General features: G+C 40.7%; 2 protein-coding genes across 2 annotated transcripts; one reads left to right on the forward strand and one right to left on the reverse strand.

Annotated features, from left to right (window-relative positions):
• Window positions 1–3,845: 3,845 nt before the first annotated feature.
• On the reverse strand, window positions 3,846–85,048 carry ITGB6 (integrin subunit beta 6). Its single transcript, XM_042948931.1, has 16 exons — window positions 84,989–85,048; window positions 84,805–84,880; window positions 83,983–84,062; window positions 81,215–81,419; window positions 80,114–80,360; window positions 68,172–68,337; window positions 66,785–66,946; window positions 63,709–63,804; window positions 40,342–40,431; window positions 33,630–33,764; window positions 32,991–33,408; window positions 27,463–27,685; window positions 24,833–24,930; window positions 19,755–19,874; window positions 13,663–13,829; window positions 3,846–4,589 (listed from the first exon to the last, which is right to left on the reverse strand). The coding sequence occupies exons 1-16, from the start codon at window positions 85,031–85,033 to the stop codon at window positions 4,491–4,493; spliced, it is 2,427 nt and encodes an 808-aa protein (XP_042804865.1). The 5' UTR covers window positions 85,034–85,048; the 3' UTR covers window positions 3,846–4,490.
• On the forward strand, window positions 9,047–10,919 carry LOC122226170 (oxysterol-binding protein-related protein 9-like). Its single transcript, XM_042948932.1, is given in 3 exon segments — window positions 9,047–9,729; window positions 9,732–10,014; window positions 10,016–10,919. Coding segments are annotated over 3 exon segments (1,674 nt in total). The 5' UTR covers window positions 9,047–9,080; the 3' UTR covers window positions 10,758–10,919.
• Window positions 85,049–141,211: the final 56,163 nt, after the last annotated feature.

The following is a 141,211-nucleotide window of genomic DNA, read 5'->3' on the forward strand; positions in this document are numbered from 1 at the left end:
TTTCAGGGCATGGTTGTTTCTGATGTTAAAGAATCTTAAAGGAGAAACCTGAACCAGATTAAATCCACATTTGGACTCTCAGCTGACACCCCCACAGAGCTGGGTCTTCCCACTGGGAAGCCCCACATGTTGCCTTAGTCAGGGTAACAGCAGGCTCACAAGAATGAGTACATTTAAAATGAACAGCCAACCACCTGCAACCCCATATATCTTATTCTCAACACTGCCCAGACCCAGTTGCTGCTCCAGAAACTTTCTCTTCCCTCTTCCCAAACTTCCCAATCTTTCCTGGCTCTCCCTCCAGCGCAGACAGGTAAACTTTTAGTTTCTTTTCTCTCCCCTCCCTGGCTCAGTGCCTTACTGTGCCTTACAGAGCAACTTAGCCTTACATTTTTCTTTTAAAACTTCTCTTTTCTTTACTACCTAGATTCAGCAACCTCTCTGGACTGGGGAGTTACGTGCAAGATGGGTTTTACTTTTAAGGGAAATGTGTGAGCTGATGCTGAAGGGACACTTAGCTTAGACCTTGGAGACAGGTGGGGACATGTGCATCTGGGATGTGCATACGCTGATATTGTACATTCATTTGTTTACTATCTTCTCCCTTACTAGAGAGCACAGGAACTGCTTATTTTGTTCATTTCTGTATCTGTAATCATAAGAAAAATGTCAAAAAAAATTTAAAAAGAAAAAAAAGTCTAGCATATATTAAGCACTCAATAATAATGACTAAATGGGGGCATCTGGGTGGCTTAGTTGGTTAAGCTTCCAACTCTTGATTTCAGTTCAGGTCATGATCTCATGGTTCATGAGTTTAAGCCCTGCATCGGGCTCTGCACTGAGAGTGCAGAACCTGCTTGGGATTCTCTCTCTCTCTCTCTCTCTCTCTCTCTCTCTCTCTCTCTCTTTGCCCTTCCCCCACTCTCTATGTCAAAATAAACAAATATACATTAAAAAAATAATACTGACTGAATGAATTTATTGAGCACCCACTATCCTATAGGTGTTGGAAGAAGACAGGCATTGCCACCATGTTACAGCTGGAAAAACTGAGGAGAAAAAGGACTTCCTCAGTGCTGTCTAAAATGTGAACAGGTTCCGGATTTTCAGATATCCAGCTTTTGTCTGTAATAAAGTTTTTCAGAGTATAAATACTTTTGACTTGAATTTCTCTGCCCTTCTATGAGGAAAGAGCCCAAGAATAGGACTTTTTCTAAGCTGGGTCTGTTTGTAAGCATTGGTTTCTCTCTGCTTAACTTTGGAAAATGAGCATGGCCCCATGGAATCCAGCAAATGGATGCCCAGAAAAGCGACACCATCTGACTGTACTGGTTTGCTAGGGTTGCCATAACAAAGTACCACGAGTGGAGGGCTCAAACAACAGAAATGCATTTTCTCACAATTCTGGAGGCCAGAAGGCCTGGAGCAAAGTGTTGGCAAGGTTGGTTGCTTTCAAGGCCTTTCTCTTTGGTTTGTGGATGGACTTCTCCTTGTGTCATCACATGGTTGTGCCTTTGTGTGCATCTGTGTCCTAATCTCCTCTTCTTATAAGGACACCAATCATATTGGACTAGGACCCAACCTAATGACCTCACTTTACCTTAATTACCTTTTTAAAGACCTTATCTCCTAATACAGTCATATTCTGAAGTACTGGGGGGTTAGGACTTCAGTACACAAGTTTTAGGAGAGGGACCACAACTCAGCCCATAACACTAATCCTGATTTTACAAAATGTAGGGTAATATCCAAGACTCTTTTTTTAAAAAACCTTATGATGTGGATATCGTAACCATGTAGCAAACTGCAGCCCATTCCCTGCTGTCTCTTGCCATTGGTGACTGCCTCTCTCAGCTCTTCTCCTTGGCTCCAGAATGAGATCAGCAAGGCGGTCAGAGCAGGTCACGCAGGGATCCAGAAATCCAAGAAGAGTGTTTTGTGTCAAGTAAATAAAAGGAATTATCATCCATCTAAGGTTCGTTGTTTAAATTACCATGTTTATTTATGTCAACACAAAATACAATACAACAACTTACAAAAAACCATTTATCTTCATGTAATATAACTCTTCAGTGAACAGAAGTACTACTGTTAATGTTTTGACCTTTTAAGGTCCAGCCTTGGGTCAAAACAGTATTTAGAGAAATAGCAGATTCTTCTCTACCTTCCCCAATATACACACAAAGAAAACTCTTATTTTCTACAGTCCCATTCCTATAATTATACAAAAATATCACGGGTAGAGGTGAATACTACTGTTGGGTCATCACTATTGCAACTTCCTTGTTGCTGTAGGTTTTCCCCAGACCCTGGGCTTCAGTCAGGAACAGAGCGGGTGCATCTGTCCTTCAGGTGTCCAAGGTGATTGTTTAGTAATTCTTTGAGTATAGCTGTGTATTCCCCAAGTGTCTGCTTAACCTGAGTTACTTAGAAACCAGAAATCCAAGTGATCAAATGTGAATTGAAGAAACTTATCATACATTACCTGTGCCAATTCCGTGGATACATTTGAAGTTTCTATTACAGAATGAACTATTCACCTAGTAAAAGTTTTCACATTACAATTTACTCAAAGGTAATAAACACTGCACAAAAGTACAAGACCTCACCTCTACTCCAGTACTCCAGTCATTTAAATGTTATTTTAGTCTCAGTACATTTTCAAACAAATGATAGTGATCACTTAACTAACAAAATCTTTCCATCATTTCACGGACAAAAGGGTCTATCTCATACTGTGGAGAGAAAAAATGTCTTGGAGTGGAAGATCTAGATTCTGGACCAGTTCTTCTACTCACTCTCTGAGGCTTAGTTTCCTTATGAACATCATAAAGAAGACAATGCTTTGTGAAGCAGTACTAATAGGAAATACTATTCTACAACGTCCATCTCTTCAATCAACCTATGGAACTCAAATTATCCACATCTATTTTGCAAGTAAAATCTTACTTTTTATTTTTTATTTTATTGTTTTTTTCATGTTTATTTATTTTTGAGAGAGAGAGAGAGAGAGAGAGCACAACCTGGGGAGGGGCAGCAAGGGGGAGACACAGAATCGGAAGCAGGCTCCAGGCTCTGAGCTGTCAGCACAGAGCCTGATGCAGGGCTTGAACCCATAGACTGCGGGATCATGACCTGAGCCAAAGTCAGATGCTTAACCGACTGAGCCACCCAGATGCTCCATAAATCTTACTTTTTAAAGTAAATATAAGATGCATATTTACCATATGCAACTGAAATGTGCAAGTTAGGTTATGGAACAAATATAGATAGAAAGCCTATTACTCATGAGAGACTGTGTACTCTTGATGTGTTTGCTTTAAAGCCATTTAAAATTTTGTTCTATTTTTAACCCATGTCCCTGTTGCATTATTGGAGCTCTTTTTGAATAAACTACCTAATCGCTTACAGTAGTTTTTTAACAAGAAATTAAAACTTTCATATGGCATTTCCAGGGGTTAGGTGACTATGAAATTAAGTAAAAAGGATTGAAAAATATGGGAGAAGTAAGAGTTTGAAAACTTGGGGTCAGGAGGGAACCTGAGTGTAGAAAATTTTCCAGTAATTAAAAATAATCCAGGGGTGCCTGGGTGGCGCAGTCGGTTAAGCGTCCGACTTCACCCAGGTCACGATCTCGCGGTCCGTGAGTTCGAGCCCCGCGTCAGGCTCTGGGCTGATGGCTCGGAGCCTGGAGCCTGTTTCCAATTCTGTGTCTCCCTCTCTCTCTGCCCCTCCCCCGTTCATGCTCTGTCTCTCTCTGTCTCAAAAATAAATTAAAAAAAAAAAAACGTTGAAAAAAAAAAATAATCCAAATAATGGACTAGCTATTTTTGTTTTTACTGGTAACTTTCTAATTTATAGATTTCTTCTTCATTTGTAAAACAAATAAAATACTTGTTTGTGTACCTGACTTTTAGATACATGCAAATCCACAGAAATTATTAACACTAATTACACTTGGGGCATCTTTAGAAGAATTGCATCCTCTTAGTTGAAGTAAAAGTCAGCATCTCATTTTTCATAGATTTTTAAAAGAATCCTCCTTTAGGAAAGGGCAGATTTACTCAAAGTTTAGAATGAATTCGCAAGTGTGATTATTTAATGTGAGCATATGGACTTTGTGACTTTGCTGAGACAAAGACTTCAGGTAGCTCTATTCCTGCAACAAATGAGATTCTAATTTCAAACATTTTTCAAATGCAAATCAGGCCCCCATGTGTCATTTTGATGATTTTTTGAGGCATTAATGCAACAGAGTTAGTATTCCTCAATGATCCCCAAAGTCACCCCTTTGCTAAGGATATTTCTCTTCTTGATTATTTTGAACCTGCCAACACAGTCTCTAACCTTCATACAGACAATGACTGATCTCCAAATGACCTATTATTATCTTAAACCAACCTCATTTTAAAGCAACAAAAAAGAAAAATTAAATAGTGCATTAACATTTCATATCAGTGAAGCAGACTTTTTTTGTGCATGAAGTAGTTCTATCCATCTGCGGAAAGATCCATCTTTTGTTTCTCCCTGTGTTTATAGGTTACGTTTTTGAAGGTACTGGTTGAACCTCTATACAGTGGATTGGTTCCCTAAAAGAAACAACAAAAAAGTTCAAATGAAAGTACGTACATATTATTACATGGTTTTAATATATCTGAATAATTTCATTGTACATTATAAATGAGAAGAAGAGAGTCAGGCTCAAGCTTGGAAGCCATTTGAATAATTTTGATTAATTCCATAGATTCAATATATTCTTATATAATTTCATATATTATTTTAGCATTTTAAAATTTATACCTTTTCATTTAATTTTTTATTTTTATTTACTTTTTTAAAAATTTTTTAACGTTTATTTATTTTTGAGAGAGAGAGAGAGAACGCACACGTGCACTCAAGAGAGGGAGGGGCAGAGAGGCGAGAGGGAGACACAGAATCCAAAGCAGGCTCCAGGCTCCGAGCTGTCAGCACAGAGCCCGATGTGGGGCTCAAACTCACGGACTGTGAGATCATGACCTGAGCTGAAGTCAGCCGCCCAACCGACTGAGCCACCCACGCGCCTCCTGTTCATTTAATTTTTTAATATGCAGAACCAGTGCCATATGTGTATCATAAAAATCTGACCCTGTTTGGAAACACACTAATTTATGGATAGAAAACAAGACTTTGACTGTTTTGTTCACTGCTATTTTACCAGAGTTGAAAACAGTGCCTAGCCAACAGCAGGCATTCAGTATTTACTGAACGAATAGAATGAACCATAAGGTGGCCCCAAAAGGAAATAAAAAGTAAAAAATGGGAAAAGTGCACTTGTAGAAGCATGCAAAGACAATGACATAGTATCTGCCTTTAAGAGAGGTGTTGCTGGTGAGAGGCATCACACAAGGGCACAGATAATCTCGCTAACGTGAGATAAAAATTCAGGAGAAACAACTAGCTGCTTGGGAGAAGCAAGGAAAGATCCCTAGGACAGTGAAAACCTGCTCTAGAGAGTGAAAGAATTAGGTAGCATGTGCTTCCTAGAGAATAGCAGTGTGTGAAGCAGAGAGTCACCAGGGACTGGCATGTAGGACACTGGGCGCATGACGGAGTACAGGTCCCAAGGCAGGTTGGGCAAGATGGCTTTGCCTTTGGGGAAGTGCAGAGGATTTGTGCCAATGTCTGGACAATTCAGTTGTGCTCTTTAGGGTGTAGATGTGTTTCTAGGTGCCATCACTGGGACCAGAAGAAGCCAGGCTCTGTAAGTGTTTAAAGAAATACCAAGCTTGATCCTCCAATTTCCCTCCTTTGGCTGAATTGTTCCAGGCAGGCACAAGATGTCTGTGTAAGTTGCAGTTTCTTCTCTCCCACTTTCCAAGGTTGACCACACAGGCTTTGATGTCAGACAGCCTGGTTTCAAACCCAGCTCTACCACATGACCTCAGTTAAGCAATTCTGAGTCTTGGTGTCCTCGTCCACTGGAGGGATTACCAAAGTGCTTACCTCATTCATGAAGTATACTTTAGCACAGTCCCTGACACATATTCAGTGCTCAATAAATGCCGCCTCTTATTAGTTCTTATCTCTACCTCTTCTTCATATTTGGAATTTCCTTCTCTTTAAGTTTTGGAGAGGGTTAGAAAGATACTTTCCCCTGGAGCTTTCACATTCAACATTTCCAAGCCCACTTCTGCTTGTGTATGAAGTCTAGGTATCACCTATGACCTTACAAATTACTAAATCTTATATTTTGGTCTCCTTATCCTATACATTGTAGAGATTGTGGCAAGTTCTAGACATAGATTTCAAAAACAACTGTATTTGCTTTCCCAGGACATTTCTCTCAGTTCTCAGAAGAACTAAATAAAATTGAAAAACATTCCTGGGCCTTCCACTTGTTGTCCTTGCATTTGCCACAGTGTCTTTATTGTGAGGAGGAATCACACCTGCACCCACTTCTGCTAGAGCCAGTAACCTGACCTCTGACTGAGTAACATGTAACCTTTGTTCATGTGCCTTCAGAAAGATGCTATCTCGGCCATAAGTGCAAATAGGAAACAGGCTCCCTGATGGTGGATGATGAATGAAGTCCAGGTCACCATACTTCTCTATTCCTGAAGTCAGCCTGGATGATTCTGAGGACGCTCCTGTCGTTATTTAGTCCTGCTGCCATAAGAACTTGGAATTTGGAGAGTGAAGGACACACTAATATGGTCTTAAGTGTGGTTGGAGTCTCATTTGGAAACAAAAATCATGTATGAATTCTATTCAGTTTTCAAGACTACAAGCTATTAAGTTTAAGCTGGTTACAGAAAAATAAAGAACTCAGTCGAAGAGGAAAAATGGCAAAAATAAGTACAGGTTGGGATGACAAGTCCTGGAGGAAGAGGAAGGCTTAGGGAAGAGAAAAAATACTCTGAAAGAGTAAATGGGCTGTGAGCAGGGCCAGCTTAGATCTTCATAGGACCAGGAACTCTTTCGTGAACCTCATCTCATGCTATGTCAAACATATTAAAATGCACCCCCATTCCACACTAAGTATAATTTATTGCACCATAAGGGAAGTGACTTGTTACAATGAACTGAATGCATGATGTTATTTTGTAGACATTTAGATGAATGTTCATTTTGATTACAGTGTTCATTCTGTATTTTGAAGCGACTTTATTCAGGGGGTCTCTTGCAAAGCTAGTTGTAGGTCCTGGGCATGATGGCTGAAGCAGACCCCACCATAGTAAGAGGGTAAGGTGGGAGTTGAAAGGTGTAGAAAGAGCAAGTACATATTGCTGGGAGGCAGTTGTGTTTCCTGCCCTCAGCTGACGATCAGAACTCAGGAGAATATGCTCAAACGAGGTTTTGTTGGTAGAAAAAAGGATGGCAATGTGTAGTACTGCCTCCTCTAGGCCACGCAGATGGTAACTCTCCTACAGGTTTCCAGCCAAGCCACAGCCTTGGGTCTCCATTTCAGGTGGGTCTGAATTCTTTCACTGTTTAGACAAGGTTGGGTTTCCCCCACAATGATCTGGGGTGACCAGGCTGATTTCCCCTGAAATCTGGGGGTGCTAATTTAGGCTGTGGATTCTGTAAATGCAGTGGCATATTTCTGGAGCTTGAAAAAGTGGTAATAAGAAAGCTCTTTGTCATGACCCACAGCTCTCTTAATGATTGCCTAACTGCCAAATGCAGACCTGATTTGCTTAGCACAGTACAAAATCAATCCATGACTGCAAGAAATGTCAGACTGAACATTTTTTGCCTCTAGTTAATGACTTGTCATCCTAGAAAAAAATGTCTAATCAAAGATGAATTTAAATATCCTCCCTTTGTGTTTTCATAAAGAATATGGATGGGGAGGTTATTTTTAAAAGTATAATAAAAGGTAACCTTTCTTTATGGCTATGATGAAATGTTTCAAGAGGCAAGAAACGGAGCTCTTTTTGTCTTGAGCTCTGTCACCTTTAGAGTCCAATGGAGGCCTATGGGTCAGGAGATCCAACCCACCCCTACTGACTCTGGAGGTCCCCTGGGGTTTGAAGACCAGTCAAAATTAGTTCTCAAGAAGAAACAGTTTTTAGATTAAAAGTGGAATCAAACTGAGGACCCCAAAATGGATGCACTGAGCAACATTGTTTTTTCCAATAGGATATATTAGTGAAATTTGAATTGAATTATTTGAATTAAACCTCTTTTGCATCCAAGTGAATAATTATTACCCAGTTATTATCTAGTCAAGAACATCAAACATTTGTTATTCAAAGAAACTCAGTTTAACAAGGGAATAATATTTTTCATTTATGATTTTATCTGTTTAATGCATATTTTTGTTCCATTTTAGATGAAGAAACAGTAAAAATCAGCATTTAAATTTCAGTCATGTTCTACACCCTGAGGGAACACAATGCATGTTTTGGGGAAATTAACTGTTAATTAAAACGTTATTTTAAAGATATTAATCATTTGTCAGTGTTCATGCCTTTGTATGAGAACATTAAAATGTGCTGGTTAGTAGATACACATCACATAATTGCCCAAGTGCTTGTTTGTAGAACACCTGCTTATTATTTCTAGGAGGGTCAAGGCTGTGCTTAGAAGAAGGCTGCAGTTAGGATCGCAGCTCCAGCATGGATCAAAAGTTTGGGAAGTCTGGAGTGGACAGACTTCACTGCATTCTGGGAGATACAGACTGGGGGAGAAAAAAAGGGGTGCTTGGAAGCGGCCCCTGGTTCCCCCCTCTGGAGGCACAGAGGGCGGGGGCTTTGGTGAATGGCTTTCATGCTGGCCGCTTGTGGAGTGAGTAGACCCAGAGGGTCTGGGAAAGGGGCCGGCCCACACCCCTGAGTCCCCAGGGTCCCTGCTGCCTGTCTGGGCCGGGCCGTGGGTGTGAATGTCGCTCTCTCCCTGCCTCCTTTCCGCTGCCCTCTGGGGGTTTGGATTCAGGATTTGTTCCTAGTGTCCAAGACTTTGATAAGAAACTTACAGAGGCCTATGCTTACCTACACATCTTGATAGAACAGTTAAAGCTTTTTGATGATAAACTTCAAAACTGCAAAGATGATGAACAGAGAAGGAAAACTGAAACTCTTGAAGAAACAACAAAGAGCATGGTAAAATCAATTAAACATTGCATTGTGTTGCTGCAGATTGCTAAAAGTACTATTAATCCTGTAGATGCAATATATCAACCTAGTCCCTTGGAACCTGCGATCAAAACAATGCCTACTCAGACTGTCTTACCTCCAGAACCTGCTCAGTTGTGTAAGTCAGGGCAGCATCCATCTTCCCTACCAGTTTGACCTGTATTAGCTACCTTGGGACATCATCAGACTCCAACACCAAATAGTACAGGCAGTGGGCACTCACCACCTAGTAGCAGTTTGACTTCTCCAAGCCATGTCAACTTGTCTCCAAATACTGTCCCTGAGTTCTCTTATTCTAGCAGCAAAGATGAATTCTATGATGCTGATGAATTTCATCAAAGTGGCTCATCCCCAAAGCACTTAATAGATTCCTGTGGATCTGCCTCTGTCTTGACAAACAGCAGCTCAGGAAATAGTCGCAAGCGCCTCAATACCACAGAGTCACTTAATTCTTCCATGTCCAATGGAACAAGCGATGCTGACCTCTTTGATTCACATGAGGATAGAGATGATGAAGGGGAGGCAGGGTCCATGGAAGAGCACAAGAGTGTTGTCATGCATCTCTTGTCACAGGTTAGGCTTGGAATGGATCTTACTAAGGTAGTTCTTCCAACATTATTCTTGAAAGAAGATCTCTGTTAGAAATGTATGCAGACTTTTTTGCACATCCGGACCTGTTTGTGAGCATTAGTGACCAGAAGGATGCCAGAGATCGAATGGTTCAGGTTGTGAAATGGTACCTCTCAGCCTTTCACGCAGGAAGGAAAGGATTGGTTGCCAAAAAGCCATACAACCCTAATTTGGGTGAAATCTTTCAGTGTCACTGGACATTACCAAATGATACTGAAGAGAACCCAGAGCTAGTTTCAGAAGGACCAGTTCCCTGGGTTTCCAAAAACTGTGACATTCATGGCTGAGCAGGTTTCCCATCATCCACCCATTTCAGCTTTTTATGCTGAGCGTTTTAACAAAAAGATACAATTCAATGCTCATATCTGGACCAAATTAAAATTCCTTGGGATGTCGATTGGGGTGCACAACATAGGGCAGGGCTGTGTCTCATGTCTAGATTATGACGAACATTACATTCTCACATTCCCCAATGGTTATGGAAGGTCCGTCCTCACAGTGCCCTGGGTGGAACTAGGTAGAGAATGCAATATCAATTGTTCCAAAACTGGCTATAGTGCAAATATCGTCTTCCACACTAAACCTTTCTGTGGGGCAAGAAGCACAGAATTACTGCTGAGATTTTGTAGTTCTCCAAATGACAGGAAATCTTTTTGCTCAATTGAAGGGGAACGGAATGGTGTAATGTATGCAAAATATGCAACAGGGGAAAATGCAGTTTTTATAGATACCAACAAGTTGCCTATAATTAAGAAGAAAGTGAGGAAGTTAGAAGATCAGAATGAGTATGAATCCCACTGCCTTTGGAAGGACGTCACTTTCAACTTAAAAATCAGAGACATTGATGCAGCAACTGAAGACAAGCATAGACTTGGAGAAAGACGAAGAGCAGAAGCCCAGGAAAGGAAAGAGAAGGAAATTCAGTGGGAGACAAGGTTATTTCATGAAGATGGAGAATGTTGGGTTTACGATGAACCATTACTGAAAAGTCTTGGTGCTGCAAAGCATTAGGTTGGGAAATGCAATGTTTACACCTGATGACCAGGGCAATAGGCATAATTAAGCACCAATCTTCCTTTGGGAGAACCTATTCACTCCCTTCTTATTGCAGTGGTTCCTATCTCAGGGATACTGGACTTTCTGATGCAGATGAACAATTAAAGCAAGAAAAACTTCCCTTTTTTTCCTTTTCTGTGGCAGTTACAATTGTGACTTCAGTCCTGAGAAAAACTTCAGGTTTTGAAAATAAGATGTCTGCTTTTTCCCCAAACCCCATGCTTTGAAAAGCATTTATGAGTCCCAGTCTTAAGCCTTGCATACCAGTTTGGCTGTTTCATAGTTCATATAATTCTGGGTTCTACATATATATATGTAACACATATATAAATATATACCTGATGCCAGATTTTTCATAAATACTCCATCTACTATAAATATTGATTCTTCTGAGTTGTTTTAGAAAATTAGTGCAATGTATTAAAATCAAGTGTTAGGAAATGTCATGGCCTCACCTATAATAACTTTTTTTTTCGGAATTGGACTATTAATAGGAATTAGACTATTATCAAATTGTATCTAATGCTGGACTATATTTAATTATACTCAGTGCTTCTTAAGGCTTCATAAAGTAATTTTTCCAGTTAAAAAAAAAAAAGTTTGGGAAGTCCCTTAACTTCTCTGAGCATCCATTTCCTTACGTTCAAAATGGGATTATCTAGACTACTTCACAGGGTGGTGGTGTTCAACCAACTACTGCTTTTTGGTTTTTTTTTGTGTCAACTTAATCATATTCTTTTGCCTGATTGCCCTTTTTAAAAAAAATTTTTTAATGTTTATTTATTTTTGAGAGAGCGCGCGCACAAGTGGGGGAGGGACAAAGCGAGAGGGAGACACAGAATCCAAAGCAGGCTCCAGGCTGTCAGCACAGAGCCTGCGCGCAGGGCTCGAACTCACAAACTGTGAGATCATGACCTGAGCCGAAGTTGGACACTTAACCGATTAAGTCACCCAGGTGCCCCTGTCTGATTGTCCTTTTGACCATTGTCAGGCATTTGCTTGACAGTTGATGAGAGTTGTAAACACCCACGGCCAGGGGATTAGATGAAGTTAACTGTCCTCAACTTTAGCCTCATAATACTATGTTCTAAGTCACCAGACTAATCTAGCAGGTTACATTTTACCTTGTTAGGGACGGATAAATTATATCCTCATTGCAAATCCAAATTTACTCTCCTAAAGCATTTTATTTAATTATGAATAATTCATACATACACAAAAGAGGAAAGCTGTATAACAAACCTCTATAGACTCATCACTCAGATTCAACAATGATCAAGATTTTGCCACACTTGCTTCACTATTCCACTCTTTCTTAATGTGAAAAAATTTTTAAGTTTATTTATTTATTTTGAGAGAGAGAGTGAATGAGAGAGAGACTGAATCCCAAGCAGGCTCCATGCTGTCAGCACAGAGCCTGACAGGGAGTTCGCTCCACAAACTGTGAGATCATGACCTGAGCTGAAATCAAGAGCCAGATGCTCAACCAACAGAGCCACCCAGGTGCCCCACATCCCCTTCTCTCTTTTGGCTGAATTATTTCAGAGTAAACCTAATCTTCATTTCCTTTCACTTCAAAATGTGGATATTTTCTAGCAAAGTTATCATGCCATTATCTTACCTAGTCAAATTAATCATAATTCCTTGCTATCATTCTAATATCCAGTCTATATTATCCTCCTTCCAGGTGTCCAAGAAATGTATTTTTACAGTCAGACTGTTCAAATCAGGATCGAAACAAGATCCATGCATTGAATATGGTTGTTGTGTCTAAAGGCATTTTTAATAGGAAGATGAAGTAGCTGAATATTTTTGTTGTCCATTGTCCTGCACTGTATCTTAGCATTACTTCAAAATAATTGGATGATATATAAACATGTCTTATCAAGATAAATTTATCCAAAACAGAAATTCCATTTGCTTTAAGAATTGAGGATATCACTATATAATTAGAGGGGAAAAAAATGTTAATATCAACTTATTGGGGCAGATGAACACAAAAGAGCATTGCGTTTGCCTGTATTTTCTCCAGTGAAATCACTGTTTTTAGAATCAGCAATGTAAGATAATTGCTATTAGATAGCTGGCACACTATTAGAAATAGAAAGATGAAATTAAAACCATGAAATTGTTTCTATGGCCCTCTAGAAATGTAATTATCTCTCCTGTGGAAAAGAAACACAGAAAATTGGAGTCCTGTTTTGTGTTTGTCTAGTGTGAAGGGGAGACACATAAATTATATCTATTGAGTATACGTACTTAAAGGTTGACACTTTTGGGGTATTTTTCAGGTAGCTGTTTAAAATTTGTTATTGAGAAGAACTACCTGAATGATATATATATATATTTTTTTACCTGAATGATATTTAAAAGGTCTTCTCAACTTGGCATTGTAACATATTATAAGTAATGAGTATTTCTATGGAAATTGGCATGAACTGTAATACTACTCACGAACATTATTCTGTTGGCTATAACACAACTGATCTATGGAGGTGTTTAGATACAGCACCTATGCTTTATCAAGAGGGGCCTGAATGATCCTCCTGGTGGTAATGATTAAATGTATCTCCTTTATGTCCCTAAACAGTATATAAGGAGTTTCAAGAGACTCTTCAGAGTGGGGGAAATCCCTACTGCACTGAGAGACAAATGTATGCTATGAGCGTTATTTGGGTCCCAAATAGCTATCTGGGTTCCTTTGTCCTCAACAAATCAAAGCTGTTAGGGACATGGTGAGAGGGGTAGGGAAAGAACCAGTGAAATCACTCTCTTTTAGAGCAGAAGAAAGCTGACACCCATCTCTTCCATGAGTCACTTTCTCCCGGAGACAAGGGATAGCCCCCAAGTGTTTACATACCGTTTGCCACTTGGCCTTTGACCGTTCTGCTTCAAATTTGGCAACTTCTTTACGATCATGAAATGACACCAACAGCTTCCAAATGCACAGGAGGACAACCCCAATGAGAAGAATAGCCAGTGAAACCCCCAACATGATCATGGGAATGTTTGGGGGCTTTGGACAGTCTGTGGAAACAAAGAAAATTATATTAAGAAGATGGTATAATCTTGTGAGGCAGAGAAAAGATTTCTCATTAAAATGTCCAACTGTATTTTTTCTCCAGTAGAGGGAAAATTGTAACAAGTTTTGTTTTGATGAATTAAAAAAAAATGAGTTACTTGCTGAAAGATACCCCTATTCCTATGAAGTAGAACAAAAGATAAAGTTCTGTTATTTAAAGCAAATGGATATATACTTGAATGGCTGACTCAAAAAGAGTTAGAATCCAAGAATGAGGTTCATACACACAGAACATGTAAAGGACCATGAAAAAGACTATAGTTTAATTCCTAAAAATGGTCTCTTCTGGATACATGATAGAATAGAAATGAAATGTGTATGTGTGCACACATTCACACACAAACACATGATATTACTTTTTTATGGATTTCCTTGAAACATAAACTATCTAGGAGATTATATTCAGAATTATATAAAACCCACCCCCTGAGAAGTTTATTACTTGCTGCTGCTTCTTTTTTTTAATTGAAGACAATGATGGCTATTTGTTTTATTTTAATACTAATGTAGTGCTCTGGTGTCCTAGAAAGTTCCTGGACTGGGGTTAGGGGAGGTGGTTTCAATTCCCATCTGATGTAGCTCTCTGAAATCCATCAAGTCCTTCGATCTCTCTGAGTTCCAGGACCTTCATCCATCAAACAAAGGTGTAGGACTTCAGTGTTCCCTTAACTTCCCTGAGGATAAGGTTGAGCTCAGGTGCTTATGCTTATTAAACCCACAGCATGTAGTGGGGCGCCCGGGTGGCTCAGTTGGTTAAACGTCTGACTTTGGCTCAGGTTATGATCTCAGAGTTGGTGGGCTGGAGTCCTGCTTCGGGCTCTGTGCTGACAGCTCAGAGCCTGGAGCCTGCTTCGGATGCTGTGTCTCCCTCTCTCTTTGCCCCTCCCTGGCTCACCCTCTGTGTCTCTCTGTCTCTCAAAAATAAATAAAAATGTTTAAAATTTTATAATAAATAAATAAATAAATAAATAAATAAATAAATAAATAAATAAATCCACTGCTTCCTAGAGCCCAGAGATTCTGATTCAGTGGGTCTTAGATGGAGCCACAGACTTTTTATTATTAGCAGTATCCCAAGTGATTCTTATCTTCAGGGAAGTTTGGGAAACTAAAGTTTCTGTATAGTCCTTTCAACTTGAACATTCTATGAAATGTTATTTTGACTCTATTGATGATATTAATATAATTTCACAATTATACAGTGCCTTCCCTCATTGACAGCAGAATGACTAATAATTCTTGCAATATGCCTGAGAGATGATACATTTCTTAATGAAACATTATAATTAAGCTCTCCCCTTGCTTTCACGAGGAAAAAAATCCCACATAAAAATTATCATTAAATATCTGCCTCCCTCTGCAAGAAGTGAGGCAAATCTGTGGTATCTGGGGAGGAAATGAATCATGCTTAGTTTAGCCTAACTCTTATTGCTTTTAGATATTTAATCAGGAGAGTTATACACATGGGATGAGTGATGCTGCTTTCAAGGTAAGGATCTATAACTGATCTGAATTTGAGCAGGACTAATGACCCCACAACAGCATGATGCTTGGCCTCAGACACTTTTGTTCTTTGGACAAAAAAAACATGTAAGGAGATTATGCAGAAATAAGTAAAGGAGCTAATGAAATAGCTACTCCAGTATGAAGATCTAAAGACTGTTTCTAGCACAGCAAATGAACCATAGCTGCTTCTAAGAGGTTAGCAACACTCCTGCAAAGAAAGTGGGAGGCGTGTGTCAGTGAGAATATACACTAGCTGCATCTTTGACAATGAAATGTTTGGGATGGAGCATCATAGCATGTTCTTGCCGAAAGCAAGATGAAGCTTACTAGGACCCTGCCACCAGAATGTGAATTAGGAGGGCTCTCCAGTAGAGAATAAATAAAGGAGGAATAGGCACAGCCTGGCAGAGACAATTTTTTAAGAACTTAGAGTCATTATACATTTATACATTGAGAATACATTATACCTTGAGAAATTATACATTTCTCAAGAAAAGATTTTGGCCCAAGTTCCAGGGCAGGTATCACACAATAGAAATCTCCACTGTTTATTTTCTCTTTAGTTTTTTCCTGAAATGCTCAGACTGAAGACATATTTCTAGGTGGGAAAAGAGGGCCATCTCCACCACGGTGTGCAGTATTGCCTGTCGAGTCCTGGCCACTGCCACCTAATTCTAAGGTCCAAACTTCTAGCTCTGTCACAGGCAGCTAACCGAGCATGGAAAAATGACTTTTCTGAATTAGGTGGTGTGGTAAGTATACAATACACACTGATTGTGAAGACTTAGTTTGGAAAAAAATAAAGCATGTCAATAGTTTGGGTATTGCTAAATGACAATATTTTGGATAGACTGGATTAAATAAAACATATGATTAAAATTCATTGCACCAGATTTTGACTCTTTGGTGCAGTTACTAGAAAATTTTAAATTACATGTGTGGTTTGCATGACCTTTCTATTGATGCTGATGTAACATATTTTTGGGAGTCAGGTATTTATTACGATCGTACAGCCAGTGGGAGGCAGTATCGCACAGGAGTTAGGAGCCTGGGCTCTAAGCCAGCCTGCCAGAATTCCCCAACCAGCACTGGTACTTAATTGCTGCAAGACCTAACACATTTTTAAACTTTTCTGCTTCAATTTCCTTATCTGTAAAATGGAAATAATAGCAATACTTGCTTTATATGGTTGTTACATGAGGGGGCTAAAAGAATTAATGCATGTAAAACATATAGAGCAATACCTGGCATAAGGCATTAGTATGGGCTCAATAAATGAGAGCTATTACTGTTATTGTTATTCCTATTCTTAAAACTGCAAATACATTCTTCCTCCTTTTCTATTCTCAAGACTTCAAGGACCTGGACCCTCCATGTTGGAACCTGTGGGTGTAAAATCCACATCCACATCCCTGCCAGGAAGGCTCCTGAGTATCATTTCTTTCTTTCTTTTTTTTTTTTTTTTTTTGCATATTTATTTATTTTTGAAGGAGAGAGAGACAGAGACAGAGCATGAGCAGGGCAGGGGCAGAGAGAGAGGGGAGACACAGAATCCAAAGCAGGTTCCAGGCTCTGAGCTGTCAGCACAGAACCCGATGTGGGCTCGAACTCACAGACCTCAAGAACATGACGTGCCGAAGTCGGACGCTTAACCGACTGAGCCACCTGGGCGTCCCTCAAATGCCATTTCTTGACTGTGGCTCTTATCCTCTGAAAGTTTTTCCAGATGGAAGAAAAAAGATGAGCAAAGCTGTCCCTACATCCACACACACCCTGATACTGACTGTTCACTTGGTTTCTATTTAAATCTGTTTGTAGGACTGTGGGAATCCTTAGCATCCACTTCCTCCTTTCTTTTTTTTTTTTTTTTTTTAACGTTTATTTATTTTTGAGACAGAGAGAGACAGAGCATGAATGGGGGAGGGTCAGAGAGAGGGAGACACAGAATTGAAACAGGCTCCGGGCTCTGAGCTGTCAGCACAGGGGCCCGATGCGGGGCTCGAACTCACGGACCGCGAGATCGTGACCTGAGCCGAAGTCGGCGCTCAACCGACTGAGCCACCCAGGCGCCCCTCCACTTCCTCCTTTCTATCCTTGCCTCTGATCCCCAGCCATGGGATTCTCTGGTCTTATAGCTGTGAGAAGGGCCTGCAGATTCCAGGGCAGACTCTGCCCTCAGGGCCCCTGGAAGCTCCGGGCCTACCTAGGAACATGAATATTGCCAGGGAGAAGCATCTTTGCAGCTGTCAGGTGACTTCTGTTAAGCCTCAGGGAGGTAATTTTCCCCTCACTTTTCGTTACTACAAAAGCACAGGGAGAATAAAAAGCCTTAATAAAAAGTCATCAGGGAGTCTGAGTGCTTTCAGAAGGATGTCATGTTTATGTGCCACTCAGATTGTGTGGAAGCACACACACAGACACACACACACACACACACACACACACACAAACCCAACGGTTCAGTAATGAGGGGGCATTTGTCAGCCAAAGGCATGTTTCTCTCTCTCTCTCTCTCTCTCTCTCTCTCTCTCTCTCTCCCTCTCTCTCTCTCTCTCTCTCTCACACTCACACACACACACACTTACACACACACACACACACACACACACACACACACACACACACACTCAAAATAAAAATCAAACCTACCAGATACAAAAGCCCCTGAATTAAAGACAATTCTGAAAGTTCATTTTTGTTGCTTAAAACTCGTTTTTCCAATGGAATCAATATTATGTTTCACGAGAACTTGCTAAAGCCACTGCCATGGTTACAAGTAGAGGGTTGGGGGGATGTAGTTCGCGAATCTGGCTTTATAAAACACATAATGAGGAGCCAGGTTTTTTGTACTAAGTAATTCTTCCTTGTGCAGCAGGATTCACCTTAAATTTCATTAACTAATGGCCTCTACAAAGCATTTTATATATGCATTTCAAAGAAGTTGATTCATATGAGATTTGCAAGAGCAAGTCTCCAGGTGCATTCTGCCCACCTGAGCTTCAAGGCCAAGGTCACAATCATACTCTTGTATCTTGTATTGTGCTGACTTCTGCCTCCCCTTGACCCCCAATACTATACTGTGATATTTTTCTAATCATGTTTTCTTGGTTGGTTTATAGTATCTTGAACTTACTTTTTGGTTACATTGGTATTGCTTTCGTTTTTACACACTTTAGTGATGGCAGTTTGATATCCTTGGTTTCAAATTTAGGAGTTACTATTTTGTTGACACACTGATAAGCAAGCACACACAACAAAATACATCTGCCTGCCAGCCTTCCCTTGCTGCTGTTGTCTGGGGCAGAACTTAGGCTCCACGCCTTTGGGGGTAGGAGGAGGAAGAGGTTGCTGACGAGAGCTGGAGCGATCTGATTTAATGCAGGTGTCATTTCTGCCAGAAAGATTTAGGAACACATCATTAATTGAAGACAGAAAAGGTGAGGCACTTGTGAATATCTAAGAATGCAGGCAGGGAGGTCTGGAAGCCATCTGTAGCAGAGTAGTGTTAAAATGCAGAGTCCTGGGACAGACATCACACCTGCTGACTCAGGATGCAGGCAGTTGAGCAAGCTCCCCAGGTGAGTCTGATACTCACTAAAATTTAAAAGTTCTCGACAAAAGTATCTTTTCCACTATTTTCTTTTCTACCCAATATAAACTTCTCTCTGAGATTTTCGAGATTTTTACTTGAGAGCTTCCCAGGTCCTAAGCAAACTCCATGAGCTGGTGTGTTGAAAACCTAAGAAGCTAAGGACCCTGACTTCTTTTGTGGATCACTTTCTTCTTCACTTGATGTTTCATGTCTTTTCTGACTCAATGACCCATTGTTGTAGGTTATGAATTGGCACATGTTTTATATGCATTATTCCATTTAATCTTTGAGTCAACCCGTAGAAGATGGTACTATTATTTTTCCCATTTTACAGATGAGGAGACTCAGAGGCAAGTATCTTCCAGAATGTCAAGCAGCTATTAAGTGGTTAGAGCAGGATTTGAGCCAAGGTTTGCCTGATGCAAATCTCATCCGTTTAGAGTATTATGCTCCTCCCTGTTAGCCTTTCTTAAAGATATACCTTTTGCTTACATTGCATTCAGTCAGTCCATCTTTCTACAAACCCTCAGCCAGCTTTTGGGGAGATGATGGTTGGTACAAATGCGCTCATCATGTTTTGTGGTCTAAGTAACAGACATTGGACCATATCAAACCTCTCAACAGGTATATTTCAATCCCTGGGAAAGTAGAAGCACTCCATCAAAATTCTGGAAATGCCTTTCGTGGAAAGCTACCCCAAGTGTCTTTCTGGTTGTTTCCTCCTCCCCCACGTAGTATCACTTACCATTGACAATAGAAGCATGCCACCCACCTTTCTCATTGATGCTGTGAATGATGGTTTTCCCTTCATTGTCTGTAGTTATTAGGAATGTAATAAGACATTCATTTTCTCCTTGCAGAGAACAGGGAACAGAACTATCCTTTGAAAAATCTGCAGATAAAGGAGTCATTCATTAGATTAAATGAGATTCCAAAAGAGATTATTTTTAAAGCAAAGTGGCATTGAGTTTTAATATGCAAATAGGAATTTTTGACATTGCAGCATAGGAATCAAAAGGACATAGGATTTTTCCCACCACTGAGGTTTTAGTTTCTACTCATGTTCCAGAAGAACAGTTCCAGGTGTGGTCAATCAGTACTGACCATCAAATGCACTTATCAAACTAATGGGAGCAGGATTTCAATAGAGTGAAAGTACTTGAAGGCAGGTATGCCTAGTTGTTTTGGGAATAGAATGGCCTTGATTGTGGCATTGAGAGGGCTGTATGTTCCTCTTGGCTGGGAGCATCTGGGAGGAAGCCTAGATTACATTTCAGAAAAAGACTGCACAGCCCAAACTGATACTGATACTTCTAAGGGGGCCTTTCCCACAGTCAAGTTGATGGTCATGTATTGTCACAACAGTAAATATACATTAATATCAGGAAATGGCCATTGAAGTCTTATGCGCTCAGGGACTAGTAGGATGAAAGTAAACCCCAGATTAAAAGGAACCCAGTTGACAGTTTGCCTACTATTCAGTATAACCCCCTTTTTTAGTTTAAAAACAAACGTAATCCAGTTTTCTTCAAATCTTTTTCAAATAAACTCTTATTGAGCTTATTTAAGAGGCAGAAAATGAATGTCATACAGAAACTGAAAATATAGTAAAATGGTCAATCCAAGATGTTAGTACCATTTATCAGAAGTTTTAGAGGTTTGGTATCTATGCCAAAATTATGTAGCATTTTCCAAATTAAAAAAAAAAATCTTGCTTAAAATTCTCCTATCTTCTAAGTTGGAGACTTTGTAATGATATTGTTTTTGATACAAATGATACAAAAACTTTTTTCAGCAACCTGTAAATGGAACAAATGTTTTCTTTTAACCTAAAATTTTGACATGATCCAATATTAGTGTATGATGACACAATGAGTCAGAATATTGAAACTGGGACAGTCTCAGATAACCTTAGACATACTCTTGCTAGACCTATAACTTTTCCCATTAGCTTAAACATGAGCTTTAACAAAACAGAATCTACATGTGTTCCTCTGATTCTAACAAAGTAAATAATATGCTATTTTTTGTTCAACAATGCTGTAGCCACAGAAAGGAAGATATTAAGTTGGTTTTGCATTTAATTTATAAGATAAAAACCTCACGTCAGGGTCTATAAGAAGAATGCTCATATTATCTATGAAAAAAAGGAATGGGTAAAACATTTACCATTATTAATAAGATTTCAGATGATAAATTTAAGTGAAAAAATTGCTTTAGAATCCATTAGAAGCATCTATTTACATAAGAATATTAAGAAGTCGAATTATAAATCATTCTCATCTGGTCATTCCCAAATGTTTATGATCATGTAAATCACCTGGGATTTATTTATTGCATTTATTTCATGCAATAGCACTGCATATATAATTCATACTTTGGTCATTTTTAGATAACCTTTACCACATGTCCTCCTACCAAACCACTCCAATTAACTAGAATTCATGAAGTCTTGGAGAATATGCTTTTTCTTGTTAGAGTGTTTTTTCTCCCCTTCCTCCTCTCCTCCATGACTGTGCACAACCACTCTTCCTCCCAAGTTTACTTAACAGAACATTTTATTCTAAGGTAGAAAATATGTGGATAGCTTATAATACTCCTTTCAGTAATATTAATCTTGCTCTTTTATTTTCTTTTAAATAGCTACACTGAAGCACAGGGAGGCTTAATTTACTTCACTAGGATTATTTAAGTTTTTAATGGAACTGTTAATATGACCTTTGCGTCATGACTCCCTTCTTGCTTTAATTACTTCACCACTCCTTTTCATGACTGTTATGACTAGATTTAGCCAGTTTTGTAGTGTTTGGGTATTAAAATGGTATTATTGAATGTGCAATGAAAGAGTCCAGCTTGGGCTGAAGATTTGCATAATTAGCTGCTAAGGTTTTCTTTTGTTGTTCATTAAGAAATGGACCTTTCTTTTTTACTCTCCTTTATAAGTGCCAGCAGTGCTGCTCCTGAATAATACAATGAAAATAAGGTCTCAGGCAGTCCATGAAATTATACTTAGAAAAGGAAGAAATGTGAGAATGGGGGTGAGGAGGCCAGCATCCAGGAAGGTCCAGGAAGGATATAGAAATATAAACCATCTGTACCACTGAATTAAGACACCTATGTGTTTAGGACCTGTGCTTTGGGGCTGGGTCAGTAGTTCTCAGAGAAACAGTTTCCCAAGGAAAAAGAAAAGGGTTCTGTGGTCAAACAAGTTTGGGAATCCTTCCTTACTCCAATTCCTTCTATGCCTCTCCTGAAAATTCACAATGCATATTTAATATAATGTGCATAATTTTTCAGGAGTCGCAAAATAAACAAAAAGCTTAGCTCCCCATTTCCAAAATTTATATGACCATGGATACTATTTTCCATTCAACACTTTTAGAATTAGTGTTCTCATGGAACACACTTTGAGTAATAATGCTCTGAGTACATGAGTGTTGGGGTAGATTAAAAAGGGTCTTTCACTAAAATGGAATGAGTAAAGTTAAGCCACATGTCTTTAGAAATGCTCACACAAATCCCCACAGCAGAGCTGAGGAACGATGTATTTGGATTATAAAGTTTTGCTCTTCTACTTTACTCTACATATCCTTGTCGGGAAAAGGTGGGGCTGAGAGAAGACCCTATGTGAGAGCAAATACACGATGATAATTTCAAGGTGATGTGATCAATGACATAACTGCATAAGTTGAAATAGAACTCATAAAAGTCTCATTAGAAAAGTGACTTTTAAATTTTTATTTTTGTTTTTTATTTTAGAGAGAGAGCACACAAGCAGGGGAGGGGTAAAGGGGGAGAGAGAGAGAGAGAGAGAGAGAGAGAGAGAGAGAATCATAAGCAGGCTCCACACTCAGTGCAAAGCCTGACATGGGGCTTGATCCCACGACCCTGGGATCATGACCTGAGCCAAAATCTAGAATTGGACACTCAACAGACTGAGCCACCCAGGCACCCCAGAAAAGTAACTTTTTAATTCACAGGCTGACACATATGTTTTTTCTCTTAAATTCAACAAAGTTAGTGCCTTAAATGGTATTAGAAATCCAGTTAATATTTTCAGTTTCTGAGTTACAAATAATTGTTTTCCCCTATTTTGAAGATAATTTATCTAATTACAGAAAAAGAATAATGCAAATATTTTAAATGCCACTTGAGGCCCAGTGTTCCTCTGAAATCCAAGAATTTATGATAATTACTTGAAAACTGTGTATTTAAATATAGCAACTCTGTTCATGACTTACATGTTTCCAAGGTTTATTCTTTTTTTCCCCTTAGCACATTAGATTTCCCATGCTGCTGGTGAATGGTGTTCTAGTAATTTGCAGGACATTTTTCTGCAATTTTTAGCCATTTCTTAGAAACACTTGCTAAATATCTCAACTGTTTGCTGTGAAATGAAGCCTGGGGATATGCTTTGACTTTGAACTAGTTACTAATGTGGACAGTCCACAAATGTTACTTTCCTCAGTGCTTTTACTGCATCCTGCTTTCAGTATTAGTGTAAGGTACACACCATCTTGTCCAATTTATGGCTATTCGGCATATTTATCTTTAGTCACCAGAAAAGAACAGAAGAGGAGTTTTATGAGCACTCATCATGCTCCTCCGTGCAGGCATATTCAACTGTGCACAGTCAGAAATCTCAATTTTGAAACAATGTAGGTAATTTTCAAAACAATAAATGCCACTAACTTATTCCTCTTTGGAAATGAATTAATTTCTTTATTTCTGTCTCTTCAAGATATGTATCCTAGAGTGTCATAAATTGTCTTGATTATTGCACTTCGCCTGAGATACATCTTGGTCACTGCTCTCATGTGTGTAGGGCAGCGAGCAGTTCTGCCTGAGCAAGATGGGAATGCAGAGAGTTTGGGATGATGGAAAAACTAATCCCCCTAGATTAGCCCTTCAGGAGGAGTCAGGCATCTTCTTTACAAATTATTTGTTTAAATGGCCTTGCCAGCTAAAATACAACCTATTTAAGTATTTGAGATGACATTTTGCCTTTAAAAAGAATCTTATTTTAAATAATTAAATTTTAAAATGACAGGTGAAAGCAAGAGCAGAATTTGCTTAGCAGTTAAAGATAACAGGCCCTTCTTGTTTTGGGGGAGTGAGGCAACAGGGAATTAAGGGTGGCCATGTAACACTCATGTTCAGAAAGCACAGAGAAGGGGTGGAGGAATAAACGGCTACTAACCAGAAACTGCCTTGTGCCTGAGGCTTGCTCTCAGGAAACCCATATCATACTTTGCCTTGTCCTGTCTTCAAATAGGGCAATCAGATGATAGAGGATGATTTCAGGTTAAGAGATTAACATTTAGCTGTTTTTCAAATTTTCTTATTTTCTAATTAAAAACATAGCATTCTGGAATTCTCTGCAGTTGTTTTTCGTGAAGCAGAGGTGAACTTGCCAACAGAGCTGAAGCCAAATAGAATAGCTATGACTTTAAATTGCTTGTATCCCAAGCCATCATGTTTTTAGCCTTACGGAATGCATTTACTCTTAAATCCTAATGCTGCTGGGGCGCCTCGGTGGCTCAGTCGGTTAAGCAACTGACTCTCAGTTTTGGCTCAGGTCATGATCTCACAGTTCGTGAGTTCCAGCCCCGTGTCAGGCTCTGCGCTGACAGTGCAGAGCCTCCTTGGGATGCTCTCTCTCCCTCCCTCTGCCTCTCCTGCTGTCTCGCAAAAAATAGATAAACTTAAAACAACAACAACAACAACAACACTAGTGTTGAACTAATGCCCTGGTTCAAATGAGATTGAGTTACTGAAAAGCGCTTCACGGCGTTTCTGTCTCTCAAAACCTATGTTAAGAAAAAGAAAGCAACTGGAGACAAGTACAACCTTCTGCTTCATTGATGGTCGCACCAACTAGTTTGCATTTGTCAGCACATTCTTCTCGGGCCTGGCCATCGGCAGACAGGTGACATTCAATGCAGCTCCTGTGAACATTATTCAGTAGAGTTTATCAGTTCATGTTGTTGGAAAACAGATATGTAGCTGGGTTATTGCTTTAATGGTTTAATGCTGTTACTATGGCTCATGACGTAGGAGTGTCTCATAAAGGATGTTGCTTTTTGTTACTTTCAGAAAGATATTTGAGTGATGTTCAAGAGGAAACTGCTTTATTCTGATTCCACTTAGTAATCAGTGTTTCCTGAACCAGGCTTGACAGTAGCTGTTATCCTCATTTATCTCTAATAATTGTTTCTGATTGGTTAAGTAGCAAACAAACAAACAAACAAACAAACCCAATAATAAGACACACTTATTTTGGTGTTTGATTTAGGGTTTTTTTTTTTTTTTTTTGGTTGTTGTTGTTCATTTTACATTTTCCTGGGAAAAGTTTATGCTGTTAAAATATGATTCATGACTAAACAAAGTTTTAATTTCTTAACAGAAATCATCTGTTTTGAGAAGAATTCTAAGAATTCATACATGTCATGAAAGGCTATTTCAAAGATTCACTTGTCTGTAGCTATTTTGAATGAATCTAAGCCTTATAGGCATATTTTCAAAAGCTGGGGTTACAGCTTGGGTCCCCATTAATGTGGGCTTTTTAATAAACGAACTCTACTTACAGAAAAGTGTATTTTCAAGAACATAGCCCAGGAATTAAGCTTCTCTAATGATGTCTCCACAGCAGAGTAAAACTCAGACTCTGAATTAATGTTGTGCTAAAAATCACTTTATAACCAGATTCTGTAGGGAGTAATCCAAAACAGCCAAAGTTCTCTTACTATGGGCACTCATCATCCTGCCTCTCTCTCTTCCCCAGGCCATGCAAATGTATGCTCTTGTAAGTGCTGGAAACATTCCCCACAGCCGTGCCATCAGTGTTTCCCTCAGTATTGGCTGAAACTGCAGTGCCCTAGGCAAGCCTTCCCTGACTCCTGCCAGTTAGTTCTCTTACAGTGCAAACCTCTGAATTCCTTTGTAGGAAGGGCTAAGAAGCAGCAGTTTACGTGGGGGTGGGGAGAGAAGTCTTGTCTGGAAATTGCCTTCGCATTGCAAGTATATTGCATTTATCTAGGTTATATATTTACTTAGAGTGGCTTTGCAGGGGTCTGCTGGACATTGTGGAAACCCTTAAAACCTCTACCGTTTGTATGTCTCATTGATGTCTGCCCAAGCTAGGGTGGTAGGCCTGCCATATAGTGCCACAGTCCCCTCTATATCCCTTATTGTAACTGTCAGCTCAGATATCATTATAATTACTTTAAAAAATGTCTGTCTTTCCCACTAGATTCTTAGCACCTGGTATGGCGGGAATTATAACTGTTTCAGTCATCATTATGTGCCCTTGGTGAACAGTAGATACTTAATATCTATTTGATAAACGAATGTATGAATGAATAAATGGAAGAATGGACACATCTCAAAGCTAATATAAACACTCAAAGCTAACATAAACACCAAGGAGATTACCTGATCCCTCAAATTCAAACTACCTGGTTTGTTAATTTCACATTATATAAACCAGATTTAAATTAAATCATGTTTACAGAGAAGGTGAAGCAGATAAATAACGGGAGAAACATCCTGAAAGGACATTTTACATTTAATTCCATTCAACTAAGTCTAACTATGTCCCCACACGTCTCTTGGCATATGTCCAGGCACAGTGACAGAGAAGTTTTGACACCTGAATGGTGAGGAGTCACTGAGTGAATGTTGATTTGCTTACTTAGTTTACACTGGAAATGCAAATGTTACCATGTTGGGTACTGAGTTAACGAAACTATGAACTGCTTAAGCAGTGTTCACTGTGTAATAAATTATATTCTGCAGTGTCATCACACAGCCCATTTGGAGAATTGCTTTGTTTGACCTATAAATGTTGCCCACTACCCATGAAGAAGTTAGCTAGCAACCAAAGGAATAGATTTTTTTTTTTACTGGAAAACAAAAACATGTTGTTGTTGTTGTTGTTGTTCATCTGGCATAAAAGAAAATACAAAACACAATAGCTGTGTAGAATGACAACCAGAGGGAGGTGCCAAAAGGCACGAGAGGTAAAGAAGAGGGAAGAAATGGAAAGCCAAGATCCTCTTTCTGCCTTTTTGCCTCCACGAGTCTATAGATAGGAATGAATCAGGAAGGTCAAGCTTTAAACTTCTAGATAAGAAAGAAGCTTGTCTGTTTCCCCTGAAAAGGTACTGAATGTGGATGTCCTCAGTCTACCTCCAGGGTATTCCTTCTGTGTGGCTGGTATTGTAAGTGAAAGGCCACCTGATGTTATCAGTGTGGGACATCAGCTCAGCTTCCCCAGGCTTGTTTCTAGCAGGAATGTGAGTGGCACTGTGGTCCTGGATAAGCAGGACAAAGAAAGAGTCAAGTCGGACACTGACGTTCCAGGTTGACGATCACAGGGGCCCTGTGGGTCTGTGTATTTGGGCGGATGCTCGGAGAACAAACCCACCAAAAGCAATATGAGGTCTGAGTAAAGAGACCAAGGGAAGTTGAGACATTACCGTTTGGAGTTACAGGGATCGCCACAGGTAGGACAACGTTCACAGGTGGGTCCAGAGGCCCCCGGGTTCGTGCAAACACACTTGCCACAGATGCAGTCCCCTCGCCCGCTGCAGAGCACCCCGTCCTCCGAGACGCAGGAGTCGGTGCTGGTGGTGCAGTTACAGTATTCACCCGCCCAGCCCGTCCTGCACACGCACTCGCCGCAGTCACAGTCGCCGTTATCTGTAAAACAAACACCCGGTGATGCTTAGGGCCCACGCCACTTCTGATTCTGGGGCCATCTTTTCTCTTTGCCTTTATTTATTTATTTGTTTTTCATTTTTTAATGTCTATTTTTGAGAGACAGAGAGACAGAGCGTGAGCATGGGAGGGGCAGAGAGAGAGGGAGACACAGAATCCGAAGCAGGCTCCGGGCTCTGAGCTGTCAGCACAGAGCCCGATCCAGGGCCCCAACCCATGAACCGTGAGATCATGACTTGAACCCAAGTCGGTCACTTAACAGGCTAAGCCACTCAGGCACCCCTTCTCTTTGCCTTTAAACACCATTAGAAAGACTGAAGAAGAAGAATGAGAAAAAAGCAAGTGGGGGTGGGAGGGGAAGCAGTGAGCATAGATATATTTTATGGAACAAATTTTGCTAAGTATGTATATTTATTGATCTGGTCTCTTAACTGAAGACTGATATGATTACCTGATGTTATATCAAACAGAACTTAGAGCCAGATGAAATGAGATAATCCAGAAGCCTATAACAGCAACTTTTGGGGGGGCGGGGAGGGGGTGTGATTATGTGTGTGTGTGTGTGTGTGTGTGTGTGTGTGTGTGTGTGTATTTAAATTGTTTCTACAATTTTTTTCCTTTTAATTATGGTGCCATAAGATAGAGATGCAGCACAGACCTGGGTAATACCCACCTCTACATCATTCAAGCTGAGTGATCATAAAAGCCTCATCTATCAAATAGAGGGAATAAAATCTTACAGCGGTGTGGTCAGATGAGATAATGTGTAAATCTTCTACTTCACATTCACCAATTAGATGTCCTGCAGGCATACAGTGAGTGCTCAACAAATTCATTTGTTTAAGAAACTTTAATTGAGCATATATCATGTGCCAAAGATTGCATTAGGCATGAAGATACAAAATTAAATAAGGTCACTAAGCTTATAGGCTAGTGTTGGAGACAGGCAAATAAATACCACCAGTAATAAATACAATGCAGTATGATAAGTGTTATGTACACAGAAGGAGAGTTTCCAAATTGGACCAGAGATTTGGAGACCTCTCCAGAAGAGGTGATGCTTGAGCTGAATTTGGAAGATACAGATAAAAGGTAGAAGATGTTTATATGCATTTTAAGCAGACAAAAAAGCATAGGTAAAAGACAGAAGTGTGTAATCATGGGACCGGCTTTTTTTTTTTTTAAGTTTTATTTATTTATTTGACAGAGACAGAGACAGTGCAATTCGGGCAGGGGCAGAGAGAAAGGGAGAAAGAGAATCCTAAGCAGGCTCTGAGCTGCTAGCCCAGAGCCCGATTCAGGGCTTGAACTCATGAAACTGTGAGATCATGACCTGGGCTGAAACCAAGAGTGGGACGCTTAACCAACTGAGCCACCCAGGTGCCCCTTGTGTGACCTGCATGATACCCAGAGTAGTTTCATATAGACAGAGCCAATGGTGCACAGGAGCTGTGGCAGGAGGTGAGGTTGGAGGAGGCGGGGGTTGGAAAGATCCATTGAAAGTCAGAAATCACATCACATCACAGAAATCACATGAAAAGCTTTATGGGCTAAAGTAAGACCTGTTATCCTGACAATTATGGCATTTTAAGTAGAGGAGAGACTGAACAAATAGATATGTGTCTGGTAATATCCTGGCATCAGTAGAGAGGGTCAGACAAGAGATAGGAAAACCACTCGGGAAGGTGTTGCAGCAGTAGCGGCGAGAAGACATGAGGCCCTAAGAGTGCCAGTGGGGATGGAGAGGAAAGGGGATACAGTTCAGGGGTTGGAATAGTCAGGGCATAGTGCACTTGCTGCCAGGGTGGAGGGAGAGGGGAAGAGAGAGAGGGATGGAATCTTCCCCAGGTAACCAGACTGGGCTGCTCAGTGAACGGTGCACCTTTTTACTGACCTGGAATGGAGGCTGCCAGCTCATGCTCGCTGCCTTATCCGTGGTGCCTGGCACAGAGTAGTGCTTAATTGTTGAATGAATACATTGTTCTGAAGCAGAGGAAGAAGAGCATCTTTGGGTGGGGAAGATGATGAGTTCATTTTTGGCTCTGTTGAGTTTGAGAGGCCTGTGGGACATTCTAATAGATGTATGTATCTATGTATCTATATCTATAGAGAGAGTTTTGAGGTTTGGATCCATCAGAGACAGATGGCAATTAAAGCTGTTGTGGATCAGGTAGAGAAAGCAGATAGAGCGAAAAAAGCCCTAGAGAGCATCAGCATTTAAAGTGTGATCAGAAAAAAGGATCTTACCAGGACGACTGAGAGGTAGGAGATCAATGAGAGCAAAGCTGCAGAAACCCAGGGCAGAGCAAAGCTGCTTGAAGGAGGAGACACATGGGAACTTGCAGCAGACATGTCTCATCTAAATCATCCTCTAAATTACAATTGCTTTTTGTTCCTTCCTCAGCAAAAGGGGAAACTTATTCTCATAATAGAGATAGATTTCTATATTGAAGTTTATTCCAGAAAATTAATATGATTTATAAATATTGTCAAATGAAATGTGCATTTCCTTTGTGAATGCCCAAGTGTATCACTGCATGTAAGAATTACTTGGCAGAGGGGCGCCTGGGTGGCTTGGTTGGTTAAGCATCTGACCCTTGATTTTGGCTCAGGTCATGATCTCATGGTTCATGAGTTCAAGTCCCACGTTGGGCTTCTCACTGACTGTGTGGAGCCTGCTTAGGATTCTCTCTCTCTCTCCCCCTTTCTCTCTCTCTCTCTCTCAAAATAAACTCTACAAAAAGAGAATTACTTAGCAGAAATTTAGAAAACTCTTCCAAGAGCTTCTGTCAGAATTTAGAAACCTTTCTGTGGGCTTTCCAGAACCATCCACCATATCGTTGCTAGTTGATATTCACAAGCAACCAATTATCTAAAGTACCTGCTCATATAACCACAACCACAAAAACAACAACAAGACCCACACAATGGCTTCATGCAGAGGCAAGATGATAAACAAAGATAAAAAAAAAAATGGTCAGGCTCTTTTCAGAGGGATAGATCTTTCTGGAATGCCATTGACTGATAACTGTAAGTGCATAATGGCAGGAAGTATTTTTTGTAATGCCTTCTGCCTGTTAGTTTCCCGTCTCTTAGAATCAAAATACAAAGGACTAATGGAATTTGGGCAAGGGAATAAATCAATGGAGTACTTATAGGTGGATGAAAGGAAGTATACGAAGAAGAACCTTGTGGTAATAGCCCTTCAGAGAAGTGGCACATTGCAGGGCGAATTAGTTGTAAAATCAGAGAGATCTGCACGAGAAGTGAATCGGTAGCACACTCTGGCCTCTGTTACAAACGACAGTAACCACAGAGCCAGTCACAGTTTTCATCCCTGCGCGAAATGCGATGCCAGGCACCTCGTAGGTGCTCCACAACTATTTGTTGAATTTGAATAATAGTACTTGCTTTTATTATACCTTTTTAAAGAGAAAGTTACTAATGATCTAGTAACATCCTTTGCGATGTTGCTACAAGCAAAATAGCTTCTGAGAAACAGTAATGATTGAGAATTGTAAAGTATCCCCAAATATGAAGGAACCTGGCATTGGTGAAGTTTTCTTAGTCCAACTGCAGAAATAATCGCATTTTCTAGACAGAACTTCTCTAGCAATCACTGTATCTGATACAAAGAGAGGCCCTACTGTCAGACCTCTCAACCTACGAGGCACAGATCAAGTCCACTCTTTTTAAAGAGTTCAATTCCGTGTGCATGCGTGGTACCAAATGCAGTAGAAGACCATTAAGAAACGGTAAGAACTGTGTTGCTAAGCACAGTTCAGGACTGCTCTGGAATTCTTTGATTTAAGATTTAAAGGGTGAAATATAGGTAGGGGTACTATTGCTACCATGTCATATTAGGCTGCACATAGAATTTTGTTGAAAGGTAATTTCAAATGTTTTGAGAACATATTTTATTCAAAGAGTTTTATGAGAGATGCAATCTGGGAATCTGCGGAGCATATTCTGTTCAAGACATGGTGACAGCCACAGGCTTCAGGCTGTCTCCTGCCTGCAATCTTGTGAGAAGAGAACTGATATGGGTTTGGAAACACACCCATTAAATAAGGAAATAGACCTCTGAATGAAAGGGGAGAGAAAAGTGTCTCAGTCTGGACAGACCCTAAATTTTTCACTCTCTGGGGAGAAGAAAGAAGGCGGCCTCCGGAGGAACTTGTTGGTAGCAGGAGCCACCGCAAAGAAATGAAATGGAGGTATGCTTCTAAAGGCATCACACGGTTTTTTCAAAGAGCCTGGAATTCTTTGAGGCTGCTCTTCTCAGGCTTTTTTTCCCGAGAATCAGTCTCTTTTATATGTTCCCGACACTGTGGTTTGAAAACATAACTTGCTTAGTTTTCTTTACAGAAAATGGCTTTCTGTTTTGAAAAGCTGCCTGTTCACACACTGTGAAAAAGGGAGACATTGGGAGCTTCAATTCAGCAGTTAGTTAATATTCCAGTTGTAACACAAATGTATATCATTTTAAAGAATATGAACACATTTGTAATTCTTATGCAGATAGATTATACTTAAATATATGGATATATATCAGAATGACTTTATAATAGTTATTCTTAAACTATTCTTAGACTAGGTCTTAAACTGTAGCAATTTTCCATGTGCAGAGGATTTTTAAAACATACACTTTTCTGCTATTTAAAAATTTTCTTTTTTTTTTTAACTTTTTTAATGTTTATTTATTTTTGACAGAGAGAGAGACAGAGCATGAGCAGGGGAGGGGCAGAGAGAGAGGGAGACACAGAATCTGAAGCAGACTCCAGGCTCAGAGCTGTCAGCACAGAGCCCGACACGGGGCTCGAACTCACGGACCGTGAGATCATGACCTGAGCTGAAGTTGGATGCTTAACCGACCGAGCCACCCAGGCGCCCCCCCCCCCTTTTTTTTTTTTTTTAAGAAGAGTTGGGTAAGATATCTGGAAACCTGATCCAGGAAAGTCTGGAAGATAATAGAATTCAGATTACATGCAATTTTGTGAAGTCTGGATAATAACCAAAGAACCTTCTTTTGCCTACTTATTCTTAGGGAAACAACAATAGAGATGTAAATTGAATTGGCAGGCATCTCACCCCAAGAGAATGTAAGAGCCAGAAAAACTACAAGAGAAGATCAGTTACCTTACGTCTAGAGATTAACCCACTCACTTGATCAGCAAATACTTATTGAGCACCTACTATGCCCAGGCAACGGAAGGTTCAAAGGATGCAAGGCCCCTCCTCGATACTTGCACAGCCACAGTGTGAGGTGGACTTAGACGCCGCCTACCTCCGCAGAGCAGCCCTTTGTGTCTCACGCAGGAGAAGTTGTCACACTGGCAGTAGGGCCCATAAATGTTTCCGTAGGGAGACAAGTGGCAGATGCACTGCCCACAGTAGCAGTCGCCTCTTCCACTGCAGGAGGGGTGATCCGGGGCCTGCTTGCAGGAGTCTGTGCTCAGCGTGTCCTCCCCGCACTCACAGCGAGGACCCATGTGGCCAGGGTTGCAGGCACACACCCCACACTGGAAGGACCCGTTCCCGTTGTGGCATTTGGAGCTGTTCACTTCCACTTCTTTCTGACAATTGCAGTTGCATTCCGGACTGACAAGTATTTCTAGGGTGTCCCCCAGCCCCACGGGCTTTACGATAATGTGCCTGTCTCTTCTCTCGCAGTTTGGTATACTCACGGTCACGTTGAATGAAGCCTGGAAAAGAACGCTCTAATTATCTTCTTGTAGCCTCCCAAAATGCATGGGAGGAAACAGAGCTGCATGGGGATCGGCTCTTCCCAAAGCATTTCTTACGAAATTTTTGAAAATTCCTTTTGAAAGTCTTGAAAGGAAAAAAATTCAGCTTCGGTGCAATAAGGTAACTTCTGACTTACCTGAATATTTTTTTTCAGACAACCTATTGACCCTCTACTTACTGTGTCTCCCACCTTCATGTGAGAGCATTTCTTTTGGTGTGGGAAGAGGGCACCGTTGTTACAGATCGCTGTGAAAGACAGGTTGAGTCCCTCCGTGTCTCCTAACACTTCCAGTTCCACCTCAGACCGGAGTTCCTTTGGTGAGGACACAAAGAGTTAAAGTCACAACCACAAAATACAACCAGAAGAATCCATGAATCATGTTCATTAAGCTCCAATGAATAAAATTAAATTGAGTCTAGAAGAAATTCACCATACCATCAATCAAACAACAAAGCCAGCAAGATACACATGCACACACGCACACACGCACACACACACACACACACAGGCACGCATACACGCACACACACAAATACATGTCATATTTTATTGAATCTAAGATGGCATCAATTATAAAACACACCATTATTTTATGACAATGACATTATGACAAAATATCTCAAGATCGCTCTGTGCAACATCTAAATCAATCGTATCAGTCTATCATTTCTTTGAAAATTATTGTACACATTCTGAAGGATTTGGCAAATTCTCCAGCCCTCAGTTGTACTGCCTGGCATATAAAAGCCTTTTTTATTTTTTTGCTTGCATCTCAGTAACAAAATATAGTAGCTTCCTTTACTTGTAAGTATCATCATTTCTTAGGTCACAGAAAGCAGCTGGTTGTTGCTTTGCACGGAATACAGAATTATAGTCATTCCTTCCACAATGAATGTTTGCTTCACTGATATCAAATTGATACCCTGCTGCTCTGTTTTGGTACATTTCTGCATACACAATAACTTTTCATTTCCGTATCAAATCATAGTGCAAACTTTTTGAAGGTATTTTAAAATGGCAATCACATTCAACACCTGTACTACCTACCAATGGTGAACGTAATGAATTCAGGTGACAACTACATGTACAGTTACAGCCGATTTCATACATTTGCAGTTGACAGCATTTGTAAGACACCATTAATCATAAAACACATCCCGATTTTAGAGATGTTAAAATGTGGGAGAAACTGTTCCTTAAAATCAATATTGGAATTTATCAAGTACCTATCGTACATTATCAGTGTGGAGTCAGGTCTGGGGGATGAGTGTAAAATGGGATTTGTGCCCTCAAGATGATTATCATTTTGCTGAAAAAAACCAGATGGAACAAGTAAAGCAGTTAATGTCCAAGTCAACTGATGTATCACTAAGTTAAAAAAAATTGCATAACACAGATGTGGGTTTGGGACATTTCAGAAAAGAGAGTGGTCACTGAAGGCTGGAAGTATAGAGGTCCTTAATGGCTATGTTGGATGTAGATGTGTGGAGAGGATGACAGTGGTATTTCAGGTGAGGGGACCAGAAAAGAGAAAGTTCAGGGCCAAGAGTGGTGTGGAACGCAGACAAGTGGGGCTCAGACGAAGCCCCAACTCCTGGGAGACACCAGACAACAAATAGCCTTGAGGTTTGGAGAGATGAGTTAAGACCCATGGGAAACATTCCCTATAGCTTTGAAGCAGGGGCCTGTTCTACTGAAAATACAGCTGCAGGGAAGTTCTCTGGAAGGTGTGTGCAGGACAGACTCATGGTCTATCAAACTTACAGACTTACAGACGTGGTAGGAAGACAGGAGTCAAGAAAGCTGGGACGTTGTTGCGTTCACCCCGGCCTGAGGCATGAGGATCAGGAACCGGGAGTGGTTGGTATATATGGTGACGTAGATGGAAGAAAGAAAGACTAGATAGGAAGTATATGGGTTATGGCAGAAGGGAGATAAAGGCAAGGTTTTACAGGAGGAAGAATGTCAGGGAAGGAGAAGAAAGAGCTATTTGTTATGAGGAAAGCTAGTGTTATTATGTAGACTTTATTTTTCTTTCTTTTGCAAAATAAAAAGTCTCTAGAGAACAAAACAGAACTTTTAAAAATAAAAAAAAATAAAAATAAGTTGTAAAACATTATGAATTAAGTAATACTTCAGTTCATCTAAGAAGACTTGAGTCCGTATACTCCTGGAATTTTAAAAGCATATTCAACCTCAAATTTTCCTTAAGTATAATTTTGCCAACTGCATAGTAATATGACCCGCCTTCCTCCAAATTCTAAGTCACTGACTATAAATTCTCAGTCATTCTTCTTCTTCTTCCCTTTTTTTATATTTGCCCCATACCAACACACCTTCAGTAGATGGACATAAGGCTGACTTTTCAGAATATGGTCTTCATCAGAGATTGAAGTGTCATTTCTCAGTCTTAAAGATTATGTCTTTTCTTTTTAAAAAAATTTTTTTAAAATGTTTATTTATTTTTGAGAGAGGAAGAGAGACACAGAGCATGAGTTGGGGGAGGGGCAGAGAGAGAGGGAGACACAGAATCCGAAGCAGGCTCCAGGCTCTGAGCTGTCAGCACACAGCCTGATGCGGGGCTTGAACTCACAGACCGTGAGATCATGATCTGAGTCAAAGTTGGACACCCAACTGACTGAGCCACCCAGGCACGCCTTAAAAATTATTTCTATCATGTCTTAAGATTTCAAATTCTGCCAATTTAGCATTAAAATGTACTCTTTTAATCTGTTTCATTTCAAATAGTTATATTATAACTTTATTCACCCAGAAAATATTTATTGAGTGTCCAATATGTGCTAGATACTGTTCTAAGTGCTTGGGAGGCAAAAACCACTAAAATAGCTGACCTTTTGTGGTTTACATTCAGAAAGGAAACAGCATAATACATAAAACTATGCAGCATGCTAGAAGGTGATAAATGCTATGAAAAAAAGTTAGGGTGGGATAATGAAGATTAAGAGAGTGTCTGCAATTCTTTAAAAAAGTAGTTACAGTAGGAAGTAAGGTGACATTTCAAGGAAGTGCAGAGTTAAATAGCATGCAGGCATATGTCAAAAGAGTGTTCCAGGAACAGGGTACAGTTGGTGCAAAGGCCCTGAGCAGGAGCATGTCTTAGGACTTGCTTGCTCTGGAAATAGAACAGCAAGGAGGCCAGAGTTGCTGTACTGGAGCAGAGACAGTTGGTGTAATAGGAGGTGAAGTCACAGAGGTAAAGGAGTGGAGGAGAACAGATCTGGTAGGGTCCTAGGTGGCAGTTTTAAAGAATTTGGCATTTACTCTATGTAAAATGAGAACATAATTAGGGTTATCTATAGAAGAGTGATATGGCCCAACTTAATATTTTTAAAGGAAAATTCAGGTTGTGTTGTGTTTTGTTTTGTTTTCTTGAAAACAGAATGTAGGAAACCAAAGGTAGAAATGAGAAATAGCATTTAGGAGGCTTTTGCAGTCATTCATGTAAGTGAAGATGGTGGGTCCGACAAGGATGAGGGCAGTGAAGGTAGTGTCTGGATCAAATTCTAAATAATTTTGAAGATAGAGCCAGCAAGGTTTTCTGATGGATTAAAAGTGCAGGGTAAGAGAAAGAGGAGAGTCAAGGATCATTTCAAGCTTTTTAGCCCTCGCAACATGAAGGATGGAATTACCATCAATTGAGAAGGAGAAAACTGTTGGTGAAGTAGGTTTAGGAGAGTCCAGGTTACCCTCCTGAATTGCCAACTAATGTATCAACTGACTCGTGGACGTCTCCACTTGGATGTCTCCTAGAGAAGTACAGCGTGGTTGCTGGGTGGCATTGAGGAACCATTTCAAGTACATGATCATGAATTTAAAGTAAGACCAGTTAGCATGATTGTATGTTTTTCCCTTTCCTGTTCAGTTGTGCAGGGTGAATGAACAGTTGGGTTTAACCAGGACCACGATTGGCTAAGCGACCTCAGTGGATCCGTAAGGGGTAGGGGAGCTGAGGGTATGTCTACAGAGTGATCGTGATGGTGGAATTTAAGCTTGGGGCCCAGGCAAAAGAGGACATCAAGGAGATGAGGAACTACAAAGAGAGGGTAGAGTCACTTGAAGTAAAGAGAGAGAGAGAGAGAGAGAGAAGGTAAGGTTAATTAGTTGGAGATCCTGATGGGTTGGAAGAAATACAAAGGGAACTCGCCGGGGTGAGCTGAAAAGGTTGGAAGTGGTGAGCAGGGAATGGGTTACATGAAGCTGAGATTATAGAGAGTCTATTGGCAATGACAAGCTTTAATGTATGACAAGAGAGGGGGACTAGATCATTTTAGAAGCAGAGTTCAAGAAACAAAGGGCAGGGTACGGGAAGGAATAGATGTATACTTAGACTGAAATCATCAAGAGTTAAGGCAAGAGTAATGTTAGAGACAGTGGCACAGTGAGTCAGGAGCAAAAGAGGTGAGGGATATGACCTGCAAGTCTGTTCTGTAGATTTGAAATTAGGAGCAGTGGGTGACATGATCTGACCAAAATAAGGGAGATCTTAGCATTGATATAACTGGAATATCACATTGCAGAATTCACCAGGAATATTTTAATGTGAATTTCCCAAAGAAAGGATATAAATATTTATTTGTATATTTTCATCCTATCATTCATTTACTGAGCATCTGTTATGAACCAGGCAAAACAAACCAAACCAAGTCATTTTCCTTCTGGAGCCTAAATGCTAGGGGTGCCTGGGTGGCTCAGTCGGTTGAGCATCCAGCTTCGGCTCAGGTTATGATCTCACAGCTCATGAGTTCGAGTCCCATGTCGGGCTCTGTGCTGACAGCTCAGAGCCTGGAGCCTGCTTTGGATTCAGTGTCTCCTTCTCTCTCTGCCCCTCCCCCATTTACACTCTCTCTCTCTCTCTCAAAAATAAATAGACATTAAAAAAAAATTAAATGCTAGTAGAAGAACTTACCCTTGGGAGCACTGATATTTAAGTAGCTTCTATTAAGTGGTTAAAGAAGGCAGAAAATTAGTGAATGATGGTCAGATGAATACACATCTGGTGTTTAAGGGTTTTCATGTCAATATGGCACTGTAAAATACTGAGCTGCAGTTTGTAGTCACTAGTTATAAACACAAATTGTGTAGCTCTACCCCACTGGAAGTTAGTCAGAAGTGCTTTATCTTTTCTCTCAATTTATTCTCTTTCCTTTCTCTCCTTTTATAGACTAGAAAGACATCCAGTCAATGGATTCTCATATTTTAATGTCTTTGTCAAATACATTTTAAAATAACAGAATAGAAAAATAATTTGAACTAGTGCCAAAATCTGTTACATACTTGATGCAGTGAATCATGAAGTTACAGTAACAACTCTGGAGCAAGATTATATAGTGTAAGAATTATAAACACTTGTTTATATTTTTGAAACAGTAAAATGAGATTCACTTCAAATGTTTGATGCCTTGATTCAACTACCCTGTAAGTTATGTGAGCAATTTGGGACCACAAAGTGAGACAGAACCCCTGGCAGCACGGAAGGGGCTGGTCAAACAAGAGGGAGAAATGTTTTTGACGTTTATAATTTTCTCATTTGCATAATTCCTTTGAAGATGTTAGTGGCCAACACTTTTGAGAAAATGGAGTGTGTTCTAATGCATGGAGGAGTGCTATGTGATTTTATCAGATTCTACACATTAAAACTTTAATTACTGCATAAGAGAGAGGAAGGTTTTCATAGTATTTTGTTGACAAGCTTTCCTATCTGGAAGAATTTCAAGCCTGAGCTAATGTGGTAGTTAAATTTTGATGTGAGCCAAGAAAACTGAAGTTTCTGAGGATATAAGTTAAAAAAGCAAAAAACAAAAAATACCTCATCTTGTAATTTTGATGGACACATCTGTTGAGCTGACAAAGGGTTCAATCCCACGACCCTGGGATCATGACCTGAGCCAAAATCAAGAGTCAGATGCTCAACTGATTGAGCCACCCAGGTGCCCCATCATTTCTGTCCTAATTTAAATCTTCATTTCCATCTCTGTGTGTGTGTGTGTGTGTGTGTGTGTGTGTGTGTGCACGTGTGTGTGTATGTTCTTTCTATGTAAGTGGAGGCAAAAAAGGGGAATGATACTTAGGAACCAAAATAAAGAAGATTTGGTAACTGGCCATCTACCAATGATTAATTGAATTATGAAATGGGGACAAAGCAAGAGAACATAGAAACTCCATAGCTATGTATTTTATTTTAAGGGAGGAATGCTTACCTGATGTGCTATTTTCCAAAGTCCAGGCAAAAAAATATATATATTTTTGTATATATGTACACATATGTGTACATATATATGTAGAGAGAGAGAGAGAGAGAGATCTGTCTATATCTTTCTACATATATATCCATAAAAATGAAAAATTCCTTGGTTCTCAAAAGTAGAGAATCCACAAAGTGGTGTTCCTGATACGCTTTTGTCTTTTTTCTTTTCCTTGAGTAATGAGGTGGTCTCATTAAGCCTGTGGAGTTAGTTCTTCACATAGTTCAGTTACCCATTTTAAACTAATTTTTTTTTCAGGTAGAGAAAAGGGGAGCTTAATTATAGGACTTGTGGAGTCTTTTCAATAGAATTAAAATTTTGCAAGTGACAGTGCTGCTATTGGTTATTATTATAAAAATAATCTTAACTTTATGATCAGGTTATGATTTCTCTACCTTCTGCCTCACTTTTCAGGAAGGATATCTGCAAGTAATGTGAACAAAATTTATATTTTGGCTGCATGTTAAGGCAGAGAGATTTTCTTTGGATAAGTACTCTTTCTACTAACAAATCAGAATGCACTTAACTGCCTAAAACACATCTGAGTTTTTGAATACCAAAACTGAATGAAAAAAATAAAAAAAAAAAAAAGGAAAGTAAAAAAAGCCAACTGTAAAATATCATACTTCGTAAGCTGAGATGATCAGCTGGAGAATGTTTCCAGAGTCCTTCTGAAGTAGCCCTACTGTAGCTCCAGGAATGAGTTTTGCGTAATTCTGTAAACAAAAAAGAATAAGTCAATCTGTTCACTGTGATCAAGAAACACTACCTGTGGGTTTCAACCTGCTGGTTGAGATCACTTCTATTTAACTGGCCAGGGGAAACAGGATCCTGGTGATAAATGAGTGTTTCTCCTGAAACTGTAGTCCTGCCTGATGCTGTTTCCTGCATGCAAGTGGGAACTAGACTGCCATTGGGGATATCAAGTGTCTGTGGTTGCCTTCGTCTAGAGCTGTGATTTATGTCACAACTGGAGTCAAGTCTCAAATAATAATAGCACTTATATACCATCTTCCATTTGTGGAACATCCTTTGTCCAAAATATTACGAGCATACTACCAGGAGTTTTCTTCTCTTTTTGTAATGTTATGGAAACTTTCTCTGCCATCAGGTGCTCTCCAAGTCATTCAGCCCAAGGGTCTTAATTGTCAATTGTTTGGTGGAGAAAAGGAGTGAGTTATGTGGATGCTTGCTGTTAACCCCCTTTCCTAGCAGTAACGAGCACTCTTTTAGGGATGTCACCATGGTGCTGGGGTTGACTGGAACTGAGTCCCCACTCATCATGACTGACTCAGTCAGAACCTATCTCTAGACCAGCTGCATTCTGCACTTACATCCTTCTCTGAGATGTCATTCCCACCTGAGGAGAACTCACAACATTAGTTTATTCACACTCTAAATATCAATCATGACCAGGGAAATGAGGCATTGCAAGGAAGGGAATTTTCCGGACTGCTAAAAATTACCCCTCCCTTAAGTTTTATGTTTTAATACTTATTTTCAAATGAAAAGTTTTCTGAAGTGTATGGTGCACATATCTGTCTTCCTAATAAAGATTCCCAAGCACACCTGGACTTTTTTCTTGAAGAAACAGCCATACTTATCAATATGAGTTATAGGTCTATAATCAAAGACTTCTAAAATCCATGGATAGATCACACTCATACCAAGTGGACCCCAACTGCTATGCTTTTTGCTTCTTTTATTTGTTTTTAAATAGTTTCTATCTTCTCCTTGTTAAGCTGTAAGGTATCACTCACCTACCAATTTTCTCATTTATTCATTTACTGTTGCATTCAACAACATCTATTAAGCAGGCTTAATATGCTGTGCTATGTCAGGAAGAGACAATCACTCTTTTTGTCAGCTGTGGTCTTCTGAGTTGCTGTGTGTTGTGAAATCAGATGACTGAATTTATTAAAAGTGTATGTAGAAATAGAAAGTAAGTTTTGACTGAAGGATTTAGGGCACCTCCTCTCGTTCAAACATAATGCTATTCTGTCTTATTCCAAAGAAGATTTAAGTAGCTTAAAACATGTACAAAAATAAGTGAAAATTAGTAATGATTATTGATTATAATCGTGATACTATATCAATGGATCAGATCGAGGTGAGCCAAGGGGAGGAACAAATGAAGCAGGGGTGACTTTAGAACACAAACATGTTCTAGGAGGTACTTGCTAGAGGTGGGTACCTGGGTTAAGTTCAGGTTTTCTACACCTCCAGGATGGAAAAATGGATGCTGCTTTTAATTGGTGGGTTCTGTAATATTCCACTTCTTTCCATGTTCTTGATTGTGTTTAAGTTTGAAGTTGATGGAAATCTGAATTCTTAAAAGTGGCAGTTGTGATTCTGCCTTGACCCTGAGTTTTATTATCGAAGGGGTCATGGACAGTAGACCAGGGAGGAACATTCCTCCTATTACCCAGTGCCCCACATCACTGCCTATTGAAGGTGGGCCCCACTCTGTTTCCCTGAGTCAGGTAGAACTTGTCAAATATGAGAAAGGCACCGGTTCATTGACTTACCTTTTCAAATAAACACATGTCAAAAGGGCTGTGAAGCATGAGACCTGTGGTTAACAGCGAATATCTAAATAGGAACTTGAATTTCACTCAAGTGGAGCTGGAATGTGTGTAAATTTGACTGGTCCCAAAAGAGAAGGCAAAGGAAAACTTTAAAGCTTGACAAAGAAAGGTTTAGATCTTTTCAAAAAAGAATTTCAAGGCTGTTAGCTTTGCATTCAACTGCTAGCCTTGAAAAATGTCCTGGTTTCTCCAAGGCCAAGGTATAAAGGGTACTGTCCACAAGCACTAGTTCAAGTGGCCTCTAGATTTTGGGTTAATTCTTGGTTAACACAGCCAAATCCATCTACTTCCCAGAGCATAATTATGATCCTGCATGTGGTATGACGTTTGGCGTTTGGCTATTAGGACAAGTGGTTTAACATTAATTGCATTTGCTGATTGCTACCAGAGCGAGGGTATAAAGGAGTTGGCAGCTAGAGGCAGCACCCTGTGATAACACTGACAATTGTGTAGAGGAAAACTAGTAATTAATTTCTGGATGCTGATTCCTCCCAAAAGCATTGCAAATAATTAACTAAAAACATGGACAATTTGGCTTCCTGATCTAACACTGTAAAAAATTATACTTCAAATCTTGTAGTATTATGATTACTGTAAATATCGTGTGTCAAACGTCTTTCTTTCATTAAAGCCCTAAAGTGCTATTATAAATTGTTCTTATTAAACATGTTTAATGTTAGAAAAAGGATGATTTTGCATGCCTGGATGTGATAAATTATAGCGCTGTGACTGTAAAGGATAACTCTTGGACATAAGAAATGGTGAACTCTAAAAACACGATGTTTCATGAGCTAATTAGAAATGCCAGCTTCTTGGGCTTGAATTTCTTGGGCTTCAATTCCCTGTTATCTGCCCATGGGTTATCCTAATTAATGGACTTTCTCCCTCTCCCACCACCATGCCACCCAGGAGTTCCTGAGGTTGCTTTTCTCATTCATGTTTGCAAAGTTGGCTTTTTCTGATTGCCTTAGTTTTCTTAACTTCCTTCATCAAACCCTATTTATTTGCTCACTGTGCCCCCACAGTGATTTCTTATTTGTCCCATGGTCTGTTTTTGCTCCTTAGAAATCTCCGGCTTGTCAAGGATGGAGGCTAAGAAGTGGACAGGGGTGATTTAGTGGGCAGGCAACAAAAGATACAGAGGAAAATTCTTAAATTCACACATGTGCACCTGGGTTCCTCTCAGGGAGTGTCTCCAAGGTCAGTGCTTCTCGGTGTCTGGCTGCTAGAACCAGCTGTCACATCCATACCCCTACACACCTGCCACCCCAGCTATCCATGGTCAGACTACTGGTTGGCTCTTTCTTCAAAGACACTCAGACTAAGGACCTTGGCAGATACTTGGCTGCCTTTGGTGCTAGAAGGGACATTACTGATGTGATCTTCATTCTTGCGTTGACTGAACTTCCTGCTGGGTTCACTCATCTCCAGGTTTAGGTTCTGGGACATGGTTTAGTATTAACTGTATCCTAGCTGGACATCTTGATTGGGTTTCTGCCTTGGATGATTACTCTCCTGGACCCTTCTGTCCTACTACTGTGACATTCCTGCTGTGGTCTCAAAGATTCTTCACCACCTGAGACTCATAAGCCACCATTTTATATAGACCACACTACTCATGCCCCTCATCAGAGGTGGGAAGCTAGACTTGCCATATATCTGCTAGCAGCATTTTAATAAAAAATCTGTAAGACCAAATTCTTCTCTCTTTAGGCTCTATGCTTGCTTAACTCTTTCTGTGAAGCCTCATTGATATGGAGGGACTTTATGCTCAGCACTGATCGTTTTCAATATTATATTATTAATCAACATCAGTATTTATGGCCTTAAATGATACTTACTGAATGTTTTTTGTTTGCTAAAATACATTTAGTAAAAGTTTGGCTTATATAGATTGAGAACCTATGATGTTATAGAATGTGTCCACAAATATTTTCTCTAATATCTCACTGTATATACATAGTCATTACCTAGTATATCTTCAATTAGTAGCTTCTATTCATCCATTTTCTCTCTCAGAAAATTTAACGGCAGTATAACACACATGCACAGCATACGAGTAATAACTATACAATTCAATGGGTATTTTAAATGTAAACAAGCAGGTGTAACCACCCCAAGATCAAGAGGTAGAGAGTAATCAGCCCCCTGAATCCTCCCTTGCACTGCTTCTCAGTCATTCCCCTCCCTTAGAAGCCTAACTACTATTCTGACTTTTATTACTATAGAAGTCAGGGAAGATATCTTCATTGACTTAAGGGTAACAAAAATGTCTTAAGTAGGACACAAAAGCACTATCTATAAAAAGGAAAAGATTGATAAATAGGGCTTAAACTTAGGAATTTCCACTGTGAAAAGATGCCTTTATGAGAGTAAAAGGGAGTCACTGAGTGGGAGAAAATACATGTAATACATGCATCTGATCTGGCACCAGAATATCCAAACAACTCCTACACATCCACAAGGAAAAGACGTTTGGAAAAAAAAATTTAATGTTAGAAAAAGGATGATTTTGCATGCCTGGATGTGGCATGCAAGTGACAGAAGAGTACGGCAAATTGTTCACCATCATTAATCATTAGAGAAATAGAAATTGAAACCAAAAAGAGATGCCAGCGTGCGTCTACTAGGAGGGCTACGATTTAAAAAACTGATGATGCTCTCAACTACTTGCCGGGGGAGTCTACACTGGTACAACTACTTGGCAGAACTGGCAGTAGCTGCTAATGCTGAACATGAGCTCATCCAATGACCCAGCCATTCCACTCCTGGGTGTAACCACCAACAGAGATGAACCCGCAATGTATGACTGCTCTGAGACAAACAAATGCACAGAGAGGCATTCATTCTTACTGTCAAGAGGGTGCTTCTGGTCATCAAGATGTCACTTAAATTGGAGAAAGTACAGATAATTCTTGAAAGGTCTCAGATCATTCAGGGATTTGGCCACAAGGGGGAATCAGTTCTTACCCAGATTCTTTCGACCTGGGGACGTACCCAGGGGAGGTGTAGACTGGCAAACTCCCCAGCACTCACAGCATGGTCTGTCTCTTCTGAATCTCCCTCCATCCCCAGGCACCGGTCTCAGGACCAGGTCTTCATGAGCCGCATTCACCAATTCTGGGAGCCACACAATGGGACGGAGAGGTCCTCACATGCCCCCGACTTCCCCGTGCACCTCCTGCCTTTTGACACCTGCATCCTCAGAAACCCAAGGCTCCTAGAACATCTGCTGTGGGGACTCTGGGACAGCCTTGGGAGACTGACAGGAATGGACGAGGAAGGGACCACCTTGCTCTCTAGCGGAAGCAAAAAGAAATGAAGAAAAAGTTGTGGCTGTAATCACTTTCAAATGGAAAGGCCACATCTTGAAAAAACGTAGCAAGTAGCAAAAGCATAGAAGCAAAAAAAAAAAAAAATTTTTTTTTGTCCTGGGGGACTGTATTGTACTGTTTATCTGGTCAAAAGAAAACAGCTCTTTGCTGATGATGCCTTGCTTTTGTTGAGCACTGTGCTTCTTCCAAGTTGGGGGGAGTGGGGGCCGGTAAGGGTTTGCTGAAATAAGTCCTTCTTCTGAAGGCAATCAGAAGGCTTTCTTCCCGTGAGGTCTTTCATTCTTGTGGGGTTTTATACTGCTGGTTCTCATGTTCATTATCGGTAAATGCAGGGCTCCCAGTATTATGCAAAAGTTTACCCCCAGGCTTGACTGTGTTACTAGGACACCCAAGATTCCAAAAAGAATATGTAATTGTTTCTGGCACAAGGTAGCCTGAATGTCTGTCTCTGGGTTGCATGATATCTGCTTTGCCTTCAGGCTTTCAATTGTCAGCATTCCACAGGCAGGCAGGCAGCAAAGGGAGTGTGCTAATTAGATCAGGTGCTTGATCTTGAAGTCTGCACCAGCAATGACTAGGTAGTCGCTTCGGAACTTTTGAGCACTACCTGTCTTTCTTCCAGTCTGCCCTGGAATGTAATTATCTTGTCAGCCAAGAAGCTGCAGCACACAGCTGAACGAGTGCTCGGCAGCAGTGACAGAGTGATAAGGGAAGACGAATGGACCCACCGTGCATGACTGTTCTGAGACAAACAAATGCACAGAAAGGTATTGGAGAATGGAGACTTCGAGAACAAAGAGGCTACACTGAGTATTTGTTGCTGAGGATACTTCACATGGTCCCTTAATAAGATTACCCTGCGTTTTGAGAGGGATTGTAGACCTTTGTTGGCAAATGCAAGTCCCAAAGCTTTAGAAAGCTCTTTTAAAATGGGCAGCTGTGTTGGCTTCAGTAGCAGCTTATGTGCTTTGCAGACCAACCGGCAGGTAATAAAACATTGAAAGATGACTAGTAGGAACACGAGGAAGGGGACCAAAAAAGAGAAAGCAGGTGTAGATACAAGGGCTGCTAAAGAGGTATCAGCAGCCCTTGCTGCTAGAAGGGTGGTGGGTGGACCAGTAGCAGCAGCAGCATCTGGAAGCATCTGGAGAAATGTAAAATCTCACTTTAATTTTTTGAGGACCCTCCATTTGGTTTTCCATAGTGGCTGAAGCAATTTACATTTCCACCAACAGTGCAGGAGGATTCTCTTTGCTCCACATCTTTGCCAACACTTGTCAGTTCTTATCTGTTTGATGATAGCCATTCTGAAAGGTGTGAGGTGATATCTCATTGTGGTTTTGATTTGCATTTTTCTGATGATTAGTGGTGTTGTGTATCCTTTCCTGTGCCTATTGGTCATCTGCCTATCTTCTCTGGAAAAATGTCTATTCAAGTCCTCTGCCCATTTTTGAAAAAGTGTTTATGTTTATTTTTTGTTTGTTTGTTTTGCTATTAAATTCTTTACATATTGTATACTCTTGTATGAATTCTTCATATATTTTGGATATTAACTATCAGATATATCTATTGGATATATCGATTACATATATCCAATGTAACTATTGGATATTAATTATTTGGATGTATCACCTCACACCTTTTAGAATGGCTATCATCAAAAAGATAAGAACTAACAAGTGTTGGTGAGTATATATATGTGATGGAATATTACTTGGCCATAAAAAAGAAATCTTGCCATTTGCAGCAATGTGGATGGACCTTGAGAGCATTATGCTAAGTGAAATAAGTTAAGCAAAGAAAGACAAATACCATATGATTTGATCAAATCAAAATAAAACAAAACAAGCAAAAATGCCAAGCTCATAGATTCAGAGAACACATTGGTAGTTGCAAGAGAAAAGAAGGGATGGTGGGGAAATGAAATGGGTAAGGGGAGTCAAAAAATACAAACTTCCAGTTATAAAATAAATATTTCATGGGGAAGTAATGCACAGCATGGCAACTATGGTTAATAATACTATATTGCATATTTGGAAGCTGCTAACACAGTAAATCTTGAAAGTTCTCATCACAAGAAAAAAATTTTGAAATTATGTATGGTGATGGATGTTAACTAAATTTATTTAGTGATCATTTTGCAATGTATACAAATATTGAAATATACAACTGAAACTAATGTAATGTTCTACATCAATTATATCTCATTTAAAAAAAATTTTTTTTAAAGTTTTTATTTATTTTTGAGACAGAGAGACAGATCATGAGCTGGTGAGGGGCAAAGAGAGAGGGAGACACAGAATCCGAGGCAGACTCCAGGCTCTGAGCTGTCAGCACAGAGCCAGATGTGGGCCTCGAACTCAGGGACTGTGAGATCATGACCTGAGCTGAAGTCAGACGCTCAACCAACTGAGCCACCCAGGCGCCCCAATTATATCTCAATTTTTTTTAAAAAAAGAAGAAATGCAAAACCTCAGACCCCATCCTAGACCTGAATCAGAGTTGGTATTTGTTTGTTTGTTTGTTTGTTCTTTGAGACAGAGAGAGAGAGATAGAAAGAGAGCATGCATGCAGGGGAGGGGCAGAGAGACAGGGAGAGTAAGAATCCCAAGCAGGCTCCATGCTGTTAGCATGGAGCCTGATGTAGGGCTAGACCTCAAGAACTGTGAGATCATGTCCTGAGCCGAAACCAAGAAATTGGATGCTTAACCAACTGAGACACCCAGGCGCCCCAGAGTTGGTGTTTTAATAAGCTCCCTGAGTTATTGGAGACACCAGAGGAACTTAAAAACAAAACAAAACACTGATGCCTGGGCCTCAGCCTTAGAGATACTGAATTAATCAGATCAGGGTGTGGCCTGGGTACTGGGTTTTTTAGAAAGCTCCCTGTGCGATTTTAATGAACATCAATGTTTAAGAATGGCAGATATAGAATAGTCTGTCTATACCATTCCTGTTGTCAAGCAGATGCTTCCAGGAAGGGCTATGGTAATTTGGAAAATAAAGTTTTTATTTATTTAGTTAGTTAGTTGGTTAGTTAGTTAGTTGGTTAGTTGTTATGTTTTTAAACCTGTACACCCATAATTTGTAAGGGATCCTCAGTTGGTCATACACCTGTGACATCCATTCTGTACTCAAGAACAAAAGTGGTGTTTTTGAATGCCTGATGCCCATGGAATAATAACATGCTTACTTCCCTAGGCCTTCAAGACTGAAGTATCTAGTGTTAGCCTATGTTATCTACTCCATCCTCTTCTATCCTAGCTCATATCAGTCTGACTAGCCTTTCTTCCGTTTCTCGAACAAATTGAGTGCTGGGTCCTTTGCTGCCTCAGGGCCTTTGTACATGCCTTCTCCTCTTGAAAACTCCTCAACCTTTTGGTTGCTGCTTTATAATTACCTTTTGAAAGGGGTATTCCCTGAAGATTCTATAGAAGTAAAGTCTCACACTCTCCTCTTTCATTTTTCTCCATTGCTACACACTACTCTTTTCCATTTTTTAGTAATATTTTCAAAATTTTAGTCCCAAATATTGCACTGGAACATACTAATACTAACAAAATTATATATTACTTATTTGTAATTCAAATTGGATGCCCTGTATTTTTATGTGCTAAATCTGGCAATCTTATAGAAAAAGTATGTGAATTTCTGAATAAATAAAGTGTGCCCAAACTGTTCAGGCTCAATAAAATGTTCTACTTCGAGAATTTTCTGTTTATTTATTGAAGATTCAATACCATAAAGGCAACAAAATATTAAACTATGTTATAATTAATAGTAACCCCTTTGTAGCATATTTTTGGCTCTTTCAGGTAATTAAGCATAATATTAAAATGCATAACCCTCCCAAACTTCTCTGTGTCCAGGGACTGTCAGTTTAACTTGTCCATTGTGCCTTGATGCCCTATGTAATCAGTAAAAGGCTACGGTGGAGAATGCTTGGTTGTGGCTAAACACCTGTGTGGTGATCCGTGTCAAAGGGAGCTTCCTTTAAGCATTGCTAGAATTTGGGCCAGCTGCACAGACATGGACAGAGTGGCCAACTGTAAGCATAGGAAAGGTTTCAGGGATAAATGTGTAGCTCAGTTTAGTGAGCGTCCCTGAATTCTGTGAGGCTCTGAGAAAGCATAGAATAGAGCAACTGCACAGTTTTAAGCACTTTGTGGTATGGAGAGGCACCTTTGAAGAAACTGAATTTGTTCACAAATATTGGAGTCCTCACCAAAAGAGCACTTTTAAGGGATAAGAAAAGGGATACTGGAAATGATTTGTTGGTCCTTGTTAAGGCCATCACATGAATGCATAAAAAAGTAACTAAGTATCATTTGAATATGTAAACAACGTAACCTTGTAGTTAATGTAAAAATATAGTAATGGTGGATGTTCTGGGGCTGCTGGTGGGAGGGGAGCAGGTTTGTTTTTATTTTAAAGCAGACACCCTCTATGTATGGCAACCACAGATTTGGAATGTTTTAGAAGACCTTGATTTCATCTAATGTGATTCTCGTCAATAAAAGTGATTGTTTGACATATAACCAAAAGCAATTTAATTTTCATGCCTTTAGAAGGCTACAAATGTACAAACTCATTCAAAAAATCTGAACCTACTTAATATGTACCATATGATGCCAATTATGTTAAAATATGTAAAGGAATGCAAAAAAAGAGAAGACTTATTTTAAAATGTCAAGAATGGTTAGCTGTGTCTGAATGGTGAGTTTATGAGTGATCTTTATTTTCTGCTTTGTGCTTTTCTGGATGCACCTCCCCCACCTCTTTGGGGGCAAATAACATGTATTAATTTTGTCGTCAGAAAAAGAGTAATTTGGGTTCCGGAAGATGGCGGCGTAGGAGGACGCGGGGCTCACAGCGCGTCCTGCCGATCACTTAGATTCCACCTACACCTGCCTAAAGAACCCAGAAAACCGCCAGAGGATTAGCAGAAGGGAGTCTCCGGAGTCAAGCGCAGACTAGAGGCCCACGGAAGAGGGTAGGAAGGGTGGCGAAGCGGTGCGCGCTCCACGGACTGGCGGGAGGGAGCCGGGGCGGAGGGGCGGCTCGCCTGCCAAGCAGAGCCCCCGAGTCTGGCTGGCAAAAGCGGAGGGGCCGGACGGACTGTGTTCCGACAGCAAGCGAGACTTAGCGTCTGGGAGGTCATAAGTTAACAGCTCTGCTCGGAAAGCGGGAAGGCTGGAGGACAAAGGGAGGGAGAGCTGCTGAGCCCCCGGACGACAGAGCTCAGCTTGGCGGGGAACAAAGGCGCCAGCGCCATCTCCCCCGCCCATCCCCCAGCCAAAATCCCAAAGGGAACCAGTTCCTGCCAGGGAACTTGCTCGCTCCGCGCAAACACCCAACTCTGTGCTTCTGCGGAGCCAAACCTCCGGCAGCGGATCTGACTCCCTCCCGCTGCCACAGGGCCCCTCCTGAAGTGGATCACCTAAGGAGAAGCGAGCTAAGCCTGCCCCTCCAGCCCCCGTGCACCTTGCCTACCCACCCCAGCTAATACGCCAGATCCCCAGCAACACAAGCCTGGCAGTGTGCAAGTAGCCCAGACGGGACACGCCACCCCACAGTGAATCCCGCCCCTAGGAGAGGGGAAGAGAAGGCACACACCAGTCTGACTGTGGCCCCAGCAGTGGGCTGGGGGCAGACATCGGGTCGGACTGCGGCCCCGCCCACTAACTCCAGTTATACACCACAGCACAGGGGAAGTGCCCTGCAGGTCCTCACCACGCCAGGGACTCTCCAAAATGACCAAACGGAAGAATTCCCCTCAGAAGAATCTCCAGGAAATAACAACAGCTAATGAACTGATCAAAAAGGATTTAAATAATATAACAGAAAGTGAATTTAGAATAATAGTCATAAAATTAATCGCTGGGCTTGAAAACAGTATACAGGACAGCAGAGAATCTCTTGCCACAAAGATCGAGGGACTAAGGAACAGTCACGAGGAGCTGAAAAACGCTTTAAACGAAATGCAAAACAAAATGGAAACCACGATGGCTCGGCTTGAAGAGGCAGAGGAGAGAATAGGTGAACTAGAAGATAAAGTTATGGAGAAAGAGGAAGCTGAAAGAAAGAGAGATAAAAAAATCCAGGAGTATGAGGGGAAAATTAGAGAACTAAGTGATACACTAAAAAAAAACAATATACACATAATTGGTATCCCAGAGGAGGAAGAGAGAGGGAAAGGTGCTGAAGGGGTACTTGAACAAATTATAGCTGAGAACTTCCCTGAACTGGGGAAGGAAAAAGGCATTGAAATCCAAGAGGCACAGAGAACTCCCTTCAGATGTAACTTGAATCGATCTTCTGCACGACATATCATAGTGAAACTGGCAAAATACAAGGACAAAGAGAAAATTCTCAAAGCAGCAAGGGATAAACGTGCCCTCACATATAAAGGGAGACCTATAAGACTCGTGACTGATCTCTCCTTTGAAACTTGGCAGGCCAGAAAGGCTTGGCACGATATCTACAGTGTGCTAAACAGAAAAAATATGCAGCCGAGAATCCTTTATCCAGCAAGTCTGTCATTTAGAATAGAAGGAGAGATAAAGGTCTTCCCAAACAAACAAAAACTGAAGGAATTTGTCACCACGAAACCAGCCCTACAAGAGATCCTAAGGGGGATCCTGTGAGACAAAGTACCAGAGACATCACTACAAGCATAAAACATACAGACATCACAATGACTCTAAACCCATATCTTTCTATAATAACACTGAATGTAAATGGATTAAATGCGCCAACTAAAAGACATAGGGTATCAGAATGGATAAAAAAACAAGACCCATCTATTTGCTGTCTACAAGAGACTCATTTTAGATCTGAGGACACCTTTAAATTGAGAGTGAGGGGATGGAGAACTATTTATCATGCTCCTGGAAGCCAAAAGAAAGCTGGAGTAGCCATACTTATATCAGACAAACTAGACTTTAAATTAAAGGCTGTAACAAGAGATGAAGAAGGGCATTATATAATAATCACAGGGTCTATCCACCAGGAAGAGCTAACTATTATAAATGTCTATGCGCCAAATACCCGAGCCCCCAGATATATAAAACAATTACTCATAAACATAAGCAACCTTATTGATAAGAATGTGGTCATTGCAGGGGACTTTAACACCCCACTTACAGAAATGGATAGATCATCTAGACACACGGTCAATAAAGAAACAAGGGCCCTGAATGATACATTGGATCAGATGGACTTGACAGATATATTTAGAACTCTGCATCCCAAAGCAACAGAATATACTTTCTTCTCGAGTGCACATGGAACATTCTCCAAGATAGATCATATACTGGGTCACAAAACAGCCCTTCATAAGTTTACAAGAATTGAAATTATACCATGCATACTTTCAGACCACAATGCTATGAAGCTTGAAATCAACCACAGGAAAAAGTCTGGAAAACCTCCAAAAGCATGGAGGTTAAAGAACACCCTACTAACGAATGAGTGGGTCAACCAGGCAATTAGAGAAGGAATTAAAACATATATGGAAACAAATGAAAATGAAAATACAACAATCCAAACGCTTTGGGATGCAGCGAAGGCAGTCCTGAGAGGAAAATACATTGCAATCCAGGCCTATCTCAAGAAACAAGAAAAATCCCAAATACAAAATCTAACAGCACACCTAAAGGAAATAGAAGCAGAACAGCAAAGGCAGCCTAAACCCAGCAGAAGAAGAGAAATCATAAAGATCAGAGCAGAAATAAACAATATAGAATCTAAAAAAACTGTAGAGCAGATCAACGAAACCAAGAGTTGGTTTTTTGAAAAAATAAACAAAATTGACAAACCTCTAGCCAGGCTTCTCAAAAAGAAAAGGGAGATGACCCAAATAGATAAAATCACGAATGAAAATGGAATGATTACAACCAATCCCTCAGAGATACAAACAATTATCAGGGAATACTATGAAAAATTATATGCCAGCAAATTGGACAACCTGGAAGAAATGGACAAATTTCTAAACACCCACACTCTTCCAAAACTCAATCAGGAGGAAATAGAAAGCTTGAACAGACCCATAACCAGCGAAGAAATTGAATCGGTTATCAAAAATCTCCCAACAAATAAAAGTCCAGGACCAGATGGCTTCCCAGGGGAGTTCTACCAGACATTTAAAGCAGAGATAATACCTATCCTTCTCAAGCTATTCCAAGAAATAGAAAGGGAAGGAAAACTTCCAGACTCATTCTATGAAGCCAGTATTACTTTGATTCCTAAACCAGACAGAGACCCAGTAAAAAAAGAGAACTACAGGCCAATATCCCTGATGAATATGGATGCAAAAATTCTTAATAAGATACTAGCAAATCGAATTCAACAGCATATAAAAAGAATTATTCACCATGATCAAGTGGGATTCATTCCTGGGATGCAGGGCTGGTTCAACATTCGCAAATCGATCAACGTGATACATCACATTAACAACAAAAAAGAGAAGAACCATATGATCCTGTCAATCGATGCAGAAAAGGCCTTTGACAAAATCCAGCACCCTTTCTTAATAAAAACCCTTGAGAAAGTCGGGATAGAAGGAACATACTTAAAGATCATAAAGGCCATTTATGAAAAGCCCACAGCTAACATCATCCTCAACGGGGAAAAACTGAGAGCTTTTTCCCTGAGATCAGGAACACGACAGGGATGCCCACTCTTACCGCTGTTGTTTAATATAGTGCTGGAAGTTCTAGCATCAGCAATCAGACAACAAAAGGAAATCAAAGGCATCAAAATTGGCAAAGATGAAGTCAAGCTTTCGCTTTTTGCAGATGACATGATATTATACATGGAAAATCCGATAGACTCCACCAAAAGTCTGCTAGAACTGATACATGAATTCAGCAAAGTTGCAGGATACAAAATCAATGTGCAGAAATCAGTTGCATTCTTATACACTAACAATGAAGCAACAGAAAGACAAATGAAGAAACTGATCCCATTCACAATTGCACCAAGAAGCATAAAATACCTAGGAATAAATCTAACCAAAGATGTAAAAGATCTGTATGCTGCAAACTATAGAAAGCTTATGCAGGTAATTGAAGAAGATATAAAGAAATGGAAAGACATTCCCTGCTCATGGATTGGAAGAATAAATATTGTCAAAATGTCAATACTACCCAAAGCTATCTACACATTCAATGCAATCCCAATCAAAATTGCACCAGCATTCTTCTCGAAACTAGAACAAGCAATCCTAAAATTCATATGGAACCACAAAAGGCCCCGAATAGCCAAAGTCATTTTGAAGAAGAAGACCAAAGCAGGAGGCATCACAATCCCAGACTTTAGCCTCTACTACAAAGCTGTCATCATCAAGACAGCATGGTATTGGCATAAAAACAGACACATAGACCAATGGAATAGAATAGAAACCCCAGAACTAGACCCACAAACGTATGGCCAACTCATCTTTGACAAAGCAGGAAAGAACATCCAATGGAAAAAAGACAGTCTCTTTAACAAATGGTGCTGGGAGAACTGGACAGCAACATGCAGAAGAATGAAACTAGACCACTTTCTCACACCATTCACAAAAATAAACTCAAAATGGATAAAGGACCTGAATGTGAGACAGGAAACCATCAAAACCTTAGAGGAGAAAGCAGGAAAAGACCTCTCTGACCTCAGCTGTAGCAATCTCTTACTCGGCACATCCCCAAAGGCAAGGGAATTAAAAGCAAAAGTGAATTACTGGGACCTTATGAAGATAAAAAGCTTCTGCACAGCAAAGGAAACAACCAACAAAACTAAAAGGCAACCAACGGAATGGGAAAAGATATTTGCAAATGACACATCGGACAAAGGGCTAGTATCCAAAATCTATAAAGAGCTCATTAAACTCCACACCCGAAAAACAAATAACCCAGTGAAGAAATGGGCAGAAAACATGAATAGACACTTCTCTAAAGAAGACATCCGGATGGCCAACAGGCACATGAAAAGATGTTCAACGTCGCTCCTTATCAGGGAAATACAAATCAAAACCACACTCAGATACCACCTCACGCCAGTCAGAGTGGCCAAAATGAAGAAATCAGGAGACTATAGATGCTGGAGAGGATGTGGAGAAACAGGAACCCTCTTGCACTGTTGGTGGGAATGCAAATTGGTGCAGCCGCTCCGGAAAGCAGTGTGGAGGTTCCTCAGAAAATTAGAAATAGACCTACCCTATGACCCAGCAATAGCACTGCTAGGAATTTATCCAAGGGATACAGGAGTACTGATGCATAGGGGCACCTGTACCCCAATGTTTATAGCGGCACTCTCAACAATAGCCAAATTATGGAAAGAGCCTAAATGTCCATCAACTGATGAATGGATAAAGAAATTGTGGTTTATATACACAATGGAATACTACGTGGCAATGAGAAAAAATGAAATATGGCCTTTTGTAGCAACATGGATGGAACTGGAGAGTGTGATGCTAAGTGAAATAAGCCATACAGAGAAAGACAGATACCATATGGTTTCACTCTTATGTGGATCCTGAGAAACATAACAGAACCCATGGGGGAGGGGAAGGAAAAAAAAAAAAAAAAGAGGTTAGAGTGGGAGAGAGCCAAAGCATAAGAGACTGTTAAAAACTGAGAACAAACTGAGGGTTGATGGGGGGTGGGAGGGAGGGCAGGGTGGGTGATGGGTATTGAGGAGGGCACCTTTTGGGATGAGCACTGGGTGTTGTATGGAAACCAATTTGACAGTAAATTTCATATATTAAAAAAAATAAATAAAAAAAAATAAAAATAAAAAAAAAAGAAAAAGAGTAATTTAAAGTACGTGGTAGGTTTTGTTTGTTTGGTTGGTTGGTTGGTTTTGGCCATACTCCCACACTGTTGGTAGGAGAGTAGCTGATACGGCCACTTTGGAAAGCTTGGACACACCCGGGAGAGTTGAAGATGCCTTTTCTTGTGACCCTGAGACTCCAATTCTAGACACGCATCCTCCATAGAGAACACATGTACAAGCATGAGCATGGGTGTGACATTTGCCATGCTTTACCAACTGGGCATGATCCATGCTCCCAGCTACAGAATGAACACACTACAGGTTGTACACTCGATGGATTGTCCATGGCAGTGGAACAGAGTACAGTAGAGTTATATGCATCTCTGCAGACAAGCCTCAAAAACGTAACATTCATTGAGCACCACAATATGAATGTACTTAATGTCACAGAACTGCGTATTTAAACATGGTTAGAATGGCAAATTTAGCTTAGGTGTGTTTTACCCTCACAACCCATCCCCAAACATAACATGGAGTCAAAAAGAAAATTATCAAAGTAATATGTACAGCATGAAGTTAAACTTGTAAGCCAAGATTATGTAATTGTTTATGGATCCATATATATTTTAGTGGTACAAAAAATAAACATGAGAATGATAAACACTAAGTTCAGGACATTGGTTACTTCTATGGAGGAAAAGAGGGGAGTGGCATCAGAGTTGCACAGGTATACAGCAGGCAACTGTATCTAGAATGTCTTACGTCTTTAAAAAATCTGAAGCAAATATGGCGGCAAAATGTTAAGATTTGAGAAGGCTGGGCAGTCGATGCATGGGTGTCATTATATGACTCTACTTTTCTGTGTACTTGAACTGTATCATCATAAAAACCTACAGTCTTTGTTAGACCAGGTGTCCCCTTTGTCTCTTAGGTTGGAACTGCAGATGGTGATTCCCATAGACAGTAGCTGCTGTTGAAAGGATGTGTTGACCAATGGCATGATGCTCCCTGACTGTGTGGCCTGTTTTTACCACTCAGAATCCAACGGTCTTTTTTTCAAGTCCACCCATTTGTAAATTGCTCTATTTGTCTAAATTAACAGCAACAGTAAAGGGCCCTAGATGAAGTGTGCACTGATTTTAAAGGACTCTGCCATTTTTAAGAATTCCACCTATTCATCTGTTCATCTGTCAGGCGGCTCGGCTCCACCCTTAGGCTCTCTGCTTTTATAGCTCAGTGACTTTCAAAGTTGGTGACTTTGTTTAAAAGGCGGCTTCTTTGGTGGTCTAGTAGTTAGGGACTGGCATGCCCTTTCACTATAGCAGCCCAGGTTACAGTGTTACTTAACTCAGTGATTGATGCTATAGACTCAAAGTGCCTTGGTTCGAATCCCAGCCTACACAGGCAACTTGCTTTATTTTGAGTTCTTTTATTATTTACTTTATTTGGTTCAATTTTTATTTTTTTATTCTATTTGGGTTTATTTGGGGTCCATAAAATGGAGATTAAATGATAAAATGAGTTAAAATATTTAACCCCAAGCTGCCACCTAATACACCCTCAGCAAACCTTCTATGATTCTCATAGTCATAGTTACAGAACATCTTGGCTCTCAGTTTTCCACCACTATAAAGTGAAGGTCTTAGCTCAACACTATCATACTGTTAGTATCAAAGCTAGTTTTATGATGGCCAATTAGTTTACTGCCCATTCTAACAAAGATGGTGAGTAGGAAAAAGTGAAAACATTGACAGACATGCAAACTCTGACCCCTCATCAAAACTGTGCCTTGGATAGGGGCACTTGTACCCCAATGTTTATAGCAGCACTTTCAACAATAGCCAAATTGTGGAAAGAGCCTAAATGTCCATCAACTGATGAATGGATAAAGAAATTGTGGTTTATATACACAATGGAGTACTACGTGGCAATGAGAAAGAATGAAATTTGGCCTTTTGTAGCAACATGGGTGGAGCTGGAGAGTGTGATGCTAAGTGAAATAAGCCATACAGAGAAAGACAGATACCATATGTTTTCATTCTTATGTGGATCCCGAGAAACTTAACAGAAACCCATGGGGGAGGGGAAGGAAAAAAAAAAAAAGAGGTTAGAGTGGGAGAGAGCCAAAGCATAAGAGACTCTTAAAAACTGAGAACAAACTGAGGGTTGATGCGGGGGTGGGAGGGGGGGAGTGGGTGATGGGTATTGAAGAGGGCATCTTTTGGGATGAGCACTGGGTGTTGTATGGAAAACAATTTGACAATAAATTTCATACATTAAAAAAAAAAAACAAAACCAAACCTCTGCCTTGGGGTGCCTTTCCAGAACATAACCTCTAAAATGCCTTCATCCTGTTCTTTAGGCAAATTATTGGTCTACAAGTCTACTAATGCTCTGTGAGACTTCTTAAGGTAGGCACTGTGTCTTATCCTTCTCTGTACTCACAAATGAAGGGAGGTTCTAATGAAATGCTTGATGAATGAATGAATGAATGAATGCATGCATGCATTCAATAGCATCTTGGTTCTATTGATATGCTAGATATCCTGGGTGTTGTGTAAATCTTGAAATATTTAGGCCTTGTATTGAAGTTCCATTTTGTAATCGTTCATGGGCTGGCCTAATAGAGCATCTCATTAAAACCCTACTTTAAGTCTGAATCTTCTCTTTTCTATTTTTTTTTTTTTTTACCTTTGTGTTTATTTACTGGATTATGAGTCTTTGAGTTCTTTAGAAGAAAAGTACTATATGTAAACTAAGGGTAACTACTGATGACTTTTCATGGTTGTAATTTATTAATTAGTCTGGAAAATGCTTCTAACAACTTTGTGCTGATAATCTGAGGACATGAGTTTTATTTCCAAATCTTCCCTCTCTAAGAGCTATTTTTATTAATGAGGAAAGTATAGGCTGGCTCTCCTCAGTCTTATTCCCAGATACCATCAATTGAAGAGAAATAAAAATCCTTTTCCATTACACTTGAATTAAGAGCAATTTGTTAACTGTATGGGGATTTCTCATAATTCAGAAGTTCTCTTTTTATTCCTAGATGATTTTATATTCACTAAAAGCATAAATTTGGAATACTTCATTACAAGATGGGGTTGATAGGATAAAGAACAATTTTTTTCATACATGCTTAAAAATTAGCTATATTATGGCTAGCTGAACTTTGTGCATAGATCATTGGAATTCATGGTGATTTCCCTTCTTCAGGTTCAGAGTCATTGACTACTAAGGCTGGAGGTCATCCAGTTCAGTCCTTTTATTTTGTCAAAACTGAGGCCAGAGAAAAAGGGATTTTCATCAGAGCAAAATCGTTTTGATCTTTTCCAATAGTGAACATTATAAAACAAAACAATAATAGAACAGGATATCACAGAGCAAAAGGGCTCAATTTTTGTTTTATCTCCCTCTTTAATTCTCTGCCTCCTTTCAACTCTCTTGCTGCAGTGAAAAGCTCAAAAGATAAGCAAAAAAGGAAAGAAGGGGTGATATAAAAACTGGGTTATTGATCTTAAAAAATTGAAACTTGCATACGATAGGTTATATTCACAAGCCACACAAGCTCTTAGCATGTTGTGGCTATACTTTATGCTGGTTCTTAGATAACAATGACCAGCAAATAGGGGTAACTGCTCAGGGGTTTTCCTTTTGTGGCTTAGCGAGAAGGCTCTTGAACTTATCCAACGGGTTGGTCCCAGGAGTGATGGCAGTGTTCCTTTCCCCTGGTGCCATCTGGGTCCAAGGGCAAAGAGATGGCTGCAAATGACTGTAGCTCTGGGTCAGGCAGACCCCCACCTGCTCTTATACATGGGCTCCCTCAACTTCCACAGGTATTTGTCACACAAAATTCCAAATTACTATTTAGAAACTTTGACCCAAATTGACTAAAGATGAAAATCTATTGTGTATTGAGAAATAGCCTAAACAGAAAGATGAGCAAAACCCACCATTCTCCTCAAAGAGGTGATAATTGAGGGCTTTTCACTTCCAGAGGGAAGGGCCCTTTGGTGGTATTAAAACCTGCATGGGTGGGGCTCCTGGGTGGCTCAGTCCCTTAAGCAGCAGACTTCGGCTCAGGTCATATCTCACAGTTCCTGGGTTCCAGCCCTGTTTCATGCTCTGTGCGAACGGCTCAGAGACTGGAGCCTGCTTCAGATTCTTTGTCTCCCTCTCTCTCTGCCTCTCTCCTGCTTGGACTCTGTCTCTCTCAAAAAACAAACAAACAAGCAAACAAACAAAACCCTGCATGGGTGTCCTGTCCCTATACTTTAGATATATCACTCTGTCCTATTAACAATAGGGACATCAATCAGCAGTCATAAATGTTAGCAACTAAAGTGGACGTGTCTATTACTAATATGTCTTGTTTGCTTTCTAATGTTTCAACATTTCATTGTAAATACTAGGTTATATAATAATTATCATTATCAACTTAACAAAACTCATCTTTTCCAGCCAGATGTGAACATTTTGAAAGATTAGAATATCTTAAAGTCTTGTAAATAATTCCAGGTGATTAATAACATGATTTGACAATGTAGTTAAGAATGCTAATTTAATTGCTTTTTATATCAATATCTCACTAGGAAGGAAAGACTAGTCAAATTAGACAATTGGGCTTTAGTAGCCTGATGCTATCTTAATGTAAATTAAGAGTAAACATTTGAAAACAATAGAGGAGCTAAAAATTTTTTTTAAGCTTGGGTAATTGAATCCTGATTCAAAATGGTATTTACCACTAGAATGTAATATGCTACCTACTGCTCAGTCTATTATCTATCATTATCTTTTGAACCCTATAATTGGACAAACAGGCAACTATTCATAATAATAAGTTTGTTCAAAATCATCCTTTTGCTGGAGTCTGGGGTGCACTCTGCAGTCATATTGAACTGAAGGCAAAACTGCTTACTTTATCCTTTCCATTGTTTGTTCTTCTTTGTTACCACAAAGCACAGCAACACTGCACATCTGGACAGTCCGGAGCATCTTCCCAAAATTACAAAACAAAAACCTGTAATTTTTTTCCTGCATTCCATGAATGGGCAACATAAATCATATTTGCTACAAGATGGGCCACCATTGAATCGGAGCCATCCTGTGCCCAGAGTGTATGCACATAGCTATGCTTAACACAGAACTGGGGCAAGCAAATTGCCTTTTGGAATTTCCATTAGATCTAACCACGTATTTATCCTATCACTGGTTTTATTTTTTCAGTGATTCTTTAGTAGTTATATCCCTTCTATCACAGCTATCCAAACATCGGGTTGTGCAGGGCTCCACCTCATATTGGGCTCCTTCTAAGAGATTTAAATGGAAAGGCAACACAAGCCATTATTGGTTTATTTTCAGTTTTCATTATCAATAAAACAAGAGATCAGCATTTTCATGCTGTGTGAAGCCTTCAGGGAAGTGCAATGTCGCTGTCATTATTTTTAGGCCAGACTGCCGCCTGCCCCGACTAATGCAGATGGAATGATGAATACATCAAAATAGAGATAAAATGATGAAAGAAAGCATCAGAGTCGGAGAGTGGGCTTCTGCCCTGGTCTGCTGCATGGCTCCCTGACAATGTCCCTTTGAATTTAGTGGAGCCTGGATGGTAAAGACCACAGATCATGACAGAACATAAATTCGCCTCATAATGAGATTAGGAGGCAGGCAAAATAAATGTCCTGCTGTTAAATGAGAGCCAGGCTCTAATCTGGTGTTTTCCTTGGAAATGATCATTTCCTTTGCAACGGGGGAACCGTCGGCCCAACTAACTTAAATCTGACAGATTCTGTTTTGCCACGTGGTTATTTTTCATCTTCTTCTGTCTTTTGGTAGCAGTTTTGAGGAGGCGTGTAAATGAGTTGTGAGTCTTAAAGACTATTACTGAAGTGAGTTATGGATGACTATGTTCATGATCATCCGTTGTATTTCTCTGACTCCCCTTTTAAGAAAAGTTCTGTGCAACTCCCCTTCCCCCTTCTAAACAGGACCAGGCTGTGGAGGAGGTGTTGTGACCCCCAGGGTCCTCTCGCTCTACCCTTAAGGATCAAAGGCAGAATAGACTCACTATTGTATTTGGGGTATTTTTTTTTTTTTAATCTTAACCGCAACTCTACTACTTAAAACCACTGGAAACAAGTATCACATACTAAAGAGCCTTAAAAAAATGCCCAGATCAGGTGAACCCACATGGTCTCTAAGTAGAACAAAGGCCTTGAGTATGCAGCTTGATTGAAAGCACTTTTTTGGTTTTCAGCAGAAGGCAATCTCACCTGGAGTACAATACCCTCCTCTCATTAAAAATGCAAGATAGGATCTCCTCCTGGATCCTTTCTATAGAACCTGATGCAAGTTCATGGGCTGTACTGTCCTTAGCAGTGAGTGGGCATTTAATCAAAGCCTTCTGTGAAATAATGTCAGAGTTTCCCGAGCCCTGTAAAGTCACCAAGAGAGTTAAGAGGTCCTTTAAAAAGGAATGGGAGATCGGACTCTGAACTTAGGAGTATTTAAAGCTTCTGCATAGAAGGCACAGACAATTTAATGTACACCTAGTTTCTCTACATTTTCTCAGGTCCAGGCTAGAGATTCCTTACTTCTCTGTGAAACTGCCCAATAGGAATAAATCATTTGCTAGCATCCTGATACATGGTATTCTGACATATTGTTTTTTAGGCTGGAATAAACCCACGGAAATCTTTTGTGTTTACATATGCATTTTACAGTGTATGCAGTGGTTTACAAACACTAGCACATCTAATGAAACAGTTTCCTTTCTGCGTCTGGTGTTTCCATCCAAAAACTTAAACTGCAAACCCAGCTACTATGAGGGAGAAAATATATTTGTGGCCCAATTTAACAAGCTTTTCTCTTTTACCTTACTTACTTCTCAATGGTTTGAATTGTATCGCTACTTGTATATTTTCTATGCCTTGATTTATAGGTGTCTGGAAGTTTCAAGTCAATTCTGCTCCCTTGCTCTGTTAACTCCCTCCTTGTCACATGAAACAGTCCAAGGGAAGACAGACTTTCTGTTAAGTAGGTGCTCCCATGTTCCCTGGTGCTCTCTTACAACTCACCTAGTCATTCCTTAATTCTTTCTTCCCTGCCCCACCAGATCTCTCCCCCACTCTCCACAGCACCCCTGGATTTGTAATTTAAATTGCAAACAGTAACTTTACCAAGTGTCCAGCATATCTGTCACATGTTAATGATTTTCTGATAGCAACCCATGCATTGAACTCTGAGTTCATGCTAAAGTTCCACGTCCAATACTTTCCCTGAAGGAATTCCCCAAATTATGTTTGCTTACCTCATATAAATGAACTTGTTCTTGGGTTACAGCAAAGATTAATAACACGTTATTTTGCACCAGTTTATCAATGAGTTGTCCAATTGTTGGATATTCCTAAAATTGACATATAGATTTTAAATGTCATCTTAACACAAGAGTGTAAAATAAAGAAAGGAGTATTTCTTTCAAAGTTATCATACTGAGTTTGGCATTTCAGTTTGGTTCTAAGTAAACAAATACACAATTAGCATCAGTCACTCAATTGGTTTAATAATTGTTTCCTAAATCTTGCAAATCGAATTAATTCCAGAGAGTCAGTGCCTGGCAATGTGATATATTATGCTCAGTCACTTCTAAGGAGAGCACTTGGAATTTACTTAAAGAATTATAGTGTGTCGTATTTTCCAGGGTAGAGACACGGTTCTTCTAAGCGCCGCTTGCCAACAGGCTCAAGCTGTAGAGAATGTTAGAGCTGGGGGAGGAGCAGTGGACATGACGGATGTGACTGCGGTGACTCAGGTAGCTCGGACACTCCTACTGGAATTGGATGAGGCGGGAGGAAGGGACAGCCTGCCGAGAAATGACACACTAGGGTTCCTAGGTGCATCTGATTTGAGACGTTCCTGCACCAGTTTTGGATTTGGTTTTACTGGCTTTCTGATGTCACTAATCAATTTTAGGGGATCCTGCGACGTTTTTACAGGACAACTGAAAACACATTGTATTTCTTTTTCATTGACACATTCATGCCCAAGTGATACGAGCTCTTTAAAAAACAAGAAAGGCATAAATGATCAAATTTGAACATGGCCTCTACTTTCCAAGGTTAAAAAACGTGCAGCACACTTGGCTGTTGTACGAATCCAAACGTGGATAATGTACAAACAGGAAACTCAAATGAAAGAGTAGCCTGCAAACAATGAGGCTAAGATGATGTTGATCATGAAGGCAGCCAAAGCAGAGCAACACTGACAAGTAAGCCCTCTCGTACACTGATGTGTTGTGTTCACATATTCTCAGCACTCTGGGACTAATTCTGCCTGATATCTTCTTTAGGCACAAGATTCAAATTCCAGGAAAACTATAGTTTTGTCTAAAATACTCCGGTAAATGATCCAGCTGCGTATCTGGCTGGGTAAAATGGGCTTGCCATCCGATTTGGATTTTTATTAGTAGATATCCAGATAACATAAATCTTCCGGGGTCTGTCTGACATTTTCAGTGTCCCCTGCTTTTCAATAGCCCAAACACCAAAAATCCCTGACCTTCAAGCCTAAATTCCTCCATCGCTGGGCCTTCCTATCTCCACATTCTCACACTTTCTACTGATGTGCATGTTTTGCAAGGATCACACTGTGAAGCCCTTCATAGACGGGCAAATGTGGTTTTCTATTTGGCCTAAATCAGTTGGTTTAATTTCCACAGTTATATTGTAAGTTCCTCAAGGCCAGGGACCGTGTCCTATTATTTTGTGGCCCTTAGAGCCTGGCTCAGCACTGAGTACATAGGAAGTGTTCAAAGGACCCAGGGAACTATGCTGTAGGCAGACATGGAAATAATCCACAACTTCTGTGCATTTGCACCAACTTACTGAGTGAAAGTAAATTGAACTTTTATTAGATGGGAAGGTCATACCAAGCAACAAGTAGTGCTTGCTTCTAAGATCCTGCTTTTTCAGAGATGTCTATTAATGGGGCATTTGAATAATTGCAAGAAAAAGTAATAAAAAAGAGATCCATGCCTCACATTTCCTTGGCCCTCAAAGGCTAAAACACAAAAATGTGGCTACTCTCATGGATATTATAATGTGGAAAGGCAACTTACATGATAAAAGAATATATAAGTTTGAGGACTACTATTGGTCAATAGGGGGAAACACTCATGTTGAAATTTAGAAATTTAAGTCAAGGAATGGTAGCAGGTAATTTATGAATCATTTGTTTTTTTTTTTAACTAATATATATTATATATATTAAAACTAATATATGTATTATAAATAATATTTATAATATATATTATCTCATTCAATTCTTTTTTTCAGGAATAGTTTTTCCAATCTGATATTAGAATTCTAGGTTCTTTCCCTCTCTCTCTCTCTCTCTCTCTCCCTCTCCCTTATATATATTTCTATAGCACTGTCATTTTAAGAAGTCACTCGAATTCTCTATACCATATTTTCCCAAGTGTTAAGTAGGGACAATGTGATCTTCCCAGGTTGCTGCTTCATAATTCAATTTTATTTCATACATAGTCAACACCCATTTTGTTCCAGGCACTGTGCTGTCAGGAAATAGAGATAAAACACCAGTCCTGGCCCCGAGGAACACATATTAAAGACTGACAAATATGAGCAAACACATTTGTGCATGGAGATGGGTAAGGAGACATCTACGTATTAAGAGTGAGGGGAGGGATGATCATTTTGGGGCCCAGCAGAGGGCAAAGAGCACTCTCTGGGAGCAGTCATAATTAAGTTGGGTTTTAAAAGATAATTAAGAGTCTCTCAGCAGCCTACAAGGGAAGAGCATTCCAGACAGAGGGAAGAACATGTCCTTGAGAGCCTCATGGTCCAAACAAGGAAAGCAGATACATAGGGTTCCGGTGAGGATCAAATACAATCATATATGTCAAAGAGCTCTGAAAATTTTACCTTGTTTTACAAAAGTCAAGAGCTTTTTTTTCTTTGAATGTTACCAGCATTTTTTAAATCACAAAAAAAAGCCAAATGTGAATAAGCACCAGCCAAGCAGTACTTGACTAGTTGTTCCCCGTGGAGCATAATGGTGCACAAAAGCATGGCATTATTTAGGGGGCATGACTCTGGGACCATCATTCACTGAAATTCCTAGGTGATTGTTATTTTGGCCTAAGACCCCCTTTCTGGGGCTGTCGTTGAGAGCAGACCCAGACTTCTCACATATCCCCACCATCCACCTGTGCTCCTGTCGGAAGCTCTAAGGGCAATTTGTTAATCTCAAATCAGAAAATGTATGGTTTTCACCAAATGTGGGTTATTCTGCTGGGTACTGCAGCAATTGTTACTTCATTTGCCTACTTGAAGCCCTGAAAACAGTGAAGAATGCAGGTTACACACCAAAACAGTTGACATGGAGTATTCATTTTTGTTGTCCAAGTGACAGAGCCCATCGTTAGGAATGACGATGCCTGCCAGTTTGCTGTCCATTCCAAAATGAGAATCAGCATCACTCACAAAGACCAGGAGATGGAGGGAGTCATTCCGCCAGCCAATTTTTTCCTACAGTGAGAGAGAAATATTTGGGTTGTACGGGATAGAGGCAGGCATTTATTGAGAGTGGATCAATTATGATTGGACACATTAAGATCATAAAAACTATAATCCTAATCCATCTATTTTGGCCCTTTTCATCTCTTCTGAGTTGATACTATTAATGAATTAAAAATATGAAACTCTATGGCATTTGATTTTTCTTGGATAACACTTTTATATGATTTATGCTTCAGAAAAAACTGTTCCACTATAATCACTATCCAGTTGATCTTGACTTTTACATAGTTAATTATTTTTACTGTCCAGCTTTCAATTTACCAGAAAAATGAGGAGAGGGAATGAGAGAGGTCATAGATCATTCCAAACCCAAGTCTAAGCAAAACTAGTAAGAATGCAATACACAGTGGACTTAAAGTCTGCCTGTTTTATTAAAATGTCACCCAACGTTTAGGCACATTTTTCTTTTTCTACTGATACCATCCAAAAATTATAAATGTAACACAAATAAAAGAATTTTTTTTTCAAAATCAATCCCTAGCATATGGCTTTTTAGGATGATCTGTTGTCTGTTTCTTAGCAGAGCTCCCCCCTTTAATTGATATTATTCCAGGAACTAGCGGGACAAAAGCTCATACTGGCAGTGCCATCCCACCTGGCCCCTTTTCCCTTTTTCCCTTAATACCTTGGCTCCTCCACCTTCCAGAACCTTCAGCCCTGTCTGTTTCTTGGTATTTTCCAGGAAGACCTGTCATCTGGACAGGGGAATCATTCCCTTGGATACCTGTCTGATTGTCAAGGAGGGGCAATGCCCCTGCATTGTTGTAGGGACAGTGTAGCTTCTGGTACTTATATTGTTGGCTCAAAACAATAGATATCTAATCTTATGTAGAACTTTATACTGATTAGGGCATTTTTATTTTTCATTAATTTCTGCCTGTGATTTTTATTTTTACCATGGTTTATTCAAGAACAAATCTGATCTTGATCTTTGAAAATTGATCATACCTGACTATTGTTTTAACCAATTTTTCCCAACACTACTATAATTTTATTAGATTATTTGAATATCAGGCATAAAAAAAGTGTCCATTTCAACACTAATAAATTAAAAATTTTTGGAAATTTTTTGCTTTAAGAAACATAGAAATATGGCAGTTAAGGGAAAGATGGCTAAGCTTTTCAGAATAGATTTGCTAATAAGAGATGCAATTTGGGTTACCCCTCAGCATACCTTACACACAGCAGCTTGCATAATTGCATCAAATCCACCTTCTGGTGTGTCAATATTAGCAGAAATTTTCTGATTCTTCACAATTTCATTGAATCTTTCAGCATCATTTGTTAATGGCAGAATGTGCTTGAATCCAAATGTAGGTAAGCAGAAGTATGGAATACTACTGCAAAAGTAAGATGTGAAAATGTTCTTGGTGAAATATGATACAGCACACAATTAATGGATCTAGCAGCCTAGCAACTTCATCTTAAATCAAGATGAATTTTCCTCAAGTACCTGACTCTGTAACTTGATTATGAATTTCCCGTTAAGGTTGTTCATGATCTCCCACCTACCCCTTCCAAACTGACCCTATTAGCTTGCACTTAGAGCTTACTGTGTATTTTACTCTGATTCAAGCTCAGATAACAGATAATCAGGTCAGACTCCCCACTCCTCTGTTTGTGTGTGTGTGCGTGTGTGTGTAATCACTACCTTCCAGTGCTTCTCAACCAAAATCTACCATTAAGCTTGCGTGATGACAACAACTCCTTTGTATTCTGCTAGCTTAAGCTATTATCAAGTATGAGTCACCCTATAGCAAGACTGAGAGATACCTGTCTTCTTTCTTCTCTGCTCCTTCCTGTACTCCCAACCCTACCTGCCAAGGGCCCGAAAGTCAGCGCAGGACTCTTGGTTCTCTAGCTTGATTCTGTTATGACTGAACAGACTGTTGCGTACCTGGCTAGGAATAAATCTACCACTTAAAATAGTTGACACATGGGAGAAATGCCATGTTAAGAGGAGATCTGCCCCAAAGATATTGCAGTTCAACAGAAAAAGTTGATCATGAACTCAGCCACATCTTATTCTAAAAACCAGTTAGTAAGACCTTGGACAAGTTACTCAACCCTTATGAGATTTGGGTTTTCATTTGTAAAATGGAGATAATAGTATACAGCAGAGGCTTTCAAAGGATGGTCCTTGAACCAGCAGCATGAGCATCACATGGGAACTTGTTATAAATGCAAAATCTGGGATCCTATTCCAGACCTACTGAGTGAGATATGTGAGGAGTGGGCTCAGTGATGCATTCATATCTTCCTGACGCATTCTGATGTTTGAGAAACACTTGTATAGAAGTATGGAAACAAAAGAGAGTAGTCCACAGTGAGGTTGTGCTATGCTACCTGGGGAGAGCTGGTTGATTCTTGTGAGAATAGTTTTTTGGTTCAGTAGCCAAAACTTTGTGTGTCACTGGCACACAAAGAACTGGAGCATTCTTCAGGGTCAGGGTCCTGTTCACCAAGTTCATTTGCCTGAGTCAGTCTTCTTTATTCACAGAATCCATATCTGCGAATTCACCTACTTACTAAAATTTATTTGTAGCCCCCAAATCAATACTTTTAGTACATTCTGAGTCATTTATATACACACATAGAAGGGAAAAAAATTTGAGTCACCTGATTCACATGTTCCCAGCTGAGGTCAAACAAGGCTCTGTGTTCTTACTTCACCTCTCATACTGTAAACAAGTGTCCTTTTTGTCATCTATTTGGTTTCCTTTTCCTTCTTTTTTTTTTTTCATTTGTGTGCTTTTTGTTGATGATCTTGCTGTTTAGAATGGTCCTGCAGAGTAGTGCTGAAGTGTTGTGTAGTGTTCCTAAGTGCAAGAAGGCTGTGATGTGCCTTATAGAGGAAATATGTGTGTTAGATAAGTTTGTTCTGGCATGAGTTATAGTGTTGTTGGTTGTGAGTGCAAAGCTAATGAATCAACAATATATATTAAATAAGGTGTCTTTAAACAGAAAGACACAGAAAATAAAGTTATGTATTGATCAGTTGGAAAAAAAAAAAAAAAAGTCCAGAGGCTTGCATGAGCCTAATCCTGTATTTTTTCTAGGAGCAATGATTTAGCATTAGCTAAGTAAGTATTTGAGGATACTTTATAGAGCAAGACTCCCATGAGTAATGAGAATCAACTATACAAATCAGAATGATTGTGGATGCACTCACACTGAGAGATGGGGCTCTGCTGGGACCAAAATGCTAGTATCTGCAAAGGTAGCAATTTTTTTTTTCCCTGTCAGTAGACTTTAATGGAAAGCAGATCATAATCCAATATGTCCTCATGCTTTAGAACAAGGGGAGTTGGATGACCCCAGCAGTCTGAGATGTCCTAAGACAGCCATCTCCAGAATGGATGCTCTTGGTCATATCTGGCTCCTCCCTCACCTGTGGTTGGCTTCCTCAGCTAACAAAGTTTAGGACGTTCTGATAGCCAACGGGACTAGAAACTCTGGAAGGGCCTTGGTTAAGGCTCTTGGGTGCATGTGGACCATACTTGCCTCTGGAACCGCTCTTTCTTCACATTCCCTAACCTCCCATGAGCAAACCTACAGGCCTGTTCATTCTTTCAGCTCTGTTGAGATACCTGGTCTGGTGGGCCCAGGAAGCCAGCCTACAGTTTACAGGGAACTTTCTGATTTTCTTTCTGACTCATTATATTTCACTTTAATTCTCAGAAGGCAATCGTTTTCTCTTATTTTCAATATCTTGCATCAGCTTTCATTGAAGCTCTGAAGTGCTGACCACAGATAGTATCTACTTAGTAAGATTGTTGTAAGGCTTGAATGAGCTAAACTATGCAAAGAACACAGCACAATGAGCTTTTCGGTTAAGTGCTTGCTAAACCTTAATGTGATTTTTTTTACCTAAATCACTTTTACACAAAGTCTAGCACAGACTTGACAACAGATCACAGATTTGGCCAATGGCATCTCAAGAATTGTATGTTTTTTACTGATCAAATATTAATACAGGTTCACTGAAGAAAATTTGAGTTAATATAAAAGTATAAAGAAGAAAATAAAAACATAAATGTTAAGTTATGAGATATATCACAGTTTATTTGCTAATCTGTTAATAAAATTTTGTTTCATAAATCTTTCCATAATTAGGTAATGTTGTGATCCTTTCGCATACACCTTTGCAGGCTCTGCTGTATCTCTGCTGAGAATTGACTCCAGAGAAATTGCTGGGTTACTTTTCAATCCATACTAGCAAATGTCTTTCCAAAAAGTTTGTATCAGTTACATCATTATAAACAAAACAAAACAAAGCAAAACAAAACAAAAATATACCAGTTGATCAGTTAAAAATGGCATCTTAATTTAAGGTTTAATTTCTATTTTATTGCTGCTAAGACTGAGCACTTGTTCATATTTATGGACAGTTTGTATTTCTTCTTTTGCCAATTGCCAGCTTACATCCTTTGCTCATTTTCTTATTGGGGTATTTTTTTTATTTTCTAACTAAATTTTAAGAACCATTTCCCTTAAAAATATTAACCTTTTGCCTTTGTGGTTTGTATTTTAATTTTGTGTATGCTGTTTTTGGATATATACCTTAAAACTTTATGTAGTCAGGTTTGTTTTCAACCTTCAAATATGAGATGTATTTTAAAGAGTTATATGAGGAAGATGTTTAATTTTTTTTTTTCAAATCGTTACCTATGAAATGACAATAATTTATCATTTGTTCCAATTGCTCCAATAGCATTTAACGTAGTTGTGTGTTGGAAGAAAATGCATTTGATTTAGAATACAAAGACTGAGAGGTGATCTATCGTTGGGCAAGTTACTTCACATTGCTGGGCCTCAGTATCTTCATCTGTAAAATGAGACTGGTGTACCTACTTGACGAAGTTCTTGTGGAGGTTACATGAGATAAAAAGTATGCAACTATGTGAGGTGTACCACTGTCCCTATGAACTAAGTATTCTTGAAAATTGTTAGTTTAATCTTTTATTTGGGGCTGCTTGCTCATACTGTACAAAAGTGACATTTGAACATCTTCTGAAACCAAAGAAACTAGCATTCCTATCTTTTTGTAAGAAATGTACATCTTTGTTGGTAAGAATTGCTAGGCAGATCTTACTAGAATGCTATGCTTTTGGAAAATGGAATGAAATTCTAGTTTAATTCAGTAAACACACATGCTTGCTGGGAGACCGAGGTAGCTAAAGCAAAGCAGAATGTCAGGCTTGGCTCATGCCAGGAAATTTTGATTAAGAGACTCCCCCTGTTTTGGTCAGAGTCTTTCCTCTAACAAATGCTCATATTGGGCTGTTATTTTCTTGGCATAGCAATTGAAGGAAGTAGGTACTCATTAGCAAATAATTTTATTTTGAGTCCCTAGATAACAATAGATTTTCATTTAAAACGAAGAATAAGGGCACCTGGCCGGCTAAGTTGGTTAAGCATCTGACTTAATTTCGGCTCAGGTTGTTATCTCACAGTTGGTGAGATCAAGTCCTGCATCCGACTCTCTGCTGATAGCAGCAAGCCTGCTTGAGATTCTCTCTCTCCCTCTCTCTCTCTGCTCTCCCCCCTGCCCCCCGCTTGTGCTCTCTCTCTTTCAAAATAAATAAATTAAAAAAATAAACTGCAGAATAATTGTGAAACACAATATACAAAAATACTATCTACATTTTTTGTTAGACTTTTAAATAAATGTACACAAACTAAGATTACAATGATACATACCAAATAGCTAACACCATCATTTTGAGTGGGATTAGAAATAATTTCCATTTTCCTCTTTTTGTCTGTATTCTCACATGGGCTAGTTATTGCCTTTGCAATAAGAAACTGTTCTGTACACTCATATGTGTTTGTGTGTGTGTACATGTAAGAAATCTAAGCATTTCATGGTTCTACTTCCTCTTTTGCAAAACTATAGTGAATACCTCATTGTTGGCATCATATTAAAAAAACCCACAAAACAAAACATAGCACATGTGGAATGATGTTAAAAAAGAAATCTCTCAAAATGTTTGATAGAGGGAGAAAATTTGACCTTTGTGCTATTAAATATTTTAAAATGCATATTACAACCTATCTACAAATATGAAAATGGGGAAAATACATTTTTGTTAGTGTATCTTAAACAATAGCATAAGGAAAACTTCTTTAAAAACTGTAAGCCACTTCAGCATTCTTTACATGGTGTAATAAAATTTTTTAGTGACCGTATATCCAAAGAAGATAAAGAAAGAAACTACTCCTAAAAGCATTAGAGATTAGATTAAACAGGTTTTAAAAGTGTGGTGCACAGACCCACATAGGTCCCTGAGACATTTTCAGAGAGGCCATCGGGTCGAACTATTTTCTGATAATAATAAAAGATGTTATTTGTCTTTTTCACTGTGTTGACATTTGCACTGATGCTGCAAAAGCAGTGGTGAGTAAAACAGCTGGTGCTGGAGATCAAGGCAATGGCTCAAACCTGGCTAGTAGTGGTTCTTATGATTTTTACTGGCAAGCATTTATCATCATAATAAAGTTGCTAGTTTTACTTGGTTATCTTTGATAAAGCAGTAAAAGTTACTCATTTTATTAAGTCTACACCCTTGAATACGTGTTTTTTAAAAAAATGTATTTCTGGGGCACCTGCCTGGCTCAGTTTGTAGAGCATGCGACTCTTGATCTCGGGGTCATCAGTTTGAGTCCCACGTTAGGTATGGAGCCTACTTAAAAAATAAAAAAAATAATAAATAATAAATGAAGTGTTTCTGTGTAACCACATGGGACATATGCATACAACATTTCTGCGGCACACGGAAGCACAATGTTCACAGTGACAAAAAACTTCTGCAGTTGTTTGAACTCAACTGGCCCTTTTTTTATAGAAGATTTTTACCTGAAAGAATGTGTGCCAGCCAAACTATTATTCCAACTTGGGTATGCGGCAGATACGTTCTTAAACATGAGGAAAACCTGTCCTTCAAGGAAAACAGCTGTCAGTATTTGTTGCCAATGATAAAATTTGAGGTAACTAGAAAATTAGAATTCTGGAAAATTTTAATCTGCTACCCATGAGATTAATAGCTTCTCAGGACTTGAAGACTTCTCTGATGAGATTTGTGGTGATATTAACAAATGTGACTTTTTTCAATACTGTGTTAGGAAACTTGGAAGATCTACATAATTCACTGAAGAAATATTTTCCAAATTACCAAAGTATATTACAAAATCACATACATGGGTAAAACAGCCATTCAAAGTGCAAGACACAACAATGGCTTTACCCAAAGTTCGTTGATACTGTTTCAGACTCCACTTGAAACTAACTTTTACCTCTTGTCTAGTTTGAATGTAGTATCAAAGAAGAATGTCCACAGACATTGTAAAAAGCTATTAAATGCTTCTCTCTTTTCCAACTATAAATCTATGCGAGATTTGACTTTCTTCATGGAATTCAACCAAAACAAAATATTGCAACAGATTAAATGCTGAAGAAGACATGAGAATCCAGTTGTTTTCTATCAAACCAGATATTTTAAGAGGTTTGTTAAAATGTGAAACGGTGCCACTCTTCTTGCTGATTTTCGTCTTGTTATGAAAAATATAATTTTTTTTATAAAGATGTGATTTTATAATACTGTATGGCATGTTTCTTACTGGAATTATGAAATGAATCAATAAATAATCATTTAAAAAATTTCTCAGTTTTATTTTCTAAGATGCTGAATTTTGATAGATACAACCCACATAACTAAAGCTTTATGGGGTCTTAATTTTTGAAAATATAAGAAAGTCCTGAGGCGTAAAATTGTGAGGACTCTACTTAAAAATAACTAGAAATACTAAGTATGGATGAGAGAAAGAAAATTAATACTTGTTTTGAATGTTTGTTATATTCTGACCTCATTCAATTGTCATGATTACCCTAGGACATGAATATTATTATCCTCATTTATATGGGAAGAGACCTACTAAAAGAGAGTAAGTTGTTTGTCCAAGGTTAGGATTTAAACCCAGGTCTGAAGAACTCCTCACTCTTTCCTCTTATTGCCTTCCTACCAAAGAACATTTTATTCCTTAATTATGAGGTTTGGATTGATCAAAGGATTGACTATTATGTTTGGTATTTGAGTTCTTGGTGAGTATATGTCTGGGGGTGGTATCTGGACAGAGAAACTGGGAGAATTAGGGATGTGAAAGGCAAGGAAAAAATATACTGCTGCAGGAAATAACTCATTATTTATAATTTTAACTAATGGCAAATTTTGCAAATAAGAATAAAAGAAACACCTTTGGAAAATATTGACCTTTCAAGAGATCAAATGGATGATTCTCCTTTGGGACTCCATTCACCACAGCTTGTGCAATGCTCTGCTCTCCCCCTAACTTCACTCTGTTGATGTTGGTAGTAACTACCACTTATGGAGAACTTCAAGGTCAAGGCCAGTACCAAATGCTTCATTACCTCACCCAGTCTTTACAACCACTCTGTGTGATCGGTATGGTTAATCCAAACTGAAGCTTTAAGGGTGAAAATGTTCACTTAAGTTGATGTTACAAGTGAGTAGACAAATCTGAACCTAATGCAGGGCTGATGGCAAAGCCCATGCTTTTAATGACCATGCTAATACTGTGTGCCTGCTCCTCAAAGAATTTCAGCTTTTTGAGGACTGAGTGTAAGTCTTTTTCTTCCAGATATCTCCATTCCTGGCACAAGGCTTGGTACATAGTTGGAGCAGAGTAAATTTTTGTTGAATGAATTAATGAATAAATGAATGAAATTCAGTCAGAGCTATAAAAAGCCAAACTGCTTCCTTTTTTCTAGGAACCTGATTAAGGACAGGGTCTTATTGTTAGATGATGGGCTGCCAACTTAGCTGAGCCATTGGTTTGTTAATTTTAATTGTTTTCTCTGGTAACAGTCCTTACTCATTGGTTCCCATGGTCATTATTGTACTTGATGTTACTACCTCTTATCTGGCCTGTGACAGAAAGAATGATTTTGACTAAGCCCCTGGGGCAGAGGTTGGACTTTGTAATCCTAAATGAAACTGCACTACTAGACTTTCTACCAAAGCTTAACATACCAGAGATCTAAATAAATACAAATTAAAAATAAATAAATAAATAAATAAATAAATACACATTTTAAACAAATACAACATTCTCTATTAAATATATATATATGAGGGCCAGAGCATCAGAAATGCTTTGGGAGGCTGTTAGAAGTTCACTTCCCTTCACAAGTGAATCAAACAATTGATAATAGTAATCATACCTTACTATTTAATATACACCATAAATCTATTCTCTAGAAAGCTCTTTGTTGAGTCTTGCCAGAACTGCTATTCTTCTCTACTACCAGAAATCTGACTTCATTTGGGGTAGCAATACACTTCCTTTGCAGCTAGCCATGGCTATGTAACAAGTCCTGGCCAATGAGATGAAAGTATAAGGAATTGGGGAAAATTTGTGGCAAAACTCCTTAAATCAAGAAAATAAAATTCATCATCCATTTATGATTTTTTAAAAATTTACCAAATAAGGAATAGAAAAGAACTTTCTTGATCTGATAAAAGGAATAAAAACAAAACAAAACAAAACAAAAAATAGTAGCTGATAATATAACCAATAGTGAAACATTGAAGATTCCCTCCTAAGATCACAAGCAAGTTAAGTAACATCATTCTCCACTTCTATTTAAAATCGTATTAATGACCCTAAGCAGTACACCAAGGCAAGAAACAGAAAGAAGAGGCATAAGTATTGGAAGAGGAAGAGGTTGTTATAAATGACATGGTCATATACATAAAAAATTCTAAGAAATCTATAAAAAACTAGACTGGAACCAATAAGAAAAATTTATCAAGCCTGCAGAATGCAATGTGAATATGCAAAATAATTCCATTTCTATATGTTATCAACAAACAAGTAGAAAATACCTTTAGCAACAGAATTAAGAAAAAAACAAACAACCCTAGGAATAAATCAAAAAAAGGATGTATAGGATATCTACCCTGAAAATGACAAACCATTGCTGAAAGAAAGTAAACAAGACCTAAATGAATGAAAATATATGTCATATGCAATGATTGGAACATTCAGTATTTTTAAGATGTCCATTCTCCTTAAATTGACTTATCATTTTAATGCAATTCCAATCAAAATCTCAGCATATTTTTTGAAGAAATCTACAATGTGATTCTAAAATTTCTGTGGAAATGCAAAGGATCTAGAATAGCAAAACAAAAGAGGAACAAAGTTGGAGAATTTACGCTCCTGATTTTAAGACTTTTTATAAAGTTGTAGTTATAAAGACTGTAAGGCATTGGTGGTTACATGGGTGTATTCAACGGATCGGGGGAACAGAATGGAGTGTCCAGAATTACATTCATATATATATATAGTCAATTACTTATTAACAAGGATATAAAGGTAATTCAATGGGGGAAGGAAAGTCTTGCTTAACAAATAGTGCTGGAGCAATTGGGTATTTGCATGAAAACAAAGGATGAACCTAAGCCTTTTCCTCATTCTAAATACAAAAACTAATTTGAAGTCATAGACCTAAATGCAAGAGCTTCAACCGTAAAGTTTCTAGAAGAAAAATAGGAAGAATATTTGGGATATTTGCTAAGGTAAAGATTTTTTTTAGGACAAAAAAACACACTAGCCACAAATTTAAAAATTGAAAAATGGAACTCCCACAAAATTAGAAACCTTTGCTTGACCAAAGGCATTGCTAGAAAAATAAAAATACAACCCACAAACAGGGAAGGAATATCTGTAAAACATGTATTTGACAAAGAACTTTTATCCATATACTTGACAAAGAACTTTTATCCAGGATATACAAGGAAATTATATAACATAATATTGAAAAGAATCTAATTTTTAAAAATGGGCAAACAACTTGAAAAAATACTTCACAAAATAAGATATGAGAATGGAAGGAAAACCGTGAAAAGATGCTCAATATCATTTGTTATTAGGGGAATGCAAATCAAAACTACAATAATATACATAGCTATCAGAATGGCTAAAACTGGAAAGACTGACAATACTAAGTGTTATCAAGGATTTGGAATGATTGGAACACACTGCTGATGGAAATGCAAAATGGCAAATCTACTTTGGAAAACAATCTGATAGTTTATTTAAAAATTAAAACTACACTTATCATACAATTTAGTAACTCCAATTCTAGGTATCTATCCAAGAGGAATAAAAACATACATACACACAAAGATTTAGTGGCAAGTGATCATGGCAGCATTTTTCATGATAGGCAAAAAAATGGGAAACAATCCAAATATCCATCAATGAAAGAATGAATAAACAAAGTGTAGTAAATCCATACAACAGACTATTACTTAAAACCGAAAGGAACAAGCTACTGATCAACATAAAATCATGGATGAGTCTCAGAAACATTATATTGAATAAAAGAAGCCGGAAACAAAAGGTGTATACTATATTATTTCATTTATATGAAATCCAGGAATAGGCAAAACCGATCTAAATTATGGAAATCAGAAAGCAGTTACCTCTAGGCGAATAGAACCGACTATAATGTGGCACAAAGAAACTTTCTGAGGTGATGGAAATGTTCTACATCATGTTTTATGTGGTAATTACATTGGTATATTCAATTGTCAAAACTCATCAAACTGAACATTTCTGATGTATGGCATCTTGGTGCGTGTCAATGATACCTCGAAATAAAAGGTGGGGAGAAAGGCAGTGCCTTTTATTGATCTGCCCCTCTTTTCCTCTTTCTTTACTGTCTGGAATGAAGAAGTAATGAGTGGCATCCCTGAAAACTCCTTGGGCCTTGAAGTTAAAATCCAAGAGTCAATGATGGGAGAGCGAAAAGCAGATAAGGCCCAGATCCCTGATGTGTGGAGCTGCCATACCAGCCTTGAACTGCCTTTTTCTAGACTCCCTTCATGTGAAAAAGAAAACAAAAACCAAAAACCTTCCCTTTTTAAGCTACTATCTCTGGTGCTTGCAACCAAACACAATTCCTAACAGCTACAATCAGTGATGAGTTCCTTTCATGGTCAAATTATCTTTGTCTATGTCAGATTCTAGTTGGGAACCACACTGAAAAGTTTTTAAATGATATTATAAAGGTGCTTGTCTTTTAGAGATTGATGCCTTGGGTGTATAAAAGTATTAAAAGTCAATATACTTTTGGAAAGCCGTTGCATATATACTGGATTCATAGTAGTAAGGGGCTTGGTTTTGGACCAACCCAGATTTTGGTACAGATCACTGATTAGTCATGTGGCCTTGGGAAAATTACTAACCTCTCAGAGCCTCTGTTACTTCCTCTGAGTAGAAGGATGATAAAACCTGCTTTGAACTGCTGTTATTATGAAGATTGAATGAGGTCCTGTGTGTGCAACCTGTAGCACAGTGTCTGGCACACAGCAAATGGTAGCTCTTTTTAATAGAAGGATGTTGAATCATTTGATTTTGAACGTGTCATTGACTGTACACGTATGCCATCACAAAGCAACTTTCCCCTGACCATCACCTGGATAACACATGGTTTTAATAGCTGACAGTAGCAGGTTACAATAGAGTCCATAATGCTTATTTTCCTACTGAATTGGGTAGCAGAGAAGGCTGGAAATAATAAGAGAAAGCCAAGCGATAAGAGAAATCCACATTTCCCAAAGTATGTCAGAGGGAACTGTATAAATTGGTATTTTGGCAGAAATCATGGTCATGGAGAAAAATACTCTGAGAAAGTATGGGTTACTGTCAAAGAGCCTCAGAAAGAGGCGGCCTTTGGGAATAGAAGGTCTCTGAGAGGTTGTAGATGGACACAGGCCATTGAAACCTATAGTGAAAGAGTCACTTCCCCTGTCTGCAGAACACAAAGCCAAATTTGCCACTCCTGAAAAAAGATTCTACACAGGAAGACAGATGTGAGGGTGCTGAAAGAACCCAAGGCCAGAACCAGGTATTAAGATGAGGTCACCTTGGTTCCAAAATGCCCGGACAACTGAGAGAGCTGCCAAGATCCAACCTGGCAGGAGGGAAATGCCAGGGAGTTAGCAAGCTCCTGGCAAGTGCCACTCAGAGCAGGGCCATCTCTACAGAAAATCAGTGTTCAAAGATGCCAGAGAATCATTTACTTACCTGCAAGGGTTGGCGATTTCTTCTGGTGTTGTTTTCATAAAAGGGGAGACGGGTTTTTCCACAAAAGAGCCGAAGCCCAGTCTAAAGTTGCTGGTTAATTTAGACATCTCCTTGGAAAGCAGGGAGCCCAGCTCTTTGATTGTGTTGAGGTCATCATCCATGGAGGCTGAGAGGTCCATGAGGTAATACAAGTCCACTGGGTAGTCCTCTGTCTGGCGGACTTGCACTTGCAGGGTCTGTTCACTACCTGCAAAGCCCATGTAAGAAAAGAAAATCCTTAAAAATACATTGAGACTGGGGCACCTGGGTGGTTCAGTCGGTTGGGCATCCGACCTCAGCTGGGGTCATGATCTCACGGTCCGTGAGTTCAAGCCCCACATCAAGGTCTGTGCTGATAGCTCAGAGCCTGGAGCCTGCTTTGGATTCTATGTACCCCCCCTCTCTCTGTGTACTCTCCCTCCCACAGTCGTGCTCTGTCTCACTCTGTCTCTCAAAAATAAATAAATGTTTAGATGAAAAATACATTGAGACTTACTTGTGAATAGCCATTTACTGGGCCAACTGGCTACTTCATACCAATAAGAACTTGCTGGAGATACTGAGGATTTCATAAACTACCTGGTCAAGTTTACAAGTGAATGAGCCCATGAAAAATCTTTCAGCAGTGAGTTTAGAGCTACTAAAGGAGGTAAAAGTTAGGATATTTTATATCTCCTTGGGAGAACCAGCATCCATTTAGATGGAAGATAAGCTGAATTTTTTGTACGTGGTTTTAGCCAGGGAGAAGAAAATAAAGAGGTGTTTAAAGCTACATTACAGTTCTTGAAGAAATGTGAGGTAGGCCCTAACAACATTTGAGCAATTCAAATGCTTACTATTAGATAAGCTTATTTTAGTGATGCATTTGGAGTGTGAGTGACCAATGTGAATGAAGAAGAGTATTAGGCCAGAGATTCTCTATTTCCTTAAGAATGGGAACTCTGACTCATAATAATCATGATATGTAACATGGTACCAGATCTATTAGCTTAATAATGGTATTACCATATGTGACGGTAGATTTATCTACATGAGCCAATGCTCGTGTAAATCACAACATACCTGGTCTCAATTTAAGAGTCAAGCTTTGAGGTGCAATCTGAACAATGTCAGAACTATTTTTCTGTCTGCCTACACTGAGAGGCTTATTTGTAAGTATTTCTATTTGGGAGACAGGGTTTTCGATGAAGGTTAGTTGACATCCTTTAGCTAAAAGAGTTGCTGGGGTATCACACCTTTCTCCAATTCCAGATGGATGGGTAAAATTCTAAAACAAGAAAAAAAAAAACAATAAAGAGAAAAATAAGACAATCTCCGTTTCTTTATAAGACAAAATTTTTTTTTGCTTGTTTTGCTAGTTGGGCAGCTTGCCATACTCAGTATATCATATCCCCATGTGCCTGATGTTAATTGTAGGCCTAAAATTAAGTTATAGCAGAATAACCAGAGAATTCTGCCAGTGAAATTCTGAGTAAAATTGGATTCTCCTTTTAATTATACCCAGTTGAATTCCCCTACCAGTTGTTTATTTGTTTGTGTTGCTATTTTGTTCTTAATGCTCACTTCTTTAAAGCTCTGTGCCATGACCACCAGATCCTTGAAACGGTTGATAAAGTTAATATCATTCCATGAAAATATCTGCTTGGATTGACCTGTAGGCTCCTGGACCGTCTTAGCTCTCCGTGTGTCTGTTATCAAATCTGACGACAAAGAAAGCCTTTCCTGTGGGTTCTGAAAGGGCAAAGATTGTGACATCTCCCCATCTAGCTCTCTGTTCTGGCTTAACTTGTGGATACATTCATTACCCCTCTATTGAGGCCTTACTTCACTAAAGTTTGGGGACTTCACTACAGTCTTGGGACTGTAAACTCAGTGTCTGAAAGTATTCCAGTTCAAGGTCTTTGGAACTTTTCTCCAAGATTTGGAAGTGGAGAAGGGAAGCAAAGAGAATATGGTGTAAAAGACTACTTTTTTGTGTAGGACTCAGGAGTTTCCCAGGCCCCTTCTGATCCACTTGGTAACAGGAGGCAGTGAGATGATGTTTCCAGGCTAGAAACAACCTTGCAACATTGACCCAGATGGAGTTGAGAGATAATTACCTGTTTTACCCCACAGCACAGCTGCTCTAGAGCTACTGAAGTTCTAGGCAACGTCAAATTTGAGGCTCATGGACTGTCATGCTTGGAAAGAAGCAAACCAAGGCTCATAGGGTTTTCCTCATCTCTTCGAATTCTAAGCCACTCTAGCTATTTCACCAACTAGAAAGGTTACATTTCTTCTGAAATTGATTTTTTAGAATTCATTATTTGTCAGTGAGGCCTGGTACATATTTGAGGCCCTAGACTAAGCATAGCAAACGCTGTAACTTCCCATGCTACATCCAAGGCGAACAGTGGCTTGACAAGGCCTCAGAACGCTTCTCAACACAATATCACTGCCACCACCTGTAACCACAGTGTTGGCCAAAGTGTCAGAGGTGGTGTTAACCATAGAACCTATTTTTTTTTCCAATCTACTCTAAACAGAAGCCTCGTGTACTGTTTGCTTCAGTTGTCTCAACTGATGTAACTACTTCTCCTGTTAGAGTGTGTTCAGAATACTCTGCCTTTGAAAATTGACAATAATGTGACTAACAAGTGTCATGCACAAGTAAAGCTATTCAGGAATGACTTAAGAAGCCCCCTTTAATGAGTGCTAAAATAATACATTTAAACAAAAATCTACAGGTAGGCGTATTGTTAGACTGATTTGTCGTTGTGGGTCTCTGGCATGAAATTAACACCATCTTCTTCAGAGAGTCAATATAAAAAAATGTGGGTTTTCCTCTTTGTATATTCTCAAAACTGCTTTTGATATATGAGTTTACAAAAAGCATAACTCCCTCACATGTGTATGTATGTCCCATCAGTCAGAACAGTAGTGGGGGAGTGAGCTGGGTCTGTGCTCTGTGTCTGTGAGGCTTTCCTCCATGGTATACACTCAACTTGGAATTTGAGATTTAGTAATTATAGCCTACTCCTGAGCCAGGCACTCAGGTTTGTTCCCCTTTGAGCATACTACTCAGTTCTTGCTGAACTTGGCGTTTGTATGCTTTGATTTGTGTTCAGATTCTTTTTGTGAGATTCAGTAGAGAATTGTTTTAAATCCAGGAAGAGTTAAGACAGCTCAGGAATCATTTACAGATGGCTCTAAGGTGTCACAGGAGGCAGTGACTTAGGATTCCTTGTTACATGTGCCCCCACCCCCTTATACTACTTTTACATAGTTTTCCGTTTGATCAGATAAGGAATGTCTGTTTCGGGCTTTGTCATCAGTGTGGTATAGAGTCACCAAGCTCATGAAAGCTTAATTTTTAGAAGAGCTGGATACTGTCTGAATACTCAAATTTGCCCCAAACCTGGAAGACATCTCTTAGAACCCGGCGGTGGCTCCGAATGGATCCTTAGACAGAGTGCAACTATGCTATTGAAGTTAAATGTATGTTTAACTTTAGAAAATATCCTCTCCGTGATCTCTGATTACTCAGAGCCTTGGCATTTGACATGTAACCGGTTAGAAGCGACTTTAAAATAAGAGGAGGGATCAGGTTAATAAAAGATGCCGAGTTAGGTATTTTTCACAATGATTTGACATTCACTACTTCCGCAAATTGTTTCCGAGAGTAATCACGTGAATGACACTGTGATCTACTAATGCTTACATTTTTCTTTCCTGATTTGTTTCGCTCCTATACCCCACAGAAAGCAGAAAACTATCAGAATAATCATCGATGGAATCCGCAGGAAGTATAACTGCAGTTTTTATAAACACGATGAAGTCATTTGTTTTACCTCCTGAGAACACCAGGCACACTGAGGTCCAATGAGTAAGCAGTCTTCACAGGTTTCTGCACCTCCCATAGCACAGCCACCTGTGTTTAAACCCAGCAAGACACAAGGGATTCAGCACACTTTCGGTCACTCCACTTACGAGAAAGAAGTATGGCTCTTAAAATACATGAATGAAACAACATCAAAGTCAATTTTAGTCTTCAAAGATCAGTCCTTGAAATTTTGGCAGCTCGTTAAAAAGTTCATATTTTACATCCGTCACATTGAGAACACTTATGTCTTTTTAGCCAAAATGATCATTCTTTTTTTTTTTTCTTGAAATATAAAACTATCTCAGCTTTCACAAACTTAGAATCATTCAATTTATTAGCCTCATTCACTATCATCCACTTTAATTTTTAGAAATTATTTGCAACCATTAAAGAATGCTTCTCTCTTAAATGTGTTATTTTTTTATTCTTAAAATAAGGTCTTCTTTTTCAAGATTATTACTCTTAAGCGGAAGACCTTGTACAATAGAATAGCTAGAAAAGTTACCAAGATGGTTGTCACGAAGGTATTAAGGAGCCCTATTGTGTAGAAAAGCTGTTTAATTCTCCTCATTAAGATGCCCACGCAACCTTTGTATTTATTTACCTGAAGCCTGGAGCATTTGCTGTGGGAACAGCCCTGCCTCCGCCTGTAATTTGTTAGTGTTCCTTCAATGGCAACGAGCAAATGAACAGATCAAATAAAAAATGACTTCAGATCTAGTTTCTGAACCAAATGACAGGTTTGTCAAGCATACCGCGAAAGCAATATATCGGAGAGCTTAGGTCTTACCTTGTACGTGATCGTTCCTTCCTAGAAATAGAAAGAACAGGCAAAGCAGTTCAATCCCCATTCGTTTCAGTTCTCGCTGTGCAGACAGATTAAAAAATGAATTACCTTCAACATTACAAGACCAAAGCTGAACATCGTTAAAGTCTTTCTTTTCTTGAGGTGTAAAATTTTAAATACTACTTACGCTGCTTTGAAAAGAAACTTGAGATGTAAATTTAAAAGTTTTCATTAAGACTGAAATGAAAACAGGCTACCTGGACAGGTAAAGAAGGAAAGCTGTGTTTAAAAGCAACTTCAACATGATTTACTTCCTTGTTCTCCTTATAAGGAAGGCAGGTGTACGTACAATCACCAAGAAGGTGGGGAAATTCATTCAGCAGAAATTTTTGTATAAATTCTCTTAGTCTCTCTGCACCCTAGAGAAAGTTAATATCTTTAGTGAAATAGTAATCAATGAAATGTCAAAAGAGCAATGGAACTAGAATCTAAAGTTTTTCCTAAAATAGTTTTAATTTAATGGCAACAGTAAAGGTGATACATAAAATACAAGGCTATAACTTCTATGTAAGAAGCATTTTAAAAATAAGCTAAAGGCAGATACCTGAGATTTTTGTATTCCATTGTTAAATCCTTTGCAGAAAATTGAAATGAACTCTGAAAAATAAAATTCATTTTACAGTCAAACTAGAAGGCAGACTAGGGAAAGCAAAACACTGCTCCTTTGTTTTTCATATTGGATGAAAGATATTTTTTCATGAGTATAGAATTCTTTTTTTTAAGTTTATTTATTTTGAAAGAGAGAGGGCACAAGTAGGGGATTGGCAGAGAGAGAAGAGAGAGAGGGAATCCCAAGCAGGCTCCATGCTGTCAGCACAGGGCCTGACACGGGGCTCAAACACAAACTGTGAGATCATGACCTGAGCTGGTATCAACAGCCAGACATTTAAACAACTGAACCACCCAGGAGCCCCCTCAGCATAGAATTCTCAATTAAAAAGTGTTATTGGAAATAAATATAATATATGAAAATGAAATTAGACCCAGAGTAGATAATTTCACAACAACAGCAATGGACACAGAAATGGTGGTGCCTAGGATTCAGCATCCCTTTGGATAGGGACCAACGGCTCTTCTTTCTGTCCCAGCCTCTAACTCTCCACTTAGCCCATAGCAGGTATTTACTTGTTAAAAGAAACAGTGACCAATTTAAAATATATACAATCTATGTCTAAATTCATGTGGTCGATTGCCTATTTTCCCAATGTATTCAGGAGAGTGTTTGGGGATTTGTAAAAACTGAAAACCAGTAAGAATCAAATATTCGCTTTGTTACTCTCTAAACTCTCTGACCTTGGACAGGCTTCTTTGTGGCTGGGCCTATGTCCTGGGAGATTATCCTTTAAAGGTGTATTTCTAGACAAGCATGCGAATTCTGTGGAGAGAGGAAAAGCTAATTATAGACTGCTCAGGTTCTTCTCGGAAGGCTGTGTTCAATTTTGAACTCCATCATACACAAGAACATGAAAGAACATGGCAAGAATCCTGTAGAGAGAAACTAGAATTATTAAAAAGCTGAAAGATATACCTTTTGGGAGAAAAATACAGTTGTACAAAATCAGTCGATTTATAAAAGCTTGAAGAAATATTTGAGGCATAAAATATCTGTGTCCTTGATATTGTCTCCATATTTGTACTTAGTATTAGCATTCATTCATTCATTCATTCAGCAAATATTTATTGAACATCTACTCTGTGCCAGATATTGTTCTAGAAGCAGAGGATATGTCAGTGAACAAAAGCAAGTTCTTGACTCATGAAGCATATAGTCTAAGCTGCTTCTTAAAATCAGGCAATAATGAAGTTGACTAAAAATGACAAAGCTGGGTAAAAGGAAAGAGGGGTAGAGAGGGTATGTTATTTTATTTAGGATAATCAGGGAAGAGTTTTCTGCTCAGCTGACATCTGACAGAGCCCTAACTGACTTCGGCAACCAAATGCAAATGCCTTGAGACAGCCTCGTGCTCAGCATTGTCAAAGACAGAACAAAAATGGACAAGAAGTGTAGGAAATGAGGTCAGATTTAGAGGCAGAGGCCAGAGTGCATGTAGTCTCGACCTTGAACTTTATTCTAAATGTGTTTGCAAGGTCATCGGAAGGTCGAAAGCAGAATAATATTATTTGATTTGCATTTAAAAAGAATTACTCTGGCTGCCATGGAGGTCATAATGTATGGGGGAAGATTAGAAGGCAAGAGGCTGATTAGAAATTTATGGCAATTGTTGAGGACAGAGACAAAATGATTGAAACTAGGGTGTTGATGATATAGGAGGACAGTGGTAGGCGGATACAGGTTATAATTTGAAAACAGAATAAGGCTTATGGAATATTGGTGTGCATATAGAAGAGAGATTTTTGGCCTGAGCAACTGAATATATAATACTCTTTCCTAAGAAGGGTTACCCTGGGTAAAGATCAGGTTTCACATGGTGGAGGATGGAACTAAAAAATACGTTATGCTTGAGACCTCTGGAAGATAACCAAGTGAAGACGCCACATAGGCAGCTTGGTATCTGAGTCTGGGAGTGGGGGTGGTTTTGAAGTGTGAACTGTAAATTTGAGATCATCAACGTGGATTTAAGCTGAATTAGATCCCAAGCAAGGGAAGGTAGATAAGGAAGAGCTCTGAGAACTAAACCCTGGGGCCTGCAAATAGCTAGGGGTCTGGAGCAGAAGGATCCAGTAAAGGAAGCTGCTATCTAAAAAACACTCCTCTAGCTAAACAGGAACTTCTTTCCTGGAAGACCATTCTCCAAGTATCTCCCACATTTGTGTCTATCTTGCGAGCAGAGGCACTGACTGCTTTTGTTCTGGATTATCTTTTCAAGGGTGTTTGCAAAGTGAATTGCCTTTGAAGGTAGAGATACTGTCTGTCTGTAGGACAAAGAGCAAATTGCTTCCAGCTTTGGAAGACAGAGATGAGTCACCCTCAGAATAGGAGCAAGCATGCTTATTGCCCATTATAAAGGATTCAGTTTCCCTAAGCTTGGGGCTCCTCTCTTGTAACACAGGCATTCACATGAGCAGGTGCCACTTCTTCCCCTTTGTGTCACCTCCTGGGAATTGGCCTTGGGGAACTGGTAAAAAGAAAGTGCTGTTCCTCTGGCCATTGCTATTGCTGTGAATAACATAGTCCATTATCTCTGACCTAGGCACCTCCTGTGTCTGTCAGCACCCATGGATCTGTGATAAGCTAACTTGTTAGCTTGCAAGGAAAATCTCAAGTCCTTCACAGTTCTTGACAATTTTCTACTTGAAATCCACCTTTTCCTATAGACTAAACATGCAATTGTCAAATCTCATTTTTTAAAAAAAATTTTTTTAACGTTTTTTGAGAGAGAGAGAGACAGAGTATGAGAGGAGGAGGGGCAGAGAGAGGGAGACAGAATCTGAAGCAGGCTTCAGGCTTTGAGCTGTCGGTGCAGAGCCCAGTGCAGGACTCATGGACCACGAGATCATGACCTGAACCAGTCGAACACTTAACCGACTGAGCCACCCAGGTGCCCCTGTCAAATCTCATTTTGAAAGATAATCTTACACCCCAAAAGACTGCCTAAAATACCTTGGACTGACCAGTGCCGCCCCAGTCATTGAGCAGTCTGTGTACCCACTGACCTCCCTGGCAACCACCATCAGGTACTTTGGACGAGCTGGGATCAAGGATACCTGCACAACCCTGGATGTGACCACTCCCTAGAAAGTTTTCTCTAAGGATCTAGCCACCACCAAAAATCTACCTCTCCCAGCCTGTCTTGCAGTTAAGAGAATTCCAGTGACTAACTCATGCCAATGGAATATGAGTGAGAGTGTCTTACACCAGGTCCAGGCCATCTTCATGCCCCTCTGCCAACTGGATGCGGGCAGCTGCAGCAAGGTCCTAGGGAAATTCCAGACACTGAGTTCGACCCTGTGCTTAAATTGAGGACCCTGTACCATCCCATGTATAGACTTCCATCCCAGTTCTTAAAGTCATAATTACACTGCTTTATCTATCCTGTCTCCGATTGCAACCCCTCAATGTTAATTCCCTCCCCTACTTCCAAGCCTTTGCACATTCCTTTGTGCTGCGTGGAGGCCCCTGCCTTCATCTCATTCCTCTCACTGGCTAACCCAGCTCACTGCCAGGTCTCAGAGCAGACATCAGTACCCACAGGAGGACCTTCATGGTCTCTCCAGACCTCTGTGTGCAGACTTTCTCTAGGACAGCCCTGTTCACTCTGCTTGTAATTGCCTAATACTTGCCTCTCGTGCCCACTAGGCTGGGAGCTCCTTTAAGGCACTTGCTTATTCAACAAGTATTTATTGAATTCTTCCTCCATAACAGGCAGGGACTGTGTCTTAATCTTTATATTCCCAGCAAACAGCATAATGCCTAGTACTTTGTAGGTAGTCAGTTAATATTTATCAAGTAAATGAATGAATTTTATATCTTCATTGTCAAGAATTTTCCCTGTTATAAAGCAGGTACTCTATGGATATTGAGTAAATTGATAAGTAAATGAATGAGTGCTTTTTGGAAACTACATAATATAATTAGGAGAGGGAAAAGGTGTCCCCTGCTTGGGTGGTGATGAAAGTTGACAGAAAGCTTAAAAGGCAGGGTGGAAAAAATACTTTAGAGAAAATATAAAGCAGAACAATACTACAAGAAAACATCCATCCACTCTGTTTTCACCTGGGCACCACTCTAGATAATTTGTAACAGGCTATAAGGCATAGAGAAAACATTCTTGCTTCCTGAAGATGTGGTGCCTGGTGCCTTCTCCTGGAAAGTACCTGCCCTCTGTACCCCTATAGATGGAAGTGGCCCTCATTGTTCCATGAGCTAACCAGCACCCCATGAGGTATCCTAAATGAAAACAGTGTCCCCTTAGCCAAGCCACTCAGATTAATTACTTCTGTTCCTTTATATATGGAATTTGAACTAGAAAGCACAGACTAAAAAATCAAGGATTTGGCACTGAGGCTGAAGCTGAAGCTAGCAGGGAGAAGATATCCGGTTAGAGGGAAAATGATGCTTCAGGAGTGAATCAATGTCTAGAGGAACTGGCAGCTACAAGAAGGTAAAAGAGGAAGAAGCCCGAGGTAGAGGAAAGCCATAATGAGCAGAAGATGAAGTGGTGGGTTGAGAGTATCAGAGTCAAAGCAGCAGAGAAGGGCCCCTGTACCACATGAAGAGGACACTAGAGTCAGGTCCGCAAACTCACTCTGTCAAGGAGGAAGCATGGCACAGGCTGAGAATTGCTATGGATCCCACATGCCCGTCCAGATCAAATGTCTCTGAGGCTTGGTCTTCCTGGGTTTCACAAGATCCTGTCTCTTTTAGGGCACTGTGTATTCTTACAACCAATTCCCATCACTTGTAGGGTGTCCAAGGAGTCTGTATATTCTTTAAAATCAAGAGATCCTGTCACATCATGTAAAATTTGAACAGAATTATACTTTCCTGATTGCTCAGAGTCCTGCCTGGGGCTCTCACTCTGAGGGTCTGACCTTCTTCAGAGGATCTGAGCCAGGGGGGCAGGGGAAGTAACACAGCTCAGCTCTTACACTCTGCCCTTCAACTAGCCTTTCCTTCTGAGATTCAGAAATGGGCTGAGTTCAGCAGAGCCCTAACTTCAGGAAGCCATGTGAACCCATCTGCCTCACTATAATTGGCTTGGGTCTCTCCAGACACAGCCAGTCATCCATATTAGAGAATGACAATCTAGGGCTCAGTTGGGCCAGCCTCCAGGCACCTCAAAACACTCCTGAGTAAGCCTGGGTGGCATCCAATTCAAACTCCGGGGACCTTAGTGAGGACTGCTAGCTCCTGGGATGCACTACCTGCTTTATTTCAAGTACCAGTGACAAGTCCACCTGTAGTTGTCTTTCCAAGAAAATGTTTCACAGTGAGTAGAAGACAGAAGAAAGAAGACAGTGGAAAGGATGCTTTGTCTTAGGGTCTGACCCTGATGCATCTATGTATGTGACACACTGCAGGGTAGGCCTTCTGCAGCACTCTATGGCTGACTTGTGGATGTGTGTAATTCAGGGAGTGCAGAATCTGGAAGTGGATACGTTTGTCTCATATTCAAGACTTTCAGAAAAATTCTTTTAAAGAAGGATATGGAATAGTTTCCTGTCATCTTAGTGAATAATGCCCATGGTATATTAAGTGCTAGTGAAATTTTTTGTGGCCTAGGTCTTACATTCTAGTCTGGAGTTTACTTTTTCTCTTGTGGTAAAATATACATAACATAAAATTCATCACCGTAACCATTCTTAACTGTATAATTCATTGGCATTAACTACGTTCACATTGTTGTGACTTTCACCAGTATCCATCTCCAGAATTTTTATCATCCCAAACCAAAATTTTGTACCCACTAAACAATAACTTGCTGTGTCCTTGGCCCCCGTCAACCACAACTCATTCTTTCTATCTCTATGAATTAGACTATTCTAGGGAATTCACATAAGTAGAATCATACAATAAAGTCTCTTGGGGTGCCTGGGTGGCTCAGTCGGTTAAGCGGCCGACTTCGGCTCAGGTCATGATCTCGTGGTCTGTGAGTTCGAGCCCCGCGTCGGGCTCTGTGCTGACAGCTCAGAGCCTGGAGCCTGTTTCAGATTCTGTGTCTCCCTCTCTCTGACCCTCCCCCATTCATGCTCTGTCTCTCTCTGTCTCAAAAATAAATAAACGTTAAAAAAAAAATTTTTAAAGTCTCTTATATGTGACTTATTTCACTTAGCATAATGTTGGCTCATCCACATTGTAGATGTTTTAGAATATCGTTCCTTTTTCAGAAATAGTATTCCACTGCGTGGATAAAGCACATTTTGTTTATCTCCTCGTCTGTCCGTGGCCATTTGAGTTGCTTCCACCTTTTGGCTATTGTGAATAATCCTGCTATGAACATAGGCTCTGTTTGAGTCTGGAGCTTCCTTTGTAAAGTCTACATGACACCCATGCTGGGAGGAAGTCGGATGCAGTGGGAAGAATTTACATTTTTTGTGTAGAGACCTGGGTTCAAACAGCAGCCCTGCCAGGTCCTACTGTATATCCTTGGGGATTGATCTCTGAGCACTTTAGTTTCCAGTCTGTGAAATAGTGATAATATCCACTTTTCAAGATTATGGTGAAGATTCAATTATACCATTCTGGGATAAATCTGTATTGTGAAGGGCCCAAACATTATATGATTTGGGGTGCCGTCTTCAAGAAAAGGAATGCAAAACTGGAAATAAATTAGGTATGGAAGTGTCTATCTAGTTAAACTGAACAAGAAAGCAAGAAAGGAAGGAAGGAAGAAAAGGAAAGAAAGAAAGAAAGAAAGAAAAGAAAAGAAAAGAAAAGAAAAGAAAAGAAAAGAAGCCAAACAAACCCATGATAAACTATGCAAGACTTGGAAAATCCAGTCCCTTCCTTCATGATATCTCCTTAAGCAGTTCACCAGAAATGCTTCCTCATGGTAATCCGGCTTCCTCGTCCGCACTTGGAGCCACCTGCAGCCCCCAGCTACTCCCAGACACCTGTACAACGTGGCACCTAGACTGAGCCTTCATTCCTTTCATGCCAAAACTCCCTCTGGTTTCACTCAGGATTCATGTTTACTGTAGTTAGCTTTATTGAGTTCTTCCCATTTGCCAGGCACTGTTAAACATTTTGTTAATATTGCCTTATTTCATTCTCACAGTTCCCCTATGAAGTAGGGACTATTTTATTTCCATTTACCAAATGAGGAAACTGAGGCATGAGAACCTCTGTAACCTGCCCAGTGTCACTGACCTGCTCAGGCAGCAGAGCCCTGGAGACAGAACGCTCCCTCCAACCTGAGCTTAGCGTCAGTAGGGAAACTGCCTCCTGATAGATAAAAGATGTTCATAGAATTGTCAAGCAGCTGTCAGCAAGAAATTAAATCCTCCAAGGAATCTTCAAGCATGTCTGCCTCTCAATCTCCACAGTTGGAGACTCTGTCTCCAGCTCTAGCTGTGTATCCAGCTGTCTTCCTTTTGGTTTGTTTTGTTGTTCATCTTGTGGGTCATTCACCACCAAAAATGAGACAGAAATGTGGTCCTGGATCACACAATCATGTTTTTATTCCTCCTCTGATTGAAGTCTGCTACAAAATCACTTAAAAACAAATGAAACAAAGCATGCTGCCCGGCCCTTCAGGGGAAGGAGACACCACTTGGGAGCCAGGCCTGGCATCGAGTCCAGAAGAGGGAGGTCACAGGCATGTCCTGTGGCCAGGAAATGACTCAGAATTAACTCCTCCTGGTCGTCCACATGCAGTCACCCTCCACCCAATTTTGGAGTTCAGTACTCAGTCACACTAAGTTAAAAGAAGATAGTTCTTACTTGGCAAATCTGATGTAAATCTTACATGTTAGGCCTGCTTGAGAAGCGTATTCACTTCAGGTTTGGGAAATTATTTTGAATTTAAAAGAACTAGCTCCTTCTGTACTTTAGTTTGTGGAAAAAATTCCAAAGACAAGATTTTTCATGAAATATCAGTGAATCTGAGTTTATTCTGACTTGACTCAGAACTAGACTGTCTCTTTGTGCCCCTATTTTCCTATCTATGAAGTGAACGGTATGCCATGGTAAGACGTCCATTGCAAAGTGATTTACTCATTCACAGCTTGCAAAACCATTAAATATTTTTTTTCTTTTCTTTTTAAAAGAGAATTCAAGTGGTCTATCCAGAGGTTAGGATTCCTTGGTTTTAAGCAAATATTTTTTTTTCCTGATGAGCACCATCACTTATATATGGGGCTGCAATGGGCAGCAGCATTACTGGTAAAAACTGGTTCTGATTCATTCATTCATTCATTCATTTACTCACTCATTCAGCAGATACCTGTTGAGATCCTACTATGTCCCAAGCACTGTTCTGGGAATACAACATTGATTAAAACTGACAAAGTCTCTCCCTTATGGAGCTTACATTCCTCGAAGAGATGGACAATAAACCCACAAACAAATAAAAATGCCAGGCAGTGACACATGCTAAGAAAAGTAAAGGATAGTAAGAGGTCAGAAAATGGCCAAGGTGGGGTAGCCAGAAAAGCTTCTGATAGGGTGGCGTTAAACAATACCCTGGAAGTCAAGGAGGGAGACACATGGCTCTCTGGAAGAAGATCAACTATAAGGTTTTAGGCAGCACTATTTGGGAATAGACAAGGTGGCTGGTGAAATTAGGTTGGACAGAGTGAATGACCATGAGGAGGTAATGGGGACAGGCCAGAGAGGCAAGGGGAAGTAGGGAGCTCATTAGGAGAGTCTTGTTTGCCATGGGCAGGACTCTGGATTTGTATTCTGAGAGAGAAAGAAAATTTTTATGGGGTTTTGGTGGGACATGATGTAGCTAATGTTTTAATGTTTTGAAGGGATCACTCTGATCAGACAAAGATGGAAGCGGGGAGACCTATCAGAAGCTATTTTAGTAGTTGTGACCAGAGATGTTGAAAGCTCAGACAAGAAAGGTAGAAAGAAGTGGTTAGATTCTGGACATACTTCCAAAATAGACAGGATTTACAAATGGACCTTGTGTAGGGAAGGAGAGAAATCAAGGGCTCAAGGAAGACTCCAAGAATAACGGAGGTCTCCACTTGATAACCCCACCATCACCAACAGGTTTTTCCAGACATGTCATAAAGACATTGGATAATGTCAGCCTACAGTAAGAGTCATGGTCAGTTCTAGTTGGCTCTGATAACCTGTGGAGTCACGTGGAATCATAACTGTGCAAAAGGTGTTCTTGGCAGAACAGGCAGGGTCAGAACTATGCAGGCAGGTGCTCCATGGTGAGACTGTCAACATACTTGTGTTGTTAATATTCTTTTAGTCCACTGAAAGTCTGATTAGCTGATGTCTCTGTTCTTGAATTCTTCATGACTTGGCATTTGGGGAGCAAAAGAAAACCTGGAAAATCCCCATGGCCCCACAGTCCTCTCTAGCTGCACAGGTAGATGATTGGGGTGACTTTCAATACCAAGAGTCTGCCCTAACAGATTTTTAAAAATGCATTTCTCATTAGGCCACTGTGAGAGGGCAGGTGAGCTGGGCATTTTTAATTAAAACAAGATCTTGCAAAGTGGAAGGATTTCAGACTTTTTTCCTTAAAGATGCAATTTAGGGGCACCTAGGTGGCTCAATTAGTTAAGCATCCAACTCTTGGTTTCGGCTCAGGTCATGATCTCACAGTTGGTGAGTTTGAGTTCTGTATCAGGCTTTGTGCTGACAGTGAGTGTGGAGCCTGTTTGGGATTCTCTCTCTCTCTCTCTCTCTCTCTCTCACTCTCTCTCTCTCTCTCTCTGTGCCCCACCCCTGCTCGTGCTCTCTCTCTATCTCAAAATAAATAAATTAACTTAAAAAAAAGATGCAATTTATTAGCTGCAACAGTAGAGATGGTTTTTACTTATTATTATTATTATTATTATTATTATTATTATTAAAGTAGGCTTCACATCCAGTGCAGAGCCCAATGCAAGGCTTGAACTCAAGACCCTGAGTTGACATCAAGAGTCAGACACTTGGGGCACCTGCGTGGCTCAGTCAGGTAAGTGTCCAACTCTTGGTTTTGGCTCAGTTCATGATGTCACAGTTTCATGAGGTCAGGCCCCGCATTGGGCTTTGTGCTGGCAGCATGGAGCCTGCTTGGGATTCTCTCTCTCCCTCTCTCTGCCCCTCCCCCACTCACACTGTCTCTTTCTCTCTCAAATAAAACATAACTTAAAAAAAAAAGAGTCTGGTACTTAACCAACTGAGCCACTCAGGCACCCCAAGGTTTTGTTTTTGTTTTTGTTTTTGTTTTAATGTTTTTGTTTTCTTTTTTGAGAGAGACAGAGACAGAATTCTAGTGGGTTAGGGGCAGAGAGAGACGTAGACAGAATCCGAAGCAGGCTCCAGGCTCTGAGCTGTCAGCACAGAGCCCGACTCAGGGCTCGAACTCCTGAGCTGTGAGATCATGACCTGAGCCTAAGTCGGACGCCCAACCAACTGAACCACCCCGGCGCCCCAAGGTTTTTATTTTCTAAAAAAACTGGGAGAAATGGTCACCAGCAATTACGTTTAAGGAATATCCTTGAGGAGTTCTATAGAAGGTTTATTACTTTCAACTGCCATTTTATGGACTTTTCTGATTGTTGCTGATGCCCACTCACTGAATTCTACCAGTAAGTTTAATACCCAATAAATTATTCTAACAATTATTCAAAAATCTCGTTAGCCTGGTGATGTCTCAATAATTGGAAGGGGAGAAAGAAGAAAAGCAAAATTCAGCTGGCATGTATTAATGATGGTATGTCGGATTTTTACACAGCAGAAACAATGTATCTTTATGTTGTTGGGCTTGATTGCTTTCAGACAAAATGTGCCTCCAAGGAGCTGTCAGATGTGAGGGACTTCGAGGAAGTGTGAAAACTGCCTGCCTGTCCTACAACCTGTTGTCTCAGGGCTCCTCTGGGTGCAGCTGTACTGGCAGAGAGTCCCTTCTCTAGGCCAAGTAGCCCAAGAGTGTGTACCAGGGTTTCAGCTGATGCCTAGTGCAGTGGAGGGCTCAACAGTAGTTTCAACATTTTTTTAGGTAGTGAGTAATTTTCTTCTTATCAAGGAGTTCAAAATGTTAAAATTCCAACCAAAACACATATAGTGAAAGTTTTTGATAGAAGAAAATTTGTGTTCGTTGCGTATGTTTGGGGAGAGTTTGCTTTTTTGTTTTTTGTTTCTTGGTTTTTTTTGGCAAATATTCCTATACATTGATCGAATTAGGATATCTGGAGCATTAATAGCTCAAATGCATGGAAAATGCAGTTGTTGGCTCTGGTCTCATCCAGACCTTGGTGGATTATTGGATATTTGTTGCACAGTGTAAATTAATTTTGAAATGGTTTGGGGTCTAAACTTTAGGCAACCAAGGATTAGGAAGACAGGATTTAAATGTTAGGTCAACCAATAGAATGATTTATTTTGTTGTGTGTCACTGGAGGAAGAACACTGAATAAAGTATGACTTTAGATCATAATGTATCAATATTGTCTCCTGAAGTCTGTTCTCAAGAGAGCTGTTAATCCTTGCCGTTATGATGAAATGCTCCTATAGTTTAGTTAATACAGATGATCAAATCGCCCATATCAGAAATCACAATGCTCATTAACCTATTAAACACTTTAAGAAGCCCCACAGTGAAGAAAATAGCTTACCTTTGTTTAACAATTAAACAAACAAATATTTGCTTAAGGAAAGTCTTTTTTCTTCATGTATTTATTAGCATCCCTAGATCCATTTCCATCTAATAGTTTCAGAAGAAGAATACAGATATTGAAAGTTTATGAATATTTACCTAGGCTACTGTCAAGGAGATCCAGAATCAAATTTAAAAATTGTAGCCAGAAAAAAAAAATTGTAGCCAGATTTCCCAAGAAAATCAAGGTCTGAATTTGTTTCCTGTTGTATTTTGAAGGCATTATCTAATTCAAAGATCTTTCAAGATGGGTTTTCCTGAAAAAAAAATTCTCTTTCTCAGAGAAGTCCAAAGGGCAAGTCCATTTAGATGGTAGTTCAGATAAGGGACTTGGGATAGTGCTGACTCAAACCTCTAAACTCAAACCCAGGCCTTGACCTTGGTTATTTAAAAAGCCCAAATATCATTGGGCTTTTTGTACTGAACGACAGTCTTGTCTCCCTTGTGAGACACTGCACGTTACTTCCCTATGACACAGAGGACCCCACTGCTGCTTGTGTCCGCCCTTTGCTTATTTCTTATTAGTACAGCAGCCCGTCCTCAAACTCTCATTGGTGTACTCATCAGCCTGTCTTGACTGCAGGTCTAGAAGAGTTCTTTGGGTAGGAAGCATCGCTTTCAGGCAAGAGATTGTGCAACATTTTGTCGTTGTTGTTGTTGCTGTTGTTTTTTTCTGTCTCAGGCCCTTAGGATGTAAGGCTTCAGGCAAGGTCGGAAAGATCTGCTTAGATCTGGATGTCCCTCCTTGATATCATCATTCTGCTAACAAGACCCATTTCTAACAGTGGTCAGTTGTGTGTCATTCTTTAACAATAAAAATGTTGTTCCTTCATTGAGATAAGAGCCTAAGTGAATATATAAGAAATGAGTTATTTGTCTATGTTGTGAGGTGTCAAAATAGCAAAAGAGGAGTCACTGTAATTCACTCTGCTTAATTTTCCAAGAAAAGGGTAAAATGGGATATAGGTGCTTTTAAAACATGGAAGCCAATAACTTATTTTTTTTTTTAACACATAAAGACCATGTTTCAAAGCTTATATTTGCAAGTATTTTTTTTTCTTTTTCTCAGATAAGCAACCTGGATTATTCATTTGAACTACATGCAGATAGTAGGAACGTTGTCAGAAATCAGTTTGAAAATCCAAAAACCAAGAAATACTGAGATAAAGAAAGAGAACATTCACCGATTTTATGTGGCTGCATCTAGCTTTGGAGTGAAACAAAACTAAAGTTACAATAACATTTTCAGACAACCCCACTCTAACAACATAGCATCATCTTACTTTAGAAAGAAATCATTTAACCTGTTCCATGGAACATGAAAAACAAATTACTTTGGTCTTGATAGTTATCTTAAAACAACAATAGCAAACAATCGCCCTTACAATGTACCAGGCACCGTTCTAAATCTTTTTTCACACTGTTAGGTAAGCTACTAATATTCTACCCTTTTAAAACACAATATTTAGGGGCACCTGGGTGGCTCAGTCAGTTAAATGTCCAACGTCGGCTTAGGTCATGATCTCACATGAGTGAGATCTTGCCATGAGTTCGAGCCCTGCATTGGGCTCTGTGCTGACAGGTCAGAGCCTGGAGCCTGATTCAGATTCTAGGTCTCCCTCTCTCTCTGCCCCTCCCCCACTGTGCTCTATCTCTCTCTTTCTCTCTCTCTCAAAAATAAACATTAAAAAATTAAAAATAAAAATAAACAATAATTTAATTTGATATTTTAGAACAGTTTTAGATTAATTAGTACAGAGGGTTCCCATAGGTCTCACACCCAGGCATCTCTATTATTCCCTATCAGCACATCTTAGATTAGTATGGTATATTTGTTACAGTAATAAACCCATATTGATACATTATTATCATCTAAAGTCCATACTCTATTCAGATTTCCTCAGGTTTTACTTAATGTCCTTTTTTTATTCAAGAATCCAATACAGGAAACCACATTACACCTGTTGTCATATTTCCTTAGGCTCCTCTTGAATTCTCCCCATTATACAAAAGAAAAAAACCAAACCAAAAACAAACGCTGCACAGAGAGAGGTTAAATAACTTGCCCATGGTCTCATAGTTACTAAGTGGAAAAGTTGGCCTCAAATCCAAGCAGTCTGATTCCGGCATGGGATTCACCTTTGTACTGAATTATTGTTGCTCTAATAGTATTATTTCAACTTGAATTACTTACATGACGTGTCTGGTCAGGCAGCAGAGTGGTGAATGTACCTGACCCAGGTCCTACTTAGTGTTCTCTTCGGTCTGAATCATCTCCTCTTCTTATACGGACAATTATAATTGGATTTAGGGCCCACCCAAAGAGTCCAGGATGATCGTCTCAAGATCCTTAATTTCTCTGCAAATCTCTTTTCTAAACAAGATCACATTCACAGGTTCTGGGTAGACATATCTTCTGCTACGGTCACGTTCAACCCACTACAGGGGCTAATAATGCGCACAGGGCTGTTGTGAGGTACTCGATACATGGTAGGCATACTTTAAAAATAATAGCCATTTTATCATTCTTTTATACAGCATGAGGCCCCGGATACAAAAGTGTTAAGTTGGGTAAATGTCTCAACTGAAATAAATGCATTCATCTGTATCTAGTTTACAACTATTATTAACCTTAACGATTGCTTTATATTATGGTTGTCTTAGTTCCTAACACTCGGTCCTGCCAGGAACTTCACAAGGTTGTGTGAATTGAGCCTTCTTTCTTTACTAGGTGGCAGGGGTGGGGGACACCCTCAATCAACACTTTCAGCTAATGACTTTTGTCAGAAACACAAAAGGGCTTCAGGCTTACAAATAATTTCCTCATCAAGAGTATTATGACCCAGAGTCTTGATGAATGAATTTCCTGTCCGTTGCCCATGCTGATGGATATGCAGCAGAAAAAAACAGCTGGGCAGCCTCAGCTGCTTCTCTGCCCTTTGGCTACCCTCTGTGGTCACTAGATGTGGCAGCCCCATTTCCTGATCTGGATCTTTATTTCAGGGATGGAGTTAGGGCTCACTGCTGAGTTTTCAACACCCATCCCACTTCACCCCCACTCCTCTGCATTGCTGTTCCACCCCTTCCCCGTGCTGTCTCTTGCAGTCACTTCCCTCTGAGTTGGCTTCTGTGAAATTCCTTCTGCATTGGTCAGAGCCACAGAGTCTCAGAACGTTAGGGCAGAAAGGACCTTTAGACAGCCAAATCCAATCTCCCTCTATTGTTTCCCCAACGCTGTCTTTATATAGTCAGCCAATGCACTGAACATCTACTCTGGGTGACACGTGATGCTAGGTGCTAGTTATGGTGAGCCAGCTCAATGGAAAGCTTCCCAGAATGACAGCGGGTCACCTCCATGCTGCCTGAGTAGGTGTCCATATAATCTCTGATACCTTATGTTTTACTTAGAAGCAATCCTTTAATATACATGTTCTTAACCTGAGGTCTACCTACTAACAGAACTTGGGGAGGAGGGTCTGTGGCCTTGGAATGGGAAAATAATTATACCAATCTCAGATTAAAATGAAACATTTCCTTCCATTATAAATGCAGAAAACAAACCACTGTCATATTAGCAGTACCCGTTAACTCTCACCAGGAGAAATTGCACATATTTCTCATATCACTTTATATTCGTGGCAGATATTTCAAAATGTTGTCAACACTTATCATTGTGTCAAAATCATAGTAGTCATTAGACCTGCCTCTGGGCGTTGTTATTTAAAGTGTTAATAAAGAAGTACGTGTGTTACTGTAACATAAATTTGTTTTTCAGTACTTTGATAGCCATGTTTCAATCTAATTGGCTATATTTTAGGAATTTTAAAACATTTTCCCTGCAAAGGGATCCGTAGGCTTCATTAGATTGCCAAAGGGGTCCATGGCATACAAAAAAGGTTCAGAACCCGTAAGTGAGGAAAGGCAATAATAGGCCTGCAAGCTAAAAAGACTCTAGACCTTCCAAAACCCACTGAAATTTTCTTCATCTTTTTATCCCTGTAATGAGATTGAGACATCAGATATACAGATGTAGGCCACCTAACTGTTCCTGGATCACTCAAATGTACAAGTTGGCTCTGTGCAAGGTAAAACGAGCATGATTTGGGGTTTCCAAAATAAGATCTAGTACTGGGGAGTTATGTGGTCAGGTTTTGACTACACTGATGTTCTTTAGGCCAATGCTTCCAAATTTCTCTGAATCCCAAAGTTAAGAAAGACTCTGAGTGTTGAGAAGGACCAGAGAGGATTCCCAGCGATGAATCCAGAGTTAAAAAGTGCTTAAAGAAAGGTTTAGGCAAATAATTAATACATTGAGTTAGGCGTAGGTCATAAATTCAACTTTTATTCAACCTATACTTCTTTTAACCCTCATTTAGGTATGCTATCACTGAATTACCTACAGTGATTCTCATTTGTCATATACCAGTTGGTGAATTAACATTTTAAATTTAAGCTACTGTACATAGCTCTGTCTGGGTGGCCCATATTTCCATTTGGGGAGTAGTGCCATCCTTGTTCATTGAAGTTCAGGCAAACTGAGTATTTTGTTAAGTGAATTGATTTCATTTTATTTTTTTTTCCAAATAATTGTATGTAAAAAAAGTTGTTGATAATATTTATAAGAAGAAGAAATATCATAAGCCTGGAAGCCATTCGGTTGAAAGCAACACACATTTAGCCTCACATGGATGCTCACTGACTGTGAGTTTACTTATGAAAGAAAAGAGCAAACTGAAGGGGGAAAAAAAAAAAACCATACACACATTAGAAGCATACCACTGAAGACTGTGTAAAGTGAGAAAAGGATGGGGGGTATAAAGGTTTTTAACTCCCTGGGAACAGACTCTCCACTCCTTCCATCACAAAGAAGTATTTGATTAGCTTTTGTATCCTCAACTTCCACGTGTGTTTTTAGGAAACATGACTATCTGCTTCTGGACAAGGAACTTAAAAAAAAAACATCTACATTTTTCTTATCCAACTCTCCACCCTGCCCACCCACAAACAACAGCAATAGTTCTTACGTCAATAACAAGATTTCCACCACCCTCTGAAACCTGCCAGGCCCCTCCATGCCAGAATTCTCAGCTGAAAAGTAAGTGACTGAAGAGGTCTTTAATCCACTTTAAGTGGTCTTTAAGTGGTCTTTCCTCTCCCAATCCTTCTTCCACCACTCACATATTATGCATTGGCTAAAACATAACTTTTAAAACTTCAACCATCTTTGGTGATTCTCCATAACCTATAGAATAAAACCCAAAAACCAGCATTCAGAGCCTTCCGTAACTTTGCACCAATCTATTGTTATAACTTATACTACATGACTCTCCTATGATAACTAATGCTTCTGGGGGAGAAAGAAAAGGTTTTCCTGATTTCCCCAAAATCCATTTTTACCAGTTTCTGCTGACACCCTTATCCTTGTTGGAAATGTCTGCACCCACTCACCGTGTCTCACCTTCTGTGCATCCTTAATTGCCAAGCTCAAGTCCAATCTCTTTCCTGATACTTTGGCCAAAATATCTGTCCTGCACAAATTTCGGTAGTCCTAAATATATCATCCACTTAGGATTTATTAGGAACTATGTTGAACTGGAGACATTTATTTTCTAAGTAAATTGTACTTTAATCTTTTTTAAATGAGAACTGGCACAATTTCAAACACACAGTAGGCATTCAATAAACCCTGGCTTTGTCATTTACTAATTGTTTGATCCCTTAACTTGTGTTACTTAACACTTGGTCTTCTCATTGGTAAAATAAGAATAATTGCTACCCTTCAAGGTTGTTGTTAGAATTAGAGATAATATATGTCAAGGGCCTTGCATAACACATAATATAATGAGGCATCCCAACCCTAAAATAGATAATCATCTAGTTGAAGAAATAGATATAAATTGAAAGAGACAAACTGATGTAGAGGAAAAAAAGTAACAAGGAGCTAGGAGACTTAATTCCCCTCTCCATTTAGCCTCTCAGCAAATTAGTGACTTTTCTGTTCATTCTTTTCCTAAGTCTCAATTTCCACCTAAATTCAGGGGAGGTGGTGTGTGTAAAGTAGAAAATCTCCAATGCCTTTACTGACAGCAATTTACAATGATTCCAGAAGCAGGAAATAAAAACAGCATAGAGCTATAATTCTGAATTTTGAGCAGTGTAAAAAATGGAGAGCAGTTATTCAGGACATCATTTTTGAAGATGAGATTTGAGACAACTCTTAAAGAAATTGGAGTACATAAACTTGTTGGAAAAGAGAGAGTAAGGCAGGCATAAGAAACACGAGCAAGATTAATATCACAAGCAAAATCTTGGAGTAGTTATGTAGAAAAGCATCAGCTCCCTGGCTGGATCTGTTCTTGGGGCTGTGATGCAGTTGGACATTAAAGAGATCATTTGATGGAAACCTTGAGCACTAAGCTGCAGAATTTATATTTGAACTGCTTGGCAATAGGGAGCTGCTGCAGGTTCTGAGCAAGGGAGTGACAAGAAGATAATAGCATTTAAGAAATAGCATAATGGCAACCACTTCACTGTTGATGTAATATGGAGACACTAGAAGCAGAAAGATTCAGGGGCACCTGGATGGCTCAGTCGGTTAAGTGTCCGAATTCAGCTCAGGTTATGATCAGGTAATGATCTCGCGGTTTGTGAGTCGGAGTCCTGGCTTGGGCTCTGTGCTGACAGTTCAGAGCCTGAAACCTGCTTGGGATTCTGTGTGTCCATCTCTCTCTCTGTCCCTCTCTCACTCATGCTCTGTCACTCTCTCTCTCTCTCTCTCTCTCAAAAATAAATATGCACTAAAAAAGCAGCAGCAGCAGCAGAAGAAGAAGAAGAAGAAGAAGGGAGACCCAAAAGGGTCTGTGGGAATACTTCTATTGGGACCAGATTAGATTAGGATTAATAATCCCCTGAGATTTAATAATCCAGGTATGAGGTGATTGGATCCTTGGCTAAGATAGTATAGAAGATTGTTTTATTGATCAAAATATTAATTTCTTACATTCATGGCCACTGATGTCAAGCTTGGCCATATGACTTGCAGTGGCCCCAATTTAATGAATATCATATATATCTCTTCCTACTGGACTCAGAAGCCATGTGGTCTTCTTTGGCAAAGAGATATGAGTGGAAATGATACGTGCTACTTCTAAGCAGAAACTTTAAGAGCCACGCAAGGTCCCACTAGCTTCTCTTTTCCATCTGCCATCAAACTAGTAGTATTCCTCAGAGGAGCTGCTTCATAAGCCTACATCCTGGAGTGAAAAGAGAGTGGTGTATAGCTGCCCTTGGCCCAGAGCCAACATGTAATGTGTAAGAAATAAACATTGCCAATGTAACCCCTTGAGATTTTGGAGTTATTTGTTAATGCAGCTTATTTTAGCCTTAGCTGACTGATACAGCTGATAACTGTCAGAGAAGACTCTATTAAAGAGAATGAAGAGGGAGAAGGAAGTTGCTAATTTAATGAAGAAGAGAACAGCACTTCATGAGCTCAGGGCAGCACTTTGTGAGCTCAGAGCATTAGGCTGTTACCTCAGCTGTGATAAGGAGCTTATTAAAGGTTTAGAGGTAGGTGAGAAGCAAAGGGATAGTAATCCTGTTCCTGACCTTCTGAATTAGAGCTGACATTAGGGCATCCAAAGGGATCCTTAGGTGTCAGACCTAGCTGGACTTCCTTCCCACTCCTCACTTTTCTAATGTGACCCAGGTGTGACCCTGGTGTGCTAGATCCAATGGAAGGTAGCATTTCTGGGACTCCCAGATCAGATCGTTGAGTGTGCTAATGTTAGTCGTAGGAATTGAGTCTTTACAGGCAATAGACTCTAATGAGGTCAAGGCAGCCAGTAGGAATGACCACTGGACTCAGAACAGTGATTTAGGTGGTCTGGAGGTGGGAGAAAAGAATTATTGAATCAGAGCAAGAGGTGAAGGGGATCTGATGTAGTGCAGGGCCCTGGGAATGAAGAGGGATTGACATTTTAGAGGTCCGATTTACATGACTTATTTATAGACTTCCTACTATTTGTGCCACTTTTGTCCTTTATATTACACCTGAAATCAGTGATCCTTCCAAAAAGGAATCCAGAAATTAATCTCTGGCCTCACAATCAACCCACCACAGAGCCTGCCTTATCTTCCGTCTAATTGCCAAGCCCATTTACCTGTCATAATAATGATGATGATGAGAATGTTGATGTTATTTAGTACCTACTGTGTGCCTGGCACTGTGCTAAGTGCTAAGTGCTAAGTGCCTGGCACTGTGCTAATATGATTTTTTTTGTTTGTTTAATCCTAACTATGATTGGGTTATTGGTTAAGTTACTGTCTCAGCTCCAGACTCAGCCCTCTCTACCCAGCTTTGTGTTGCCGATGCTGGGAGCCTACAAGCCCCACTTGTGCTTCGGCAGCTGCTTCACATCAGGCCCTGCCAACGAGGCCAACAGAGGGAAGCTGTAAGGCTGGGGGCAGGAGAAGGAGCCGCGGCTTCTTGTCTGCTTCCTGTTCCAGTGTCTTCCCAGTGACGCCTCCGTACCCTGGCAGTGGAGCTCATTCCAGTAGCATAGTTGAATTGATTTTTTGTTTGCTCTTTTTGCAGAACCAGCCTCATCATGCCCACCTGGAGACCAGTAGTGCCAGCCCAGCGGTGTCTCTGCCCATAGGTCTGAGTCTCAGCCCTGCAGAAGCCCTCCTTAGGTGTCTAAGGTTGCTTTTTTCATGTTTGTTTGTTTGTTTGTTTGTTTGGGGAGGGAGAGAGAGAAAGAGAGAGAGAGGGAGAGGGAGGGAGCATGCGAGCAGGGGGTGGGGGCAAAGAGAGAGGGAGAGAGAGAATCCTAAGCAGGCTCTGCACTGACAGACGCGGAGCTCAATCCCACGAACCATGAGATTATGTCCTGAGCCGAAATCGAGTCGGATGCTGAACCGACTGAGCCACCCAGACCCCCCTGTATTTAATTCTTTCTGTTCAGATAAGGTGTGTCATTTCTGTCTCCTGCTGGGACCCTGACTGGTACAGTGAAGTAAATATTGTTATTTCCTTTTCATGAATAAGGTAACTGATGCATAGTATTAAGAGAGACTAGGTAACTTGCCCAAAGTCACGCTGATAATAATTGGAGTCAAGTCAGGGGTCATAGCTCCTTCCAACTCCCTGGTCATGGATGTTCTCATGTCTGCTTCATCTGGGTCTCATTATCTTGCTCCCTTTCATGGCCTTCTTTCCTTTGTGTCTTGGGGTATGCCATCACTTAGCAGACTGCAGTTCTCCACCCCCCACCCTGTGCGCTGGGTGCAGAGTGGAAGGCCCATGATGTGGGTGGTGCAGCCTGGCCTGGGGCCAGAGAGATGGCCCAACTAGCTGCTGGTGCCCATTTCTGCCATACCATGAGTTCAGAGCTTGGCATCCTGTGAACCACTTTGCGACCCTCAGCTGACAGCTTTCTCTCCTTAGCTTCTCCTGGCAGCTTCAGGCAGGGAGAATGGAGCATCAAGGGTGTGGATAGCCTGGTGGCTTGGAGAAAAAGCAAGCCTGGTGGGGGCAAGAAGATGGGATCTGCTGGGAACTCCCCAGTGTTTGGCCTGTTTTCTTGGGAAGGAAGAAAAGCTTTAAATCTTGGTCCTCTATGAATAAAAGCCATTCTGGGGTAATATGGTTTTGCTTAGTGCCATAGCTGGAATGCCCTTCTCTTCACAGAGCTAACAAAACAACACAAATAGTCCATCCTGTTGAGTACCGGCTTCCAGCCCTGGAAGCCCCCTGCAGGGAGAAGTGGTGGCCTGAGCTGTGGCTGAGACTGGACCTGGAAGAATGGGAGGAGGGAGGGTGGGCTCAGCCCAGCTGCCCCCTGCCCGCTTCCAGGAAGCCCAGCATAAACCCTCCTCTCTGGCCCCTCAGCACAGCCTGCAAGAGAGGGAAAGTGCCAGTGTTTGCTCCAGGCCTCCTCGGGCCGGCCCCACACGCCTCCCTTCTATGCCACCTGGCTCTGGCCGAGATGATCAGGCCAACATCTGGAAGGCAGTTGGGATGATCTGAGAGCCAAGCAGGATGCTTATGCCACTCACAGTGTCCTTGCTCTGATTTCGTGGATTGAGAGAGGCTGGGAGAATCATCTGCAAACTACCAAGAACTCTGAGAAGGGCCTGATGGCTCATTGTGATCCTGATGGTGATGAGCATTATGGATTGAACAAACTAAAGTTTACTGATTGCCTACAGTGTGCCCGGCCCTGGAATGAAGGTGTTAACTTAATTCGGGTAACCTGGGTAAGCACAGTCTGCATGGCAGACATCGTACATTTGTCTATTTATTATGACAATTTTCTGGGAGATGACAATAGTGTCTCGAGGGAGGGGCCTCACCTATCTTGGGTAAAGACCCCACGTGGGCACTTTTAGTCTACTTGGCCACCCCTTTCCTCATGCACATACCCTGCTATGGATTGCTGTCTGCATCTCCGGTGTCTATAATGTATCACAAATGCACAAGAGCTTTCTTCTTTCCTCTTGGAGAGGGAAACGCCAGAGGAGTGAATGAAGTGAGGAGGGTGGGAGGACTGGCGTGCTCTTTACTCTTGGTCCAGTTTGGAGGACTCGGGCCACAGGGCAGAATGCTGCAGCACACAGAACTGCTCAAGAAATGTCCGTGCAGGGAGGTGTGGGCAGCGAACTGCCTTGGGGCCCAGTGACAAGATGCTGGGGAGGGGGGGCCCCTCTTCTCTCTGCGTGGCACCTGGCTCTCTTCTGGCCCCTGAGAACCGCAGGCCTCAGGACCAGGCAGTGGCTGCACCCCCAGCAGAAGACCCCAACCACCCCAAGAATAGGTGGTGGCAGAGAGGCTCTCTGCAGCTTCGTGAGTGAGGAGCATAGACGAGCGGGCACCGGGGATGCCAGGTGCTAGCTGTAGATTGAGACTCCCCCTCCGTTCTTCACAAGCACAGCTACAAAGGATCCAGACTTCGGAGACAACCACCAAGAAACAGCTGGCAGACCCGTGGGGGAGGCTGAGATCCTGCTGTTCCCCACTCGCCAAATATGTAGGGAATATTAAAGAAAATGTGGTCGGTTACTTTACCCAGTGTGGCCAGGGTGATCCTCTCTAAGGAGCCTGACACAGGGAAAGGGGACGGTTTAGGAGGAGGGAACCAGTTCCAAGGCTTGGAAGGGGGAGCTTTGGAGATGCTCTCTGCGTGCCAGAAACCGCAAGCCATCCAGTGGGGCTGGAACCACCGGTGTGGGGACAGTGGTAGAGCCGAGAGAGCTAGCAAGGGAGACAGAACCCTGGAGGTCTCAGAGAGCATTTGGGTTTTCCTGTCAATGAGATGGGAGCCATGAGAGGGTCCTGAGCAGAGGAATTATGTGGTTTGGGGGATATAGATATGTCTCCTAAATCAGCAGCCTTTTGAAGTTTGCACATAGCAACTTTGATGGGGTTACGATTGTTATCCTTGTCCTAAAAGCAGGGAAGCTTCACTTAGAGAATTCAAGGCACCTACCTAAGTTTAGCCAGTGAGGAACAGGAGCTGGAATTTAGCCCCACGCAGAATGAGCCATGCTTTTGATCATTACCGCCTCTCCATTGCTGAAAACCTCCTCATTTGTGAAAACCTTTCCCGTGTAGGCTCGTAGTAGATGTGAAGGTACTCTCTGTGCCTGCCAAGAACTTCCTGACCTCCCGGGGATTTACTTCACTCTGCAATCATTCTTCCCACTCTCTGGAACACCCACCTGTCGGGGCTCTCCGGAGGATGCTAATACTTTGGGGTTAAGGATCTTATCTCAATTTATGGGGAGACCCCCAGGGATACAGAGATCTAGTCCCATTAAGCCTGCACATTTATTTAATTAAAAACAAGTCCAAATGCTGAGGCTTGGGAGATTGCCTGCCTGGTAATACAAATCTATAAATCCCACTTCCTGCTGCTTCCAGGCTGACTGTACATACCCTGAAAATTCAGCTTCACTGGAAATGTTTTGACCATTCTGCTTCTGGCTCAACGGGTAGCAATAAATAAAAATGAAAAGTGGTGGGAGAAAAACTGGATTAAATTTATTTAAAGCTTAGCATGGCTCAGCTCAGGGAAAATGGTTAAGGACTTCTGGCTTGTTCCTGTCATGTCTGACTTGGTCCTTTAATTCCTAACCTCGGGCCCTCAGGGCCTGGATTACCATATCCTGCCTCTGTGATGACTCACCTTCAGCTCTCAAGGTGATGGGCACAGATGAATCACCATCATTCCAGAAGCAACGGTTGATGGAAAGAGCCTCAGTTTTGCTATCTAAATATACAACTGGGGCAGTTGTATATTCCCAGCCCAAAGTAAGCACCAAGCCCAGACAAGGGCTACCCAGGAGGTCCTCATGGGCCAAGGGAACAGGATATCTGAGACTGAGGGTCTTCTTGGGAACCTGGATATGTAGCTGTAATATGTCATATGAAATTGAAATCAGGGTCTTGGGGCTGCCTGAATTCTCTAAAAGGGTGGGCTATCATTTAAGGATGGATATGTGCTCTAAAGGACACATTCCACTCCTGGTAATAATAGCTGTAGTGATGCAACAGTGGGGAGTATGGTACACCAAACAACCCCCAGATGCTGCGATCCCAAGGCCTTCTGAGCTCTCCCGAAAATCCCTGGGAGATTCATTTGTGAAGTCAACTCTGAGAGAAGCAGACTCTCAGAGCTGTTGGTGATATTGCCTGGATTTCACGTGGGACAATGTGACCAGTTGGTCTACTTTGTGGCCCCGGTGAGGCTAAGGAGGGGTAAATAAGGTGTAGCTGTGAGCTCCTTACTCCACTGCAGCAGACGCCTGCCTACTCTGTGAGCACTACCATCTTCTTTAGGCACAACGACCAGCTTCCCCCCAACCCCACAATGACCTAGGGCTTTGTTTTATTACCATTCAGAGGTTCCTGGTCTCCCCCATGACGACAAAGCCCATTGTTTGTTTGTTAATCACTTATTTATTTATTTATGCATATATTTATTTATTTTGAGAGGGGGGGAGGGGCAGAGAGAGAGAGAGAAAATCCCAAGCAGACTCTATGCTGTCAGTGCAGAGCCCAATGTGTGGCTTGAACTCACGAACCATGAGATCATGACCTGAGTCGGATCAAGAGTTGGATGCTTTACCAACTGAGCTACCCAGGCACCCCTAAAGCCCATTACTTTTAAGTCAGCCTTTAAGTCTCCATCCTGCACACTCATGAACTGTGTTCTAGTTGCTTAGTGGGGCCTTCGCAGTGTTCACCACTGTGGCTGTAGACTGTAATGTTTTGTCACTCTGTTAACATAGCACACAAACACATGTGGGCACACATACCCTGAGACCCTACACACACATGCACACACAGAGCTTTCCAACAAACAGAATGAAACCAAACACGTGAATCTTTTCTAGAGTGGGACAGCTAGATCACCACAAATAGTAGAATTGTTTTGTCAACTTCTTGTTTCACTTTGAATTCAGCTCTACGTAAGCAGAATTGTTTTACATTTTACCGGAAGTGTTAGTGGGAAGGGAACTGATTCTCTGCATGCCCTTTGGAATGTGCCTCCTTTACCCTACACTCTGGGGTTTTTGCAATAGATACTAAGTACGTATCTATTTAAATACAATAAATAAAGTTAATAAAATAAAATAGTTAAATTTTAACTATAAAAAAGTTAAATTTCTTGCTGGTGATATGGAAGACAATTACATATGTTTATATTCAACTCCCAAGTAGACAACTTTATGAACCCAACCTGAATTGAACCATTTTGCTATAGGTCTTTTAACAATCTTGGGGCCCATTTCTGTTGAACTTACAGTGTCATTGCAGGGAAGAAAACTATTTTCCATATTTTGTAAACTTATGCAGAACGCAACCCTAAGGCAGAAGCAATTACAATTAGCTCCTGTTAATTAATTATACCTATTTAAGCACAGAAGCCGACCAGCCGGTGGGCTTGGAGAGCCATCCCAGCAGCCCACAGAGGCCTGGGTGCCACAACAGGGCCCTTGTTCTGCCCATTATTGCCTTTGGCTCCCTCTTGGCATTGGTACTTAATTGCCTCCCAACTGAGTAGGTCTGAACCTGTTTACCGAGCCTCCTTGGCAAGGATGTAACCAAATGTCCCCAGGCCTCACCAGCCTGTGGGGGCCAATTAGATCATATTTTCACTCAAATTTTGCTAGCTGACTGCTCCACCTGCTAGCCCTCCATACCTCCCCTTTCTCAAAGTCTCTTTACTTATTTGGGGCAAGTCCATAGGACGTATCAGGTATGCTCAGAAAAATTTTGCAGCTCTTGGGAGTACATGGTTTGTCGGTCATTTGAAACCACCAACTCTGCTGGGTGCCCTGAATGCGAACATGTCTGCACAGGGCCCCAGTCTCTGACTCAGCCCCACCTGGCACAGGGTGCCGAGCTGCTGGCTGGGGCCTCTGTGAGCTTTTGGGTGCTGAGGCCATGCAGAGCTCCCCAGTAGCCTGGGGATTTATTCAACGCACTGGGACTTGGGTGCTGCTCAAAGTCCCTGGTGAATATGCTCCTTATGACACTGCCCCTGCTCAAGGTCTGTCTTCAGTGCCCTGAAGCTGCCCCCTTGCCAGGCCTCTGCCCTGTGTGCACAGCTCCCCAGAGCTCTTTGCCTCTCCTCCCCATGCTGCGGGCACACGCTGCACTCCCTGCAGAGGAAGGGAAAATACCCTCACCCACCCAGTACCATTGTTTATATTCTGAGTCCGAAGGCTGCTCTGCTTTTCCTCAAAGACCCGTAATTCTTTCCTGCACATAGCACTTCGGCTTCTGACTCTGGCCTTTCTGCCCTAAGGGCTCAAACCCTGCAGGGCCTCTCTCCACCATCTTGCACAGTGCCCCCTCCAGGTCTCCCTTAGGGTCCATTCCCATTCATTAAAATCTACCTTGATCCTGGAGCACCTGGGTGGCTCAGTCGGCTACGCCTCTGACTCTTGGTTTTGGCTCAGGTCCTGATCTCGTGGTTTCGTGAGTTCGAGCCCCTCATTGGGCTCCGTGCTGGCAGTGTGGAGCCTGCTTGGGATTCTCTTTCTCCCTCTCTCTCTGCCCCTCCCCCACTCATGCTATCTCTGTCTCTCTCAAAATAAATAAACTTAAAAAAATCTTCCTTGATCTTTCAGCTGAAAAAGATGATGCAGATCAACCGGGCAAAAAAATGCTTGGAAACTGTTGGTGGGTCCTGGCCTCATGAGTCAGATCTCTGCTTGGGCTTAGCTGGCTCTGCTACAAGGAAAGCGTTGAGCCTCCAACACACATATTCCTTTTTCTGGTATTAGACAGAAAGCAACTTATGGCTTCTGGGCAGCAAGGTCCTTTGATTCCTTTTCCTTAATTTCCTCATAGCTTGCCACAAGGATCATATGCAATAATGTGTTGATGGTTATACTTAAACAGAAACTGACCATGTTATTGTAAGGTAAGGTGAAAACCTTGCACACTGTGGATGCTCAGTGGATGCCATTACTGAATGGCTGTTGGCCATGACATTTAGCTCAAAATATATTTAACAGCACCCACTGTTTGGCAGGCTCTGTCCTAGACACTGAAGATACAGAGTGAGTAAAAGAGAGGTAGCCTAGTAGGGAAAGATGAATGCTAAATAAATTAATTAAAAATAATAATAAAATGTTAGACTGGGATACATTGCAGAGCATTGATTGGGGATGATATGGTAGGGTGACAAGGTGGCTCCTTTGGAGAGGGATACCAAGGAAGGCCTCCCTGATGAGGTGAATACAAGTTGAGATTAGAACAAAGAAGACACATCCATGTGAAGATCCGAGGAAAGAGGGTTGCAGGCAGAGAAACAGCACAGGCAAGGAGGTGGGGCATGCTCCATGAGCCTTGATGATAGGAAGAATACAGGACATCCAGGGAAGGAGAGGGTGCTGCCAGAAGAGGTCAGTCGGTCACCATGAGAGACCTAGGTGGTAGAGGGCTGTGCAGGGCAGGAGAGACATTTGGTTTTTGCTTTGAGCAGAATGGGAAGCAATTAGAGTTTGAACCAGGGTAGCCACATAATCTGATTTAGGTTCTAAAAAGAGAATAGAGGTTGCCGTGGGAGGAAAGAACTTTAGAGGAGCAAGAGATAGCATGCGATCAGGCAGGAGTATGATGTAAGACAGATGGGAGAGACTGGTAATCAGGTGACTGTGTCACACACCCCGGGAGCAGAGACAGATTCGGGGTCTTTGGGAGCAGAGCTAACAGGACTTGCTGATTGGCCATGGAGAGCGAGGAAACAATGGGACTCCAGAAGGAGCCCCTCACCAGTTTGGAATGCAGGTGGTTGTCAGAGTATCTGGAAGGTCACTTATTCTATGTATGAGAGGGAAAAGGGGCATGAGCCCGTCCATCCCTCTCTCTCTCTCTCTGCCTCCCTCCTTCTCCCCTGCCACCCCCACAGATATGTACAGGTACAGGAGAAACATGGAGAAAATCTGCTAGAGGAACCAATTGGTTCCAGATTTGTTTTAAAAAAGCAGCTTTTAAAAGCAAACCATAACTAATTTCACAGGCTAGAAAGTCAAATAACTTAAAAATAGCTCAAGGCAGGTAGAGTGGATTGAAGTAGCCAATCGTTCTGTTTACCTGATAAAATATCCATGGCAAGCAAGAGGGAGAGTTCAGGAGCTGGGCTGGGCCTGGGAACTTGTGATAACAGTCTTCACGTTGGAATTTAATTTGTTTTACTTAAAGGTAAACCTGAGTGCCTATTCACATGAAGACTGCCAGCCCAGTCTATTCTCCAAGGACATGAAAACCCAGACCCTGAAGGAACAGTCTTCTTTGCCAGCATTCACTGTGTCCCAGTGTTTGCTGACTTCACAAACACATCTCTATGAAAATACGAAAAAAAAAAAAAACCAAAAAACCCAAGAAGGGTAAATGTATGAAATGAGGACCCTCTGGGAGCTCAAGGAAATTTCAGATCCCTCAATTTTATCACTGTACTTACTTTTTAATTAAAGACAATAACTGCTTCTTATAGGTTCTTACAGACAAATAAAAATGCAATGTCACTTAAGCCTATGATATGATAATCTTTCCCAGAACTGGGAGGATCCAGGACTAGATAGTCATGGCATTTTTTTTTCCCCCAACGTCTGACACTTTCTCCTAATTCTCTTAGTCACACATAGTTACTCATTACCTAGAAGGGCATTAAGAGTTTATCCACGGCCACTGTACATTTTGTGCTGCTTTGTTAAACCAGGAAAAATGCAGACGACTGAGTCATTGCTTTCAATTAGTTTTTCAATTTCACCTAGAGCAAAGTTTCTCTATATCCATACCAATTTTATTGCTTTCCACGTTACTCTGATCACATACTTTGTGAGATAATTCAGTCTTTTGCTTGAGGATATTAATAATATGTATTGTAAGTGGGGAGTGGCATTATCAAAGTACTCTTAAACAGATGTAAAAATGGAAATACAGCAAGATTTAGTAACTCATATTCAAGGTCTATAGAGATGTGGCAGAGAGGAAAGGATAATGAGACAATAAAGAACCTTGAAATCATGGCACAGCTTTGTTACCTCTGGAAGAACTACAGTAATATGGTTTTCAAATTTAAAACTTATTTAATTCAACAGGAATTACACACCTATTATAGACCCAGCCCCATTTTACAGAATAAGTACATTCAAGCAGTTAATAAATAAGATGTTTTAAGTACTGCTAACGTGCCTGTCTTCCAGAAACCTTTACCTAATTGGATAAAAATACACACATGAACTAAGTTCATGTTCAAGCTCAATGACAAAACATGGTGGAGTGTAAGATGGGCTAAAATGAGAGGTGCAGATAATACATGCTTGGAAGTTAAAGACATAGAAACGATGCAGCATAGAATCATCAGAATCCCAACCTCAGCTAAATGATCCTTGAAAGACAAACACGACTTACATGGGAGAGACTAGAGGACAAAACACTCCAGGCAGAGGGAACAGTGTGTACAAAGGCACCTCACTGGGAAGGATTAGTGTGTGTATGTAGGATGGGGGACCCACCTGGTGAGGCGATTTGGTGGAGACACATTGAAAATAACATCTACTAGCAGATCATGTCACTTGCTGTGATAAGAAATAACATCTGTCTGGAGGCAATAATGCCTCAATTCACATTGAGTCTCTGTGCAGTTGATGAGGAAATGAGTGACAAATAATCTCCCTTATCTATATTTGCATGAGTCAGGCTGGAGCTAGAAAATTGATGATGAAGCATCTCATTAAAGAAGTGGTAAGTCAATTCCTAGAAAGGAGGATGAATTGAGATGGACTAATACTGGAGTTATTTGAGAAAAGAAAGGGAAGAATCACTGGTAACAAATTTACCTACCAGCCCTATGCATTCATTTCCTCCACTGAAGAAATTGAACCTCAAAGGAATTAGTTCTTCATTTTTGGAATTAAAAAATAACCTCAATGATCAAGAGATTCCTTTGGCTCAGAGGGTTCAATGGACTTAAAACCAGAATGGCAACTTTAGAGATTGTCCAATTCTGAATTTTCCGGGACCATTAATTTGCTTCATGTGTGATCCTGGATATAATTATAAAGCCCCAGTTTCTTCATCTTTGAAAAAGACACCAAAGTGTCTCAGAAAGTGAAAGGTAAGAGAATGAGTCTTGGGGCACCTGGGTGGCTCAGTCAGTTAAGCTTCTGACTTCGGCTCAGTTCAATGTCTCACAGCTCCTGGGTTCAAGCCCCACGTCGGGCTCTGAGCCTGGAATTTGTTTCGGATTCTGTGTCTCCCTCTCTCTCTCTCTGCCCCTCTCCCACCCACTTGTGCTCTCTCTCTCAAAAATAAATGAATTTTTAAAAAATTGTAATGAAAAAGAGGGTCTCATTCTCCCTTGCTCGCTTTGGCTCTCTACGTAGAATAATGCTGTAAATATAATCCAGCTTCTCTTCAGAACCATAGTTGGCTCTGCCACTTGCTACCTGTGTGACTTTGCACAAGATATTTAATTTCTATAAGCCTCGATTTCCTCCTTTTAAAATCTGCACAATAATACCACCTGATAGAGATATTGTAAAGATTAAGACAACGTGCAAAATTTCTAGCACAGAGGCCGGCCTTCAATAAAATACACCTATTGTTCTTTTTGTTCAACCTGCATAGTTATTTATAGTTCGCAAAACATTTTCATAAATTTTACAAAAAGCTTTTAAGGTGGTTACAATTATTACCAGCTTTAGAGATGAGAAAACTGGGGCTAAAAAATACTAAGTCCAGAGACACCCAGTGGTAGGAGACCAGTTGCAATACCGTTTCAATGGTCTTTACCCTCTGCTCTAGTTATCTTTTTTAGTGAGACACACAAACTAAAAGAAAACAAATCGTGCTTGTATTTCATACAATGCATCGTGAGGCCTTGATCCATGTGGTTCCCTTTTGAATTCCACTAGGTAGCTAGCAAGAGATCTAGGTGACACTGGCAAGTGTTCCCTATGGGAACCATGACCTCACGGGACTGTTGAGTACTTGGGATGTGGCTGGAATGAATGGCAAAGCAGTACACCTATAAAACACCTGCTGGATTTCAGAGACTTAGTGTGGAAAATATGTAAAATATCTCATTAATAACCTTCGAGTTGATTACATGATGCAATGGAAATATTTGGGATATGTTCGGTTAAGAATTTCACCTATTTCTTTTTTTTTTAATTTTATTTTTTAAAATTTAAATCCAAGTTAGTTAGCATATAGTGCAACAATGATTTCAGTAGTAGATTCCTTAATGCCCCTTACCCATTGAGCCCATCCCCCCTCCCACACCCCTTCCGGTAACCCTCTGTTTGTTTTCCATATTTATGAGTCTCTTCTGTTTTGTCCCCCTCCCTGTTTTTATATTATTTTTGTTCCCTTCCCTTATGTTCATGTGTTTTGTCTCTTAAAGTCCTCATATGAGTGAAGTCATATGATTTTTGTCTTTCTCTAATTTCGCTTAGCATGATACCCTCTGGTTCCATCCATATAGTTGCAAATGGCAAGATTTCATTCTTTTTAATTGTTGAGTAATACTCCATTGTGTGTATGTGTGTGTATGTATATATATATATATATATATATATATATATATATATATATATACCACATCTTCTTTATCCATTCATCCATCGATGGACATTTGGGCTCTTTCCATACGTTGGCTATTGTTGATAGTGCTGCTATAAACATTGGGGTGCATGTGTCCCTTCGAAACGGCACACTTGTATCCCTTGGATAAATACCTAGTGTGCAATGGCTGGGTCATAGGATAGCTCTATTTTTAATTTTTTGAGGAACCTCCATACTGTTTTCCAGACTGGCTGCACCAGCTTGCATTCCCACCACCTATTTCTTTTTACTTCTTTCGAATGTGGCTCCTAGAAAATTTTCAGTTGCATAAGTGACTCTTATTTATGGCTTGCATGATATTTCCATTGTACAGAGCTACTCTACCTACCCCTGCCCTTCCACTGGTGTTCCCTGGCCTCTCAGCCTCTCAGTGGACTCTGAGATCCTCCTCTCTGGAGAGCAGTGATCTGCTGACCTACTTCATGCCAGGGTGCTCAGGATCTCTCTCTCTCTGCAGAAAATCTATTTTCAGAAAAGGTACTGAAAATGGAAGTTAATGCAGCTTGGATTGAGAGAGATATTAGAGTGAGGATCAAAATTTCAAGTGCTTAGAGGGATCAGGTGAATACCAAAAAGGAGACTAGGTGTGGATAGCAATAGGGAGTCGTGGGGACTATGGCAAACTGAAGCTCACCTGCTTGATCCAAAGGGGACAGACACCACCCAGCTCTAGCTAATTATTGCTATATTAGAATTTGAGCCCAATGTGGCCAGATCTTTTGATTTTTCAAGAGCAACCAGAACTCTACATTCTTATGTGATGTCTTCTGAGTTTTAAGAATTTTCAATGACATAAAAGCTTTTAATTATTATAAAGGGCCTATAAGGTCTGCCTTAGGGCTTTACTTGGCCCACTTGGCCTCAGTTTGTATCTTTTTATTTAGCTATAAGTAAGGCCCACCTGATGAGATGTATGGCAAATTGGATAGGTAATGCTTATGACATTGGCTTTGCCTCTTGATATTTGTAGAGCTGGAAGAGTCTTCTCCCTTTATAGATGAGATACTGAGGCTGAGAGAGGACAAGTGGCTTCTCCACAGTCTCACTGTCACCCGTTCAGAATAAGAATATCAGGTTACTGATTCTTTGTCCACTGATCCTTTAAAACAACAATGTCTTCTGTCTGCCCCAAGGTTTGCCTCTGAGAAAGAATCTTGATGAGCTGAAGCACTCTGCCAGGTGTGTAAGTAAGTCTTAAAGCAGAAGATGCTGTACCCATACTGGTCTCTGTGGGCTAGGGGAATAGCACCAATGGGTAATACCCTTTGTGAGCCTCGCTCACACATCATAGCTTTTACTCTCCAGGATACACACTAATTGTTTACCCAGAGTGAATTGAATCCCCAGACAATCCCGGTGGAGAAAAATAATCACAATGCTGAATAATCCTGCTATTTATGGGCAAGGATATGTTCTAGACACCTGAGTCAGGCCCCGCAGGGAGAAAAGTTCTTGATTCTGCACTTGACACAGAAAGATCTCCATCAAGGTCATACTTGAAATGTCTTTGCCCTCCTCCCAATTTTAAAGTGTGAACGACCTAAATTGACCGGTAGGAAAAATGTGGATATAAACTTAGCATTCCCTCAAACCAGCATTTGTTCTTTCTGGCCTCTCCTTTTGCAAATACATTTTACAGCACTTAAGACTTAAACCGCCTGCTTGTGTTATTGATAATGGTTCCAAAACAAATATCAGAGTCTGAATAATTTCAACTCTTCTTGCTTAAAACCTGGTACTTTCCCGGGTGAGGTAGAAGGATCAAGCTTTTCCAAATGATCCAGGTTATGATAACATTGCAGAGTTAACTTTTTGGAAATTTATAATACCATGGTTTCTAGGGTTTTCAAGTCTTAAGAGCAATTTCATTTCTACTCTGCTGTTTGTTCCAGTCAACAGTCTAATGAAATTGGAAGAACAGATTTATTGTCCACCTTTTAGAGATGAGGAAACAGAGTCCTAGGGGACTGACTCCATGACTCACCTACATAATGACAGCACCTGGTCCTCATAGACGTTTCTTTCTATTATAAACTGAAGCAGTGAGGATGTAAGAATTCCTTAGCTCCCATTTCTAAGAAGAGTGAAACCCCATCACAACACAGTAATTTATTACCTTGCCTTAGATATTCTGTGGACAAAAAGGAAGTGTAAACCTTCATATTCACATTGATCCTATGTTCTAACCTAAGGCATAAAGATTATTTATGACATTAATTTAAAAATCAAATCAAACAAGCAAGAACGAACAAACAAATAATTCCAAGAGTATTGAATTTGCCACAATTCCTGATATCCCTGAATGACATGGGGACATTTTCTCTTTCTTTATGGGTATCTAGACAAGAGACCACCTTCTTCCAAATAGGTGGTCTTGACAGGCTCTTTCTCGTTGACTTCTTTTCTATTTTAAGGAAGACAAGGGTATAGAGAGAGGACAGTGTTTGATAAAGGGGTACATAGCCAGCAAAAGGGAAGGTGAAATGGCAAAGACCAAAGAAAAGTTGGGAGAGGGGAAGAATGGAGGATGTAAATTGAAATCCAGATTGAAATCCAGACTTTCAGCTTCCCTTGAGGAGTTCAAAGATCCTTTTTAACATCTTCAAGTGCTTTTCTCAAGCATGGTCTCCCAAGATACATAACAACACCCTTTGTAATTCAATTTATATTTTGTTATTTGATATTAGTAATCCAACAGTATTCTACAGTTTTTCATCTTGAACTTATAGTATGTCAATTGCATTATTCTTTTTTTTATTTTAATTTTGTTTTGAGAGAGAGAGAGAGAGAGAGCATAAACGGGGGAGGGGCAGAGAGAGAGAGGGAGACACAGAATCCGAAGCAGGCTCCAGGCTCCAAGCTGTCAGCAAAGAGCCCGACGTGGGGCTCAAACTCACGAACTGTGAGATCATGACCTGAGCTGAAGCCGGCCGCCTAACCAACTGAGCCACTCAGGCGCCCCTCAGTTGCATTATTCTTAAATGAGCTTTTTAGCCCAGTCTGAGAAGCTCTCCCCTTTATCATGCAGATTCTATAAGACAACATGTTCTAAGTTCCATCAGTTGAGTTAAAAATGAGTTGTAACGGTGCAATCTGTCAGTTGGGGGCTGTCTATAAGTACAATGACATCACGGGAATGAGTTGTAGATATAGGTTATGCATCTTAGAGTTGCTTCAAGAAACTGGAAAAGACAACTAGCACACAATGTTTTACCAAATACACTCATCACTGCACCCCAGTGCTTAGCTCAGTACTGGCCAGTGGGAGTTTCAGGGTAAATATTTGTCAAAAGAAGTCTCACATCTTCATGTGAACTAACATATGCCTCCTTTAGCATATGATTTTGTATTTTTACCAAATCAAGGGATAGAATAATTATTTTCAGATAACCACATGGCCCACAATAAATGTGCTTTGCTGCTTTAAAAAATATATGTAACAAGTCTTCTGCACTGTTATTTAACTGGTCCTAAGTCCTGTGATAGTTCCCACTCAAGGAAACAGTCCATCATTCATTCCAAAATTCTCTGTGAAAGATCCAGTGTACCAAGCTGTATTGTAGGCCTTGGGGAGAGGAAATAGACAGAAACCCCTGCTCTCATAGAGCTTATGTCCTGAAGATGAGGACAGAGACAATAAACACTATTTAAAAAGTAAAACGTACAGTTCATTAGGTAGTTAACAGGGCTAAGGAAGAAAGAGAACCAAACAGGGAAGGGAACTAGCAATTGTCAAGAAGGTGGTGTAACTACAGAAACCCTCACTGGGAGGCGGCATTTGAGTGAAGACCCAAAGGCAGTGAAGGATCCACCACATGGATATCTGAAGTGGAGCATTTAAGGCAGAAAGAGCAACAAGTGCACAGAGCCTGAGTGAGGCAGGAGCATTTCTGATGTGCTCAAGGAACATGGCAGAGGCCAGTGAGGCTGGCAGGGTGAGGGGGAAATTGTTCTTGATAAAGCCCAGGAGGTAACATCTAATACGGGTCTTACGTGGAGAGAAGGAAAAGGCATCTATTCCAAATCTGATACTATTCTCCCATCAAGTAGAAACTCCTTTTCAGCTTTTCTCATCTCCATGCAAACCACCCATCTGGAGAAAATCATCCCCCAACACAAATCCCAAAGATGGCCATCTCTTTGACTTGGATTACGCTTTTTCTTACTGGTTGCACACAATATAAGGCATCCATGGACTTCATCAACTCTGCTCCATTTCCATCCCCCTTATCACAGCCTAAGACCACAGGATCTTTTCTCTGGGTTAGTGGTTAAGCCCTGGGCTCTTGTTCTGCCTCCAGGGTCTATAGCTTGTTACCATCCTGCACACCTGGCCCAGCCACTTCCCTAATACTAAGAGTTCTGAGGGTCCTATGGGGTCTCTGGGACAGGCAAGAGAAAGAAGGAGATGATGGTTGGGTCTCTGGACTCTCACTCCCACTTCGGCCAGAGCTTCCCTGGTTTATCAGAATTAAGTATGATGCCTCTATGTGAGATTTCCTTCTTCTTCTCAAATTGGAAAACCACTCACCTAAAACAACAGCTCATATCATGTTGTTCTGTCACTCTCTTGCTCCAAAACCTTCAACACTACTTTGCCAATAAAATAAAGCCCAAGCTCCCACTATGCCTCAAATAAAATACAAAGTTCTTACAGTGGCCCATGAGGCATAGTGCAGCCTGGCCTCTCATGGCCTCTCTGACTTCCTTCCCTCCTGTCTTCTCGTCATGCAGCCCACTCCAGCTGCTCCTAAGGCTGGCTCCAGAACCCTCCATGTATATGCCGCCACCTCAGACTTCGGGCTGAACTTTCCTTCTGCTGGGGACATAATTCTTCTGCATGTTTGCTTGGCCAACTCCTCATTTCATTCAGGAACTCAGTCAGGTGTCATTCCCTTTTAGTCACCCTCGGCCACCTCATCTAAAATAGCACCCCATTTACTCTCTATTTTCCCAACCCTGCTTTATTTTGCTTTATGTCATCTATTACTACCTGATGTATTACATGTTTGCTTGTTTACTGTTTCTGTCTATGCCCAGAACTGCAAGCTATATGAGACTAGGAACTTTGGGGGTGCCTGGATGGCTAGGTTGGTTAAGCATCCAACTTCGGCTCAGGTCATGATCTCATGGTTCATGAGTTCGAGCCCCACATCGGGCTCTGTGCTGTCAGCATTAAGCCCACTTCTGATCTTCTGTCTCCCCCCTCTCTTTCTCTCTCTCTCAAAAATAAGAAACACTAAAAAAAAAAAAAAAAAAAAAAAAAGAATCAGAGCTTCATTTTGTCACTGTCCTATCCTTAAGCATTTAGTATAGTGCCTGGCCCATAGTAGGTACTCACTAGATATTTGTTGCAGAATGAATGCATGAAGCGTGTAAGCATGGCCTTCAAGGCTTTTCACAGTCATTTGGCCAATACTCTCCAGCCTGAACTTATGGCTCTCCCTGCCCTGTCCCCACCCTACCCCCAACCAAACTTAGTGTTGACCTGACCCCAGCCAGTATTGTTTCATTTTTGTTCAAGGTCCTGAACAAAATGTCCTGAAATGTCCTTCCTGTCATCTTCACCTGACATAATATGCAATTTTCAAGACTCAGCCTTTCCCCAGAACCCTGCCTGGAACATGTTTCCCTCCCTGGTCCCTAGAACTCTTTATTCTCTGGTCTTCCCATAGAATCGCTCTCCCTGCCTGCCTGCCTCCATTTGTGAGCGTGCTGGCACTCCTGGCTATGCAGGGCATTCTGCGTCTAGGACAGTGTGTAGGGGTGTATATGTGCTCAATAAAAAAAATTTATTTCAGAGCTAGGAGAAAGCACTGAGTGGTAGCTAACACAGCCTTCTTGTCCTCCTTGCTTTTATTTTTACTTGGACTGAGCTGCAGTCTGCCTTATCTTTGGGTGCTAACTCACAGCAATGTAACTTTTATCTCTCCTGGATAGGTTTTGTCTTCTCAGCCTGACTTTTTCTGGTGCTTCTATTCTCCACTGTGCCCACCAGCACATTTCGTACATCCCTGCCTTCAGTGCTTATAGCTAGAGAGGCTCGTCGACTTGTATCCAAATTATTTTTCACCTGATCCTAAGCCAGCACGTCCCAAAGGGTGTCCTGGTGACACCAGTTCTGGGAGGAGTGGAGGGGGAAAGACTTCCACCTGGAATATGTTCAACATGTTAAATGTTCTGTGAAGTCTTGCAGTAAAAATACCTAGGTAGCATCATTAAGCCAAAGAATCACATATTTCTTTAATTAGTGAACTATTTTTTCCCCACAAAGCACCTGTTAATGCCTTGAAAAATTATAATTCTGCAGTGCATAATTGTATGATGTTATCCTGGATGATGTAAGTCTGCAAGAGTATTTGTGAGATAAATTAAGGAATAAACAAACAGCAGATGGTGTTGCAACTCATGCACATGCAGAAAAGGAATAATAATCAGTAGCATAATAACACAGTATAACAGTCAGCCTATGTCGATGGTCCTTTCATACCTGGCACCACTCTAGAATAATCCTCACAAAAACTCCTACGAGGAAAGCGCTATCACCATCAGACCCATTTTACAGATGGGGAGATAAGATGCAGAGAGGTTAAGGGACCTACTAAGTCACACAGCTATTAAGTGGCAGATGAGGGCTACAAGACTAGGGGTCTGTCTCCATGTGCCCTGCTTTAAGTCACCCCACTCTAGTCAGGCATGTCACATGGGCCTCTCTATAATGCGGGTTTATATGAAACTTTTCTAAGAGGAGGAGAGGAGGACTCGTTTTGCACCTACTGTGCATCAAGCACTTTATCCTCATCTCGTTTAACGTTCTCAGTAACCTTATGAAGGAGGAATTATGATTGACATCTCCAATCACCCGGTTACTGAGTGACATCTCCAATCACCTGGTTACTGAGCCATTCATCTCCCCACTGCCTTTCCATTCCCGATGGTGCTCAAAAATGGCACCAGGACCTAATGTGCTCTCCTAACCACTTGTTAGGTCTTCCTTATGGCAATTCCTTTACATAAATTCCTTCCAGAAGCCTGGGGATGGGCTGAAGGAGAAGGTCTCTCCTGGGAATGCGTTGTAAGCTGAGGAAACAGCCTTGTATATTTGGAGAAAAGGCAGCAGCATCTACCAAGGGCACCCATACATCCAGGTAGCTTTTCTTTCCTTTCACTAACAAGCCTGTCGGGCCAGAAATAAAAGCATAAAAGGGTCTGTTGGCCAATACAGGTGAGATCTGTGGATGATCAAAGGCTCAGTGAGGAAGAGAGGAGGGCTTGCTGGCTGCTACAGCTGCACTCTGAGAAAGGGGCCCACTGAACACTGGTTCAAGTCTTTCTCAGACCTGCAGTAAGCATCCAGCACCCCAAACCACACATATCGGCATCGAATGGAGTGTGGTACAAGGATGAAGTGAGCACCATTTTTCTCTCTCCAAAGGATCACGATGGCAGAGTCCAGATTAATCAAGCCAAGTCTGAGAGGAAAGTATCTCTGGGTCTGTGTCCTCAGCACCGAGGCTGCTGGAGGAACCCAAGTGGAACCCAAGTGGCCAGTGCAAAAAATAATTGGACAGGAGCATGACTCATCTGGGCATTTGCATCCCTCAGGTGAGCCCCTCAAGAGCAAGCGGAACAGGGACACCTGGGCTTCACTCTTGGCTGATGAAACCTCATCCAAATTAGTTAGATATTTTTCAGCCAAATAAATGTTAAGTTTATTGAGATTCTTGGGTAAATAACTGACCAGGAAGATAGAGGAGACGCTTGCAGGCAAGAGTAAGATGATTGTGGGAACCTGGAAAATTCTACCGCAGGTTGCCAGGTGGGTAGCTCCGACGTCTTTAGCTCTGGAGCTCCACGACTCCTGAGTGAGCCCCTTAGGGCAAACCATGGGGGGATTCAGTCTCATTTAGGGAGAGATCAGAAGCTGTGGATGCCTCTCAGCTAAACTGGGCAAGCCCCCACCCACAGCTTCCTGAAGTAAAGGAAACCCACGTGGCATGGTGCTGGAGATGTTCTAGGTCCACCACAAACGGCTGTGCCTTGCAAAACCCTGGGGGGCAATCTTTAAATCCTATTCCCTGTGGATTCCTATACTGATTATGACCATCTTAGGGCAGATAGCAGTCAAAAGTCCAAAGGAAGGTGACATTTTTTCTTATTCATAAAAGAGTCTTTTGTGGACTCACTCGGTACAGCCTGAACCCTGAGCTGCTCACAGGTTCTGAGTCTTGCCTTCTCTTCCTGCTACTTCCTCCTCCAGTGAGGAGGAAAGGTGTGGTCATGTTCTTGGTCAGGGAGAGAGCCCTGTGACAGGAAGGGCCTATTCCTGGTTAGGAAGGGATCTGGCTTGTATGAAGGCTAACAGACCTCCGACTGCCTTCTCTTTGAATCTTCTGGTTTGTTTCGTTTTCACACTGCTTTCTCTTACATCTTTTCAACAGAGACTTACAAACATCAGGATAGCATATTCCTTTAAAAGCTAATTTAAAAGGTGCCACTTTTAAATCTGCAAAGAGTAAACGTTTTTCCTGCTCTTTCCCAGCAGCTGTGCTCCTGGGCCAACGTGTTTAAGGTGCAGTAACAGAACCCAAAGCCAGCCTTTCCCTGAAGCTGGGCTGAGGAAAAATCCCCAGGGCTCCTGGAAAGGAAGTGAGGTCATGGTGAGGTCATCCCACCACATCACGAAGGGGAATTCTTGAGAATCGGTACCTTCGGGGGGAAGAAAGAGTTTTCAACCTTAAGGTTGCCAATATCCAGAAAAACCACCCTGAACATCTCTCTCTTTACCCCAAGCTTTTGTCTTTTCTTTTCCTTCTTTTCTTCTTCTTCTTCTCCTTTTTTTTTTTTTTTTCCTCTGCACTGTGAAGCCTGGATGCCCCAGATGCCTGGGCAAAATGTTTTATTCCTTCTTGGCTCCTTGCCGTTCCTGGCTGTCCCTGCCCCAGGCCAAGGCAGCTGCAGGTGACTCAGTGTCTGAGTCTAGTTCCTGCAGATTCTAGGCTGAGTTTGTTTCTTTAGGAAAACTCCAGCACTGCCCTCGACTTGCCTTAAATCAAAGCTTTCTTTGAGATCCGGGACTGCCTCTTTCTACCATTATTCCTAGCACTTAGCACAATGCCTGGCACTCAGAAAATATTTGTTGAGTGAACTGAATAAATAAATGAACGAATGAAAAAATGAATGAATGAATGAATGGTGTGTTTTACATGGATTCATGTATATGATGTGTATCAGTCAGGGTTCTCCAGAGAAATGGAACCAATAAGAGATATTTTATATAGATATATATTTTAAGGAATTGACTTATACAATTGTGGGGGCTGACAAATCCAAAATCCATAGGACAGACCAGCAGCCTGGAAACTCAAGAGGCAAGAGCTGATACTGCAGTCGTCTTCTTCTTCTTTTTGAGGGAAAGAGAGAAAGAAAGAGCGAGCACACGTGTGTGCACGCACATGAGTCGGGGAGGGACAAAGAGAGAAAGAAAGAATCTTAAGCAGGTTCCATGCCCAGCATGGAGCCTGATACCACAGTCTCATGACTGTGAGATCATGACTTGAGCTGAAATCAAGAGTCAGATGCTTAAAAAACTGAGCCAGCCAGATGCCCCAATACTGCAGTGTATAGTCAGAATTTCTTCTTCAGGAAACCTCAGATTTTGCTCTTAGGGACTTCAACTGACTGGATGAGGCCCACCCATATTATTATTATTATTATCATTATTATTATTATTAACATTGATTTATCTTTGAGAGAGAGAGAGAGAGAAAGAGTATGAGTGGGGGAGGGGCAAAGAGAGAGAGAGAGACAGAATCCAAAGCAGGCTCCGGGCTCTGAGCTGTCAGCACAGAGCCCCATGCAGGGCTCGACCCCACAAGCTGTGATATCATGACCTGAGCCTAAGTCAGATGCTTAACCGACTGAGCCGCCCGGGCACCCCGCCTACCCATATTATTAAGAATAATCTCTTTAATTTAAAGTCAACTGATTGTAGATGATAATCACATCTACCAAATACCTCCACAGCAACGCCTAGATTAATGTTTGATTAAAAACTGGGTGGCATAGCGTAACCAAGCAACACAAAAAACTAACCATCGTATCTTGTGTCGAGTTATGTCCATAGAAACAATTACTATCACCACCACAGAAACCTGTCATTGAACAAATACTAATTAATAAAAACCCAGGGAAATAGAGTTAAAAACCTGTACCCCAGTTCCAGAGAGGTTCTGGCAGCCCCAAGATGCTTGAAACACATTCAGTGCCCTCAAGGCGATAACTTGCCAGTAGGAGAGAGAGTCCGGTAGGCAGATAGTTACAAACAAGTGTAATAAATGCTACAACCAAGATGTAGCTAAAACTTGCTTACTGCTATTTAGAATTGGTAACCTCTAAGTGGTCAGAATGACTGGTAACCTGAGAGAGGGTCTCATGTCTGCCAAGCTAATATTACAACCTTAGCTGCCCCACAGGGAGAGTTTCAAATACCTTAAATAAATGGGCTGTGAAATGGCCACGGGGTCTTAATGCCAGGAAATGTCAAAACACCCAAGGCAATCTGGGTATTTGGGGAGCGGCCTGCCAGGCAGCCACCCTCGTTTTGCTGCCCACAGCTTTTCCTGAATGCCAATCACATACCCCTGGCCCTGCTCAGTTTTGGAATAAATTCCCCAAGAAATTAATTGATGTCTGGGAGGGCAGGTGTGAGAGGTGACTCTGTCTGCTGCCTCACCTATGGCAAATGAGGCCCCGAGCTGACTTTAGCAACAGTTGCATTTCTGGAAGAGCAGCTCTGCATCCCGCTTCCCTCTCCTCGGTGTTGGAGCAGACGAAAGGCATCTCTTTACTTCAACAGTGCTGATGACTTCTATAATGTGCATGTTCTTTTTTCCCAACAATATCTGTTGTCAAAGTAAAGACTGGGCTCAGTATGTTTAGCTGCAAATGCATTGCTAACACCAAGATGGGGTTGTCTGATTTACCTCCTGTCCCCTGCATGGAAACAGTAAGATCATACAGTTAAGTGCCAGTACATTCTCAGGCCAGTCCATGTGGTCAAATCCAATGGCAAGACTCCCAAATGGAGGTGGCCCTGTGTTAAATCTGCCACTGAGTCTTGCAGAAGCACAGAGGCAGGACAGGAGTGGATCTCACGGGTACAGAAAAAGTAGCAGCGATCCTACAATGTCATGTTAAGGTGTCAGTATCTGGCAGGTCAGAAAAGTATTCAAAGACTGCAACCTAAAGTATAGGAAGAGTCTGAGAGGAAAGCCTCAGCCCTCACTTGGTTCTCTCTGGAGGGTGGGATGGGAAGGGGCACGGAGGAGCCCTCATTTTTTACTTTGTACACTTTCATGTTGCTTGAATTGGATACAAAGGATAATATATGACTTTTGCGATTAAAACATTAAAAGCTAAAGTTGTTGTTGTTGTTGTTGTTGTTTAAATAGAATTGATTGTTTCACCCTGACACAACAGCAGCAGCAGGGATGGCAATGCAATGCTAGAGTCTACCGACTGACTCTGACAGGGAATACCCTTAACCTCACTAAACACATGCTTTGTAAGAGCAGATTCTCCATGACTTTGATCTTATATTGCTTGATGTGGATTTTAAAGGCACTACCTATCCAGGGCAATCCATTCAGAATAGTGCCAGCCCCCGGGGGGTCCTGAGTAAGGAAGCCCCAGGGCCCTGCCTGAGCCTGAGGGGTGGCGGATGGCAGTGGTCATCCAAGTGTGTATTTGCCAACCCAGACGGAGCTTGGGACTGACACGCAGTTTAATTATCATGCGGAGCTGCTGCTGGAGGCGGCTGGAGGGAGCTGGCATCTGCTTTTGCAGAGCACAATTTCTGCAAATAATTAACCACCAGAACTCTTGATTCTCTCTAATTAATGAAGAGGAAGGCTGGAATCTTCAAAGTCCACGGATGTCATGCTGCCATTGTGTCAGGATTGATCTCCTTTGTTCTAAACCGAAGAGCATGCCTCTGCTGCCTCTCCTAATTCTTTATAAATTGAATTTTTCTATTACTAGTTGTGACAGCTAAGTAACATGACTTCAGAAATTCACCCGCAGTTCATGCCAGTATTAGAAGCCTGAATAATAATAATTTTTTAAAAAGAATCATAATGGAACAAGCTTTCTGTCTCTGACCGAGAATTAATCATAGTGAGGAGACACCTCCTGAAAGGAGGGTCGTTAATTAGCTTTAATGGATCTCGCTGGGTGGAGTCTGAATTACTGGGAAACTACAAACAGGAAAAGAGGAGATTCTTCCCTTTCTCTGTTCATCTCTATGTGAGTCTGGGCTGGAAGATGGTGGGATTTTGTTTCCAGAGGGACAGGGAGTCATGAGGGAGACTCAGATGAGTTCAGTTCAGTGGGGGATACAGATGTGTTAGCCTGGAAGCCTGCCAACTCTGAACATCTTTGAGGAAAAGCGGTGGAGGTGGTTATTTTCAGTGCAAAGGGTCTATCTCTGTGACCTAGACTAAGCATATAATGAAACCATACAGAACGGGATCCTATTTAAGTATGTCAGATCACTCTCCTCCAAAGACTCCAAGGATCTCATTTCCCTAAAGAAAAACAAAGCTTATACATCAGCCTACAGAGTCCTACATACCTGATCACTGTTCCCTCTATGACCTCATTTCCTCTTTCTTTCTTACCCACTCTGTCATAGGCATACTGTCTTCCTTGCTGTTCTACTCACACTCCACTCATGCTCCTACCTCAGGACCTTTGCACTGGCCATTCTCTCTGTCTATAGCACTGCTTTCCATACTTATTTGGCTCCCATCTCTTCCTTTAAGACTTTACTGAACTCTCACTAGTTAATGAGGCCAACATTGACCACCTCATGTAAAATGAACCCTTTCACCCCCAGCACTTCCTATTCTTCTTGCCCTGCTATATGTTTCTCTCCTACCTCCTAAGATACCATGTAATTTCCTTATTTATTGTATTCGTTGTTGAATATTTGCCTCCTCCACCTCCCCCTAAAATATAAGCTCCACAAGATCAGGGATTGTTGTCTGTTTTGCTCATTGATGTATTACCAGCACCTAGAACTGTGCCAGTTCAATAACTATTTGCACAGTGAGTGAATCAGTCATCACACTTCACAATGCTTGCTAGTATGTGTGAAGCCTGCATGTGCCCATCCAAAACGATTGCTCAAACATCTTATAAAGGCTGGGTTATGAGCTGTTCCTTTTTCCTTCTTAAGTGTCTAAATGAAGTGCTGTTGTTTCTTCTGGTTGCCAAATGTTAATAATTCAAGCATAGCAGTGTGATCAGAGTTAAATATTACTTGAGCCGTTTCTTTTTTTCCCAGTGACTTCTGATAGAGAACACTAGTGTGGGACTGGCCAAGAATGATGCTTTTAAAAAAGGGGGTTGACTTTTGTCCCCGGGGTCTGTGTTCTTCCTCTTTAAGTCCATAGAGAGTCCTCTCTAAGACTTTAGAGATATGGTGCAGCAGAAGTCATGGCAGGGTGAAATGTGTCCGTGGTGTAATTTCACAGTGACCCTATGGGAGGAGGCATTCGTAGGCACCCAAAGAAGAGGCATATCTGCTGAGGATATGGGGTCAGGGCCAGAGCAGAGAGCTGTAGGCAGGGAGCAGCAGTGAATTTTACATCTGTGGATTGTTGCCCTATCTATGGATTATTTCCAAATCCCCTTGCACCCTTCCCACTCATGCTTCCCAACAATGGGGCTGTAATAGATTCCTGCTCTTAGATTCTTTCCATTAAAGAATATCTGCTGAGTCCTGCTTGTATCTGGAACTTACTGAGGATTAGGTAAATCTGGAGGAGTTGCAGGGTAGACTGATCGGGGAAGTGGGAAGTGGATAGATCCAACCTTCCATGCTCTACTTAATTTATGCCTATCAATCCAGTCCTTAGTTCAGAGGGGCTGATGTCAGAGGAAAACATGTGTGCATTCAGTTAACAAGCCACCTGGTACTAGGCTAGGTGTTGAGTCATGAAACATAGGTTGTAACCCTGATTCTGCAGCTGCTGGTTGAGTGACTTTGGCCATTCATCATCCTGTACCATGGTTTCTAATTGGGCCTTCTTAATACTTTACAAAATTCTTTCTCATGTGTTCCTCTGAATAACTCTTTTTTTAATTTTAGGGATAAAGAAGGAAAGGCCCAGAAAAGTCATTGCATTTGCCAAGGTCACACTGTTATTAAGAGGTAGGAGTAAAAAAATCTTAAAATAGTACTACCATATGATCCAGCAATCCCACTTCTGGGTATTTATCCAAAGGAAATGAAAATAGAATATCAAAAAGACACTGGCACTCCCATGTTCATTGCAGCACTATTCACGATAGCTGAGATGTGGAAACAACCTGTCTATCAAAAGATGAATGGATAAAGAAGATGTGAGATACATATACACACACAATAGAATATTATTCAACCATGAGGAAAAGGAAAATCCTGCCATTGACAACAACATAGATGAACCTTGAGGACATTATGCTAAGTGAGATACATCAGACAGAGAAAAGCAAGTGCAGAATGGTTACCATTCAAATGTGGAATCTTTAAAAACAACAAAAGTCAAAGTCATAGAAACAGAGCGTAGAAAAGTAGTTACCAGGAGTTGGAAGCTTTTGGAAATAGGGAGAGGTAGAAAGAAAGAGAAAGAAAGAAAGAAAGAAAGAAAGAAAGAAAGAGAAAGAAAAAAAGAAAGAGAAAGAAAGAAAGAGAGAAAGAAAGAAAGAAAGAAAGAAAGGGAGGAAGGAAGGAAGGAATGGGGAGTAAGAAAAGCAAAGAAAAGACATAGGACCAGGACCTAAGCTCTCCCTGAAAATCCATAATGCCCTTCAGGTCAGAACAACATGCACCCTATTTTCCTCTTGGAACTACAAATGAAACTTCTTATGAGTAAAAGGGGATTTTACCAATCCAAAATGGATTATTATTAATGTGGCCTCCCAATTTAGAGGATGTTCAGAGGTCAGAGCTGAGAACCCGGAACTACTGGGTTTTTTTAGATATTTAAATTCTAATTCCAAGGCTGACATTTAGAGCATCTCTTCAAAGCCAAGTTTGGCACAGTGCTCTGGTTCTAAATAGCAAAATTGACCTTCCCTCTTAGACTCATATTCTAAATTATTCTGAAGATTCTTCCTCCTAGACTGCTCCTGACAACCAACCTGAAGCAGCCTCCAGGACACTCTCGCTGATTTACAACTGCAATCTTGCTAAAAGGAATGGAAAAAAGCCAGGGCGAGTTTCTGTTAGACAGAATGACTGGCATGAAATACTAACATCGCTACAACTTGGCTTACAACAGACTGGCTGACTGAGTGACGGCCCTCCCTTTCTTACTTCACCGAAACAGGTCATTTGTTAGGAAACTAAGGGAGCCTTGTTCCTCAGCCTCCACCCGCAAAAGATGAAGGGAGAAGGCTGCTGACCATGCTCCTTAGAGTGTGCCTGCATGTGGTGCTCAAACATCAGCACTGGGCCAGCAAGCCTTTTCTTGTGACGTTCCATGTCAGTGGTTTGTCTTTGATGAGTGTCTGTGACTGCTGTGTGCAGAGCCCTTCTGTTTCCTGTCTTTATAGAAGGAATAAAGACTGGGCAGGATTCAAGCAGTAAGCTCCAGCTGTCCCTGCTTAACATACAATGATTAGATGTGAATCGGCCATTTGGGTTTGACAAAATATTTATCTAAATGAGGGAGGGGGTCTTTTTCCCTAATCCTTGTTTTCTCCCAGAAACTTGACCCCATGCTATCAATTAGTCAATCAAATACTTGACCACTCCCCTTATCTCATTTTACACAAAGCAAAGGGTGCAGCAAGAAGTAAAACCTTACAAATTATTAAAGACCTAGCTTGGAAATTATGGTGAATATTTATTCATCAAGAGTGGAAAACTCAAATGACTACAGGAGCCAGGTGGACAACATGAAGGAATGAGTGAATGAAGCTGTTTCATAATAGCATCTTAAGGTATTTTTTTGACACAGATACATTTTCCTTGTATGTTTAATTAACAGGGATATTCTTTTCTCGATGAAGTCACAGCCCTATTCATCCATATTTAGTTTTACCTTTTTCTTAAAGAGATGAAGGTATCTTCTTCAACTCTTCTATAAGACAATAGGGTATGTGCCAATTCAAATGGCAACCAACAGCGGAGTCCAGGTTAAGAGACAGTTGGAAATGCTACATGCAGTGGTGGGGCTGTGTCTAGTCACAGAGCCTGGGGAGTTATCAGCAGAGAGCAGCTTCTTACTAAGTACCACGTTGCCTTACTGCTGAGTTAAGATGGGGGCCCAGAATATATCTTCAAATTCTTCTAAGACACCATTCTTCCCTCAACAGGTCATGGAGTATGTCGCCATAGATTTCTTTAAGATTGTCTTGTCCTTCTGTTTCCCCCAAATGGATGGGAGGCTCCTCCTGGAGGCTGAGGTTTCCCCCTTTCGGCCCCTCGTAAGGGTGGTCTGAGCTCTTTGTACATGGCTGCTGGGCAATGGCTAACTCCATGTCATCACTGGGCTCCTCATGACAGAGAATATACTCCTTGTGCTGTGGATTATGCACAGTCATGCACCAATGCATGAGTTTTGATTCTCAAGGAAAGCAAAGGGATCTCCAAAGTGACATCTAGACTTCATTCAGGTAATTTGGAAAAAGCCTCTGTAGTAGATTGCAAAATGGCCATAAATACCTTTCTTGTGTGCTGGCCACTTTGCCACTCCTCCCATCAAGAAGTCTAGTTGATGCTGGGTTTGACTATGTAACTTGCTTTGACATTGAAATATTAGCAAACATAATATAGGTAAAGACTTGAAATACAGGTAAAGACTTGCTTACTAGCTCCTACTGCACTGGATCCATGAGAGCACCATAAAAACAAGCTCAAAACCCCAGCAGACTATCTGTTAACCACTGGTCATGTGAGTGAGGCTCATCCTAGACCAACCATCTGGCCCAGATGAGACTTGAAGAAGAACCAAACAGCTGAGCCCAGCCCAGCCCAAATTTCCAACATCCAGAAATGTGAACTAACAAATGATCCTTATTTAAAAAAAGAAAATGTGCCTTGCTTTCTAATCCAACTGAAGAACAGATTCTGCCCACTGCCATCAATTTACGCCACGCTGAGGTAATGATAACTACACAGCTACATGAGGAAAGTATTTGTGAGATCAGAGTCTCCATGCAACAATACGATACCAGTTCCCTCCTCCTACATGCCAAGTCAGCCCTCTGACTATTCCAATGCCTCTGATAACAAGAGTGACCCTTGAAGGCAGCTGCTTTCATTTCAAGTCCGTTTTGACTCTTAGAAATGTCTTCTTTACATTGATCCAAAGTGTCTCTCCTGGAACTTCAACCCATTGGTTCTGGCTGCAGCACGAGGCAAGCAGCACAAGTCTATCTCTATATATGAAAGTTCTTCACATTCTTGAAGATAATGACTGCAGCATACCTAAGACCACATGACCTAAACTTCTCTTGTTCCCTCGACAACCTTTTATAGGACATGATTCCAAGTTTCTTGACCACCCTATTTGCTGTGCTCCACATGGGCCCCAGTGTGTGTTCCCCATGTGGTGCCCCAAACCAAACATGGTTCTCTGCTGTGGTCTGACCCCAACACAGTTAAACAGATGTGACTCACTTCCTCACCACAGATGGCACCTGGATTTTCAGGTGGCCTAAGATCACGTTGATTGGAGCAGGCCCATAATGAACTCTGTTGACTAAAAATCCTAAGAATTTTCATTCAGACTGCTGCAAAATTATGTCTTTCACCTCCTAGAATTAGATTTAGGCCACAGTCCCAATATTCAATATTTAACAGCTTCTGTGGTTTTAAAATATATTCACAAAGTTTGTGAATACTCCTCCCTTCAAGGTGTGAAGCCTAATTCCCCTCCTTGTGTACAGGTGGACGCAATGACTTGTTTCTAATAAATAGAATAAAGTGGAAGTGATGGTGTGTGGGTTTAAAAACTAGGTCCTAAAAGGCATTGTGACTTTCTTCTTCTCTCAGCTTATTCTTTCTGGAGGAAGTTTGCACCATGTCCTGAGGATGTGCATGCAGCCTATAGACAGGTTTTACTTGGTGAGGAACTGAAGTCCCCTGCCCACAGCCATGCAAGTGAGCCAGATTCAAAGAAGATCCTCCACCCCAGTCAAGCCTTCAGATCACTGCAGCCCTGACCCACATTCTGACTGAAATTATAGGAGAAACCCTGAGCCAGAAACACCCAGCTAAGACACATCTGCATTTGTGAACTAAAGAAACTATAAGATGATAAATACTTGTTGTTTTAAGCCACTTAATTTTGGTGTGATTTGCTATGTAGCAAGAGAGAATATATCTTGATTCTGTGGTTGGATAGCTTTCTTACCCATCCATGCTGTTCACACAAGGAGTAAGTATGCCTTTTCTATGTGTATCAAAACCTCCAATTGATACAAGTTATAGGTATGACAGAGCCCTTGGAGATACCGCTAGAAGCCTCTTTAAGATTAGCACTCTATGGGGCGCCTGGGTGGCGCAGTCGGTTAAGCGTCCGACTTCAGCCAGGTCACGATCTCGCGGTCAGTGAGTTCGAGCCCCGCGTCAGGCTCTGGGCTGATGGCTCGGAGCCTGGAGCCTGTTTCCGATTCTGTGTCTCCCTCTCTCTCTGCCCCTCCCCCGTTCATGCTCTGTCTCTCTCTGTCCCAAAAATTAAAAAAAAAAAAAAAAAAAAAAAGTTGAAAAAAAAAAAAGATTAGCACTCTACACAACATCCTTAGATATGGTACTTTAGCCAGTTCTTAATACACCCTGATGTAAGACAGAGACAACACCAGGCTTTGGTGGGAAGACTTGAATAGAACCTTGATGAATTATAAGAATTCAGACCGGTCAGAGGGACGGCAGGTGTGAACTTACTCAGTGCACACAGACAGATTTCCTATATATAAGTCATATTCAAGGGTCAATAGAGAAATAGCTAGACTGCAAGCTCTTGAGGAGAAGGACAGTGTTTGTCTTGTTTACTGACCGTATCTCAGGTCTGGGACATGAAGAAAGGCTCAGTAACTTTTTAAAAAATGAGATAATAATAAAATGGAGAGCTTTATAGATGAAGAGTAAAAGAAGGTTAGATATGGAGACTCGTCTGATATGAGAAGAACTTCATGGTCAAAACACTTTTCTAGGAGTCAACTTTTCAGCAGTGAGGATCGACGTCTGCTTGAGCTTTGAGCAGAACTTAAGCAGTATTGACACTTGGTGTGACAAGGAGGTACGGAAAAGATTGTGGGTCATGAACTGTGACTCCCAAACGTGACCTTGGGTAGGTAGAGATTAGTTCAACCTTGGCAGTCTCTTGAAGAAATATTTGTCTTGGAGAAAACTTCATGAGGGGAAATGATTCACCTAGAAAGGCAAAGGTAAGAACCATGCTGGTAATTGACCTTGAAGTGAAGGTTACCAAGTTAAGCCTAGATGTAAGCTGAGAATTTGAATGGATGAGCAGAGCATATAGGGATGTAAGTAAGAGAAGAGACAGCCTCGAGGCATACAATATGTATGAACCATCCATGGTGTCTGTTTCAATTTTATTTTATTTTTAATTGTTTTTGTTTATTTATTTTTGAGAGTGAGAGAGACAGAGTGTGAGCAGGCAAGAGACAGAGAGAGCGGGAGATACAGAATCCAAAGCAGCCTCCAGGTTCTGAGCTGTCAGCACAGAACTCGACGCGAGGCTTGAACCCACGGACCCCAAAATCATGACCTGAGCCGAAGTCGGACGCTTAACCAACTGAGCCATCCAGGTGCCCCCATTTCAATTTTAACAGCTCCTTTGGTTCCAAAGTCTTCCAGAATTGGACTGTACTTATTGGGTGGCATCCCCCTGCCCCAGCACATCCTTGCTCCTGACTCTTTTCCTTTGACCTAATTCTCTGGTCCCCAGTATTTTTCTAGTTCATCTCTTGGCAAAAGCATGAGCTTTCCTGAAGTTCAGATATGGGTCCTTAGAGAACAACCCAGCATAAGACCTGGTAAATCGAGTTCTGGTTAGCAAAGGGCATAGGTTAAAAAAAAAAAAAAAAAAAAAAAGGACTTGAATTAAAATACACTTTCTTGGATGTGACTGGCTGATTTCTTTGTGAGATTTATTAATACAACAAAATTTATTTATTGCTTTAAGTATCGCTATAGATATTGAGAACACAAAAATCAATAATATAAGATTCTTACATTAAGAACCTCACAGCCTAGTGGGAGAGTCTAAAATCTGTGTGTGTGTGTGCGCATGCGCACTTCCTATGATACAAGAACTAAGAGTCAACAATCGCCTATGGAGCATCATAGATGGAAGGACTAACTACACATGTGTATGTATTTGAGCCACGGGGCAAGTTTTGGAAGAGTGTCAGGGAAATACCCATCAAAAGGGTGATGCTCAAACCGAATCTTGCTGGAAGAAATATAGAAGATCACTAGGTAGATAAGATTGCTAGACAGATCTGGAGACATGGGCGAGCATGGCGCGTTTGAGGGAGCGGGTATATTGATACGATGAAGGGAGAGATAGAAAGATGGCCTGAAGGGAATGATAAGAGATGAGCCTGGATAAGTAGTCTGGAAAATGCCAGTCTAGAGAGTTTGGGATTTATCTTGTGGCCTATGAGGAACCAAGGAAGGGTTTTAAACAGAAGAGTTATGCATTCTGATGTAATTTTGAAATATAACTGATGGTGGAATGTTGGTGAATTGGAAGCAGGAGATTGGCTGGGAGGTTATTACTTCAATCTAGGCAAAAGTGGATGAAATGTAATGGCAGTGGACATGGAAGAGGAGAGATCTATAGGGATCTGAATGGACAAGGCCTGGCAGAGATTAGAGGCTGGTAGATGACGGTAGAGAAGAAGGAAGCTAAATAAGCCTGAGGGTTTCCTGCTCAGGCACTTGGTTGAAGTAATTTGATGTAGCCCTGGTGAGCTTTGTGTTGTTAAACAAAGATCAGTAAAGGTCAGTTTTAATATTATACTTTGACATACCTGTGAACCCCCCGTGGGGGTCTGAAAACAGGTAGGATATTGTAAAGGTGCAAAGAGGCCAGTGTATAAAGCAGATTATGGTTCAGAACGGTTAAGTATGAAAGTAACTGCCAGCAGCATGGAGGGCAATCAAGGGCCTTCTTGTGGAAATTCCGACTCAGAATAGCTCTCTGGGCTAGACTGGCTGGACTGGCAAAGCCCATGCCCTCCAGCAATGTATGGGTGCCATCGCTGTAGCAGGCTTGGGAGATCCCCAGATGACCTTGGCCTATAGTTAGCTCTCACAGTCAGCTGTGGCTGGTTTCCAAAGTAGCAGCAACGGCAGCTGACAGCTTTGGAAGTGTATTTTCTTCTCTGTTAAAGAAAAAGTGCCCATTAGCAATACATTTCCCAAGAAGCTCCTCTTCCTGGTTTGACTGAGGGCTTCTGTGGTAGAAAATATGCCAGTGTTTCCAGAAGGCTATTTAAAAAAAAAAAATTAATCACTTTTCTCTTGAGACAAAATACCTTGAACCTCTTGGGTAACTTAGAAGAATCAAAATGTAAGTTCTATCCTTGGAAAACATGTCAAACGCCTTCTTGAATGCCTTAGTTCATTAGAGAATCTTTTCCCCTTTTGCCTATCACAGTAAAAGTGAATTAGAATGTAAGGTTTCAAAGGCAGAGGAGGAATCTAAAGCCTAACAGATTAAAGTCAATGCTTACTTTGGGGAGCTGAAGTTGGAATACAAGAATCTAAGTTTGAGACTCTTCGATAAAAAATTCTTGCAATCACTTAGTGTTCATGTCGAAACATCTGGTGGCAACTTTGCTTTAGTGTATGGTAACTGGGGAAAATATTGAGAGATTGCAGTAACGTTTTTTGTTTGTGTGTGAATTGAGCCTTAATTCATGTACTTCATCCAGAAAACACTAGAGGGAGTAAGTCAGATAGAGGAAAAAGGCTACCTCAGAAGGAACAGCAGTGTAGAGGAGGCTGAGGAGGAAAGCATTTCTGCATTTCCCTAAGGCACAGAATTTTACTTAGGTAGACACTAATCTTTACATTGTGACCAAGTGACTTTATATTTGAAAGCCGGTGCTAAAAAACTTTAATTATGATCTGCTGAGCCTGTTCAGAATCCAAAACAGTCAAGGAAAACCATTACTCTCTGACTAGAATCTGTATCCTGTCCATTTTAGGCATTTTGAGAGTGAATATGATAGAACTCTGTGAGTCTTTAATTTTAGAGGACACATTCTTTGGATGAATAACCTTTCACAGATATTGAATTTTTTTTTTTTATAGCACTGGTAGTAATACTTCCAGTGCTCGAAGTGAATAGTAATGATACCAGGCATTTTCAGACACTTGTAGGAATAAAATGAGCTCTTTGTAAATATCCTCGATGGGAAGCCTTCCCCTCTTCGTTTTTTCCATAGTTTTCATGAATTAGGTCTACCTTAAGACATCATTTTACGATCTAGTAACACTGAAGTTAACTGGCCCAATGTCATGCACGTGTCAATAAGAACTGATAATTATTCTTCTTGTTTAAATTCCCAGTTCCTCAGTTCCTTTGTGACGCTTTGAAAATGCCAAAAGACCTAGTGAAGGCTAGAGTCAAATCGCCTACTTAAAAAAAAAACAACTGACAATCACTATAATCAGAAACAATATCTTAAAAAGCTGTTTAAGACACTATTAAAGTGAATTTTAAATATTTTCCTGAATGATGAACTAATAATTCCATAAAATACTGTCCTTACAACCATAGCAGATTTTTGAAGAAGAGTTGTTAAAAGCATGTGTGAATTCAAATGTAAGAAAAATCACAATAAAGCATGCTAAATTAATGAGGATCTTCCCTCCTACAAACCATGGGGGTCAGCCTCACCTGGATGTTAATATCCAAAGAGAAGTAACATTATGAACTTCCTAAGGCAGAGGCTGTCGGAAAGGATCAATTACACTGACAAGGAAAACTCAGCTCCCAAGTTTGGGTTTGCGTTTGTTAGTCATGCATTGTACTACTTACCTCTCAGGGCAGACCTTTAATTTCAGAAAGTGCTGAGATGCATTACTGCACCCGTTATCAAGTCTTTGGCAGAAATACCATTTATCCTTGTTGTGGTAATGAACAGATTTATAACATTCTGGTGTCACCATTCCTGAAAAAGCACGTTCATTTGAACATTTCTTCCACAAACATAGTGAAATATTTCATGAAGGCACATTGGTGTAGACTACTATGGAGAGATATTGCTGGTGAATGACAGAATGTCTGGTTGATTTACATGAAACCCCAAGTGCTCGTATGAGAAGAGGTTAGGTTTAGATTGACGAGCAAATGTGTAACCAGACTTCTGGCTGACAAATGGCAGAACTATGCCAGCGCATTAGCTGCTCTGGAGAGAGACCAAAAGTAAGGCAGGGGGATCAAGTTCGTTCCATAAAGGACATTCAAACCTAATGGATGGCAGGAGGGCTGGGGCAGGAAGCACTTGCAGATTTTAATGCCCCAAAATAGTAGTGGGCAAGTTTAGAGTTGAACTGGCATCCAAGCCAATGATCAAACTCTTATCAAACTTTTCTGTATCATGTGTGTTGTTTATATTTACATTTCTTCAGAAGGATCCTGGTGTTTTCAAGTTAAGTCTATTTTATTGGCAGCTCTGGCTTAAAGTTACTAGCCTCTAAAAATGGCTTGTTTGGATAAACTAGAAAAAGAAAATAAAAACTGATGAGATTAGTATTAAAAATGGTGCCAAACAGTAAATGATCCAGATTGGATTGGATTTGTTCCAGTCGGGCACAGCTGAGACGAGACATCCATACAGCTTTTGAGAAGAAGGGTGAAGTGTTTGGACCACACTCTTCTTCTGAGGCTGAGGCCAACAGTGTAGGGCTTTGGGTCTGCCTTCAAGGAAGTCC

This window comes from Panthera leo, chromosome C1 (genome assembly GCF_018350215.1).
Source record: "Panthera leo isolate Ple1 chromosome C1, P.leo_Ple1_pat1.1, whole genome shotgun sequence".
NCBI classification, from domain to species: domain Eukaryota; kingdom Metazoa; phylum Chordata; class Mammalia; order Carnivora; family Felidae; genus Panthera; species Panthera leo.

What these genes read in the sequence shown, in the direction of transcription:
- ITGB6 (XM_042948931.1), bottom strand. Translation starts at nt 85,033, where the DNA reads ATGAAAACTTTTAAATTTACATCTCAAGTTTCTTTTCAAAGCAGC. An exon ending in AACAAGTTCATTTATATGAG is followed by an intron (nt 40,432 to 63,708) that starts GTAAGCAAACAT and finishes TTTTGTTTACAG; the next exon opens with AATTACGCAAAACTCATTCC. An exon ending in TGATCATCTCAGCTTACGAA is followed by an intron (nt 33,765 to 40,341) that starts GTATGATATTTT and finishes TCCTCACCAAAG; the next exon opens with GAACTCCGGTCTGAGGTGGA.